We start from the raw sequence: 134,093 nt of genomic DNA, 5'->3' as shown, positions 1-134,093 counted from the left end.
ACAGCAGTTTTCTAGATTTATGTCTTACAAATATTATAGAAGAGTGCTCAATTAACACGCCTCCTTCCATAATTTCTATAGAATCCTACTGTTTTATTATATAATTTTATTATTTATTAAAAATTATAATTCACCCTAAAGCACACATTTCTCCCACCTAGCCACTCTTGTTCCCTGTCCGCCACACCCAGGGCAATAGAGGAGGGGGGAAGAGCTAACAAGGACTCTTACTTAGTATGACTAGAGGAAATGTAAAAGTCAGAAATTGATAATGTCTTTGCATTTAGATAGTAAAGAGCAATCATAAAGTGAGTTAGACACTACAAAATAATTTTAGATACTGAACTTGTGCTTATTTAGCATTTTATTTTTGTTTAATATGAATTCCTAGAAGAATATTTTTAATTTAATTTAATTTTTTCATCAACATTTATGCCCCCATCCCCTCTTCCACCTCCATCCCCGCCCCCCCCCCAATCACAACACTGTTGTCTGTCATAACCATCCATTATCAGCATTTGAAATCAAAGCCTTACCCTAAGTAGCAATAACTCAAAGGGGAAAGGGGGGAGATCAGGGCAGGTGTTATACTTACACATAATTATTTGGGAATCGAATTTAAGGCACTAAGTACCCTAGGTTACTCACCATAGTTAGTATTCTCCTAATGTCTTTTTAAGAATGTAAAATATATTTCATTTATGTTCATGTTAATAAGCTCAGTTGCTAACTAAAATGTTCATGATACTTTATACTTCAGCCCCCCTATACCTTTGATTTAAACATTATTTCCTTTCTATCAGAGAGAATGTGATAGAAACTCTTAGAACTTTTCACTGACTTAAAAGAAATTTGTTTCCAATTAGTAGAAATGAATAGACAAAGACTCATCATGATAAATATATATGTATATATATTGTAAAAATGATAATTATATATATGTATATATCTCCCAATTAGTCATTCTACTAGTTCAGTGAACCAAAGCAATTTCATAATTTTTTCTTCTATATTTATATAGGGATTTAAAAACAATGGAGAAGATCACAGACCACTTTTTGAAAGGCCTACCATCAGATCATTTGAAACACAATACTTTTTTTTTAAGCTGCACCATTATGTGTATTCTAAACATTCTTTCTTTGTGGGGTGCTTAAAGTGCATTACATTTTTTGTGTCTCTACAACACATTACTGTCGACCTAACAAATATTTACAAAGTTCTTATTTTATATAAGGCATTGAGATGTACTATATAGAAGATACAAGAAATAATAAAATGCATTTTATTCCCTTAACATGTTTACAATCTAAAAGGTAGAACCCAAAAAAATGAACCCTATAATAGAAAAGAAAAAAAATGAAGATCTGGCATGGAAGGTGTTTATGTAATTATAAAGGTTCAAATTTTAATAAATATCACTTATGGTTCAGAAAAATCAGGAAAATTTCATAAAGACTATCTCCAAAATATTATTAAATAAACAACATCTGAGTAAGAGAAATAGAAGCACATACTCCAAGCGATGGAAACATTAGGAGTTCAGTCTGCATCCTGCAAATATTTGGTGGGGCATGTTCATGAAACATCAATGAGTTTGGCAACTATTTAAAATAAGAGGATAAGAAGAGATTAAAAGAGAAATTGGCCGTTATTGTGGCTGACTGCATGTCAGAAAAAGAATTTTATTGTCAATTTTGTTACTGTCTGTCAATGAGTGGTCACTGGCACTTTTTAGTAGAAAAATTATAAGTTTAGGACAATTCTGGTACATTATAAGTTTAGGGCAATTCTAAAATATATATGTGTATCTGATCTGTATGGATTCAAGCAAATAGGGTACTTAGAGATAATGATTTCTTGTTAGAAAGCCAATCAATAATCCAGGCAAGAGGCGATGAAGTCCTGAACTTGATTCTGGCAATGAGAATGTCAAGGAAGAAACAGATGACAGATAGGATAGGGGTAGAATCTACAGGGTAGCAAGTAAGTTAATAAGCAGGCAGGCAGATGAAAAGAATGAGTCCGATAACTCGTCCTCAACTGAAATGAGAAACTCAAGAGAAGGGGTCTACTGGTGACAGGATGACTTCTCCTTTGGGCATGTTAAGCACATGAAGACACGTCAGAGCTCACGGGCACTACGGAGCAGTCTGGCCCAAACAAAGCCAAGCAACTGAGGTTTATCTAAAGCGCTTTTCTCCTTCCTTTCCCTTTATCCTTCAGGGCCCTTGTGCTGTGTTGACAATTCAAAGCCTGTTCTAGTCCCTCTCATTCTCTGCTTATTTCTCTTTCCCTTCTCACCAACATTTGAGTGTAATTTATTCATCAAAGGCCTTGCTAAAGTTAAAATAATTTGTTAAGTTGATTTACTTATACCCACCCCAGAAATTTATATATTCATATTGGAGAACTGTTAAGAGGTACAGTGCATCAGCCCAAAGGAACAAATCCAAAGCAGAGTATGTTCATCTAAATACACATACAACCCTCTACTCCGAGTTGGACTGAAGCTCAAATCTAGGAAAACAATACTGTAAGTGACAAAGAAGTCAAATCTTCCTTCAGAGCTCCGGGATGAATCAAGTTTATTATTTCTGTGTGAATAGAACATTTTTTTAATCCAAAAGGTGGCTTTGCAGTAATTATCACTTCATCTGTGTGTTTCCCTCACATACTGGAGGTACAGGTCATGCCATCCTTCATGAACAAGTATGAGTGATTTCTTTTTAATATCTTTAAATAGTAGGTAACATAAGACTTATAATTGGCAATTTGCACTTTCTTTTGAAATTTACCAAAAATAGATTACACATAATATGACTTATTTCCCTGAATACATAAGATTTATGTAATGAGATAAAATTTCAAAGAAAATTTCCCAAGTTACTAAAAGTTGAGAACTTTTACCAAAAAAAAACTACATATTTTCACACTGATAACAAGTGTAATGATATAATAGCGTATATAACTTAATTGATAAGATAGAGGAAGAAAGTATAATTATCATAGAAAGCGGTTATATATTAGATAATGAAGGTTAACTTCCTGCTACAATTTTAAATATACCAGCACTAGAAAAGTAAGTATTGCTTTGCTTCTTCTAAACATTTTCAAATGAAGGATGTGTAAAAGCCAGGGACAAAACACCGAAGAAAGATGGGAAGTCAAACTGTCAAACCACTGGATACTAAATTCCATTCAATTACTTTATCATTCAGCAGAGTTATGTACCAGTCGTGTTTGAAAATTCACTTCTTCTGAAATATGGTCATTAATATAGAACTGGTGTAAGATTATGGATTACCTATTTCAACAGTTTGTTTTGTTTCACAATAATTCCACGAGGTCAAATCCATAGAATAGACACTTTATCCAGGTACTGGCAGTTGAGGGATCAATCCTTATGCAGGACCTTTTCCATTTTGAATCTCCAAAACCAGTCTTCCTTCCCCTATTCTGGTGAACTTGATCTCCTTCCCCAAGCCCACGTGTGCTCTAGGTTGTGCATGTTCCCTGCTTGCAAGTGAAGAAAAGCTTTCTCAGGGCCCACTTCCACATTCATGCTTATATCGGTTTTGTCAGTTGCAAATTTTCAAATTCCCTTAGCAGAACATAATTCCCACATGTACCGGGTTAGTCTTAACCTGCTCCTCTGTATTCAAGAGTTTTGTGTCAAAAAGAAATGGAGCATTGATTGGAGGCTGGTACTAGGAAATGTATCGACTGCTCTACCAAATATGAAAGCGGGGGTGGTCATACGCTTCTTGCTGAAATGCTTCCCTTTACTTGGAGAGAAGTTTCCTCTTGAATGTATATAAGACCTCTTTTTGACTTGCAGTCAGAGAATCAGGTTTACTGTATTGCAATAGAAAGAAAACTTGAAGGATTTTTCCTTAAAATTTTTAAAAAAAATAATCCTGCTCAATTCAAAATGTGTTCGCTTAATTTGTTTTAAAAGATATGTGTTTCTAATATGCTCCTAATAACTACAATGACTATATTCAGGCCTTTGTTTTGCCAGAAAATATTTCTAAAGACAAGTTAATATTTCTGTCACGAATAAAGTAAATGTTTTCTTATAACATTGTGATTATTTTTCTTGGTTTTGTGAATCAATTATTTTCTCCACTATTTAAAATGAGGAACCTGTTGGAAGAAATACTTCGAAACATTATAAAAATGTTTGGTTATTGATATAGAATAATTTCTCTGTAAAAACATAATAGTACTTGAAACCCACCTGGGAAAAATTACAAATTTTCAAAGAATTTATACTCTGTCATTAGGCCAGAAACCATAAAAATTCTGAGGGGAAAAAAAAGTATAATATTATCTTTATCAGCAGCAGCAACAATAAATCTTGTAAAAGCAGCCTTTCATTAAAGCTTTTGTTTAGTTACACTTCTTATTTCTACCATGGAGGATTTCCATCTCTGCAAGTGCATTAAAATGACCTTATTAGTTTATGTAGACACTGCAAAGTTTGCTATGTCGTTCTTCCTATGCTCTCCAATATCCTTCTCATTATATTCTATTAATATTTCTAAATTCTATGTAATTAACATTCATTCCAAAAAATTACACTTATGATATCATTATATTTTATATATTTTTGGGTCTGCTGCCTTGGGGTTTCACCCATCCCAACAAAATTAATCAAGAAAATGTTCACTCCTCCCCATCCCTCGCGACACACACTCTGACCATTTCTTCTTTGTGTTAGTTGACCAAGATGCGAGTGGATCTGTCACCTTAGTGCTCCATGTGGGCAAGCACGCATGCACGTGTGTGTGTGTATGTGTGTGTGTGTGTGTGTGTTTTATTTTGCAGATGTTAAGGACTGAATTTGGAGGAATAAGATCCCTTTAACACAGCACACTGTTGAACTTTTAGATGGAGGAAGAAAGGAAAGGTAGTTCTTCAACAGGAAGGAGGAGGGATTCAAATCTGATTTTTAAAACTGGTGTGCAGAAGAATCACCCGAGATACTGGTTACAAGGGCAGATTCCAAAGATTCTAAGTCTCCAAGTTCAGAGTGGAGCTCAAGAACCTGACTCTTCAGCAAGGTTCTCAGTTTTCTGATGCAGGTGGAGCTCAAAGCTTTTCTAGAGACCGTGGAAAGCTCATAGCCAGCTATTTAAGTGTTTTGTGGGACACAGTTCTAGCAACTGAAAATGACATTTCACCACCATTTCACTATTCAGAATCCAGAAAACTACTTGCTACTACACGAAAAGAACCTACTGCAAAATTGAACAGAAGTAAAAAATCACATCAACATTGATGAGTGGATTATAAAGCATACGGGAAGAAAAAAACCATTAAAATCTATTCTCAATCAGCATATTAGTTAAGTTTTGCTAGGGCCAAGAGTAAATGCTTTTCATCACACAGGAAGCCTCAACTTAGAGAACTCTCTAGTTTTGAAATCAGAAAAGGCTCTATGAGAGTCCCGATTCTGCTAATCATTAACTTAATGCTGAACAAGTTTGAGCTGTCCTGCTTTCTTCAGATTAGAGCTCAAAGATTAAGGAGACAGAGTGATATGAAGCATATACTCTTGAAAAACACTAAAGGGCTACCCAACATAAATTAGCATTGTTATTGCTATTATTCACTATGGTAGGTCTGGAATGAGTCAGAGTGCACTTGAAACCTAGTGTTCTGCATCATGTGTTGCCTATTTCCCAGTCTGGGGTGAATCAAGTTGTTAATGGCCTCCTGTTCCTGGCTCTCCCTGTAAGCTCTATCCTTGGTGAGCATTAACTCCCAACAATGCTATGTGCAGCTCTAGAAATGCCTCCCTGCTGAGCACTCACCAGCCTCCTTGCTCTATCCTTCCATCTCTACACAATGCAACCTTTCTACCCTATTAAAATCATAACTGCAATTATTTCAGCATTAATTTCTTCTATCGAAATATTCAGAGATGATTTCCCTTATGCTTCAGGACCAGGGTTCTACTTTAATCCTTTATATACTAAAGGGGAAACTTTCATTTGAAATGAAAATTCTCAGTTGATGAAAACAAGACAAGAGGCTTAATTTTAGGCTCCATTGAGTGTAAGAAAAAAACACTACTAATGTGTATAAGAATATTGAAATTTAAAGAAACTACTCAATAATGGCTCCCTATTGCTTATTACATTGCATCCAAACTCTCTTAATTGGCTTTATGGTCTTAATGTTAATAACAAAAGATTCCACTTTCTGCAAGGTCTTACTTCTCGCTATCCCCCAGCCCAACAATGCTCTCTTCTCCAATCTTGTTCTTCTCTTCGCTGTCTTCATATGTGCCTTGCTCTTTCCTATACCCACTGCTCTTTTCACTTTTAGCTTTTCCCTCCCACCTGAAGTACCCTCCACCTCCTTGATGTTTAAAGGCACATCATATTAAAAAGCACAACTTAAATTTTACTTCCTGCCCAGCTGGTGTAAACTGAATTTGTTTTCGGTTTCAATATTGTAAAGATACAATATTGTCTTCAGTAATTCTTCATTTGTTTTTAATATCACTAATTTAATTTCTTCATGAGTGTCTGGTTTTATACCAACTAAAAATAATAATGCAAGTTACACAAAGAACACATGTTTACTTCTTTACATTCTGCCCATACCCACCTTAAATATTTTTGAATACTGAGCCTAGTCCATTTTATTGTGTCCTAGTAACTTAAATATAGTTATAGTTTATTTATCTTTATTCCTAAATTTAATAAAAATAAATACAGGTGAATTATAATCAGAAAGGAAACTGAAAAGTAATATGTTTTGCTAAAAATAGAAAATTGGCCCAACTGGTGTGGCTCAGTAGTTGAATTGATCTATGATCCAGTAGATCAAGGTTCGATTCTCAATCAGGGTACATGCTGGGTTTGGGGCTTGGTCCCCAGTAGGGGGCATACAGGAGGCAGCCGATCAGTGATTCTCACATCATTGATGTTTCTCTCTCTTTCCCTCTCCCTTCCTCTCTCGGAAAGCAATAAAGACATATTTTTAAATAAATAAATACAAATAGAAAACTAAAAAGGATATGAAAACCACAAAACAACAACAACACACAGTCAGAAATGAAGTATACACTAACTGAAATGAAGACTAATTTACAAGGAATTAACAGCAGGGTTGATGAAGCAGAGTATCAAATCAGAGATTTGGAATATAAGGAAACAAAAAACACCCAATCAGAACAGCAAAAAAAAAAAAGAGTCCAAAAAAATGAGGATAGGGTAAGAAACCTCTGGGACAACTTCAACATTCACATCATAGGGGTGTTGGAAGAAGAGAGAGGTCAAGAAATTGAAAACCTATTTGAAAAAATAATGACAGAAAACATCCTTAATTTGGTGAAGGAAATAGACATACAAGTTCAGGAAGTGCAGAATCCCAAACACAATGAACCCAAAGAGGCCCACACCAATTAAAATGCAAAAGGTTAAGACAAAGAAAGAATCTTAAAAGGCGCAAGAGAAAAACAATTAGTTACCTACAATGGAGCTCTCATACCACTATCAGGTTGATTTCTCAACAAAAACTTTGCAGGCTAGAAGGGATTGGCAAGAAATACTCAAAGTGATGAAAAGCTAGGACTACAACCAAGACTACTCTACCCAGCAAAGCTATCATTTAGAATCAAAGGACAGATAAATAGCTTTCCAGACAAGAAAAAGCCAAAAAGAGTTCATTACTACCAAACCACTGTTACACAAAACATTAAAGGGTCTTCCTTAAGAAGAAGGAAAAAAAAGAAAGAAAAATATGAACAATAAAATGGCAATAAATGCATATCTATGAGCAATTTAAACTAGAAAACAAAATAAATGAACAAGCAGAACAGAAATGGATTCATAGACACAGGACACTTTGATAGTTGCCAGATTGGAGGGTTGGGTGGATGGCTGAAAAAGGTGAAAGGATTAAGAAGTACAAGTAGATAGTTACAGAATATTAATAGGGAATATAAACAATAATATTCTAATAACTATGTATGGAGTCAGATGAGTATGAGATATATCAGGATGATCACTTAGTAAGTTATATAATGTCTAATCACTGGGGTGTATACCTGACCCATAATATTATATGTCAACTTCAATTGAAAAATAAAAAATGATTTTAATAAAAGGTATAAAAAATGAAAATAAAACTAGTCCTTATTTTTCTATGATTAAGGAATATCTTACTCGCAAGGAAATACATGAAATTCATAGAACATTAATGTTTGGAAAAATCTATGTATAATGATAAATCTTAATAAACTGTTCATAGTTATACATTATAAATCATCTATGCACTATATAAAATGCTTTAAATTGCCTACTTCTAAAGACAATATTTTTATTGCTATTCTAAAATAGATCTAAATAAGTATACTTAGTCATATTTAAATTCAGCTATTGGCTTTCAACCCACCTGTTGTGAAATCACTCCTTTTTATACACCTTTCCTGGCCCATCCCTTTCTGTTCTACATTCTGTATGTGGATGAAAAAAGGATAGCACTTTTGAGTAGGAAATATATCTGCAGTGAAGTAAAAAATGCAGTACATCTGTCAGCTCAAAAGGAGCAATTCTTAATTCCCAGGGAACTCGAGAAATATTTCTAAAAGCTGGAGAAACAGAATTTTTTAAAAAATTTGTTTTTACTATGTCTTCATTGATTTCAGAGAGAGGAAGGGAGAGGGAGAGAGAGAGAGAAACATCAATGATGAGACAGTCATTGATTTGCTGCCCCTTACTGGGGATCGAGCCCACAACCTGGGCACATGTCCTGACCGGGAATTGAACTGTAATCTCCTGAATCACAGGTCGATGCTCAACCCCTGAGCCATTCACGCAGGGGGAAGCAGCATTTCTTAACATTTTCACTCAGCTCAAGCATTTGAAAAGAGATAGTAAGTAATTGTGGCCTACACCTACCTCCTCATCCTATACAATTGTGGCTGAAGCACTCTTAGGCTAACCAAACATAGTAATGTCAACACGTTAAAGCTGCCCAACTCTACAGCAAGCACCCGAGAATCACTCCAGTACTGAGGAACACAGTAGATGAGCTCTGGCTGCCAAACAGAGCTTGTTCTACACAGAGCCTGCCTGTCACGGTTGTCCCTTCATCCACAAACTCAGGTTCTAATTGCATACTACTTTAAAAAGGGAGCAAAAGGTAATATTTTTTAAATCCTCACCTGAGGCTCTGCTTATTGATTTTAGACAGAAGAGAGACAGAGAGACAGAGAGGGAGAGAGAGACATCATTGTGAGAGAGAACGTGGATTGGTTGCCTTCGGTACGTGCCCCATCCAGGGATCGAACCCGTAAGCTAGGTATGTGCCTTGACTGAGAATGACACCTATAACCTTTTGGTATGTGGGAGGATGCTGCAACCAACTGAGCCACACCGGCCAGAGCGAAAACTTAATTTTATCTCATGTTTTCATTTATGTTCATGTTTCAAAATACAAACTTGAATTCAGAAATGACTTTTTGTGTTAAGCTTGATTTTCTTTTTTATTATATCTTCCTATCAATCTAGGGGTTTAAATACTATCTATTCTACTTGCCATACTTATGCGAAAATGTGTGCATGCATAAAGCAAAACATCTGAAGGCTCAGGTTCGATGATTGACTACATAATGTTTGCATTTTCCATTGAGAAATGGCTGAACTAGAGTTGTACGTATACACTATTAAACCTGAGCCAAAACTTTAAGTGTATTTTTTTCTCTCAAAATCTTCCCAATGATGAAAAATAATATAGTAGTTATCTTTAGTAAAAAAACCAAAAAAAACCCCACTTATGTTTATTTAAATAGTTTTAATAGCTATTCCCCAAACTTTAGAAAGTGTTTAAACATAAATTTAAATAGTCAATGAAATATAAAAATCTACTCGTTTTGTTTCTATTAAATAAATGTATGCTGGAACTTTATGTTGCTTTGCCCCGAAACATAGTAAAATTTGAAATAAACTATATTATTCAAATAATGAGTGTTGGCTTTAATGATTTCAAGATTTTCTACACATTCTTTTCAAATAACTACAAAAGAATAAAAAATATGCTGCAGACATGGATGTTAAGTGCCCATGCGTTTTCCCGTAGTATTTGTGGAAGCCTGAGCTGTTAAACGAGTCTCTTTTATTTGACCATATAACCCACACTACTTCCGTTCTGGTCCTCCACCTCATTTCACTCAAAGAATTTACATTCTTATTTTTAAAATTCCATTTAAGACAAAGACAATTCCTTTTATTTTCGTGATTGAAAAATATAATCAGTAAAAATTAGTTGCTGAAATACTGTGACTAAGTAACACTGGAGTGTAGGCGGGGAGGGCGCCGGGCGCCGCCGTCACCCCGCGTCGCGCCTCGTCCGAGTCCAGCCTCGCCAGCCAGCGCCCAGGGTGACCACATGGCGTTGTTGTTTTACAGGCTGGGAAACGGCGCCTTCCCGCTGTTTCCTCTGAAAATAAATCTGGATAAAGACGACGCGAAGGAAGCAGTCGCATTTTCAGAAGACGAGAAGAAAAGGTCCAGTTAAATAAACATGTTCGCACCTATTCCACGGAGAAGGATGTGTTATCATTAACTACTAAGGAAACCACAGAAAGAAGGGGAGGGCGGCAACAGCGTTTGCACCTGCTCCCAAATATTTCCGAACGGGTAGCTGCACCCAGAGGCGCGTGCATTTGCTCGGTTTTACTAGGTTCCTTGTTCCTCCGCCTTCCTCCCCTTTCTTCTGATCTTAGAGCCAGGTTAGCGCACGCGACAGGGGATTAGGCGGCGCCGCTTCGGGGAGGCTCCGCGGCGCGCCGCTGCGCTGCGTGAAGGGAGCCGGGCGCCCGAGGCCCCGCCCCCGCGGACGCCTCGCCCGCGGCCACGCCCCCACCCCGCGCCACGCCCCCGGACGCCACGCCCGCGGTCACGCCCCCAGCCCACGCCCCCGGACGCCACGCCCCCGGCCACGCCCCCAGCCCGCGCCACGCCCGCCCCTCGCGGCCGCCGGGGGTCGGCCTCCTCCCGCCGGGCCGCGGGCTGGGCGTGGGGCTGGCGGTTCCGCGCGCTCCTCTGCGCGCCCGACCCCCGCGGCGGGGCCCGGCGAGCTCGCTCGACTGTGCACAGGCCGCGGCGCCTCTTTCCCGCCGCTCGGCTCGACGTGTGCCCCGTGCGTTGCCTCGAGGAGCCTCCGCACAAGCTTTGCCCTGTGCTTTGTCAGCTTAGCCCGCCCCCCTGGACTGGGCGATGCCCGCGCGCGTGGACGGCCCCCTGCCCGGCTCCCACGCGCCGATCGCGTGGCGGCGCTGGTCGCAAAGGGCCGTGACCTGCAGGCTGAAGCCGCGCCTTTGCATTGGCCGGCAAAGAAGCCTGCTCAGGAGCAGAGCGCAGCGTGCGCTTATCTAGCCTTCTCAAGCGTCTGGGGAAAGGATAAGACGCATTTATTAGTGACAGGGCAGGAAATGAGATTTGGATGCATTCCTCCTTTGAAAAACTGCCATTGAGCTTTTAAGAAGTTCCTTTAGTTTCCCTTTTAAAATTATTTTTCTTTATTTCTTCTTCTGTTAGATAATCTGCAGTTAAACTATGGTGAATCTTAAATTTGGGCTTATTTTAAGTTATCCTCCTTGGAGTTCACACGTTCTAAAAACTTCTCAGTGTCTTCACATATAACCCCCACCCTAGCCCTGGCCTGTTAGCTCAGTCGGTTAGAGCATCGTGCCCAGATGCCAAGGGTTGTGGGTTTGACCCCTGGTCAGAGCACATACAAGAAGCAACCAATGAATGCATAAGGAAATGGAATAACAGATGAATGTTTCTCTCTCTCAAATATATGTGTGTGTGTGTGCGTGTGTGTGTGTGTGTGTGTGTGTAACCCCTACCCATTCTCTCTCTTTCCACCTGCCCCTCCCATCTGCTCTCCACTCCTAGAATTCCAGTTAGATATATGTTAGACCTATTCTGCCCTTCAGGTCTCTTTCATGGTTTTTACTTTTTTTTTATCTCTGAATTTCAGTTATAGACAATTTGATGTAAACCATCCATTCAGTTTTAAATTTCTATTTTTTTATTTTATTTCTGGAGATGTTGGTTTTTTTACACATCTATTTATTCTTCACTCGTGATTTTATACCTTTTTATTTTTTGAAACATTTTTTAAAACTTATTTTTTTCTGTCTGACAATTCCTGTATCTGAAGACTTTCAAGCCTTTGTGTTGTTTTTTTTTTTTCTCTCATTTATGGTGCCTTATTTCGCTGTGTGTTTATTGATTATTTTTTTCCTCTTTGAGCTTTCATTCCCATTTGAACTTTGTGGAACTTTTTTGAGGCCAGAGATGAAGTGAATTTCTTCATAGATTTGCTTCTGTTATGTATCTGTGGATGTTATCAGTACTGTATGAATTTAAACTAAATTATTGACTTGAGTTTTTTTGCTTCTGCTTGTGTGTGTTTCATAATAAGGGGATGTGTATTCAAGATACACACTTAACCCGACTGGGCGTGGCTCAGCAGTTGAGCCTGGACCTAGGATCCAGGTGATCGGGGTTCAATTCCCGGTCAGGGCACATGCCCGGGTTGCGGGCTCATCCCCAGTCGGGGGCCTGCAGGAGGCAGCCAATCAATGACTCTCTCATCATTGATGTTTCTTTCTCTCTTCCTCTCCTTTCCTCTCTCTGAAATCAATAAAGATATATTTAAAAAAATAAAGATACAAACTTAAATGGAAGCCAGATTGTGGTTATGAATTTTCAGGAGAAATCCTTTTCTACGTCCAATTGCAGTCAAGGTTCAATGTTCAAATTGCAATATGGGCAATTTTCTTTTTCTTTTTTATTTTCTTTTTTATTTTTTTAAGTTTCAGAATTGTTGGATGTTTTTCTAGTTTATTCTTAAACTGGGAGTATAACATTTTAGGAACCAGTTTTATTTAAATGGGGTCACCTGATATAATCTCTAACTTGAGGAGGGTATGGGCTTTGTCTCCTATCCCTGAAACCTTAAAAGTTAATTCTTGAGATCATCTGAGCTCAGCATTGCCATTAGGGCAAAAAACTAACCTCAGTGCTTTACTTACCTCTCAGGGTTCCTGCCCTTTTATTTTAGGCCTAAATAATACTTGCTCTTTTTTTTTTTTTTTTTTTGCAGATTTGCATGCATTTAAGATTATTAAAATATTTTTGCTCAGCAGTTTTAGTTGTTTTCAGCAGTAGGATCAATTCAGGTACTTAGTTCACCAGTAATGGAAGTAAACTTGCTTTAAATTTGCATTTTCTTCTGCATTCATTACAATTATCTCAAACCTTTACTCTATTTTATTATAATTTTTATTTTTCCCCTTGTTTTTTCTGATATTGTAATTTATTTGTTACATCTACAATTATGGGTCAGTTCTCAGATTATATTCTTATCTCTGAAATTTCCTTAAAACTTTTAAAGTCCAATCCTCTTGGGTTTTAGCTCTTTTGTCAGATTATTTATTTTGCTATTATGCTCCTGCACAGCATAAAATGCTTATGGGGACTCTGCCTCTATAGTTTGAGTTATGCTTACTTGCAGACTTTTGAATATTATGAACCATAAGTCTCTCTACCTTTCCTCCTTGTTTCCTTCCTTCCTTCTGTTCCTTCTTTTATACTCTACTATAGTTTCATATTTGCCATGTGGTTTATTTTTACCTGGATCACATTTATCATCAGGTGTTACTATCAGTTCAACAGTATTGATTCACTTGTCGTCTGATCTGTAACCAGCTGGTCTTTCCTTCAAATGTGTGAGCAAACAGGGGTGGGGGGGGTGACTGAGCACTGCTGGGGAGGAGTGTTACCCTTGCTGGAGACCTGGCATCCGAGTTCTTTTCTAGATTCTGTCATAAGAGGATTCTTGGGTTGGCTGTCACTCCAACGCTGCACAGTTCCATTAAAGATAGTAAGCCTATTGCCCCGTCTTATCTCTGATAAACTCTCAAGTTAAGGTTGTATTATTGTGACTCTCTCTTTCATTTTTCTCAGGGCTACCTACTTAACTCCTCAGTTCACATATTTCCAAATTAGGTAACATTAGTGACAATTTTCAGGATACTCTAAACTGAGTTTTCCCAATAATTCTTCTGGAAGGTGAAGGCAAGTGAAGTAGGTATAATACAGTGTAACAGCATTTTCTTTGTCCTGCTTTGACCCCATTTCTTAATAGTATTGGGTTGTGATTCTTTATTTGTTTTGGTGGTGGTGAGGTTTACCCTCTTCTCGGCTTTTATAGGTTTTATAGTTATTTATTTGGTCATTGACTTAGTTATTGGGGAATCTCATTTCATTCCACCATCCTTAGCCAAGTAAAACTTACTTTAAAGACACCATCTTGCGCCCTGGCCTGGTAGCTCAGTTGGTTAGAGCGTCGTCCAATGCACCAAGGTTTGAGGTTTGATCCCTGGTCAGGGTACATACAAGAATCAACCAATGAATACATAAATAAATAGAACAAAAATTGATGTTTCTCTCTCTCTCTTAAAATCAATAAAAAGATACCATCCTGCAAGAAAAATTATTCTTTTTTATGAATAGCTTCATTTTAGATAATTAAGTTTCAAAAATATATATCTTTGAAGGAAAATGTGCATATAACAAGATTAGTTATTCTGTATAAATTGTTGCTACTCATAGAAAACAACACACAAGTTGGAATGAAATACAAGATAGTTATTTCTGTTGGAGGGCGTATGATTCTGAGTGCCGGACTGAAGCCGTAGCTCATTGGGAGGGTTCCTAGCATCCAGAGACTATGAACAGATCCTGGAAGTATGATCCGGCTAGGAGTACCAGAGAAATGAAGTGCTACCGAAAATAAATTCGACTACCTTTTCACTAATAACCAGCCTCGCACTTATTTTTACCACAAAAGTCTTTCTTGTGTCAAGAAAATCTTTACATGTTGACTTTCATGTCGCCTGTCATGCTTTATTCATAATCACCTGCTATTTCAAGCCTGACGTTTTGCACTACTATTTGCTGCCCCCTGCCGGCTAACTAAAAACTCACATAAAATATTGGAATTCTGGAAATTAATAAATAAGCAAGCACCCTATATTCTATCAAAATTTTTAAGAGACCTAACCTAGTCAGGAATTGGGAGGGCCTTTGGAGGAGCTCTCATGCTCTAAGTCAGTTCCAAAAGCCCTACAGGACAAACTATGTTTACAACAAGCTCTAGGTTGTGACAGCCCCTCCCCTGAACTTCGCCTTCCCCTCCGTAAAGGGTCTCCTTTTTTCTTCTTGGCTGCTTTTCCGTGCACATGGCTTGCCATGTCTGCAAGGACCAGATTACAATCCTTTCTTTTTCTGGAAAAAATTATTTTTAGTGACAGAATACCTAGTCAACTTTTGTTTATGGAGGGCAATTCCAATATAGATGTATGTTAGTGAACTTGAAATAAGAATGCTCGTGAAATCTCACAGTATTTTTTTCTATCGCATAGATGCCATATGACTTATTAGGTGATTGAGAAATGGGGACCTCTTTTGAGGAGCTTAGCATTAAAAGGGGAAAAATATGCTTGAGGTAGAAGTTTTATGTTGGTTTGGTTTTGATTCTTAATAACAGTGTAGTTGAACGTCTGGGTCAGTATGTGAAACATTACTTAATACTCCCCACCTTCCCCCCCCCCCATTTTCTACATTAGTTGAGTCTCTCTCATTCGAGGAAATTTCTTTGGAATAAATGCTAAATATTGGCCTTCAAGTTTAGAAGCCTTGATGCAAGTATATAACATAGAAGACATTTTTAAAGATATTTGTCTCATTCAGTCCCTACAAGTAAGTTGCATAGTATCTGGATGGATAACAGAAAACCCAGATTGTATTGAGGGAAGTCTGAAAGTGAAGGATTATGAATCTGCTTTCCTTCTGGAACCCTAACAGTTCCCACAGAATTTTCTATTCCAGAAGAGTGCAGTGGCAATATCTTAAATATAGTTGCATAACATATGGGGGCAAAAATAGGACTGATGCAGGCCTAATAAGCACCCTAAGGCCTGTGGTAATATGGGAGTACTCCCCAAAGATCCCAAAGAGGATGCAGAAGTTGAAGGAAAGAAGAGAAGGAGAGAGGGGGGAGGAAATAGAGGGGGAGGGAGGGGGAGAGAGAGAGAGAGAACCAGCTGCCCTGCAGGGGCGCTTAGGAGCACAAGAAGACATATAGTCGGCACATCTTGGCTGGAATCACATCTTGATGTTGATGTCAGCATGGAAAGAGAATGCATGAGTGCCATGTTACATCTCCAAGATTGCAACGCAGCACTGACACAGAGCAAACAAGAGAAGTAGATGTACTTTCCAAACCTGGGAAGAAACAATGTTGAGAGCAGATTCTGAATTTGAAAAAATGCAAAATGCTCAGAAGTCCCTGAAACAATAGAGTTTATTGGAAATAATTAAGCTCTATCCTTCAGACAGAATAGAGTCTTAAGATAGATATTTTATCCAGATATAAGAAAAACAAAGTTATATTTTTCACACCAGCATTTGTGATTGGAAAAACACAGTGAAAGATTTAAAAGAAGTTTCTGAAGAAAAGTCACCAGTTCTAGGACTTAGTATTTGTCCATGCCTTCACTAGCATCTTACACTCTGTTCATCGTTGGTGTTCAGAATTTCTCCTATCTTATCTCTAGGTCTTCTTTTAGTTTGGATAACTTTCCCCAACTAAGAAATGTAAATTTTAAAAAAGCAGCAGGAAAACAGATATTGTATCAGTTTCATCATTTGTCTCCATTACCTAGGATGGCTTTTGACTTACGGTACATGCCCAATAAATACTCATTAAAATGTAATAAATTGTTTTTAAAACTATATGACTAAAGCTAAGTCGAGAAACCCGTGTTTTGTGAGAAACACAGAATTATGACAAGGTACTTTGTTCACCCTTCTCATTAATCCACTGTGAATAATTTCTGTGGCAATGCTTAATCAGTTGCAGTTAGTAGGCCCCGACTTGGAAATTATGAGACTCAGCACTTGTCAAGACCACGGACTGGCAGATATTATCCTTTTCTTAGAAATGTATTTTAAATGTTAAGGTTGACTGTTTCCTCTCTTGGATGTGCCTCTCATTCTGCCCAGTTTAGCATCACTCGGAGGAGTGGGAAAAGACTCAGAGACATATTTGTTAAACAAAAGAATGAGAGGACAGGTTCCAGATTAATTTAAGGCACCAGCTTAGTGTTTCAAACAAACATTGTTGTTTGCTGCCCCTTGCTGGTAAGATAATAAAATTGCTAAGTCACTTTTTAGATGTATAGTTCTTGGCACCGAAATCCTGTTTTACAGGAAATAGTTTCTTTACCACAAATGGTATATAAATTATACAAGTGAATTGTTTCAAAGGCTGAATACCATATGGGAAGAGTCACTTAATTGAAGACAGTTGTTTTCTGGCCTTCAATTTGGATAACTGAGAGAAAGTTAAGTAGGAAAAAATAATAAAAACAAACTCCACATGTATAAGATGCTCTCCCTTGCTTGAAAACTTGAAAGTTATCATTGGCGACAAATACTGTCAGTTGATTTCCTTGAAGTAGCCAGCTTATTTCATTCATTTTTGAGGAAATATCTGCCAAATACCCACATTTGAATGACTATGGTTTGTCTTCCAGTCACTCTTTCAAGTAAACATTGCATTCAATGAAAAGCAGCGGCTAATTCAGTTGTAGTTGAAACTAGAGCCCAAGTGCTTTTCTCAAGATAATCATCATAATAATTCAGCAAAAGTGCTTTATGCATGCATCACACAAAACATTAGAAAGGAGCAGGCCTGAACTGCTAGGAAAATGCTTTAGCAGGTGCTTTGGAATAAAGCACAGAATTCTGAGAGCTTCCAGAGCTGTAGGGGTTGGGCCTCTGAATGCAGAGCTGGCAGTTCTGCCCCAGTCTCTGTTAATGGTTAATGAGCCAGGGATTCCAGTTATTAGATTAATGTTCTTCTACCTCTAGTGCCAGGTTGGCTGGCATGGAGGATATTAATTTGGACATGAAATGGTCATGGCTTTACCAAGGAGGTAATCCAGAACCGTAGGTTAACAACCAAATGGGTGTTTTCCACTGCTATATCTCCAGTAAACAGCACAAGTCCTGGGGCTGGGTTGAGGTAAGCAGCTCAGGGCAGTGTCTAAAAAGGATCTAATTCTTGGTAAGCACGTAGGCAAGATGATGGATAAGCAAATAATGCTGAAAATCTAGTCCAAAAGGCAAGGCAGAGTTGAAAATGGAAAGGCAAGAATGAAGTCAGAAGTCAGGCTGGGGGAGAACAAGCAGAAGGGGGAAGCCATTCAAGAATCAATGTGCATCAAAGCTGAAGAAATAAAAGCCTCCAACAGCATAAGAGTTCTGGCAGTTGCCTCCTGCGGCACCTGGCTTGTGCCATGGGACTTAGAGGCAGCTCTTTAAAGGAATTGTACAGAGCCAATGAGGACAGCTAGGCAGGGAAGCAATTATCTGAAGCCAAAAGGAAACAGGATCAGAAAAAGAGGCCCCAGAAAGGGAGCTAACAGGTGGTAATTTCAAGCAAAGACTTAAAAAAATCCTGCATTGTTTCAGATAGGCATACTGTCCTGCCCTCCTCAAGGAGGAGACATGCCACAGTCTCTCCCCTTCCCTTCTCAGCAAGCTGCTGGGAGGAGTAACGCTGTCTCCTCTTACTCGGTTCAGCCAGTGCACTCAAACTCCATCGCCTACACTCTCCTTCCCAACCCTAAAATCCTATAGACTTATTTTAATCCTCACTTTGCTACTTAATTTTCGTCAAACCTCTTCTCAAAAATCTCATGCTACGATCCCTCTAATAAAACTGTTCATTATTACACTGTCGCTTTCCCGATGTTATCCCCTTTTTAATTTTATTACAGAAAAATTCAGATATAGGAAAGTAGATAGAGCAGCTTATACAGCTATTAAACTCAGGGGCAAGGTTGTTTTATCTAGATCCACACCCATTTTCCCCTTTCAAACTATTTTGAAGTGTTTCCCAGGCATCATATCTCTTCATCCATAAATATTTCATATATATCTCTACAAGATAAGGAGTTCTCTCGTTAAACAACCATTGTCACAAATGAAAACAAGATAGTAGTTCTTGGTATATATGTACAATGGAATATTCTTCATCCATAAAAATGAGGAAATCCTACCATTTGCAATAACATGGGTGGACTTTCAAGGCATTATGCTAAGTGAAATTAAGTCCAATAGATCATACTGTAGGATCTAGAATAATAATAAAATAAAATAATAAAATAAAATAATAAAATAAAATAATAAATCCTCTTAGAAAAAACGGGTCAAAGTTGTGGTTACCAGAGTAAAGGGAGGGGAAATTGGAGAAAGGTGGTCAAAAGATACAAACTTCCAGTTATAACATAAATTAGTACTAGAGATGTAATGTACGATATGACGACTATAGCTAACACTGCTGTATAATACTATACATAGGAAAGTTAAGATAGTAAATCTTAAGAGTTCTCATCACAAGGAGAAATGGCTTTCTTTTTTCTTTTTTAAATATGTCTTTATTGATTTCAGAGAGAGGAAGGGAGAGGGAGACAGAGAGAGAGGAACATCAATGATGAGAGTCATTGATCAGCTGCCTCCTGCACGCCCCCTACTGGGGATCTGCCCACAACCCGGGCATGTGCCCTGACGGGGAATCCAACTGTGATCTCCTGGATCCTAGGTAGATGATCCACTGCTGAGCCACGCTGGCTGAGCTATTTTCTTTTTTTAAAATTGTGTCAATATGAGAAGATGACTGTCAGCTGTGCCACTTGTGGCAATCAGTTCACCATCAGATGCTCCTCAATTTAGGATGGGGTTATGTCTGGATAAACCGATTGTTGGTTGGAAATACTGTAAGTCGAAATGCATAAAATACACATAACCTACTGAACATCATAGCTTAGCCTAGCCTACCTTCAGGATGCTCAGAACACTTGCATTAGCCTACCATTGGGCAAAACCATCGTGCTGCTGATGCCCAGCATCACAAGAGAAGATCCTACCATATATTGCTAACCCAGGAAAAGATCAAAATTCAAAATTTGAAGTATGGTTCCTACTGAATGTGAATTGCATTTGCACCATCATAAAGTTGAAAAATCCTAAGTCAAACAACTATAAGTCAGGAACTGTCTATACATATAAATCAAATCATGATGCTCTATATATAATGATATATGTCAATTATTTCTCAGTAAAATTGGAAGAGAATTCCTCTTACGATTAGCATATCTATATGGAAGACTAAGCAGAAGCTACTAGTCTGCAACTTGAAGAATAAGGGAAGTATGTATTTTTTATCAAAGATTTGCAGGAATCTTGTGACCAGACTCACATTCAACTACCATAGTCTTCCTCAGGCCCCTGGGGACACCCAGATGATCAAGCCCTTCTTGCCCCTCCCATTTCCCCTTCCCTAGACATAAAAGAAACCTGAATTCTGTACTTTTTAAAGATGGATTTGAGGTACCACTAAGTCTTCAGTCTTCTCAGTTGGTGGCTTCTCAATCAATAAACATTTCCTCCCCCGATCTCATCCCCCCAAAAAAACTGAACAAGAAAAGGTAAAAATTATTTAATATAGCAAATATCCAGTCAGTATTTAAATTACAAATTTACTCATGAATGTCACTTTCTTCCAAGTCTGAATCAGTATTTAAATAGATATATAACTGATTGATAAGTTTACTTCTCTTTTAATCTAGAAGTTTTGTCTCTTTCACTGTCCCCTTTTTTTCCCTCTGAAATCTCTTTATTAAAAGAAATTTCATAATTTGTCCATAGAGTTTCCCACAGTCTAGATTTTGCTGATGAGTTTTATTACTACTTTATTCTTGTCTTTGTATTTTCTATGAAGTGGTAGTTGGATTATATGAGATTTTCTTGGAAACCTTCACAAAGAGTGTGGTGTTCTTCAATAGAAAGTATACTATCTGCTTTTGTGATGTAGACACACATTGGTGGGTATGGCCTAGCTCCATTAACTCATTAGGAGTTGCAAAATGATAAATTCCTATTCTAGTGTTCCATCTTAATTTATTAACTAAATTATTTCTGTAATGAGAAATATCCCCTCATCGATGTTTTGGTTACCCAGAAGTAGAGTTTATATTGGAAAAACAGGATAAATGCTTGATTTGTTCCCCTTTTACAAATTAAATTTCAAAATAATGAGTTCACTAGCATCCTGCAATAGGTACCAGTTAATGTTATTTATCTCAGTTAGTTGTTGGTAAGTGATGTTCCCCCCACACCACACCTCACCACTACAGACTCAATAGTTTAACACAATAAAGCATTTCTGCTTGTGGCCCAGATTACCCTCCTGCTTAAAATAATTTTTAAAAAAATACAAAATATATGAAACAACAATTTGCAAGACACTGGACCTTAGGTAACAAAGGACAGTTATCTCTGAGAGACACAAAACAAATAAGGTAAGCTCAGTGAATGCTCCACCATGCTGACTTTATTATGTTGAGATATGTTCTCTCTAGTCCCACTTTGCTGAGAGTTTTTATCATAAATGGATGCTGGATTTTAGGAGGAGCTGCAGTCACACTGTAAGGGGCAGAGATACAGGCAAGGGGATAATTGAGGCTGTTTTGGAACAGGCCTAATTTAGGATCATTATTAACTTATGCCTTAATCATAGTTTATATATTTTAGTCAATCGCAGTTGTCCTTATTGATATTCAAATTGTCCATATTAGGACAGTGGAAGCCGATATTTACCCAGAACTCCGTCCCACATTTCCTAAGTCTAGAAACTACATATCCCAGAATTACCTTTCCTACGTGGTTTGGGGTCAGTTTGTCAATGACAGGAACTTGCAAAATTTGAAAGTTGGAAGCAGACGCAGAAGCCAGTACTCTCAGGAGTTTGCTGTGGCCAGATGCAGTTGCTTCACAGGCATGATTGACAGCTTCTCAAACTCTTCTAGAATTCTTGCCTTCAAACCACTGGAAGCTCCAGACTGAAGACGTTAGTGATGTAATCCTCTGGCTTTTCTTCCAGCTTTTCCACACACTTAAATTCAAATTCTTATAGTAGGCCTCTTTATTCCAATAACCGCTGTTGTGGCTCTTTTGTTTGAATCTGGGCTGATAGTTTCTTCAGGTTGGCTCCTGAGTCATTTTGATACAACATTGTGCAGTCTTTCCTAACTTCCTTCCTGGTATAAGAAGGTATTCTAAGGTTATTTTGTACTATTACTGCCCAAGATGTGGAATCAGCCAGTTCTTTGGGGGGCATCCTGTTATTTTTATTTTGTTTTGTCTTGAAATACTTCATCTCTGCTTGAGTACATAATTTATTAATAATAGCTCCTATCCCTCTCTGACAGTAAGTCATATATTTATTTGCTCAATGTCTGTCTGTTCCGTTAGAATACAAGTTCAGTGTCAGCAAAGACTTTGCTATGTTTCCTGCTGTAGCCCTAGTACATTTCCAGCTACTAACGTTCTTTATTTTTTCATTCTTATCTAGAATGTCTTAAATTGCTGTTTAATTACTAATACCTAGGGCCCCTTTAATGCAGAATTAACTCCTTGAACAGAAATATTCTTACCTTGTTTATAAAATATATCCCACATATTTCTCATGTCTTTTTTTTAAGTTCTATGCAATGAAGAAAATGTTAACAAAGTAAATAAGTTTAACCCTTTTATGTTAAAATTCCTATGAAAGGTGGCAGTTCCTGGGTTTTTGGTTTTGTCTTTATTATACTGAAATTAAATTCAACATTTACAACTTCAAAAAAAAGTGCTCAGAAAAGTGCCTGTGATTTGCCAGGCATTTTTCTTTCAGGGACAAGTCTTGGAATATATATACTAAAAATCCACTAGACTGGGGCAAAAGTAAGCGTAGCTTTCAACCAAAATTTGCTGCAACTCAGCTGTTATGTGACACCTAGTAGCTTTGTGGTTTTGTTCACACAAAATATAAATACTGAATTCAGAAAACTATCACCACAGGAGTCTATTTTATGAGTACACTGGTGACAAACATTTGATGCAAACCACAGAGCGAAAAAGTCAGTATGCAGATTAATACATGGTAAAAATTGAAATGTAAATAATCATAATAACACCACAAACCACATGTTTTTCATAAAATGTCTCCAATTTTCTTATTGGCAGGCTGAGTACCTGTAACTGGAGACACTCTTCAGACTAAAGAAATATAATCTTTCTACTATAAACTTCAGTGATTTGGATTGAGATAGAAGAGTGGCTAGAAATTTCTTGGTGTTTTAACAAATCTTAATTACCACAACTAAACTAGAAAAGTATACCCAGAGAGACCCTTTTTTTTAAAGTTTTACTAAATCAATGTCTTAATATAAAAACAAACATACTGAAATTGTATTTGTAAAAAGTGTTACCAAAATACATCCGGTTTTAAAAACAATTCTTATCTTTATACTTCAAACATGCATTCTTCAGTCTTTTTAATAAACTTGCTTGTACAATCTTCAAAAACATACTTAATTATTGGTGTCTGAATATTTCAACTTTAGTGTTTTATAAAGTAGGAACACACTGAGGATAGAAAATGTTAACACTAAATGAGTCAGAAACCACTCACAGATTTCTTAAAGCCAAAAAAAGTAAACAGGAATAAACTAATCAGTACTGCCAAACCAATATCCAAGTTGTGATCTGTGGCAAAAGAAGTCTATTTGGTAAACTGTGAATGGGTTAAAGACATAATAGGAAGCATTTATATTCTTTTTACATACTATAAATACAAAATATGTCAAGTCAGGGAAGGCTATAATAAAAAGAACCTGTTGATTTATAATTTTAAAAATCTATTTTTGATAACCCTGAAGCCATTTTTCTGCAAGCCTTGATGGGATAAGAAATATGAAAAGCAGAGCATGCTGGATAACAGTAGCACAACTCCCACAGCAGCATGTGGAAAATGATCAGATTGCAAGCCTTCGGAGCTGGGCTTTCCACTTAAATAAATAACACACACAGACACTCATTTTTTCCTATAAGTCCAGGCCCTCCTGAAAGCAGACACTAAGGCGGAGTTAAAAATGCAGAGGCATAGCGGAGGTAACACCTGTGCAATATAAAGAGCAGAGGGAGCTAGCCCGGCAGAGGAAGCCTGCAGTGCAAGCTGACACTTGTGAAAGCGAAAGGGGAAGATGAAAGACTGGGTGGCAGGAGACTCAGACCCTGGTGGGGCGCTGAGAAAGCCTCAGCCCCGTGGGCAGCCCTGGTGCAAGGATTGCTCACAAACGGGCTTTGAACTGGGAGGAAATTGCCATGCTCTGGTACCCACGCTGTGCTTGGGCTCTCCAGGGAGCTGCCTAGAGAGAGCCTGGCCTTGATTTGAACACAGGGCAGGTGCTGAAGGCTCTGCAGTTGGAGGCTGCCGGCTCACGGCAGTCCTCGCTGCAGCTTCTCCCTGAGGGCAGATGTAAGTGGCACACCTTCATGCTGTTACAGTGAGCATACAGCTTTCTTTCTCTTTAGCGATAAGGTAGATTGTTGTCAAATGCCAAATAAAACAGGCGCTGTCTTAAGAATATGCCATACGGACTACTTCACCTTTCAGTTATTGTGAAAGTGAGATGTGTACAAGGGAAATACACTAAGAGGTTTCAGACAGATGCACCAAGACATCTCTAATTGAACAAGAATAAAATGGCATCAGGCTTCTCAACAGCAACAGCAGAAGCAAGGGGACAAGACAGTACTCGTTTGAGAGTGCTGAAGGGGCTGAGTTAGAATTTTACATCTAGGTGATCTTTTACATGTGAGAGTAAGGAGAGGTTCTCAAACATACAAGGTCATAGAAGTTTTATGACACATAGTTGTTATCGAAAATACTTTTGGAAGAAGCATTCCAGAGAAAGAAATGAACAATCGATATAACTTACTTTTTTATGTATAATCATTACCCAAAACCACCCATCCCCCAAAAAAGAGAGAGAGAGCAAGAAAAAAGAGGGGGAAAGGAAAAGGAAGCCTAGTGTGGTGCCTAGTAGACCACTTATGGGTGACCGTGGAACTGACCGATTAGCAATCAGACTGCCAGACTGGACCACCCTTGTGCCTTCTTTTGCCCTTTGACCCTGTGCCATAATTGGCCAAGTTCCAAAATCCTCCAATCAAACCTAGCCCTGCCACCTTTCCTGGTGCTACCCTGTTCTCCCTCACCCTGAAGACTTATCCAGATCCCAGATTCAGGAGACATATTTGAGCAGTGCCTCCTGTCTTCTGCATGTTGACTAGGCAGGAAATAAATCTTTCTTTCCTAAAAAAAAAAAAAAAAAAAAGAAGAAGAAGAAAAGAAAGAAAAATAAAAGAATGCATCAGTAAAGATTCTGGTTGGAGGGTGTTGGACGGGTGGGAGTTGAGAGAAGGCAAAGATATTGATCTTCTTTGAAGAGAACATTGCAATGTTGTTTTAGGCTGGATTTTCCCAGAATCAGATCCTGAGCCAGGGACTTAGTGCAAATATTTTACTTTGTTGGTGACTCTAAGCAACGCCAATAGGGAAATGGAGAAGAGAAACAGGGAAAGGAGAGAGCCATTAGAGGATACGTTAAGGCGTAGGTTATCACTTGGGCAATGAGGGTAAATACCACTGGGACACTGAGAGACTAGAACATGCCTCAAATTTGTCCCATTCAAGGAGCAAAAAAGGGTACTTATCTCCGACTCCTACTGTCATTGGTTAAGGACTGTTCTCATGGGAATTAGCTCCTTGGAGATTCCAGTCTGCCCCACATCTGGACAAGCAGCCTCCTGAGACCCAGGAAACCCTCTGGCTATGGGTCACAGCGCCTGGAGTAAGAAGCTACTGGCATGTATGAAAAACATAATTGCACAGGGCATGTGGGTTGGGCGCCAACGTCAACTGCTGCAGCCCACACCTTGTACTGCACAGATTTACTTACGCCCTGCCTTAAAGTCTCCCTGCTAGTCACTCTTCTTCAATTTACTGACCTGAGCAGGTCTGTAGATAGTGTAGCATCTGTTTATTTTTAGCTCACTCCAACTCATCTGTAGAACAAGACTTAAAAGAATGTCTTAAAAAAGTCCATGTTTGGAGATTTGAAACAGCATACTACTAAATGACCTTTGCTTAAACAGAAATAAAAGGAGGAAAACTTGTGAAATACTTAGAACTAAAAGTCCATGTACTATATATGAAGTCTAAGGAACATTATTAAAGCAATTTCTCATGGAAACATTTTTATTTTGAATATATTTATTAGAAAACTAGAACAATTAAAAACAAATGAGCTAGGAGTTCAAGCCAAGAAGATAAAGAAGGGACAATAGAGTAAAATTTGTGGAGAAGAAAATAATGAAGATAGAGGCAGAGTAAATAAAATAGGGAATGACCAAAAATAAATGAATAAGTAAAGCAAAAGAGAGAAATCAACAAAACCAAGAGCTGGTTCTTTGGACAGACAAATAAGATAGACAAATAAATGTGCATATAACATATGACTCAGAAACTCCAGTCCTGGTAATATGCCCAGAGATAATCTTGCACAGGCCCATAAACAAACAGATACAAGATAAGTTTATCAGCACTACTCGTGAAACTAGGCATTTGAAGGCACCATAGTTGTCCATCACTGAGATCATGAGTAGATAAAATGTAATGATGCATATATAGAATGCTATGAAGCAGTTAGAAATAATGAACTAGACGTAATCAAAGCATGGATAGTTCTTGAAAACATGCCAAGTAAGAAAAAAATACATAGTGCAATATCATTTGTGTAAATTAAAAACACCTGAATACAAAAGGAACTCTGAGTGTTTTAGGGATACAGACATTTTCTAGGAAATAAAACACATTAGCATAGACCCTACAGGGAGGGGGTTGCAGATATGATATAAATTGGAATAGGATTTGAAGAGGAAATATAATAAAATTAAATATGACAAAATCAAACAAGAGAAGAGATAAATAGACTATTTATTATGGAATAGTTTCACATGTAATAAAGGACACTTGGAAATTTCATTGGAATAGTCTGAGTTATTGACCAAACTATTTGTACCTGAAGTTTAAAAAATTTTATGTTACTATTAACTACTAATTGCATAACATGGAAATTGAATTTTATGTAATGTAGAGATCACATTCTTTCAAAGAGCCAACACATCCCTTTGAAAGATTTTGAGATTTAATTTCTGATTCAGGTTTCCTTTGGGCTTTATTATGCTTTTTCTGTTAGCAAACTTTGCCCATAATATTCCCAGCCCCTAATGAATTCAAATATTTATCAAACTTAAACCTGTATATGATATGAAAATATCCTAAAAATAATAGAATGTATTATCTGATCTTAAAGTCCTAGTTTTAGATCTACATTTCTAATGTTCCAATTCCTTTTTTTTCACTTTAAAATATTTTAATGATCTTTATTTATTTTTACTTTTTATTTTTTGGTGCATCAGTGGACTAAGATAAAACTTTAATTTCTAAGAACTTAAATTACCTAATATATTTTTGTTTTATAAACCCACACATAAAGTGAGCGACGTGAAATAATTACACTTTGAAAGTTTGCCTGGCAGAACCAAAACAATGTTCCAGCTGGAGTTCAGACACTTAAAAGACCCACAATGGATTAGGCAGAAACGTGCCTCTTTGATACTTATGTCATCAGTTTTGACCTACTGTGCCGTATCTGTCATGTCTGTTTTTCTTGGCAGACAAGCCATCTCCAGAGGCAGGTCTTCTCTTTTTCCTTGGCAGCATCACCTTCCTAAAGCAGTCCGAAGAACTGCAAGCCTGCAGGCTTCCTGTTTGGTGACCGCCTTGGCCAAGGTCTTCTGTTAGATTTGGCTTATTAAGGGCGTGGTAGATCTGATGAATATTTACCAGTGCTGAGAGAGGAGAATTCAGCTGAAAGTCCTGGCTCACTCCCTCTGAGCTCCAGTTCTGGGGCAGCATCTTGAATGGCACGAAAGACATAGGAGGAGAAGCTGAATTCTCCGGCATCAGGGCGAGAGCTGGGTGGGCAGCTTCCTCCCAGACAGAAATACCGGCAGAGGCCATCGTTCCTCCCTTCCTTCCTTCTTTCCTTCCTTCCTTCCTTCCTTCCTTCCTTCCTTCCTTCCTTCCTTCCTTCCTTCCTTCCTTCCTTCCTTTCTTTCTTTCTTTTCCTTTTTTTTTTTAACATATCTTTACTGATTTTAGAGAGAGGAAGGGACAGGGAGAGAGAGAGAAAAACATCAAGGATGAGAGAGTCCTTGATCGGCTGCCTCCTGCCCCCCCCCCCCCCCCCGCTGGGTATGGAGCCTGCAACCCGGGGATGTGCTCTGACCGGGGACTGAACCTCAGTTTCCTGGATCCTAGGTCCATGCTCAACTGCTGAGCCATGATGGCCAGGCCATTGTTCCTTTCTTAATGATTTTTAAAGTCAATGTACCTTAAGACATTTTTAGGTCAGATCTAAATATTAATTTATTTGTGTTATAAGGTGTACATTACATTTAAAGTATACATTTTATAACTATAAAAATCTTTAACAGACAATTTATCTGTTTTGAACATTTTCAGAACATAATCAATTTCGTGTATTTTCTATTGTTTTGAATACTGATGAGACCTTTGTCCTAAGCCAAACACAGTTTTGTACTTTTGTACAAAAAACACATACTTCCCTCGGCCGGTGTGGTTCGGTTCGTTGGAGTGTTCAGTTTCTCATCAGGGCACATACCCAGGTTTCAGGTTCAATCCCTGGTCAGGGCGCATACTGCAGGCAGCCAATCAATGTTTCTCTCTCATATCAATGTTTTTTTCTCTCTCCCCCTCTCCCTTCCTCTCTCTCTAAAGTCAATAAAAACATATCCTTGGGTGAGAATTAAATCATCATCACCACCATCATCATCATATATAAAATAGACATTATTTAAGTTTGATGATCAATTTTGGAGTAGAGATAGAATAAAATTTTTCTTTAGGCAAAAAAAAATGTAACAAAGAAATCTTGGCTCCAGGATCACAGGTTATTACGGCTGGAAGAGAAACATCAAATGCTAAAAGAATCACTTGTGTTAAAATTTACATGATTTAGTACACTGAAAATATAGCTGTTACTCAATTAATATTTTTGAATTAAGTGCCAAGATACATTATCACAGCATATCATTCTTTTTAAATACCCTTCATCGAACTCCTTGTCTGAAGAAGTGACAGGAAGGTTCAGCAGGCAGGGCCTGCAGGATGGTGCAGACGTGGCTGAGTGAAAGTTTCATCTGCACTTTTAAAATTTTCCCTGGCAATGCTCATGTTGCCTATAATAGGCTCTGGCTGAATAGGTGTCAAGAGGTGTTATATGCCCTTGAGGGTACACACTAGCTGACTTTTAGAGCTGGTGTAGATCAAATGTCAGCATACATATGTATGAACTCATGTTAGTAGGTGGACTACTGAGAATTTATTCTGATTAGTTTCACTTTCAATATCTCATAGTGTAGTGGTCAAGTTTGGTAATGTGTGTTGTAGTACTGACACCAAATATTCAAATTTGCCTTCCTTTAAATCTCTTTAACAAAATACAGCATCCTATATGGAGCCTTTCACAAAATGCCATTCAGAGGTTTATGCTAATTCTGTATATTTAATTTCCTTGGGTTTTTGTTGCCCAGATTTTTTTAGCAGTATTTTTCTTGTTGTCAACTTCTCTGACTGTGATTCTGAGAACATAATTTGTCTCCTGCTTCACTCAGTGCCTGTAGAGAATCTCTCCTGCTGTGTTTCACATGGATCACTTCTGTTTCTTAATAACTCCCCTGGATTTTGTGTTGTGTTCTTTTAGCTGCCGTGAGGTGTAAATGAGCCCTTGCAATTCCTCAGGTGTGAGCTGCGTGGTTTTACATGACTGGTGTAATTTCCAAATTCCTCTGATCCCTGAGATCCTCAAGGCCAGTGATTCACCCATGTTTGTATCTCTGGTATCTAGATCAGAGCCTGAAATATGGAAGGAATTCAATAACAGTTGAAGTAAACAGAAAAAGAAGCAGATTCGAGGCTCGAGTCTGGGAAAGATTTATTCTCATCATCAAATTCACTCCATGCTATATGTTATATTTTGTGCCCTAGTTCTTTTATGGGATATTCGCTACCAAACTTACAACAAAGTAGGAATTGCTATCCTCATTTTATTTAAAAACAAATAACCAAACAAACAAATAGTAAATCTATGCTAAAAGAGTTTGAGCAACTTGCCTGATGTGAAGCAATATTAGGATAAGTAGTAAAAATTTCTCTTTCAAAAAGTTTCAGCTCTTTTATCTAAATCCAGCTGATAGATAAGGAATTTCTTCCAATTCCAACATGGTGTCAATCATGAAAAGCAGAAATATTTGGGGGGGAAGTGCCTGATTACAACAAGAAGTCATTGGATCTTACCTAATTGAGCTTGAATTATTCAACACACCTAAAAAAGTTCTGGTCCTCTAATTGGCACGTAGCCACCAAACAATAGAAAGGTGAAGGAACAAAAAGGAGTGTAGAAGTAATACGGTTCTTTCCAGATGTAACATTCAAGAAGTCGTTGCAAAGATCCAAGATTATAAGGTCTGATTTCGTAAACTGTCCCCCTAGTGTACCACAAACCAAATATAACTCCAGGGACAAAAGACCTACTTCTAAGAATCTTTTCTCATATTGATTCAGTTACCTAGCACCGCATAACAAATCGCCCCAAGATTTAGCGGCCTCAAACAATTTCACTGTATCTCACAATTTTGTTGGTCAAGAAGTTAGCAGGTCTCAGCTGAGAGACTCTTCTGTTTCATGCGCGGGTTAACTGAGATCATCATTAAATAACACAGGTGGGGAGGATGGTCTGGAAGGTCCAAGACCTTTCACCCGCATGACTGGGACCTTGGTAGGAGAGTCTGGAAGGCCGAGTTCAGCTGGAACTGTTGACCAGAGCACCAGCTTATAAATTTTCTCATGTGACAGTTGCAAGGTAGTCATATTTCTTACATGACAGCCTTGGGCTCCCAGGAAGAGTTTTTCAAGAAACGGGAAGTAGATGCTGCCAGTTTCTTAAGGTATGGTCCTAGAAACTGGCACAGTGCTGTTTCTGCCATAATCTATTGGCATAGAGCCCACTATGATTGGAGGTAAGGGGACATATTTCCAGACTCTTTGCTCTTCTGAGAGCAGGTTGAGTGTGTTGCCAGTAGGGCATCTCAGTGTGCACAGAATTTTTCTCATTGTCATTCAATAATAGAATGTGAAGGTATTTTGAGAACAAGTTAGACCAAACTTGACATTTCACAGAAGTAAAAACTGAGGCTCAGTTCTCATGCAAATGATTCATAGGTCAGGCAGAACTACTATTCAGGCTCCTTGGGCCTCTTCAGCTGTACTGACATCATATGTATTTTGTCTGGGTATTTTTTCAAAAGGAATTTTATTAGAAAACTAAAAAGGAGAATCTATTTTTTTTAAATGCCAAATTAACCAAATCTAGAATACCAAACCATAGACTACTGAATTTCTTGAAGGCAGGTTTAAAAGACAAACAACAACCACCAAAGTTAACCAAAATATTAATCTTTAGTTAATAAGTATTCTTATGGCTCAGTCTAAATTGTATTCCTGCCTTTTTTTTCTTACTAAGTTCCCCTCCCTCGCCCCTGTCTCCTTCTCCTTCAGAGGCATCTTTCTAGTCCTTTGTCTTGTTTTTCTCTTAGTTCTTCCTGTGTCCATGATAGTTCTGGTCATTTCAGTCTAATGGGACCACTGGCTCTTAATTGTTTACAATGTAATTTCTGTTGAAAACAGTGCCTCTTCTTTCCATAGGACTTTGCTGACATATTAGTCTCTATGTCCAATACCCAGTAGAAAACCTATAAAAGGCAAATCAACTTCAGATTTTATCTTAACCTATTGGCAAACATAGTTTTCCTGAACTTCCTCAAACTGCTTGCCTGGTTATTGAGGATACACGTGATACATAGCAATTAAGTAGGTAAGGTTAAAATACCGAGGTGTGTAATTAATGCATTTATTCATTTAAATGACCTTACAAATAACTGAAAGAAATTGGGTCACTGTTAGAAGTCCCATTCCAAGAATTCTCATTCAGTCAAGGTGACGACCAACCGTCTGAAACTACACAAACAAATTGAAAACATTTTTGTAGTGCTTTTCTGTAGCCTATTCTCACTGAGGAAATAACACCTACTTTATGCGATCACTATCTATAAGCTCTAGTTGTAATACTGAAAGCACAGTCAAAATTCTTTAAATAAATCAACAAACACTCCTCCACTTGTCAGGGCTGTTAAGAGTATGTGGCAGTAGCAGCTGGGTAAAGAGAAAGGACGAAAAATGTTATCAGTGACTTCTGATTTATCAGAGGCATACAATGAAACAATCGACACCTTCTACACGGTCCTAAAGATTTTAATTCTAAATAAATGACCAACATTCCTTGGGCACCTCTGCACTCCTAACAGCAGCACATGCGTAACAGAATCTCTTTGCAGTGGGTTTGATAGGTGGCCATTTCCCACTGGCCGGCTGTTTGCTCCAGGAACTTCAGCTTCCTCACATTTCCAGGTTAGAAAGTATGAATACAAAAGTACAGGAAAATAAAAATTCCTGAGGTTCTATTACCCAGAGATAAATATAAATACCTAAGGAGTGATTTTTATAATTTAGTATTTCATTTAATATAAAAACATAATGTGATTTTTTTCATGTCTGAATCCTCCTCTTCTACAGCATCTTTTTCGAAGAGCTGAGTAGCATTCTACTCTGTGGCTGGTTCATAACAATGCACTAATTATTGACCATTTACATTAATTCCAATTCTCTGATAATAAAAAAGATGCAGTCATTGATATCCTAAAAGTATATGCATTGCATACATTTATGAGTATTTCTTCATGACTAATGATTAGATAAAATAAATGGAATCTCTGGGCCAAAAAGTTTGCACATTTTAAGGCTTTTACTGTATATTTTCAGATTGTATTCACAATCTACTTATTTTTATTCTGTTCACATTGCATGAGATATTCATTTTCCCCATACACTGACTAACATTAATCAGCATGTTTTTATCTCCCTTCTCTCATAACATTTTACTAAAATAAAAATATGTGAACTGCCCTGGCCTGTGTGGCTCAGTTGCTTGGAGCACCATCCGGTACACCAAAAGGCGACAGTTTAGATTCCTGGTTGGGAAGGTTCTGGAGGCAGCCAGCCGATGTTTCTCTCTTACATCGATATTTCTCTCTTCCCTCTCTCTCTCTGAAAGATCAATTTAAAAATTTTAAAAAATAAATAAAATAAAGAACATGAACTAAAAGTGTTTGTGTATGTTTATGTTTGTTTATAATGGAAAAAGACACATCTGTATGAAAATTTTTCTCAACTTTCAAAGGATAGAGTGTGGTAGGTTGGGTAAGGAAGTACTGACTGGAGTGGAGAAATCACACAGTGAGTCAATGAATTCACCCTGTGGAACCCCTCTGAGGTGGCAAGAAGGCTCTCAGCCTGCTGCAGGCCCACTTCCCTAGACCACACAAGTAGATAACTATTTCCCCACTCATACGCCCACACCCCTCACCAATAAAGGGGCCAGAAGGTTATTCTCTGTATAATTTGAACCAGAGAAGCTCCAGATACAGGAGAGTCAGTTGAACGGAGGACCACAATGAGGCCAGGGGCTAACAACATGGGATTAAAAGAACTGTTACATATTGAATTATTACATAAACTCCTGTATTAGTTTCATCACTCTGCTGTAACAAACTCAGTGGCTTGAACTTACAGAAATGTATTCTCACAGATCTGCAGGCTAAAAGTTCAAGATCAAGGTGTAAGCGGGATTGGTTCCTTCTAAGGCCTGTGAAGGAGAAAGTGCTTCACCTCTCTCTCTCCTGGCCTCTGGTGGTTTGCTGGCAATCTTTGGCATTCCTTGGCTTCTGCTGCATCACCCTAATCTTTGCCTTTATCATCTCGTGGCATTCTGCACTGTGTGTGTGTGCGTGTGTGTGTCCCCGAATTTCCCCTTTTCACAATGAACCAGTCATAATGGATTAGGGGACCATTCGACTCCAGTATGATTTTATCTTAATTAGTTACATCTGTAAATGATTATTTCCAAATAAGGTCACATCCTAAGATGCTGTGGGTTAGGACTTCAATGTATGAGTGAAAGACAAGGGGAGGGGTGGAAAGAGACATAATTCATCTCATAACAGCTTCTGTGCTCATCCTGTCTGGGAATTCCAGTAACTGGGCATCTTATAAACATCCTTGCCCCCTCCCTGTGAGTTTGAAGAAACTGAGAGCACTTAGATAAAAGATTTTCAAAATCTGACATTTGGAGTTCTTCAAAGATTGTGCTTTGCTTCTGATTATTCTACCTGTTGCGAAGTCCCATGAGCACAAAGATTCTAATCAGCTACTTGGTTCTTTTTTTAAAAAAAATGTATCTTTATTGATTTCAGAGAAAGGAAGGGAGAAAGAGAGAAAAAGAGAAAGAGAGGCATTAATGATGAGAGAGTCATTGATCAGCTGCCTCCTGCACACCCCTGACTGGGGATGGAGCCCTCAACCCGGGCATGTGCCCTGACCAGGAATCGAACCACGATCTCCTGGGTCCTAGGTCGATGCTCAATGGCTGAGCCCCGCCCCGCCGGGCTGCTATTTAGTTCTTAAATATGAATGAGCATCCAAGAATCACTAGATACCTAAATACTTAAATAACATTTCCCAGGGAAGAGACAGACTGAAACAAGGAGTCAGAAGTAGAGGGGCCTGAAGGCAACAGAGACAGTGCAGGAGCAAAAGAAAGCTTTTAAAAAATTATAATAAATAGTCACAGAGAGAGGAAAGAAAATACTGCCATCATAAACTTAAAATGGGATGCTATGAAAAGGAAATGTTCAGAAAGTAAGGAAGAGGTGTTAGAAATAAAAAGCTGAATAGGATAAATGGAGGAGAGTAGACTGTCAAAGAAATAACATAAATATAATACAAAGAAATATATATTCCATTTATTTTCCTGGAAACCTTCCTTCCCAGACCTCTTCTTGTTCCAATCTGAACCTGTTTTTCTCTAGGTTCAATCCGGTGGTCATCCTGGGATGCCTTTGCTGCTTTTCTAGCAGTATATTATAAATTTAATCTAAAAATAATCTAAAACCACCTGATAAACTAAGGAACAACATTTTTAAAAGCTCTAGATTTCTTAATACAATACTAATTACAGAAAGACAATGAAGCAGTGCTTTCAAGTTATCAAAGAAAATTATTTTTAACCGTCTCAGCCGAAGTTTCAATTAATTGTGAAAGAATGATGAACTTATTTTTCAGTCAAGCAAGATACCAAGAAAATAAACCTTCCATATATTCTTTCTTACGAGGCTTTTGGAGGACGTGCTTAAGCCAAGGAATGGATTAAGCAAGGTACAGGTTATGGAATACAGGAAAGGAAAGATCTAGGCAGAAAAGTAGCAAAGCAAAGGGACACCTGAGGATGAGCCTTTTGGATCTAGAGAAAAATCGGTTCAGATTTGAGCAGGACGAAAGAAGGCTGAGAAGGAAGGTCTCTGGGAAAGTAAATGATATTGATAGTTTGACATATTTAAGCATTTGAAAGTTATCTGCCACATATAGATATATAGGTATTTGTCATATCTCTTGGTGCATTTGAAAAAAAAACCAAGCAAATAAAAATTCATAAAATAATAAAAATGGATAAAACTTTAAGAAAAATTTATGAGAAAGGAAATAATCAAGGTACACTATTTGGTTCAGTGGTGAACAATCATCTTCATGACCATAAAAATGGAAACATTTTCTATTGACTTTAACTACATAAAAATTCTATGGTGAGAAAAAGTGTGGGATGATGGTAGTGTAAGAGAACAAAATCTTCATTTGTAAGCATCATATCTAAAATTGATGTCAAAATTGTAGTATAAGCAAATCATTCAGAGACAAAAGTAGAAAAAAGCAGGTGATAGGAGAATTAAAGAATAGGGAAGGGTGAGAGGGTGAGACAGGGATTACCGATTATAAATCATTTAGCATTATCTGACTTAAAACTATGTGCATGCATTATTTTTACAAATAAATTAAAAATTATATAAGCAGATAAAATACCCAAATATGATGAATGTAATTTGAGAGCACATCTATAAATGTTATTTCTTTTCTAAATGTAATATATTGATACTCTCCACAGACTTAAGAAAACAATTAAGTCAATCAGATATTTATAATATTAGCAACATTGTGAATACCAGTTAACAAGCACAAAACTCAATGTGACAGACACTAAAAGACAACTTAGTGAGTTTAAGATTAATTGCAGTTAATTGCAGTTGCTAACAATTTTATTGGAAAACCTATTTCTGTAGAAATTAGAATCTGGGGTCATGGGCATGTATAACTTGGCAAAGATACTAGATGCAACTTTCTGGCGGCATTTGCAGCCTGAATTACAAAACTCCGCTCCATTGATTGGGTATGTCTAAAAATGTGGATTAACGACCACATGGATTGTAGACATGAATCTGCTGCTTAGACTCTCGTAATCTCCCTCACCCTGGCGGGGCTGCTCAGGTGGTTGGAGTGTCCTGCTGTGCACCGAAGGTTCCCGATCCATGTTTCTCTCTCCCTTCCTCTCTAAAATCAACAACAACAACAACAAAACATACCCTTGGGTGAGGGTTAAAAAAAACTGTGGCCCTCAGTAAATTAACATTTTGTTCTACCCAAAAGTGCAGCCCTGAAATTAAACAAGGGTTAGGGATGAAGCATTTGCGGAGAAAAGAAGAAAATCAGACAGGAAAGAAATATTAAGAACAGATGGCCATTGATATGGAGGAAGATCGCAACTTGATTGTTTTGTTCCTAATATACTGAGGAGTAAAGAAATTACTGTCGTGTCAGTGAGCAAGGAGATGCTAGGCCATCCCCCAGGAGGAAAAGAGTAAGAGTTCTGATAACAAATAGTTACTGGACATGGAGTTCCAATTCTGATCTAATGCTGGTTTTCTGAAATAGGAAATTAAGGTATTATATAGAATTTATAAGTTATAAAGAACTACCTGATGATACTTTATGACATTCAAAGTATTTCCATTAACTGACAGATTTTGAAACATGTCTACATGGTTTTAGCAGTGATCAATTTGTTTGTTATAGGCATTATTGAAGTAGCGCAGAGGAAGGTGTACAATTACTGTGAGCAACTAGAATGTTTAGGCAGTTTATAGAAGAAAAGTACAAGGATATTAAAGTAATAGCTTTCAAATCGACTCCACATTACATATTTACTAATGGGAAAAAGATGACAACTTTGTAAATGCACAACTACATTTTATAAAAGTAAATTTTAAAGAATTAAAAAGATGTTATAAAATATTTGTTCAGCAATTAAAATTCTTCAATATTCTCATTAATAAGGTAGATGAATTGTGATATTGCTGTTCTTTACAATTTGAATATAACTTGTACAAGCAGGTTTCAGTAAAAGTCTACTTCATATTTATGTGTGTGACAAAGGTAACATGTGCTTGTTGTATGTAAATAAGTCAATGTACAGGGGTGTAGAAAAAGGCAAATATTTTCTTCTGCCCCATTCAATATCACCAGTCAGTAATCTTTTTTAAGATTTTAAAAACTGATTTTTAAAGAGATGAGGGAGAGGGAGAGAAACATCTATGTGAGAGCAAATATGGGTCGGCTGCCTCCTGCATGCCCTCTCCTGGTGACGGAACCGGCAACCTGGACATGTGCCCTGACCTGAAATCCAACCAGCAACTCTTCAGGGCACGATGCTGCCCAACCAACTGAACCACACCTGCCGGGGCAGTAATCTTAACATACCGAGTGTGTCCATTACTTCATATAAACATAGTGCAATTATATAGCATTGTTTCTTTTTTTTCTCAAAAGGGAGAAAATAGGGTGTGTGTTTTTTGTTTGCTTGTTTTTCATCCTCACCAGAGGATACGTTTTTTTTATTGATTTTTAAAGGGAGGAAGGGAGAGAAACATCAATGTGAGAGAGAAAAATCGATGGGTTGCCTCCTGTGCACACCCCCACTGGGGATAGAACCTGCAGTCTAGGTATGTGCCCTGATGGAGAACTGAACCCAAAACCTTTTGGTGCATGGGACAACACTCCAATCAACTGAGCCACCTGGCCAGGGCACACTATGTGATTTTTTAAAACTTTAGCAATATTGTAGAAATCTCGATTATAATTTTAGATCACGTGAAGTCTCCGTAACATGGTTGTGTCATAATTTTTAGACCACTCCCCAATAGCTGGGCATTCATAGCATTTGTTTAATATGATAGTATTAAAATAAACTTCCCTTTATATATATCTCTCTACATATTGACTACTTTGTTCTGTATATTCATGAAAGTAGAATTTTAAAAATAATGCATAAAATTATTACTATTGAATACATAGCATGGTAAGAAAAAATTCAGAGGAAAAAGGCATATAAAAACAATGTTTTCCATTACATTGTTTTCCATTTCCTTTTATACTTAAGCAAACAGAAAAGTTTGGAGAGTCTGCTATCTAATATATACATAAACAGCTCAGGAGGTTGGGTTATAATCATTGGTTAATGTATGATTAAGTACTAGACAATATTCAAACTCTGGATTTACCATGGACATTGAATTAAAATGTGTGGAAGGTTCTTATTTTACAGGCATTTAAATGGATCAATTCTATTGCTTAATAGATTTTAACCTGGAAATTGATATTTTATAGATTACAGACTACCAGATTTTCAAAGAATATGTAGACCATTTAATTTGCAAATTTTCAATCTTATTGCTGTTTTTTTTTTTATGAAATAAGACTTTGACAAGATGAAACCAGAGATAACTATTTGGCTTCTAACTAGCCTCATGGGGAAAGCTTAAGGAGTTGCTTGGATAAAACAATGTGCACCCCTTCCTCCATATTATGACAATGAATCATCACTAGAATTAAACAGATATTTGAATTTTCTCTGATGTGCACCCCTTGGCTAGAGTAGTATCAGGCACATGATAGGGTCTCAATAAATAAGAAGTCAAAGACATTGACTTTTATTTATTTTTTAAATGATTTTATTAATTTTATAGAAAGAAGGGAGAGGGATAGAAACACCCATCGGCTGCCTCCTGCATACCTCCTACTGGGGATCGAGGCTGCAACCTGGGCATGTGCCCTGACAGGGAGCTGAACTGGTGACCTCTTGGTTCATGGGGTCGAGGCTCAACCACTGACCAACACTGGCTGGGCAAAGACATGGGCTTTTAAACATTTATTTTAGCCCATCATTCCAACATTTAAATGAGCAGTAAGCATTTACTCTAAATAGTATGTATATAAAACCATTAAAACATAACATATTGGAGGAGTAATTAAAGTCATGCCATACATATCAAGTGCATCCCATCGTAAGTCAGTACTATTCTACTTTCCAGTTTTAGATTTCACAGGGCTAGGTTAGCAGCCTGATCCTGGGAGCATCTTTGCACCATGACATACCATATTACAGGTGTGTACTACAACTCAATTTACACAGAAAAAAAAAGGAACTGTTATGAGACTCAGAGGCGCATACATTCAATTGGTTTACGTTTAATAAAGATTACAATGGGATTCTTTAGGAAAAATGAAGACAGGTCTCTGGTGGGTTATATATTAACCTGGAAGCAGACGTATTGCCTGTATTTCTTAAGGTCCTTTCTACCATTTTGATTCCAGGAAAAATAATTATTTTACAAATTTATTACTTTTTTTGCCAAATAGAGGTAAATAGAAGTTAATTTGACAAATAGAAGTGGATAGCCCTTAAAACTATGTAAAACTACTAAAAGGCAATTTTCAACTTTTATGTGTTTTTTGGGTTTTTTTGCACCCAGTGTCAAATTAAGGACATAGCAAATCTTTCAGAAACCCAATAAAACTTATGCAAATTAGGTCCATCTTTGATAACTGGTATTTTCTAAAAGTAGAAAATGAAAACGTTTCCATTTAAAAGCATTGATTAAGCTTATTTAAATATTATCTATGTAATTTTTGTAGAAAAGGATTACCTATATCTATGATGTAATTCTTACTAGACAGACTACATGCTTTTATATTAGGCATAAGAATGAATAATGCTACAAAGAGATATAACAGGGAAGTAAAACTCAATTAGTAAAATTCTGTTCATCTTTTGGAATTATGTTATTCACTCACAAAACAAAATGTGCTTTCAAAAACTTCTGAAACAAATTCTCTTTGAAATTTATTTCTAAAAGTCACAGAAACAAAACTTTAAAGGCGACATTTATACTAATACATGCATGAACAAAAAAAAAAAAACCAAACAAGCACGAATACAAAAATGAACATAGTAAAATTTAATGGGTACAGTATTCTGGATACAAGCAGAATACCACTAGGTAAGAATTATATTTACCTCAGAAGTCTATGACAGTATAGATTCAGATAAATCAAGGTTTAAGATAGCCACTTCACTATTCACATTTTAATCAGAGCTGACCAGATGCTAAAGCAATTTATTTTAGGATAAGACTTTCAATGAAATTATAGAACAAATCTTCCATTTAATGAAGGTGATATGTACTCATTTAAAAGCAGTTGGGGCAAGTCAAACCATGGAGAGCCCTTACAAAGACAGAGCACCAAATGGATTTCCTGTGGCTTTCATTTAGAGCCACTTTAAATTTATTTTGTTTAAATGTGTTTTCCATTAACATCCATATACAAATTCTTTCAGGCAAAAGTTTTAACATGGATCTTTCTGCTTAGAGATCTTGCCAACTGTTACTTACAATAGTTTTTAAGCAATAAATACTTCAGAACAATCCCAAGCCAATACTTAATTGGTTACAATTCTAAGATGCAGAACTATTTCTTCAAAGGTTTTTGGTCCCTGAAAATTCAGTAGGGCCAAATGCATTAACTGGAAGTAGCATTTGTTTAAAAATAAACCGTGTAACCCAAAAATGATAATGAATAAAATAACTATTTAGGCTCTCACACACAATCTTTCTAAAATTTCACCCTGTAAGAAATTATTACAATGTCCTTCAGGCTTGCTATATGCCCCATAGAATCAAAAGAAACCAACAAAGAATTTAACATTTCAACTGGCTAGGAACTATTTACTGTGAGCATAAAGTGAAATTCTGGAAGACATACTACTATACTTCAAGAAAACACTATTAACAGTTAAGCATGTGTTGAAGGCAGTTTATAAATGAAACATTACAAATCTTATGTTTATGCATACAACTTATAAAATAGAAAATGCTATTTTCCCAAATAGTATATCATCACACTAACACTATATAGTTAAGACTGAAAGCTTCTGTACACACGTCCACTATACCTCGACAGCAGTATATGCGCCTCTTAGATATTCTCATTTGTTAACTGACATATGCCAATCATGGTTTCACAGATCTGTACGTTTGAGCAGGCTAAAGCAATTATTCTGCTTTATCTATTTAACTATGAGACAAAGTTAACCATATTTAGGGAACAAAAAGTTTTATAATCAAGTAAAGGAACACATTAAACCTCCACAACAGGATGAAAAATGCTTCTATGGGCATGATATAATCCTAGCAGAAAGATGGACTATGCCCCTAGATATGGTGTGTGTGGGAAAGGTTTGGAGCCTGGTAAGATACATTAAGATATATGGGACCTAAATGATCATCATATCTATAATAACTACTAGAAACTCAAATGTGAATTATTGGTATTTTTCCAGTGGAACGTCATCCAGTTTACAGCTTGGGACTACTCAAAACTGTTCTGCCACTATAGGTTTGCTCTCAGTGCAAATTAATATCCAAACAATAGGGAGCTGTCTGAATCACATGGAATTTTGAAAAATTAGAATGATTGCATATCTAACCTTATTTTTGTACCCTAAAAATAGTGCTATAAAACTCAATTATTTTCCCAGCTTCTTAGACTTTTTATCCTCATAGATAATTCAAATTAAACATGGTTGCCTGCAAATTCTTTACTAAAAGACATAAAAGCAAAGTACATTTTGGTTATGTTTTGCTGCTGGTCTCCTCATGAATGTGCTTTATCAATGAGAGCACTACTCTAGGCATTTATTGTGCTACTTTTAATATAACTGAACATGAGGAAAATTGGTAGTTCAAATTTTCACAAATGATTTCTTTTTTGGTGGCAGGCTTATTTTAAAATTAAAAAAAAAAACAACCCCAAAATTCACATCAAATCTAAAATCGGATGGACACTTTGACAACCTGAACTAGGAACTTAAGAAATTTAGACATGGAAAGCTGTTTCTGAAAAATATAAAATCTAACTTTGCTCTTATTCACTTTGGCTTTTCTTTTATAAATGAAGATTTGTGGTAAAATAAGCTTAAAGATAACTCCTGCTGTTAACATAGGGCATCATTTGTCAGTGCCTTGTAATAGAAATATATTTTATAAGTATTTTAACTTGAATGCTTTCAAAGAATTTAAGTTTTTAAAGCTCTACTTCAAGTTTTCAGCTGTTTAGTTTTTAAAAAATATAATTTGGGTCTCTGATAACCTTAAATAGTGAGGTTCAGATAGCGATCATTTCTTAACATGGTTGACCTCTAACAGAACTGATTATTGCCTCACCCAAACAGTTATGCAGAATTCTGCCAGATCTCCACTGCAGAAATCTTGCCAGTATTTTTAGACAACTGTTTACTATCCATTTAAAAACTTTGTACCACCAGAGGCAAAGCACATAAAAGTGAAAGTAATCTTGTTTCTAGTCTACTTATCCTAACTAAACTCTTACAAAACTTTATGGAAAAATTAAGGTATAGAAAGTAATTTCCTTATTTTCTGATCTGTCAGCCAAAATATTACTAGTTTTCTGTGTAAAAACAGAAAACTCAATAATAAAATGTCTACCTGTTTAAATTAAAAAGATAATCCTGAAGGAAAAAGTTTACAAACTCAAGATGATGCTTGAAATGAAAGCTATGGTTCAAAAATGTGTGTTTATGGTAAGAGACTAAAATCGTGTCACTGCAAAATTCCCTATGGCTTTTGGCACGGACATGAAAAGATTTTAGTCTTTTGGTCACCTGAAGCTGTTACTAAATATAACAATAAGCCTTTAAAAAGGGGGGGAAAGACAGTGAGGAACTGAAGGATAGTTAAGGTAACTACATCATATACAAGTAAAGCGTAGTTTGAAGTAAACAGTCATTTTCTGCTAAGGATCTGAATATACAAGAACAGTTTACCACTATTACTTCCATTTTGAGGAGGACCCTCTAATCAGAAAGAATTCCTTTAAGTTACTGTGAGTGGTGTTGCCTGGCAGCAGCTTCAATTCCCTAGGCTAGTCTTCAATCCAAGTAATTAAGTACTCTCACAAGGAATAATCATACATGGCAATAGGGTAAAAAAGCAGGGCAGTTCTTCCATGCACAAACATTTCAAGAGAAAAACCTTCAATTTTAAAGATAACCATCAGGTTTAAGGTATTCTAGCACACTCTAAACCCTAAGTTTTGTTTTATACCATTGGTGACTAAAATTAACAGTAAGTTTTATGGTGAATTTTTTTTTGCCTGCAACTATATACACATTGAAAAACTATTCTTCATCACATGATTTTAAACGAAATAAATATAAAAAATGAACCATACAATCAATACATAACTTTAACACTCCACATTATTTATCTTGATCACAATGGTGGTAACCTCCTGGTCAACAATCTTGTGAGTTGAGGAGCTGATTCTCATTCTCATATCCATCAGGCAGATATGCTCTCCTCAGCTGGTCTGACTTAGGTATGGAGCCTCCATTCTTCACATGGCGAGACAGGAAAGCACGGACGGCCGGGTGATCAGCCTTCTCAAGTGGGATGTTGGCTTCCAGGCACATTTTCACAAAGTCCTGGATAACACTGACTTTCTCTGTTTGCGCAGTACTGTTGCACTGAAGGGATGCAGTTAGGGGCCTTTGCTTCTTTCTCACATTCTGCTCTTCAAATTCTGCCTTCCTCTTGGTATGAGTCTTTGACTTGAGGTGGTCACTAATGGCAGACTTGCGAACATGATTCAGAACCACATTGCAAGAAGTACAGAAGAGTTTTCCTCCATCTTCGTGCAGCTCACCTCCAAACTCAGTGACTCGATCCAGGGGAGTCACATACAAAGCAGTCTTAGACCGGTTTCGAGCAGGTGGTGCTGTCACTACAAATCTTTCCATTCTGACTTTGAATAAGGTTCTTCCAAGACAAGAGAAAAGATAAGTGTTATAACAACAGTTCACCTGGGAAGCAACTAACAGTAAAAGAAAAGTTTAAACAATTTTAAGATTAAAGATTTCAGATAATTTAAATTAAAAGACCGTGTGCCCATTAATAGTAACAACCACATTAATTCCTTGAATTTGACGAAATTCAAATAAATTAGAACTATGAGAAAAAGAACTGCACCTATCTCAGATGTCACTATCTTTGAGAAAAATCTAATCACAGGTCAATATTTAGGGTATTATATTAATTTCATCCAATCTAGATATGTATTCAAGTTTAACAGAGCTTCTTTTCCTTCACAGTTCCAGGGTAACTGATTTTAGGAACACAACCATAGGGAATTGTAAACAAAGTTTGTTCAAACAGGTGGAAAAATAAACTGGCATAATTGTATATGAAGATAAATATAATTTCCATTACTGCTCAGAGAAAAAAAGTAAAACCCAAGAAAGCAGACTAAACATATCAGAAATATTAAATTTTAAAGCCAAAATAGAATTCAAAGTAAATAATTTTTAATGCATATATACCTCTACTAAGTTTTCCAAAAGGTGATGATCAAGATATATGCAAAGCACTTTTTCTAACACTTTTTTTCCTTTTTTCCATTAAAGACTAATACTTACATTTGCTAATATTTATTTCATTTGTTAACTAGTAAGTTAGAACAAAACCAAGAACTCATTAACTTAGTGCCTAGTATATGACAGATGCTCAATCACAATTTGTTGAATAAATAAATGATTTCTTCACTATTTTTTCAACTATTTAATTCAGAAGCAGAATAATTTCTAAATTTATCCTAATAACAGACATTTATGATTATTGCCAAAACCATGGACACTGAAAACTTGAGATACTGAACAAACGTTATTGGTGGCTACCATTTGTTCCCTGGGGCCATGCCTTTGAGTTAAGCTCTTACATCAACCTAGACATAAGAAATTAAAATGAATTTGATATAATTCAAGAAGGAATTCTGTTCTATATAAATATCATAGAGATAAATTAAGTGTGCTCTGAAGAACTATGCTTTATAAGTGTAATCAGAAATAGTGGTGTTAATCCACACTAGAGAATTCATAGCTGAATAATATAAAATCTCTCTCAAAAGAACTTTAAATTGCCAATGTATTAGACACCTACGGACATAAACTCAGAGGACTTAATGTTTCACAGAAATTCTGGAAAGTATTTTAAAATTTTGGTTCTAACAGGTTTAATTTTTTCTATTAAAAATCTGTTTAATGTATGGCTTTCATGTGACAAATACTGTGTTTGGCTACAGATTTTCAATGGCAGGTAAGGCAGATCATTCCTGCCTAATAAATAGTGAATTACCACTATACGTCTGTACTTTAAGTTAATGATTTGTATTTTATACATCTATGGCAAATCAGTCCCAATTACTAATGGCTCTAAACTAGTTATAAAAACATTAAATATTTGTGCCCAGTAATGCCTAAATCTTTCTATGTGAAAAGTCTTCAGTCTTTAAATAGTTGAATTTCAAACTTGAAAAAAATTCATGTTCCTTTCTCTCTGAAGCAAAAAATACTCAATTACTTGGGAGATAATATGAAAGGCCTATACATTCCAATGTCTTGAAACTTTCAAAAGTCTGCTTGTGCTACTGCAGAGGCAAATATCTACCCAGTAGAGGATGCTCGAGTTTACACATCCTAAGAACAAAAGTGTTTTCAACAGAAGGTAAAGATATTTTAATGCGGAAGTTAAAAACAGCAGGAACTACCCAACAAAAGAGAAGCGGCAAATCACTTACTAGAGCAAAATAAAAGTAGTTTTCAAGTTTAAATGTTTACCGGATTAGTTTCCAGTTTTTTTCGTCTTGATACTTAGTAGTAAAGGGCCCCCAGCGCAAAACCAGAGACGCATGAAATCCTGGCACTTTCCGTTTGTTCAAACCCGAGACGCTTTCAAATCAGTTTTTCAACAAGTGGTGGTGGGGAAATAGTTTCTGGGCTTGCACCCTGTTTTCCCTGAGGTGCTGGGAAGTCATGCCTTTACTGTAAAACACGAAAACAAATGGAAAGAAAAAATGGGGGGAGGGAGAAAAAGAAGGGTGTATGAAAATGTGAACATCAACTGCCACCATGCAGGCGGCTTTAAAACCTCTCCCTTTAGGAAACTCTACACCTCGAATCTGGAGCCCAGCGTTTTCCCCCAACACTCCTCAACCCACTCCCTTCACAGCCGTCTGTCCCGTTTTGCACCTCGTCGCCCGCCCCAGGCCCCAGGGTTCCGGAGATGGAGGGAAAGGCGGGGCGCGGGACGTCCTCGCAGTCTAGACTCCCTCCTCCGGCGCCAGCCCCTGCACGCCGGCGCCCTAGCGCCCCTGCCCCGCTAGTTGTGCAGGGCCGAGTCCCAGCAGCCGGCCGTGGGCCCGGCAACTCGACGGCCGACTCGGGGGCAGTCTCGGGGGAGGAGGCGGTAGGCGCCTGACGGGGCGGCCGCAGTCAGGCTTCCCGTCTCCTCCCTTTTCCTCCCGCCGACAACGACGCCCCGGCTCCGCCCCCGGCTCCCGCTTCGGGAAGGCAGGCCCCGGGCCCACAGCCTGCACCAACGGCCGGGCCCACCCTCGGCCTCCCTAGCTTCTCGTTACCGTAGGATCCGGGTGGCCTCTAGGGGAAGTGGACGAGACCCGGCCAGAGAGGAAAGAAGGAGGGAAAGAAAAAAAGAGCAACGGGGTGAGGGAGGAGGAGGACGCGTCGTCGCTGCCGCCGCCGCCGCCGCCGTTGCCCGGTCGAGCCCCGCGGCGGCCGCCGTGTCCCCCACCGCGCCCCGTCCTCCTGCGCCGCCTATGGCAAAGCTCGTAGGCGGTCCCCAGCAACCGCCGAGCAGCAGTGACCAATTGACAGCGGGTCTATCGAACCGACGGCCCACTTGGCCAATGGTAGTGGAAAGGCGGGCATGTAAATGATTGGCGACTAGATTTCTCCAATAAAAACTGGGGGCGTGGGTGGGCGGAGCCGGAAGTAGAGCCCCAGACGAGAGGCCTCAGTGGGCCTGGGGCGGAGAGAAGGGGGAGGGAACTAGAGGAGGAGGAGGAGGTTAGCCCAGGCTGCTACAGCGGCGGCGGCGGCGTAGGGGCTGGTACGCGCTGGGCGGCGAGAGCCTCATGGCGGAAGAAGAGAGCGACCAAGAGGCCGAACGCCTCGGAGAAGAGCTCGTGGCCATTGTGGAGTCCCCTCCAGGCCCTGCGGGGCTTAGAGTTGCGGGCGACGGCAACGACGGCACTGGCGGCAGCAGCTGCGGTGGCGGCGTCGTCGGGATCAGCAGTCGGGATTACTGCCGACGCTTCTGTCAGGTGAGGCGTCTGTCGGCCGCTCGGACTTGTCACCCGGGTTCTGGGCCTCCCTGCGTCTCCAGGCCTTCTAGTCCTCGAATCAGGGCTCTGTCCGGTGTTTCCTCCGCCAGCCCAACAAGGAGAGCGAGGGTGAAGCTCCCCCCTCCACCTATCCGGCTTGGGTGGGGGGCGGGGAGCGGGACGGGGGTGACCCGCGGGTTTAGGGTTGCTGAGAAAGTGAGAGTTTGTCGGGGGCAGGGGGGCTGGAGAGGAGGGTCAGCTGGCAGGAAGGCTCTGTAGTACTGACATGCCTCCCCTTCCCCAGACAGACCCCTTTCTGCCCGAGGGTCCCGCCTTCTTGTGTTTCCTACCCAGTTCCTTCTCACTTCATTTGGAATCTCTGGCAACATTTCCTGCCTCCCCTTCTCCGCCCCTTGTCCCCCGTAGTCTCCCCTTTTTCGGAGATCGGAGGCATGCCTTGTCTCTACCGCTCCCCCGCCTGTCATCGCCACCCCTCCCCCTTTGCTAGGGTCTCCTGTCATCCCTTCGCGAGACCCCACTGGGCCAATTCTGTTGGTTTAGGCGCTGACCCACAGTGATTTAGTTACTTCTCTGGAGGTGGGGTTAAGACAGTGTGATTGTCATCTTTACTTTTCTTACCCCCTTTCCTCGACCGAACAGTGACAGCAAATTATTTACTTGGTCGACTGTCACTACGATTTGATTTACTTTAAGGCTTTTGACCATAATTAAATATTATAGCACCAAAGTACTTGTCTCGGGGTAAAAGTTGTGTAATTTACATTCACATCTACATATATTTATAAACATTTTGTTCTCATTCATAACGGTCTTGTTTTGCAAACTGTTTTGGAAGAAAGTTTTACTCTTTTTCTCACCCCGCTTTTTAAAAATTTATTATCTTCGATGTATAGAGTTCAAATCATGTCTGTACCACTTCCTAGTTGTTACCTTGGACAAGTTACTTAACTCGCCGTCCCTTAGTTTCTTCTTCTGTCAAGTAGGGATAGTAATTAAATTAGAGAATATATAAAGGGTTTTGACCCTTTCAGTTTTAATTCAGTTAGTTATTTCACTAAAGTTAACAGGAAGTAAGCATCATCTTTGCTGAAATTTGATTTTTATGCCTTTCCAAGCATTGGAAGGAAAAGGATGGAGTTGAAAATTTCAGGTAAGTTTTTAAATACTTTAAATTGTCTTTTGTTTTTTATTTCATTCCTTCTCACCATAAATAAGTTGGCTTGAAGGTGGAAATTGTCTTGGTATAAAGGGTGTGTGTTTTTTCTTTAGCATTGCTCTCTAGTGACTTTCTTGAAAATGTATTTTTTGCTTATTTATTTTGATATTGGCATTCACTGGATTTAGAGGTTCAGTGTCTTTACAATACTTGTTTTCTAACTATGTTTTCCATCTAGAAACCATGTTATTGGTAGCTTTGTATCTATAGGAATTTTAAACTTCTGAAAATTAGGTTATAATTGATCTTTTTAATTTATTCATAGGCCGAAAGTCTTCTTGTTTTATTTTTTCCTGTGGTTTGCTTTTGATATCATTAATGAGCAAGTTGGTTTTGGTTACCTTTAGTTTTAATTTACTTAATCATATAACCCTTAATTGCTGAAATGGCATTGAAATTTTATTTGAGGGCCAGAACATTTTTGGAGAACCTTTAACTACTCTTATTCTATTTCTTGAAATCAGTTTTAAGAACAGATAAATAAATTTAGCCTTTGAAATAGGCTAAATAGTGTCTGAACAGTGACAGTAAATTATTTTATGAAGTTAGCTATTTAAAAAAAACTCCACTACCACCTAAGTATACAAGGAAATAAAACTAAACTGGAAGAACTTAACAAACTTTTATTTTTACATTGCTAAATTATGAGTTAAGTTATACTAACATACTTTTATGCTACCAACTTCTGTGTGAAACCTCATTACATATTTTATAATACTCTAGGTTAGCAATAGATCTGTTCTTAGGGATCCTGTTCTGATTCCACTCTACAGGTGAGCTTTGTGAAGTTCTTTATTGTATTAAAAGTTTAAGATAGAATAAAAGATTACCTGTATTGTTGAATTTTATGCATTGATTAATAAATTCTCACAATATAGTTCTATTTGACAGTAAGGGAACAAGTGGATTATGTAATCTAATTCCCAAATATTTTTTTTTCTTCTTTTTAACATTTGGTTTCCTAATATTTACTAAGGGTAAGGTAATATTAAGTAACTTGCACTCATTAGTAAATGACTTAATTGTGAGTAATCCATAAAACGGATAATAGGCACTTGGGTGGGTGACAGTTAATGAAATATATGGCTTATACACACAATCTTGTGCACTGAAAAGAAAGGCTCCAATTTATCTTCCTCCTTTTAGAAAGAAATCTGAATAAAAATTTCTTGGCAGCTGGTTGTTTGGGTGAAGGGAGAAAGGAAGGAAGGCTTCAAGAGAGGTTCTTGTGTCTTTCACCACAAGGGAAAAAAAAAACCAGAAGACAATAGATAATATAAGTGATAAATTATGCATCCATTCAATGCATTTGAGGGTATATTTCCCTATTTGAGAAACAATACCAGATTTTACAATTTCAAACTAAGGGAATAATCCCTTAGGCTTAAGCTGATTTTTGTGATGATGGATTTGGGAGATTTTAAGTGTTGATTTCCAGATAGTTACATGGTGTAATGTCCACTAACTGCCCCTATCACATCCTCCCTTGATTCTTATTAGTATACTCTCAACAAATGCTTAAATAGAATTGGCTCTTAACTGACATTTAATTTACTTTGAGGATGAAAGGAAGGGGAAATTAATTTTTATTGAGGGCCTACTAATACTCACTCTTAAGGCCTTCAGATAGGCTCTGTTATGCAGGTTTTATAGTTGAAATTAAGGCCTGAACAAGTTAACTGGTCTTCAGTTCTGGTAGGTGGACCAACTGGGATTTGAACCCAGACTTCAATTTCTACTGAAAGGCAGATTAAAATTACAAATAAATTCTCAAATAATTATAAAGTGAATTGTTTATGGCAAGTTGTGCAAAGGAGAAAAATAGTTACTGGATGTACTCAGGGAATCATGGATGAAAAAATTTAAAAGTATTCTTTCATTAGGCCATAGTGTTCAAAATATTTCAAGAAACAGTCTGATTATTAATTCTCTGATTGTTAGTTGCTGTGAACATTTCCCCTATTCTTGAAGACTGTAATAATTAAACTTATTTTTTTGCTAGATATATTGAAATGTTTTGATTATAAATTGATTGTAAACTAAGCAAGTTAAGGTACTTTCGTTTCAGTTCAGTGCTAGAATGACTACAGTGAATGATAAGTATTTCTGGAAACACTTTGATATGTTGATTAAAAGACTTAAACATTGTTTCATACTAAAATGGGGTTAATAGTCATCCCCTGTGGATGTCATGAGTATAAAATGAGAGAATGACCATGAAGTGTTCAGTACTATACCTAGCATGCAGATAGGCTTAAATAGACAGAGGCTGTTAATATTTCTCATGTGAAATCCTTTGAAGGTTTAAGAGGGACTTTTAGAGATAATCTAATCTGTAGGTCACTTATTGTTTGTATCCCACAATAAACATTAGAGGATATTTAGAAATGTTACAATTCTAAAGTTCTGTTATTTAACCAGAAAAGTTAAATGCTTTTGATAAAGCACTAAATGATTTGCAATAGCAGCTACATTTTCTCAGAGATTATGTTTCCTGTAGGGGACATTTGGCAGTGTCTGGAGATATTTTTGATTGTCCTAGTTGAGATAGCTTGCTACTGGCATCTAGTGGGTAGAAGACAGGGATGTTGTTGAACATACAGTCGAACCTTGGTTCTTATATGTCTCCCAACTAGAACAGTTCAGGTCTTGACCAAGTTCACAGAAAAAAATGTCTCGGTTGTTGAACAAAACTTCGGTTCTCGACCTGACAACCCTTTCATTCTACCTGTATGATCAGTCAGGCGTCTCTCAGGTGACAGACAAAAGAGAGAATGCACGAGTATGAGTCAGTTTACTGCTAAACCTCGTTTTGTTAACATCTAAGGAAATTGTGCTGTGAATATTTTTGTGGTTTTTTGCTTTTGTTGATGCTTATTATTATTAAATATAAGTCACCACTGGTCCTAAGAAGGTTAGGGATAGCAACAAAGTGAAAAGGAAAGTTGTAAGGACAACGATAGAGCTTAAAAAAGAAATAATTATAAAGTATGATAGAGGTGTTCGTGTGTCTGATCTGGCCACGGAGTATGGCTTTGCGAAATAGATTATTAGCACAATTTTAAAACATAAAGGGGCCCATCAAGAGTGCTGATGTTGCTAATGTGTGAAAGTGCTCATGAAACAACCATCACAGGCACTTGAGAAAGGTTAAAACAGAATAATTTGGAGGTCTGGAATGGGTTAATTTAATTTACATTATTTCTAACGAGAAAAAAGGATTTGGTTTTCGAACAAATCGCTTCTTGAACAGCCTTCTGGAACAAATTAAGTTCATTTAAAACAATTCTTGCTATTAATTGGAATTATTTTAAATTTACTTTTAATTTTTATAAATGTTTTATGTATACTTAGTTTAAAAAGTCCTATAAGACTTAACGTATTAGGAACTGCATTTTGCTGCTAGTAGAGACCTGTTTTAAGTAGCTTAAACATGACTTTTTACTCATGTGAAAAGTCTTGAATAGATAGTATGGGGATTTTATGGTGGCTTTATCCTCATTGTACCATCTTTTACTCTTTCTTTCTTATCAGTCATCCTTGTCTTCTTATCTCAAGTTTGTCTCATGATCCAGAACAGTTGCTGGAGTTCCAGCCATCACATCTGTGTTCCAAGTAGCACATCAGGGCTTTTTGGGGGTAAGCCAAAAACATCTTGTTCTAAATCTTAGTAGCTATCCCCATCTGCGAAGAATGTTAGAGAATTTTTTTTGTATTTTTTCCCCTGATAAAAACGTCTATGATTCTGTTAGTAAGGAAGGAAGGAAGAAAACAAGAATGGATATTGTAGAGACAAACAGTTCCCCCTCCCCACAGCTTATAGTAAAAAATAGCAGTTCATACACTGTTCCATTCCTTTCCCACATATTCCCCAGAGGCAATTAATTGCAACTACTTAGCTCTTATGATATTTACCTCTGTGGTTATAAATAATTTTTTTCCTAGTTGTAGATATGATCAGTTAGTCTAGTTGATGGAGGAGGTGAAGACTGCTTTACCACCCGTCAGTATGTACACTTTGGTTTTACCCCGTGTTCTCTATATTCCCTTTCCTTCCCTCCAACCCCTTCTTTTTCTGCCCCATTATGAGTTCAGCTTCCCCAGAGAATAGTTTCCATTGATCTAATAGGGAAGGGGATCTGGAAGAGATGTTCAACTGACCTTTCTGTTTTTGACTCTACTTTTACCTCCACTTTTAGAAGTCTGCTGTTTCAGATATCTGAAATTTTTCTGGAGTTCAGCACAAATCAGCTTGTTCCTGAACTCCCTCCCTCCTTTCTTAAATAATAGCTACCTAAATGTTGTCTGTCATCTCTCCTTTTTCATTGTTTTCCTCCTTAATGGGTTTAGATCTTTTAAAACAAAAATAATTTTTACTGTTATTTTATTGGAGTTTTTGAGTAGGAGCAGAAGTAAGTGTGTGTTCAATCTGCCACAATTAACTAGAAGTCTCAAATTAGTGTTTTAGCTCAATAAAGAATGGTACATAGAAAGATAATGAAAAGTATTGAAATTAACTTATAGTGATTTATTTACTTTTGAAAAAAGAGCATCCTACTTCCTGATTTACTCTGTAATGAATATTTTGAGCTAGAAATAATTTCATTACATGAGTATATGTGTTCCTTTTGTTGAAATTATTTTTATTACTAGATTACAAGTTAAAATTTTATTTTTGTAAATTGTTTTCAGAATTTGATACATTTGGTATATTTCCAGTGTTCGTGAAAGGGTAAATTCTATGGAAAGACATTTACTTATTTGTTATAATTAGGAAAAACAAAACAAAATGAACCTTAGATCTTGATGGCTATATTTGGGGAGCTAAATGCTTTCTTGTTGCTTAATGATTTTTTAGGTTGACTTTCAGAACTGAATTACACTAATTTTTTACAGTGATATTATTTGTAATAGCAAATTATTGCAAATAACCTCAATAACCAAAGTTAGGGGAGTTGTTACATATAATGGAATCCTGTATTCTCCTCCTAACAATTGTGTTTATAAAGAATATTCATTCATATGGGAATCTGTTTGTGGTGTAACTACTGAAAAGACACAGGAGACAGGTAATTTCACTTTTGTAAATAAAATAGTCTGAAAAGATACATACCAAACTGTTAACAATGGATAACTTCTTAGTGATCTGTTTATAGCTGAATTTTATTTTTGTCTTTATACTTATTTTTTGTATTTTCTTGATTAAAGCCACGGCCTTTATAATCAGAGGAAAAATAAAGTACAATCAGAAATACATTTTATTTTTTTCTCTCTATCTCAGAGATTGCATATTTTCTGTTAATAAATGTGAGATTATTTTGAATATGATGAAATTTTAACTACACCGTTTCTTAAAAATATTTGAAATACGTTTTGGTTACATGAACTACAGAAGGTTATTTTTAGGTTAACCAATGAGATCCTAAACTTAAGTAACTTATTTTTAAACAGTTTTGCATTAGCTTATGTCCATTATTGCTTTCTAATTACCACCCTTACATTGGCTGAAAAAAAATTTTGTGCAGTTTTAATTTTGTAGATGAAAAGGAGGCGAAATATTTTTAAATGAAGTTAACTGCTTTTAAATTTCTTAATGATACTATCATTTTGCAGTTCTGCCAAATAGAAGTCAGTCACTAGTTGTACTATTGCTTGCCCTAAATCTTTTTCCCCGCCAAAATATGGTAAACCTTAACAATTACAAACAGAAGCAAAGAAGAGAAATTTAAATTAAGTTTTAGAAAGCTTTGGTAAAATATGTATCTGATGAGATATTTGAAAAGATAAAATATGATCAGTAAAATATGGTCAATTGATATGCCATTTAAAATGTATATTAATATATAATGGTAAGGATATTAGGTCATTTAAAATCTAAAGTAATTTATTTAACTAAATATTAATTTTAGTTATGTTGTAAATCAATTACAGTAGTCTAAATTGGAGAGTATTTTTAAGTTTTGTAATTTCTAGTAAATCTAAGATAATCTTTAGTTTTCATGTAATATATATTACATTGATTTCTTGGCTCCCTGTTTCTTTGACAGATCAGTTCATCACTTTAGTAGTATACTCTGTTTAGAATGGATCTGCTCTCTAGGATGAGACCCAATCATTGTCATATGCTTAGAGCCATGGTGGAACACTGGTGGCAACTAAATATCAGAGGAGGTCAATCTGTATAATGTGTTCCGTAGGACCCTAAAGTCCATTGCATTAACATTCTGTACCAGACACTCAGTACTCTCAACTTCAAAGCAGTGGTGAATATGCAAATTGCTGAAAGACTCATCTAAACAGTAAGAAAAGGTGTCGTTGAATGTTAGGGTTGAAGCTTTTTGGTTTTATAAGGCATTGGGCATGTAGTTGTAAGCAAACAGGCATTGTTCTTGTTTTCATATACAGTTATAACTTTGATAAGTTCTGTAAAGAAAAGGTGTACAATGGAGTAGCCCCCCCCCCCTTACCCATGGGGGATACATTCCAAGACCCCCAGTGGATGCCTGAAACCATGAATGGTACCAAACCCTATATATACTGTGTTTTTTTCCCTTTATATATGTACCTCTGATAAAGTTTAATTTATAAATTAGGCACAGTAAGAGATTCACAACAATAATAATGAAATAGAACAATTATAACCGTATAATATAATAAAAATTATGTGGTCTTTCTCTCAAAATATTCTTATTGTACTGTCCTCACCCTTCTTGTGATGATGTGAGATGATACAATGCCTTTGTGATGAGATGAAGTAAGGTAGATACACTGCACAAAGGGATGGTCCGGGTACCGGTGGGAAGGCCCGGGACTGTGCAAGATTTCATCATGCTACTTAGAATGGTGTGCAATTTAAAACTTATGAATTGTTTATTTCTGGAATTTTCCATTTAATATTTTTGGACCACAGTTGACTGTGAGTAACTGAAACTCTGGAAAATGAGACTGTGGATAAGGGAGTCTGGGCACTACTGTAATGTACAATGGAGGCCAATAAAAGACTTGTCTATTTTTGGATTCTTGGGCAAGTTGAACTCTGCTAAGATTCTTTGGTTTAGTTTGAACATGTCGAATTTAAGGTAACTTTCCTTATCCAAGGAGAGATCTTAAAGCTGGGTCTGCAGAATCCAGAGCTTAGAAGTGAGGCTTGTCATCAAAGCTGTGTGGATGCTATTTCAAACCATGTGTGTGAATGAGCTCACATACAGAGAGATAATACAGAGTGGGAAAAGAATACCTAGAAGTGAAGCTTCAGGAACTCCACATTTAAATGGCCTTGTAGGAAAAGTTGAATCTTCAGATGAAATCTGAGAAGGATTAAAGAGGTTGGAGAGCCCAGCTGGCGTGGCTCAGAGGTTGAGCATCGACCTAGGATCCAGGAGATCGAGGTTTGATTCCTGGTCAAGGCACATGCCTGGGTTTGGGGCTGGATCCTCAGTAGGGGGCATGCAGAAGGCAGCGGATCAATGACTCTCTCATCATTGATGTTTCTATCTCTCTCCCTTCCTCTTTCTGAAATCAATAAAAAACCTTTAAAAAAAAAAAAGATTGGAGAAAACCAAGGAACCTGTGGAGTTAAAGAAGACATGGGAAGGGAATGTTTCAGTATAGAGTGAATGGTAACTGGCATCAAAAGCCATTGAGATTGAACCATTGAATTACACGGAGTTCTTTGGCGACTTTAAGCAGAGCTGTTTTGATGTAGTGATGGGAGCAGGAATCAGACTGGAGTAGTGTAAAGACTGGGAGGCAAAGAAATAAAAACAGTAAAGGAGAAGGGAAAATATGGATGGGAGATGGAGAGGTTGTGAATTGGAGGTGAGGATTTAAAAAAAATTGGTGAGAATTTGATATCATTAAAATCTGATGAGACTGATTAATTCATTTGAAAGGATGAGGTAAATCTACAAAAGCAAGAAGGGTTAATGTATAAAATTTTGAAAAGGGAAGAAGGACAAGAGTTAAAGCACAAATGGAGGGGTTGCTTTATATTGGAGCCTTGAGGTAGGAGGAAATTTCATCTGTTGAGAGTACCTGAGTGTGGGTGGAGATTTAAGGTGAATGGAGGTCTAAAATGGTAGCTTCAGCTTCGCCAGGCGTGGCTCAGCGGTTGAGCGTTGACCTAGGATCCGGGTGATTGGGTGATTGGGGTTTGATTCCCGGTCAGGGCACATGCCTGGCTTGCGGGCTCGATCCCCACTCAGAGGTGTGCAGGGGGCAGCCGATTGGTGGCCGATTGGTGGCTCTCTCATCATTGATGTTTCTCTCTCTCTCCCTCTCTTCTCTCTGAAATCAATAAAGATATACTTTAAAAATAAAAATAAATAAAATGGTGGCTTCATAGATAGGTGGATTGAATTGACCTACAAAACCATTTGAGTGTGCTGATTATGAATGTAGGATGACCACTAGTCTGTTCTTTTGTTCAGCAGTGTTTATCTATGTAGGAGAAGGCATGGAGAACATGATGAGTTACAGTCATTCAAGGTTGAACAGTATACTGTAATTGACCAAGCTCATTTTCTGGTAAAACATAGTATAATACAGAGAAATAAAAGGAGAAAAGATAGAGAAGAAAAATAAGTGGTTCTATCAGTAGATATTAGTAGATAGGTGCACAACATTGCTTTGTGTACTGTGAAAAAATGTGTGTATATATATGGATATATATAATGTCCCAATAAATCATGTACAAAGTTTATTAATATGTATTTCATAACGAGTTTACTAAAATTAACCAGTATATATTTTGGCTACCCCAAAGCTGAAATGTTCTAAATGCTCACTAATCACTGTTCCCAGTGATTCATTGTGTGTGTGTGTTTTTAATATCTGGAAGATTATTTTATTGGAATGCTCTATTGATGTATATAACTCATATTTTTACTGTTTTCCACATATCAGGTATGTGATAAGTCCTTTACCTGTTTTATCTCATTTAATCCACTACCCCACAGGATATGTGCCATTGTTCTCATTTTACAGATCAGGAAACTAAGATGAGAGAGATTAAATGGCTTGAGTAAGTAAACATAGCTAGGATATGATAGTCAGATTGGAGTCTGGCCAGCCTGACTGTCCAGCCAGTGTACTTAGCTGTTCCAGTATACACACATATCATTTTGTATCTAGGAATTTGCATTTGGTATCTATTGGAGCATCTGTGCATATCTATTAGACATATACTAAAGCGGTTATTGACTGAGTAGAAGTGATTTTTAAAAAGACTCAAGGCAGCAGAAGCTAAAGATGTTCATGGATGTAAAAGAGAGAGAGGAAAAAAAATCAAATTTCAGCTTTCAGAAGTTCTCTTAAGAAGTGAGTCTCAACTGCCCCCCCCCCAAAAAAAAAACACACTTGAATGGGATATACATACTTCTCTCAGAAGCAGTGGCTCACTATATGGTTATTCTTAAAATGCAAGAGTTATGATAATTACAAACCAGTAGAAGTTTTTTATGTTATTTATCTTGTGTTCTTGAAGAAGGGTTTGGCATATATTTTAGATGGCTGTCTTAAATGATTAAATTTTAAAGTTTCAGTCTCTCCATAGTATTTAGATTTAACCTTGAAAATCTGGAAATTTTACGAATCCAGAGTACAGTGGATGTACATTTTTAGACTTTATTATCCTTTCACCATGCTTTGAGAATCTTGCCAATGATCTCTCAGGTTATGAAATTCATTAGTAAAGTCTAAAATTTATATTCCATGCTCATGAGAGTGTGGTGAAATGGATATCTATTTTCAGCGGGTGGGAATAAAAATTGCCACAACTTTTCTAGACCATAATCTATCAAAATATATTAGAAGTGTTAAAAATAATTTGTACCTTTTGACTTAGTAATTTTCCTTATACATTAATTTCTGAGGAAATATAAATTTGGGCATAAAGCTATATACATCCTAGCATTAATTATAATTAATGAAAGGAATGAACTGAAAATGAAAAAGCAACCAGAACATCTAAAATAGTTTAAAATTTCTCAACCTTTATGAACTAAAATGTTATTCAGCCTTAAAAATAATGTTTTCAATGACTAGGTAATGACCTAAGAAAATGTAATAGGATAAAAATTAGGTGGAAAAATGTGTTTGTAGCAGGATTATACAATTTGAATTTAGGCTGGTCCATTCCCACTGTACTCACATGTGGATTTTAGAGGAGGAAAGTGCTGTAAGGAAAAATCAAATGAGCTGCTTCTCCAGAAACAGGATTTCTTGATGATAATCCTTAGGAGCCATTCATATACTTCTGGAAGTCTGTGAACTCTCTGAAATTATTTGCAAGAAGTTATATTTGCATTTCCTTGGTGAGCAGGGCTAAGGTTTCTTGTTTGTTTTTTGTTTTGAACAGAGTTTCCTAAGAATTTCAAAACTTGCTGAACAAACACAACCCAACAATCCAAACACTAAAAGATTATGGACCTTTGCTGTAAGCTATTGTGATATGAATAGCGCTGGCTGTTTTTGCAAATAAAATTTTATTGGCTTATACCTCTTCATTTTTATATTTTCTATTACTGCTTTCAGGATACAGTAGGGCTGAGTAGCTGGGATGGAGAATGTATGGCCCATAAGCTACTTTCTGGCCCTTTAAGAAAAAGTATGTCAGCTCCTGTCCTAGATTCTAATTTTTTACAACAACTGTGAGATAGGTACTATTTTTATCTTCATTTTATGAATGATGCATCTGAGACTCAGAGAGGTTAAACAACTAACATCAAGTTACACAGCTAGAAAAGGGAAATACACCAAGATGATAATAGTGGTTATATGTGGGAAATAAAATGATGGAAGATTTCATATATTATTCAAATTTACTTAGTTTATAAGTGTACCTAACTTATAAACTAAGAGGGGTGAACATTATAGAAAAAAATAGGTAGAACTGAATTGTGAAAATCTTAAAGCTTACTCATGCTTTCTTATTATTTTGATTTCCTACCATGTTATCTGTTTTTATAAACTTAGAATATATATGAAATTTTTATGTCCGTTGTTGGCACTTAACTCTTACTATTCAGTGCCTTCTTAACTCTTGATTTTATGAAAAAATAAGAAAGTATTCTATTTATAGTTTCTATAAAACTTTCTATATTAACTGAAGCCATTTTGTCCTTTAACTCTTGAGATTCCTTGTTCTTTTTTATATTTTGAAGTTAATGTCAACACTATTAAGTGCTAATTATTTAATAAGTGCTTATAAATGCTGCATATGTGTCTGTGTAATTTATGTTTTCTTAATATCAGGTGAATTATTCTTAATTATTTTAGGCATAGATCTAGATAAAGTATGATAAAAGTGTTGTATAAGGTAATCCCAAAAGAAAAATCTGATGTACTATGTGAAAAAATTTGTCCTAATCATTACAGGTGATTTAGGTGGAACAGATCACAAACCCCTGCCCTCGAGGAGCTGAATCATCTAGTTAGGGAGAAAAGGCATATCTGACTGCTGCATTTACTGTTAAGGCCTTGATCCAAACCACAGTCATCTATCCCTGGATTATTTTATCTCCTTGCTTCCAGTTTTTCTCAGTTTATTTTCCACACAGCCAAAGTGATCCTTTTAAAGACATGAGTGAGATCTCTTCTAAACCTTCTGTGCTTTTCTATCTTAGACTCAAAGCTCACATCCTTAAAATGGATAGCGGGACTTTTTGATCCAGCTCCTGATCTAGCTCTTTGACTTGTCTCCTATTACTCTCTGCCTCCAGTACTTACTTTCAGTGACATTAGCATTTATTTCCCCCCTTCAACTTGAATGAGTATGCTCCTGCCTCTTGACCATTGCACGTGCCTTTTGTTTGTCTGTCAGAAACACCTTTCATTTGGATATCTGTATGGTTTGCTCTAGGACCTTCTTCAAGTGTCCTTTTATAAGAGAGATGGAGGCCTTCTCTGAACACTATAGATGAAGATAAAGTAGCATCCCACCTCTAGCATTCTCTTTTCCCCTTACCTTGTGTTGTATTGTTTTCCAAGGTACTTATCACCATCTAATATATATTTTTTACCTATTTTTCTTCAACTAAAATTGAAAGCATCAGGGTATTTGGTACATAGTGAGCACTCAAAAAGGTTTGAATAAGTGAATGAGTAAATATAAATAAACCCTAAAACAGGGAATCGGTGATTAGTTCCACTAAAACAGTGTATACTGATTCCTCTGAAAGTTCACTTGGAGAGATTACAGTACTTCTAATAGAGATAATTTGGGAAAGTTTTAGTGGATGAGATAACATTTGAATTGAGTCTTAAAGAATTGTTAGTGTGGCCCGGCCGGGCATGGCTCAGCGGTTGAGCATTGACCTAGGATCCAGGAGATCGCGGTTCGATTCCTGGTCAGGGCACATGCGGGCTCCATCCCCATTCAGGGGTGTGCAGGAGGCAGCTGATCGATGACTCTCTCATCATTGATGTTTCTCTCTCTCTCTCTCTCTCCCTTTCTCTCTCTGATATCAATAAAGATATATTAAAAAAAAGAAAGAATTGTCAGTATTAAAATGTAGGCATGGAAAAGGAAGTGGTGTGGGTAGGAGGACATTATAAGCAGAGAAGATAACTTGTGAAAAGGTAGATGGCATGGTGTATTTATGAATGGGGGTAAGTTAATTGTCTAGAGTTGTGATTCTTTAAAGTGTGATTCCCCCGAACAGCTGGAGCATCACCTAAACACCATTAGCAATGTAAATTCTTGGCCACACTCCAGACCTGTAGAATCTGACACTTGGGCTGGGGCCCAGCAATCTGAGTTTTTCATAAGCTTTCCAGATGATTCTGATGCATTCTAAAGCTATAGAACCACTGGACTAGAACATATATTCAGAAAAGTATTTGTGGGTATTAAGATTTAAAAAATGGACTGGTCCAGATCTTGGCTTAGGAATTTTAATTTGTAGGAAGATCTCCAGGTTTAAGGGCAAAGCAGTGACATCATCAATCTTAAGAAATTGTTTTAAGATAGAATAAAGGAGGTAAAGAATGAGAGCCTAGACAAAAAAGGAAAGTGATTGGAGTATTTCAGAAAATGAGCAATTGAGGGCCTGGCTGGGTAGTGGCAATGAAAATAAGAGATACAGGAACAGTTTCAAGAAATATGGAAATGAAGTAATTAGCATCTGGTTGAATATGGAGACAAGGTACAAAGAATTTTATGAAATTGCATTAGGTTTCCAGTGTAAATGTCTGGGAATATGGTGGTAGTATTAACAGTAAATGGTAGACGGGATCTAAATAAATGGGAGTTTTGACTATCAGATTTGAAGAGGTAATGTATTCTAAAAAAATAAAAAGAACAGAAATTGCTAATCATTAGCCATAATGAACATTTTTATTAATCTTGAGGATACTCACCCCCATTTAATACCAGTGTATTTTCAGGTAACTGATGAAGAAGTTGATCAACATATAGAACTCAAAATTTCTTTCCTTTTTTTAGAAATACTTCAGTACTTAGAGTATAAGGCTTTTAAATAGATGCTGCTTCTGTGTTTGAGAGTTAATTTACCTATGATAGCTTTTAAGTTTAAAATGTCCGTTCAGGTTCTAATTTGGAGGCAGGGGACCAAATGTCAATAAAAGTAATAGTCTATCTAATTTGACCAAATGAATTTCTGCCGTTATCAAGTTCACAAAGCGAAATTAAAATCTAGAGTCCAAAGAGGTTAAGTTCCCAAATTCCTCCCTTCCCAGGATATTGCTTAATCAGAGCCAATGGGTTTGTCACATGCCTCTATGGTTATAGTTGGGGATTTTCCAGGAGCTGTAGCTTGGGTTGTTTTCCTTTGATTGGGAGTGGCTTCTTTTGTACCTCTAAAGGAGAATTATTTGACCCCAGTCTGTTTTGTAGCTTGCTTTTTTAAGAATCAGGAAGGTCAGTAGGATAAACATTTATTACTGTACCCAGCCTAGTACCCATTAGATTTAGAAACACTAGTAATTCCTTGAACTTAAGTACATAGTACAGTTAACTCACATTATTATTGGCAATAGGTTTTGGTGATATTAGGGAAGGTGGGGGCACAGAAAACGTTACCAAGTCAATTTTGGTTTCAACCTCACCAGGGTGCCAGTAAGATGTGCCAGCTGCCAAAGTCTATAATTTGTACTTAAGTTTTACTGGGAAAATTCATCAAGTGGTTAATTGTGCCACTTTATGTTTGCCATATTTTTTGTGGGGTGGGAGCACTTCATCTAAATTTATCTACTTCCTTGAAAGTTGTATCTGAATTTCTGTCTTGAAAAGTGTACAAATTTCCATGGCTGGCAGCCTCAGGCACCATGTCTTACTTCATGTTTCCTCCTTTAGATTTCCTTCGTGTTAAAAGGTTTTAATTTCCATTTCTTCTGTGTTGTCCTGGTACTCCTGTGCTGCAACAAGTATGGATTCTGTTTAGTACTCCAGCTTCTATACTGCCTCTTGCAAAGAGTATATCACTTACTTCTAGTGTATAAAGCTCAAAGCACAGTCTCCACATCCTCATTGTTCTGTCCTTGTCTGTCCCTCAACCTTTTCAGTCCTGTACTACCTTGGTTGTTGCCATTCCCCCTGAAAATTTTAGGCCTACTGAGCTAAAATCACTCCTGTTATGCCCCATATTTATATAATTTGGATAATCATAAGCAGGTACATAAAATAAAACTGCTTTTAATGTTTCTGATGTCCGCTCTGAAGGAGCCCACTGAAGGCAATATCTCTTCTGCCGCTAGTGCTAGTTTTTTGTTTTTTTGTTTTTAAATTCTGCTTTTAACTGTTCTAGGCCTTGCATAATTCTTTCTACTTCTTTGACAGTGTAAATATTCCTTTTTGTCACATTTCTTTCAGTAACAATTTGATACACCATTTCAGATAAACATAACTTTTTTGTTTACATTTTGTTTTGTTTTTTGGTGGTTTTTTTTAGCCTATTCTTAAGTTGGACTCTCCTGTCTTCCTTTTCATTTCTCTTAGCTTTTAGGCCCACGTTTTAATATTCTTCAATTATCTCATATAAGATCTCCTGTAATGTCAGAGATGAAAGTCAGGGAATTCTGAATTCATCAAAAAGCATTCATCAGCGAGCAGCTTTTGCCTACTCTCATCTCCCTGACTAAAGAAAATCTTGCCAGCTTAACATCAAACCTAGGATTGACCTCCTTTTTTTTTCTTCAGTGGGGCATTTCCTTATTCACACCCAGAGGCCTAACTTTGAGTTCCTGGGGCACTTTGCTTTGTGATACCACACCATACCATACACTGCCCTCTGTAATAACCATAGGCAGTCCCTGACTTACAGTGGTTTCACTTACAATTTTTAAACTATGTGACAGTGCAAGAGCAATATGCATTCAGTAGGAAACCATACTTCGAATTTTTAATTTTGATCTTTTCCTGGGCTAGTGATATGTGGTAAGATAGCCCTCTTGTGATGCTGGGCAGTGGCAGCAGGCCACAGCTTCCAGTCAGTCATGTGGTCACAAGGTGAACAACTGATACCCTACAGTCTCCTATGTTGCCAGTGCTTTTGGATATTGTGTACTTTTAGTACAGTACTCAGTAAATTACATGAAGTATTCAATACTTTATTATAAAATAGGCCTGTGATAGATGCTTTTGCCCAGTGGTGGGTTAATATAAGTGTTCCTGAGCACATTTAAGGTAGGCTAGACTAAGCTATGATGTTTGGTAGGTTAGGCGTATTAAATGCACTTTTGACTTACAGTATTTTCAACTTACAATGGATTTAACTGGATGTAACTCCATTGTAAGTCAAAGAGCATCTGTAGTAATTTGAAATGCACCTGAAATGCTTCACGTATTTGAAAGTAATCTTCCAGTTTATTTTTATTCAAATTTGTACAAACTTTGCTACTTTATATAGCAGTCTCAGTTTTCAAGGTGTGGTTTTTCACTTGCTGCTGTTAGGGACTTTCTGTTTATTTTTTTAAATTACTTTTAAAAAATATATCTTCATTTCAAAGAGAGGAAGGGAGAGGGAGAGAGAGACACAGATAGAAACATGAATGATGAGAGTTATTGATTGGCTGTCTCCTGCATGACCCCTACTGGGGATCAAACCTGCAACCCTGGCATGTGCCCTGATCAGGAATTGAGTCTCGATCTCCTGGATCATAGGTTGATGCGCAAGTGCTGAGCCACACCAGCCAGCCTCTTTAAAAGAGCATCTTGCCATAGTTAGATTTCCATTCTGGTTCATTCTGAGATTTCTATCCTACAGTTACCTTCTATTCCTCTGTTAGGTAGCTTTGGAACCAGTCACCCTTCCTTCCTAATGAGTAACAACTAAAATACTCCTTCCCTCCCCCGAATTTCATCTTCAAGAACACAAAAATTTCTTTTTTAAATCTATCTAGTCTAGGTTCTTAGAGTGAACTTATCTTAAGGGACCCCTTCTCTTCTGTGTTATTCAACATAACCTTTTTTTTTTTTTTTTTTTTAACTCTCCCACTGTTATTTTAATTGTAAGTATATCATCTTTTTAAAACAAGTTTAGTTCTATTTTAGGCTGATCAAACCCAGTACCTAAAGTTAGTGTTTGAGGCATAGGCCTTTTAAAGTTCCCATTTGGTCTTTGGATTTGCTATAATTTCATTGAGTTTTTCTTCTGCATAAGAAACTGATTTACGCCTATATAATAATATGCCCTTCTTTATCCGTTCACTTGATAAAATCCACTGGCCATCTTTGTTGAATTCAGATAAAATCTTGACATCTACAGCTTTGATTAGGTTTATGTTTTTATCAATCTCAGAAACTACTTGAGACCATATTATAAAAGTGACTCTAGAAGCCTTTGGACAAGTCACATGAATCTACACTTGATCTTAGCCAAAAGGCCAAGAAGCAATAACAAGTCACATGAATCTAAGAGCTGCTCCTTGAGTACAAAATTAAGAGAGGGACAGAATTAGATCAGCTAATCTAGGACTGATAACTAACAATTTAAAGGCTAGACATTCACACACTAGTGTTATAAGAACCATGTGGAACTTGATGAACTTTCCAATTTAATCCTCTGGCTTAGAATCATTGTTGAAAAACAAGACAGAAGGAACAGAACAAAAAAATTTCCACCTACCAGTGTCTTAAAACCTATATGACTGTAAGACATTTTAAAAAAATCAATAATATAATCAATGCCTCAGCCATACCTGCAATACCATCTGTGGCCAGGCCATTCTAAATTGAAGTTGGAGGCAGAGTTCTGCTTGGTTCACCCTAGTTAAGATACTATCATGCACACACATCTGGATACCACTAGCTACGGGCACACAAACAGATAGGTTCACCCCACATTTCCATTTGATGTTCAGATACATTTCCTTATGCTTACATTTTGGGCTTCCCTTGTCTATATGTCAGTTTTAATGTTTATGAGGGAAGTGCTTGATATATTACTCTCCCTAGTGAGTTTGGAATCAAATGAAAAATTTGGGATCAAAATTTATCTAAAGCCTTTAAAAATGAGCCTACAACTTAACTTCTTTGGACCTACTTCAGAGGAAAGTTGGGACGTGAAGCAGATACTCAGGTAGTCCATGGGAGATCTGCCTGCCTCACACCACCATATGGATGCAGAGAACTCAAAAAGGAAGTTGGAGCCTTCTGGGAGTGATATTCCTGCCATGTATGGCTGGTAGTTTTGACTAGATAATCATGAAGATTCCTTTTAATAATAAGATTATTGGAATATTAAGATTTGGAGATGCTTAGTTACTTCATTTTCCATTTTGTTAAAGGTTTAGTCTTACTACATTTACAGAACCTATTAAAGACCTTAATGTTATAGAAATATTAACTTGAGTATTGAGCTGACCAAAGAATATGCTTTCTTGAGCGCCCAAAAGAACTGGGTTTTAGGTTGCTTGCTACTAAAGATTAGCTCTTTGCAGATTTCAAACAACCTGAACTTACTAGAATCGACTTCTAAATCATCTTGTTGTTTTTTTAAAATATGGCTTTAATTTTAGAGTTTCTTTATATGATTATCCTGATAGAAAAGGTGAAATGACAAGTGACTCTTCTTTTTTCAAATAGAGCTTTTCTTTATCATCTTGATTCTCAATGGAAAATGTGTGTGTGGGGGAAGAATCCTCAGATATCTGTTCAGGCAAGAAGCATTTTATTTGTATTGCTGTATCTAGGCTATGCTTAATTTGTCAGTAAGTATTGAACTAGTTGAAATACATCAGTAGCTTTTGAATAGATTTTATTTGGGAGTGGCTGGTCTGCTTGCCAAAAATGAGTAAAATTTGTTGTAATTAATCATACGTGGAGACAAGTAATTAAACAGTTCGGACTGATGCGATGAACGAGTCACCAAAGTAAGCTTAACCTCTCCATTTTCTTAAAGTATACTGGTAATAATTGCTCTTGTTTGTTATGTGCCAGGAATTACCCTAGATTTTAATATATATCTTACTTAGTTCTTCAATAGCTCTGTGATTAAAGTGATATTAAATTCATTTTATAGGAAACTTAGACTGAGAAGTATAATAACTGTGCTAATATTACACAACTATTAAATGACAAAGCCAGGGCTGTTTGATTCTAAAACCTATACTCTTTCTACAGTGTTGCCAACCTACTTGCTTTGTTTTTCATCTGACTGTTAAAAAATACCCATAGGCAAGGGTAAATCTTGATGAGTAGTCAGGAAACAAAGTAGGGAAAGTATGTGTAGAATTGTGCTTATTTTATAAAATAGCCTCCAGAAAATAAATGAGAACATTGAAATTTGAGGTAAAGGGTTGGAACAAAATAGTTTTGTTTTTAAATAACTTTTAAAAATTGAGATAACTTTATACTTAATAGAAAATGGTACAGTTGTCAAGAACAGGAAAATAACATTGGTGCAATATTCACTAAATTATATACATTATTAGAAATTTATCAGTTTTTCCACTAGTGCTTTTTCTGTTCCAGGATGTTATTCTTGATCTAACATTGTATTTAGCTGTTATTTCTCTTTAGCCTCTTCTAGTCTGTAACAATTCTTCAGTTTTCCCTCATCTTTCATGATCTTGACACATTTGAAGAGTACTGGTCAATTTTCTTGTTTAATATCATTCAGTTCGAGTTTGTCTTATGATTTCTCATGATTGGAATGAGTTTTATGCACGTTAGGCAAAAGTACCACAAAAAATGCCATTGTGTCTTTCTTGGTGTATCGCATCAGGAGATTTATGATAATATGCTTTATTATTTACTGGTCATATTTACCTTGATGACTTGGTTAAGTTTGTGTCTATTGGATTTCACTACTCCTGAAGCTACTATCTTCCTCTTTGTAGTTGATAAATGCCTTGGGGGAGATACTTTGAGATTACAAATTCTTGCATTTCCTCAAACTTTCACCCACTCATATTAGCATTGATCCAAGGATTTTGCCTGCAACATTGATTACTGTGTATTTGCCTAATGGTGAATCTTTTTCTTTTCTACTCTATTTATTGGGATTCTACTGTGAGGAAGAGCTGTCCCATCTCTAACATTTATTTATTTATTTGGTTATTTGTGTTAGTGTGGACTCATGGATATATTTATCTGGTTCCATGGATTAAAGCCCAATATTATCATCACTTATTTTGTTGCTCAAAATTTTCCAGGTTTAAACATTAGGTGCCCTTTCGGGCTGCCTCCTGTGTTTTCATATCCCATCACTTTAGTGTTTTGTTACTTTCTGGTACTGCAAAATGTTCCAGTTTCATCTTATATTTTCCCTGTTCTATCCCTGCTAGAGGAGGGCTTTAGGAGCCAGGGCTCCTTGTTCTTGAGGAGCCCAAGTTTATTTTTTATTTTTTTTTAAATTTATCTATTGTTGAGCATATTACAGATGTCCCCCATTTTCCACCCCGGCCCCCCTCTACCCAGTTCCCGCCTCACCCCAGGCCTTCACTACACTATTGTATGTGCCCACGGACTATGCATATATGCATATACGTTCTTTGGTTATTTTCTGCACCAAGTTTCTTTTTATTTTTGGAGAATAGTGTTTAGAAACCAAGATTTGGGTCCTAAATGTTGCTATTGGAATATCATTGCTCCTAGGTCCCCTCAGGGACAGAACTAGGAAATATTAATATATATATATAATAGCTACATTACAATGAATAACATAATCTTATTGAAATGGGTGGGGGAAAACTGAATGTTTATTGCAGTGTTTATTTTAAATATTTAGAAAATTAGCAAATTTACTCAGTGCATAGATTGCACTAATCTTTGTTCAGCAAATTAATACAGGCATGTATACTAGCCATTTTTTGAATCTCTTATAATGGAAGGTAATAGTAATATGTCTTCTGATTTGTTAATCAGATTTAGAAAGTAGATGGATTCACTATATAAATAGTCAATGAATTAACAGTGATCAGCTTGACTGACACCTGGGAACTGTGAGGTGTCTGAAACATTAAAAGTTGATGAGAATGGGAGACTTCAGGTAGGAAAACAACAGGGTTGTGAATGGCCAACTAATAGAAATAAAGTCATGCTTGATATTGTGTTAATGATCTAGTCTAGTATTACCTGGATTTAAAAATAAAGAAGATTGTTTGCTCAGTGACAAATTTGTGTTTGGTAATCTTCGTTGTTAAGTTAGAAAAAAGAAGAGCTCAGTTAAGAAACATAACCATATTTTAATTACCTTATGTGATATTTTGGAGATTCTTAAAATGCTACATTTGTATTATTTTTTATACATTTGTAGATTAGTCAGCTCCAGTTGCCATAAGAAAATACCACAGATTTGGTGGCTTGAACAATAGAAGTTTATTTTCTTACAGTTCTTATGGCTGGAAGTTTGAGATCAGGGTGCCATTGGGTTCTAGTGAAGACTCTCTTCCTGGTTTAGACAGCCGGCTTCTCTGTAGGCCTTGCCATGGCCTTTCCTCAGTGAGAGAGCCCTCTTCCTCTCTTACAAGGCCCACAATCCTATCTGATTAAGACCCCTTCCTTATGACATTATTTAAACCTTAATTACCTCCTAAAAGTCCTATCTCCAAATACAGTTACATTGGGGGTTGAGACTTCAACACATGGATTTTAGGTGGGACACATTTCAGCCCATACTAATTTGGACGATGTATTTTAATGTTCCTAAATAATGAATGTAATTTTAACTTAATAGGTTTATATTAAGCCTGTGTTTTGACAGTTTTGACAGAGAATGAATCTGTGTTCATTCTCACAATAATTTGCCTTAATAAATTAAGATATGGCAGTATATAGTATGTGCTGTATCCCTTACAGAGCAGGGTGTATATGCTCCTTACATGGGAGTGCTGCGAAAGTGCTGTAGGATCATTGAAACCTTCCAGCATCTTTCTTTGACAATAGCTCTGCTCTTCTCTTCAACTCCTCTTATGTCGTGGCATACTTTTGGCTTTGTCTCTGATTTCTTTTAGCAGTTTTCTTATAGTTTCTATAATTTATAGTAAATTGCATTGCAGTGATGTTATGCCCTTCATAATGGAAAAAAAAAAGGTTTCTACCAATCCCTAATGGACCGCTGATCTTGCTCCTCTGCTTCTTAGATCATTTTCTTAGAGAATTTAGAGGTGTAGTAATACAGTTGATTGTAAAAGTCCAGGTAAATAACTCTTTCTTTGTTTGTTTGCAGCGACTTTACTAGTATTCTGACTGTTACTGATTAGAATACAAAAGAAAAAGAAAAATGGAATATGTGTTGCTTACTGTACTATGGTCAGCTCAGCTAGAGCACATTTAGATTATGATGTTGTAGTATCAGCTCTCGTTAGCCAAATGCTTATGATAGCACTTACAACACAGGAGAAAAATTCAAAGTAAAAGGGCAATGTAATGTATATAGTATTACATATTTTAAGGAAAATATGTAAAAGAAAAATGGTGTTATAGTGTTATGTTAATAGCAGTATCTGACATTAATTAGTGTTAGAAGATACGTAAATTTCAGCCAATTTTGTTTATGTCTCTTCAAGGGTATTGTGGCAAACATTGGAGGTGTTGCGCACAAGGACTTTTATTGTGTTAGATTTGGGCTCAGCAAAATCAGGCAGGGTATTAGTAGCTGAGTGTTGGTTAATGAGAGAAGCTCTAATGAGAATAGAAGTTGAAAAAGTAGAAAGCTTCTCTTCCAAGGAGATAAATCAAGCCCATAAATAGAAAGTGAATAAGGTTGTAAGTAGATATGGATTAGGGCAAACTATTTGGGACTAAGAACAGGAAAAATGTGAGACTGTCAGGTGCCTATTTTTTATGTGATACAAAAATGGTGGTGTGGTGGCCAAAAAGAGGCAGTAAAACCGGTCAAACCCTCCAGTAAAGAAAAGAAAATTTAAAGCCAGGCAACCACTGTTAGTATCTAACATATTTTTTTGGCCTGTGGTGGTTTAGGAAAGTCTGAGTTAGTAGTAGTTTTTTCTTTCTAGCTAGTAAGGACTACAAGATCTGGAAGGGATACAAGTACACAGAGATAATATCCTCTGGCTTTCCTTTTTATCTTACATGGTCCTATAAACATTGGAGACATGTGCTAGCTACCTGATATTGCAATTTGGAATTGTCAAAGAACTGTGAAGGGTCTGAGAGTTTATCTAAGTCTGTGACAGTTTCATGGATGCTGGCAGAAGCTCCTGGATGAGAGATAAAGGACTTGATTACTCATGGCCCAGCAAGCAACACGAGCTTCATGTTTATGATGGTTCTCCTTGCCCCTCAGTCTCACAAAGGTGTTTTGAGTAGCTCAGGTGGATCCTGCACTCAAAGTAGGTTTTCACCACAGCCGAGGAACCCAAAGTTTAGAGAACCCTTATCTTTTATTATTATTATTATTATTATTATTATTATTATTATTATTATTTTTAATACATCTTTATTGATTTCAGAGAGAGGAAGGGAGAGGGAGAGAGAGAGACAGAAACATCAATGATGAGAGAGGTATTGATTGGCTGCCTAGCCCGCAACCCGGGCATGTGCCCTGACCGGGAATCGAACCCTGATCTCCTGGATCCTAGGTCGATGCTCAACCGCTGAGCCACGCCCGGCGGGGCACCCTTATCTTTTATAGTGGTGTGACAGCATGTCTGCCTGACCTTTGCTCTAGAGGGAGATGACATCATGATTATACTGGACGGTAAACAGGCTCACTGATCTGGAGGAAGACATCATCTCTACTTTTTAAGGTCATTTCCTATAAACATATTTGAAAGAATAAAGGCTCCAGAACCTCTTTTTGAAAAACTATAGAAATACAAGACACCAATGGAAAATTGTCTCCCAACAGGAAGTGATTAGTATGAAAAGTCCTTGAGCTCTGAGTGTTCTTGGCTTTTTTACTCTGCACTAGTTTTCCTAGCTTTTAAATCAGAGTTGGAAAACTTTCTGTAAAGCGGCATGTATTAAATATTTCAGGCTTTGTGAGCCAAATAATTTCTGTCACAAGTATTCTATTTGGCTGTTATATTAGGAAAGCAGCCATAGGTAATACATAAATGAATGAACCTGGATATGTTTCAGTAAAACTTTATGGACATTGAAATTTGAATTTCATATGATTTTCACACATCACAAAATACATTTTTTTTAGCCATTTAAAAATATCCATTCTTAGCTTGTGGGTTGTACAGAAAACAGGTTGCAGGCCAATTTTGGTTTGTAGACCATAGTTTGCCAATCCATTTTATATGATAAATTTTTAAAATAATGCCCGGCCGGGCGTGGCTCAGCAGTTGAGTGTCGACCTAGGATCCAGGCAATTGGGGTTCGATTACCAGTCAGGGCACATGCCCGGATTGCAGGCTCGATCAATGACTCTCTCATCATTGATGTTTCTGTCTCTCTCTCTCCCTCTCCTTTCCTCTCTCTGAAATCAATAAAGATATATTAAAAAAAAATATATATATATATAATACATTGTTTTAATACAGCAGTCTTGTATATGAATAATAATTTTATATAGATTTATAGATATATAGTATATATAAATATTTTATAGTAATTGATAGTTCTAAAATGTTTTCTCATAAATTATCCCAATTTAACTTCAGAGTAAACATGCAAGATAAGCATTAGTATTTCCATTTTATGGTGAGACAAGTAATGTATAGAGAAGGAAGATAACCTACCCAATGACAGAGCCAAGACTAATTATATTCTGAACTCTTTTCTCCATATTATGGTACAGTTTCAACTTTGAATAGTCAGAGCATCATGCCACTATATCTTTAATACTCATTTGTTGCCAGAAGGCTTAGAGTTCAGTCTTAAAAATAAAGATACTAATAATGCATACTCATTTTTACTTTTCTTCATTACTAAAGTCTGCTGTGTAGCTATTTTAATATTAATTGGTATTTTGACAAAAGCTAGATATAGGAGGTGAAGAGTATGTGTTACAAAGTTTGGTAAATATTTGGCAGCTGAACAGTAGTCATTCATATAATATATTTTTCACATTTTCAAAGATAATAGTTAATTTTATTTTTAGATGTACACCATGAAAATAAACAGTAAGGAACCCTTCTCCCCCATCATTTGTATTCATGCTTAACTAATAATTTATCTACTGTGCTATTCAGATTTTTAAATTGGACATGTTGAGAACATTTTCTATAATGTACTTTTTGGATTGCTACCCTATCAGGTGGTTGAAGATTATGCTGGAAGATGGCAGGTCCCTTTGCCACAGCTTCAAGTTCTTCAGACTGCACTTTCCTGTTTTACATCAGCCAGTGCATCATTCCCAGATGAATGTGAGCACGTACAATATGTTTTGAGTAGCCTTGCCTTGTAAGTACACTTTACTACTTATAAAAATATTACTTATCATGAGGTAATTGAAAATTGTTTTTTGGTTATTTGCGGAAGGCTCCTAAAGTCTTCCTTTAAAAAGAAATTGCCATTTCTTCATTTAAGTATTCATGTTTAATTTTGAACATTTAACCACAATTTTATTTTTAGTTTTACTGTTAAATGGAACTGTTTATAGATAATTATGTCACTACCAGCACTTTCCTTGTTTTTTCCCCTTTCCTTTTTAATTCCCCAGATTGCCTTGGCAAGCTGTAATGGTAACTCCCAGAATACATCATTTAGGGCCATTGTAATTAGCAGAGGGACCTTAAATTAGCCAGAAAGAGGTTAGGAAACTCCTGGTATTAAAAAATACTTGTAGAGGACTTTGAGTTAAAGATCAAAGACTGAGGACTTGCGTTTATCCTTTTTACCCTCGTAGATCCTACTCAAATTATAGTAAAGAAGTATAAGAGAAAAATACAGTGAAAGGAAAAGAGAGAAGAGTCATCAGTAAATGAAAGATTTCAACGGTTTTCTGAGGGACAGTAAACCTAGATGAGTGGTCATTGAAACATGACAGAGGAAGTCACAATTTAATTTGTTTTTTTGTGTGCCTCAAATTGCACTCACATCACAATGGTGGGTTTTTATCAACATTACAAAACATAATAGAAAATATGAGTACGTCTCATAGGACAAGTTTTATTTTGTGAAAATCATATTTTTTTATATACAGAGTGGGGCAAAAGTAGGTTTACAGTTGCGAGTATGCAATACCCAAAGTTTATTCGTATATTTATTAATTATTGTATTAGTTTCCATACAAACAATTGTAAACCTACTTTTGCCCCACCCTGTATTTGTTTTTATGCACAGTCATGCACCACATAATGACGTTTTGGTCAATGACAGACCCATGTATGATGGTGGCCTCATAAGATTATAATGGAGCTGAAAAATTCCTGTTGCTTAGTGTCTTAGCAGAAAGGTTGCAATAATCATCAAGGCTGTGGTTGAGATGGCAAACAACTTTAACCAGGATGTGCATGAGAATGACACTGAGAAAGTCCTAGAGGTGGTTCCTGAAGAATTGACTAATTAGGAGGTGGAACTGGAAAAGCAATGTATAGCTAAAGAAGAGGAAAGAGAAAAAAAAATTGCAGAAGAACAGGAAAAAAATTCCCAGTACAGGATTTAGCAAAAGCTTTGGAAGACCTCATCAGGCTTCTTAAAAGTTTGAAAACCTGAACTCTCAACACCACAAGGTTTTCATTAATAGAAAGGAATGTTCATGGTGCATTATCTGCTTACAAGCAAATCCATGAGGAAAAAAAGAAACTGCCATGGACATATTTCTGAAAAGAGTGAGACCTCAAGAAGAGACTCAGACAGGTCTTTCAGGAGGTATTCCAGAAGAAGGAATTGTTATCATAGGAGAATACAGCTCCATGTGTGCTACTGCTCCTGAAGACCTTACAGGGGGGACAAGATGTGGAGGTGGAAGACAATGATATTGATGATCCTGACTCTGTTTAGGCCTAGGCTAATTTGTATGTTTGTGTCTTAAGTTTGTTGGGTTTTTTTGGTTTTTGTTTGAAATATGTCTTTATTGATTTCAGAGAGAGGAAGCAGGGGGAGGGAGAGAGACAGAAACATCAATGATGAGAGAGTCATTGTTCAGCTGCCTCCTGCATGCTCCCTACCGGGGATCAAGCCCACAACCTGGGCATGTGCCCTGACTGGGAATCAGACCTTGATCTCCTGGATCATAGGTTAGTGCTCAACCACTGAGCCGCACTGGCTGGGCTGTGTCTTAAGTTTAACAGAAAAGTATAAATATTAAAAAAAATTTAAAAATGCAAAAAATATAGAATAAGAATATAAAGAATATTTTTGTACAACTGCACCACATGTTTGTGTTTTAAGTGAAGTGTTATTACAAGAATTAAAAAGTTAAAATTAAAAAGTTTATATAGTAAAGTAAAAATGTTATAGTAAACTAAGGTTAATTTATTATTAATGAAAGAAAAACATTTTTTAATTAATTTAGAGTAGCCTAATGTGTTTATATCTACAATAATGTACACTAATGTCGTAGGTCTTCACATTCACTCACTCACCACTCACTCACTCACAGCAACTTCCAGTTCTACAAGTTCCATCCAAAGTGAGTGCCCTATACAGGAGTTCCATTTTTTATTCTTTTAACTGTACCTTTTCTATTTGTAGCTATGTTTAGATACACAAATACTTACAGTTGCCCATAGTATTCACTACAGTAACATGCTGTACTGGCTTGTAGCCTAGGAGCAATAGGCTATACCTTATAGCCTAGGTGTGCAGTCAGCTATACCATCTAGGCTTGTGTATGTGCATTCTGATGTTCACACAATGCCAAAATCGCCTGTTGACTCATTTCTCCGAACGTATTCCTGTTGTTAAGCAACTCATGACTTATTTGTAAAACATTTTTTAAAACTGCAGGTACCAATTAAAACAGAATTATCTTCTGCCTTAAAAAATAGAAGGAAGTCATCTGCCCTTCCTCCCTACCCCCAGAATCCTAGAGAGGTGTAGAATTTGAACATGCAAGGTATGAAATAGAGAGTAAGGAATGAGATACTTTGGGAAGATGCAGATAAAGGTGGTAATTGCAGTTTTTCCATTACTTGGCCAGTTACCAGCCTTAGGGCCAAGAGTAGAGTGGAAAATGCTATTGCTACCTTTTTTTTTACATTCTGGCAATGCTGTCTCTTTGAGACAGGTAGTCAATTATCCTAAAAATAAAACCTCACCAGTCACCAAACTCCCAATTAATTTGCTTATGGCCTTATTATTCAAACAATGTGTGTGGCTGTTTTGTTCTTACTGTATGTCATCTAGAGTATTTTGTTCTTGACCTCATTAGAATGGTGGGGTTTTTGTTCTTTTTTTTTTTTTTTTATGGCCTTATTCTTAAACATTAATATGTATTCAGGAATTATCAGACACATGAGGAATTCTTTCAGTATGAAAAAATACAATGAAAACAAGCAAACAGAAATTCTGGAATAAATAGTGTTAGTATTGAAAACAAAAAAATTAAAAGAGAAAAAAATCTACATTTATTATTTTCAGAGAGAGTTGAGAAAATACGTATAATGTTAAAACATCAACATACCCTGCTGTGTGAAAGGAATAATGAGATACCAAAAATGAGTCTGTAGAAATTAAGAAAATATGATGGTTAAAGTGTAAAGTTCTGTGGAAGTTTGGAAGGTAAAGTTGAAGAAATAGTGCAGAATGTAAATCAAAACTGAAGAGAAGGAATGTGTCAAAAAAAAAAAAATATGGTGGCTCAGTGTAGGAATTTCATTATTTAACTAGTTGGAGTTCCAGAAAAGAACTTAGAGAAAATACATTGAAGGACGTTTTCAAAGACAGTAAAACAGTTTACCAGAATTAAAGTTACAAACTTCTAGGCTGAAAGAAATGAACAGGTGCTCAGCACAATGAATATGAAAGATATTCAGCTAAATACATCATCTTGCAATTAATCTTGAATACCTACAGATGAAAAATTAGGTCATCTATAAAGGTACAAATATCAGATTGATATCAGTCTTCATACAGCCAAAAGTGGGTGGTAAAATATAATTAATCACTATCTCTAATGATTTGAGGGGAAATTATTTTCAATATTGAATTTTATACTCATTCAAACTGTCAGTGGAAGTGTAAGAGTAGAAAGAACATTTCCAGGTATGTAAGGACCTAGAAAATTGACTTGTCCACATATCCTTTCTTGGGAAGTTACTAGAGAATGTGCTCTAGATGAGGGTGTCATAAAAAGACCAGATGACAGTGATTCTAGGAAATAGTGACTTTTACTTAAGATAGAGGGAAAATAAGTCCCAGGATCACTGCTGAGTAAGGTCTTACAGATATGTCACCTCCAAGAAATAAATATCCAGTAAAAATTGAGATTTGAGACTAACTTTGAGAATTTGGAACCATTTAAGGTAGTGATAAAAATAGACAAGTCAAAGGAAATAAAAAGGGAATTAGATAGTCCAGGAAAATTAAGAATAATTTGAATAGGAAAGGACACAGAGTCATAGCAAACTACTTAGATGTGTATTGAAAGTTATGTAATTTTCTTAATGTAAATGATATTTATTGACTTTAACCTTTTAAAGTAAAAATAATATAGAACAAAGGGAACGCTAACTTTCAATATGAGAATATTTAATGGAAGTTGTAAGTTGAAAGTGAAGGAAAGAGCACCAATATCCTTTTTTTAATTCTTTTTTTTTTTAAGTTCTTTATCTTTATTGTTGAGAATATTACAGATATCCCCTTTTTATTCCCATTGATCCCCTCTACCCTGCATCCATCCCACCCCCAGGCTTTCCCCATATCAGTGTCTCTGTCCATGGGTTATGCTTCTAAAACATATAAGTTCTTTGATTAATCTCTCCCCACCCACTCCCCCCTCCCCACCTTTCCTCTGAATTCTTCCTTTAATTCTTATTTTACAAAGTGAAGTATCAGTAGTACATGAAGCCATAAATAAAGCGGTAAGTAAAGTTATAAAGATAAATAATAGAGGAACTAATAATATTAATAAATAACTATTGGAAAGTCAAGAGATAATATTTAAAATTGGCAAATCAAGAGGTACTAGCAAAGCTTATTATCAACAGCTGTTAAAAATACTCAAAGTTGTTGATTCTAGGGTATTGAACTAGTGAGAGAGAGCTCGAAACCTTTCTATACCCGTAGCATTTTTAAATCTTGAAGATGTGTCAGTTTCATATATTTGAACTATATAATTTTTGTTTTATGTATATATTATAATTTAAAAGAGTACATGTATTTTATGCTTCTTTAAAGGTTTATTTGTATATATTTAAAATTGTAGGGGGGAACTCTGTGAGGTGATGGATATGTTAATCAGCTTGATTGTGGTGATTATTTCACCTTCTTATGTGTATCAAAAATCACGTATACACTTTAAATATATACAATTTCTATTGGTCAGTTATAGTCCAGTAAAGCTGAAAAATAATTGTAGATGAGAAGGAACATTTAGGATATAATGTTACTTAGATTTGTAAGAAAAGCACGGTAGTTAAAAAAACTGTGATTTTTATATTTAGTTTATCAAGCCTAAATGAATTTAGGAAATGTATTGGGACTTTTGGGTTATAATTGACAAATATTACTCAAGCTAGTTTAAGCAAAAAAAAGTGGGGAGGGATTTATTAAATGACTAAACCATGGAAAAGCAATGTCTAGAACTAGTTTTGGGATTTTCTGAATCCAGAGAATAAAATATCATCTAGCGAACTATTCTCTCCCTTTCCATCTTTCCCTTCAGCTTTCATTTTCTCAGGGCTGCTGATAATTCTGGGATCAAGCTTAGTTTATTAACCATGAGAGAGGAAACCCCTTCCTCCCACCTCTAATCCCCCAGATATTTGGGGGAGTCAGGCCCAGCCAAGTTTATGTGTGCCCACTACTTGGACTAATCATTGTGTTGAGGAGAATGTGGTAAAATTTTTGACTCAGTCTGATGACAACCCCATGGCTAAGGCAAATGAGTATACTCCGTTGGCAACCCCATCCAAACCATAGAAATGTTGGAGGGATATGCAGTTCCCTCAAGAAGTGAGTGAGGGTAGTATATAAGAGAGCTAGGTAGACTACAAGGAATATTTTTATATGTTTATTTTGAAAGCTACCAAAATAGTTTGTTATTCTCTATTGATTTCTGAGGAAAATAAAATAAGTATGAATAGACATATGTTATTTGTAAGCAAGAAGTATTATTCTTGTTTCAGTGCCTATGTGGATTCCCCGCTTTCCTCTATATAATCTTTGATAACTTTAGTGTTATATTGTAAAAATGTTTTTAAGCCTTACAAAAGTACTTTTAAAAAATTTAAGTCATTTGTTGACTTCTGTTTCATTGCTTGCTAACCTTTTTACTACTCATGAAAAGAATAATGTATTAAGCAGAAGCAAATCTTATCTAAGATGGTCAGTGCTAGACAAAAGTAAATTATCTTACTAGTTTGTCAAATAGTAATGTTTCTTGTAAAGAAAAGTTTCTGCATTATTTGAATTTACTTTAGCAGAAAAGTTAATTGTATTTTAAATACCAGAAGGAAAATGGGGAATAGCAACATGGTGGTATTAAAAGAGTAAGTCTGCAATTCTATTTTATTTAAATAAACATATAAGCCAGAAAATTCTTCTAAGAATTATTCCATAATTATTCATTCATTCATTCTGTATATCTCTGAGCTTGGTGTTAGGAATAAAATAGAAAATAAGATAGTTAAGTCCTTATTCTCAAAGACTTGATAGAACTAAAAGATATTTAAAAGTTACATTATTATGTAATTGTAGTCATGAAAGAATTACAAGGTATGATGAGAAAGTATAACAGGGGACTTGACATTGTCTGGGAAGTTAAGGGAACATTTGCTGGGTGAACGGACACTTGAGCTAAGCTCTGAAGGAATGATAGCAATAAATTAGATGAAGGAGCATAAGAGCCTCCCAGAGATGGTGAACAGAATGTTCAAAATGCCTGGACAGGATATCAGGATATTATTAATAGATTTCATTATTATTCATATCTATAGAATTCTTGTTTATGATATATATAATGTATTTTTAATTTTAAATCACTTGTACTAAAAATTTATAGGTGAGCTAAAGAATTAACTTAATATCTATAATATTCTGTATATAAGTATATCTATATCACATATAGATATAAAATATGTTATATGTTAAATGTATGTTACTATATTCTCTGGTAGAAGTAAAATTTTCTCTATTTGCAGATGACATGATATTATATATAGACACCCTAAAGACTACCAGAAAACTGTTAGAACTAATAAACTAATTCAGTAAAGTTGCAGGATACAAAAATCAATGTATAAAAGTCCTTTACATTTCTATACACTAATAACTGTCAGGAATTGAGAAAATCATATTCACAATTTCATAAAAAACAATAAAAACCCAGGACTAAATTTCACTAAGGAAACGAAAGACCTATACACTGAAAACTATAAGATGCTGATGAAAGAAATTAAAGACAAAAATAAATGGAAAGAAAAACATACTCATAAATTTGAAGAATAAATATTGTTAGAATATTCATGCTACCCAAAACAAAGTACAGATTCAATGCTTATCTCTATAAAAAAATCCAACGGCATTTTCACAGAATTAAAACAATTTCTAGAATTTGTATGGAACCACAAAAAATCCGGAATAGATGAGGTAATATTGAGAAAGAAGAACAAAGCTAGAGGCATCACTCTTCCTGACTTCAAACTATATTACAAAGCTAACCAGAATAGTATGATATTGGCACACAGATCAAACAGACTCATAGATCAACAGAACAGAATAGAGAGCCCAGAAATAAACCCATGCATATATAGTCAATTAAAATACAACAGAAGAGCCAAGAATATACAGTGGGGCATGGACAGTTTCCTCAATAAATGGTGTTGGAAAAACTGGGCAGCCACATTTAAAAACATGAAACTGAACCACTATTACACCATAATTAAAATCAACTCAAAATATATTCTTTTTGATAAAACCTGAAACCATAAAACTCCTAGAAGAAAACATAGACCATAAGCTCCTTGACATAGGTCTTGGGGATCACTTTTTTTTTTCTTCATTTGACACCAAAGGCAAAAGCAACAAAAGCAAAAAAAACAAGTTGGACTACATCAAACTAAAAATCTTTTGCACAGTAAAGGAAACCATCAGTCAAAATAAAAACCAAATCAAAACAATGAGATACCACCTCATATCTGTTACAAGGCTTATATCAAAAGATAACAAATAACAAGTGTTGTCAAGGATGTAAATAAAAGGGAAACCTTATACACTGTTGGGTGTGTAAATTGGTGCCGCCACTGTGGAAAACAGTATGGAGGGTCCACAAAGAATTAAAAATAGAATTACTGAATGACCCAGCAGTTCCATTCAGGATATTTATCTGAAGGAAATGAAAACACTAACTCGAAAAGATATCTGCATCTCTTTGTTTATCACAGCATTATTTACAATAGCCAAGACATGGCAGTCACCCATGTGTCCATTGATGGATGAATGGAAAAAGAAAATGTTACACACACACATATACTCACACAGTGGAATATTATCATTCATAAAAAGGAAGGAAATCTTAATATGTCACAACATACATGGACCTTGATGGCATTATGCTGAGTGACATAAGACAGACAACATACCTCACATATGGAATCTAAAACAAAAGATACAGAGAACAGGTTGGTGGTTGCCATGGTGGGGGTTGAGTGGTGGGCCAAATGGATGAAGGTGGTCAAAAGGTACAAACTTCCCTTTATAAAATAAATAGGTCATTGGGATTTAAGAGACCTATCTTAACAAGAGATAGAGAGTAATCTTGACAATTCTTATCACAAAAAAAAAAAATTTTGACTGCGTGGTGATGTATATTAATTAGACTTGTGACAGTATTTTGCAGTATCAAACATTATGTTATACACCTGAATCTAAAATAATGCTACATGTCAATTATAGCCCAATAGAAAAGCAAAAATCCCAAAGGATCAAGGCACCAAGACAAACTTACTTTAAAAAAAAAATTAATAAAAATAAATTTGTGACTTGATTGGAGTGTCATCCTGTGCACCAAAAGGCTGTGGGTTCGATTCCTGGTCAGGGCACATACCTAGGTTGTGGGTTTGGTCTGCAGTCGGGGCATGTAAGGGAAGCAACAGATCAATATTTCTTTCTCACATTGATGTTTCTCTCTTCCCCTTGGGTGGGGGTGCTCTCTCTATAATCAGTAAACATATCCTTGGATGAGGATTAAAAAAAGTATATTATCTATTTGTTTAAAAATGAATAAATAAATAATTATTTGGCTTACATTGGCTGCAGCATATTGGTTATAGTTTTTTTAAGCTACGGCATTCTGAAAAAGTTTTCCATTCTGATTGTGGAATATGGTGGGGGACAGAATAATTTCCTGTTGGCCTTGTAGGAAATGATCATCAATAAATTTATTTTTGTTTCCTTTTTCATTTCCTTTTTGATTTTAAGATTTATAGAGTATTTCAATTATCATCTAGTTAGGGAAATGTAAATCATGCTAGATATTTCAGTAGAGGGAATTTAATTCATAGAACCTCTTTCAAAGTTGTTAGAAGATTGAGAGAATAGACAAGGAGAGGAAGGTGAACCCAGACTTAGCACTCTAATAAGTTGCTGTTCCATTGCCTTAGAAATGGATGGAGGAGGTATTGGTAGAGCTTAGAGAATGGAGATAGTTGATGGGAACAAGAAGCACTGACTTGTGTGAAAGGAGACCTCAGAAAAGATAAAATTACTGTTAAAAAGGACCCTGAAACTACAGATTCAGGAAATTCAGAGAACAACAAGCAAGATAATTTGCAACACACACACACTCTACCATCTATATCACCTAGGTGTTTAATGTTCAGACTCTGAAAATCACTGAGAAAATCTTGAAGGCCACCAGAGTAAAATATACTACCTAATTTAGAGGACTAAAGATAAGAAATATAGCCACATTCTCAGGAACTATGCAAGCCAGAATACAACAAACTGACATCTTTAAAGTGCTGAAAGAAAAAATCTTTTAACTTTCCATTCAAGAAGGAAAATAAGCATGTTTTTAGGTAAGCAAAAACTGAAATAATTCATTCCCAGAAGGCCTGAACTACAAAAAAATATACCACAAATATGATGCCAGACAGAAAACCTACCCAAAGAAATGAAGAAAACTGGAAATGGTAAAAGCTGAACCATACTTAGAAAATGGAATTTTCCTTATTTTTAATCACTGAAACATAACTGTCTAAATCCGGGGTTGGCAAACATTTTTTTAAAGGACTGGATATTTAGACTTGTGGATCATAGAGTGCCTGTTGTAACTACTCAACTCTGTCCTTGTAGCACCAAAGCAGCCATAGACTACGTAAATGAATGCATGTGGCTGTGTTCTACAAAAACTGGCAGCCAGCCTATGGGTCATATTTTCTAACTGCCAAGACTAAAGCAAAAATTGTAGTGAAGAAAGATTCTGATGGCCGCAGATTAAGTGGAAGCTGCACTGACACTTTCCCAGGACCAAACTGGAATTAAAACTAAAATATAAAAAAAGCATCCTGTATAATCAACTGAAAACTAGCTGGAGAGCACCCTCATAACCAAGGACGTAAAGTGGAGACTGCATAGAGACTGGTAGGAAGTGTGGAGGTGCAAGAGAGCTGGCCGGGCTCTCACAGGCAGCAGGTAAAGTGCTAGAGGGATATCTCAGCTGAGGACGGTTCCCACTGAGAACTTTGGGGCCTAAACCTCAAGCTGAGCTTCCCAGCCCAGACCATGAGAACTGAGAAAGGTGCTCTTATAACATCTGGCTGTAAAAAGCAGCTCGGTTTCTGTCTGCCAGGGAGAGATGGCTGGAAATGCAGGCACCTTCTTAAAGGGCCAACTCACAGAGTTTCGTGTGTAGCCGCTGTCCTTGGCTCTGGTGGTGGCGGGAGGGCAGAGTGGACTAGGGCTGTGTGAGGAGTATCCAGTATACAGGGGTGCTGGCTCTGGGGATAGAGCTCAGAGGGGAACCATCTGCATTCCTGTGCTGAGTCATTCCCTCATATTACAGAGGACATCTTTTGCAGGCAGACATTTACCATCCAAGCAACTTTTGCCTATGGGGAAACCCAGTTGACCCACCCTGTTGGAAAACCTCTCGCCCCACCCTGTGGAGTTTCTACAGCTTGAGGGTCATTAAGAGACTAAATAACAATCAGACTCTGGGTGCTTTGAGTCTTTGCCTGATTTGCTCCTGGACTCAGGGCTTGGGAAAGCAGATCTCGGTGTGCATCTTGGTCCTTTCCAAAAGCACCCAGTTCCAGCAGAGGGAGCCACAAGTTGTGGAGTGCGAAAAGCTTCAAACAGGGTACTAAAGACCAGTCACAAACAGCATTTGACATTGGCCTGGGCCAGAGACCACCCAAAAAGAATGAGAGTTCTAGCAGATCTACCTAATACATAGAAACAAATCCAAACAGGCAGCCAAAATGGCGGACAAAAACCAAAAAAATCCCAACAAGCTCCAAATGAAAGAATAAGAGAATTCTCCAGAAGAAGAGATAAATGAAGTGGAGATAAGTAATCTATCAGATATAGAGTTCAGAATAATGATTGTAGGATGTTCAACAGCATGAGAGAAGATATGGAAACTATGAAGGATATTAAGAATGGCATAGCAGAAACAATACACTGGAAGGAAAAAACAGAAGATTGGGGAAGCTGAGGATCGGATCAGTGAATCAGAAGACAGGTTAGATAAAAATCACTCAATCTGAGAACCAAAAAGAGAACAATTAAAAAACAGGAGGTCAGTCTAAGGGAGCTGTGGAACACCATGAAATGTAACAATATTCACATCATAGGAGTGCCAGAAGATGTAGAAAGTAAGCAAGGGTTAGAAAACCTGTTTGAAGCAATGATGGCAGAAAACTTCCCTAACCTGGTGAAGGAAAAAGTCACACAAGTTCAGGAGGCACAGAGTCCCAAGCAAGAAGAACCCAAAGAGGCCCACGCCCAGACACATAATTAAAATGCCAAAAATTCAAAACAGAATATTAGAGGCAGCAGGAGAAAAGCAACCTCTTGCCTACAAAGGAGCTCCCATAAGGCTGTCAGCTGATTTTTCATCAGAAACTCTACAGGCCAGAAGGGAATGGCATGAAGTATTCAAGGTAATGCAAAACAAGGATCTGACACCAAGACTACTCTATCCAGCAAGGGTATCACTCAAAATAGATGGCAAAATAAAGAGCTTTCCCAGACAAAAAAAGGCTAAAGGAATTTATCACCACCAAACCAGCACTGCAAGAAATGTTAAAGGGACTGCTGTAATAAGTAGAAATAGAGAAACTTAGGCATCAGGAATTAAAATGGCAATAGATAAGTACCTATCAGTAATAACCTTAATTGTGAATGGATTAAATGCTCCAATCAAAAGACATAGGGTAGCTGAATGGATAAGAAAACAAGACACAAATGGATAAGAAAACAAGACCCACCTCAGAACAGAATACTCACACTGGCTTTTAATTAAGGAAATCAGCAAAGAGTCATTCTTGGTGTATCATTTTGCTTTTGACCGCTCGTATGGCTTTTGGTCTGTTAACATTTAAAAGTTTTAAGTAGTCAAATTTATAAAAGTAATAGTTAATAGGATATAGTTGCTATATTACATTTAGAAGGGTCTTTGTAATTCTTGTGTAATGCTTAGGTCTTTTATATAATTTTTAATTATAGTCTCATAGTTATGTTTGCATTAAAAAATTTCAATCTATTAGTGATTAATTTTGATTAAAGGTAAAAAATGTTTCTAAAAATACAACTTTAGGTATCCTAATTGAGTATCTTCTACATGAATTAAAATTTAAAGATTTTGAGGGATTTGTCATTGAAGATTGCTAGGTAATATATAATAACTTTATAGTTTTCCCTACTCATGATTAAGAAATAAGTCATATTTCTTTTTGTATGAACTAATGAATAATTAAATGTATATAAACTATTTAATAACAATATTTTCCAAATAATTTATTTAAAAATGAGTCTTTCATGGTTGGGATAATGATAATTAAAGAAAGCCTAGAGTTTGAGGATCCATGTATCAATAATTAGATACAGAATTGGTGATATTGCTATAATACAGATGTCGGCCGAGAGTTTCATGGTGACTCACTAATATATTTTTGTGTCTATTTATCCATCCCTTATATCCCTCTGAAAAAAAATAGATTTTGAATTTTTTCTGGGGCCCATTGTACTTGCAGTATATGCCCATTTTTGACCATCTTCACATGTGTAGCGACATTTTTGCCACCTGGTGTCCTGTTGGATTTTTTGCATTGTGAACACTAGTAGGCATGAGTAATGTAATTGTTCACTCTGTAGTTGTAGAATTTAAGTGTATTTCTATGTATTTTCCTTGAAGGCACTTCCATTAAAATTTTATTGAAAACAATACGAATCCTAAATGATCACTATAATGTTCCAAAACCAACTATTTTAAACCTAGGTATCTGATATTCCATAGCTGTTATCTCCTGAGATTCTCTTAAATTAGGGCAAAAAAAAAATCAAAGAAGCAATGAAAGTTATCATTCACTTATTCTTCCTAGGAGTTTCTTTGAGTTGCTGCTATTCTTTGGAAGAGATGAGTTTTATGAAGAGCCCTTAAAGGATATTCTTGGATCATTCCAGGTAAAACAATTTACTACTTCACATTTTTACTATATATAAAACAGGACTTTATTGTCTAAAAATAGTATATTGGCTATTTATTGCTTGTTAGTTTTATTTTTTGTTCATTTGTTTTTTCTGTTAATCTTCACCCGAGGGTATTTTTCCATTGATTTTTTAGAGAGAGTGGAAGAGATAGGGAGAGACAGAGAGAGAGAGAAAAACATCTGTGTTAGAGAGACATTGATTGGTTGCCTCCCGCATGAGCCCCAACCAGGGCCTGGGATTGAGCCTGCAACTGAAGTACGTTTCCTTGAATGGAAACGAACCTGCAACCCTTCAGTCCATGGGCTGACGCTCTTAACCACTGAGCCAAACTGGCTAGGGCACTTGTAAGTTTTTATATTTACTAAGGTGGCAATACTTAGTATTCTGTTATACTAGAGGGGAAAAAAAATTTCTTAAAATGAACTTCTAGCTGTATTTGTAAGCAGTTAATAGGATTCCAATTCTACATTTGCTGTAAGAGAGCCTACTGCCACAGTCCTTGTGGATTCCTAAGCACATCCTGGACATATACTCATTTTTTATTGCTGCAGGCTTTGGTTTCACAGCCCCATGAAGAGCTGCCCTTACTTAGACTCAGGCTGCCTGTCCCCTGCCACTTTTCCCCTTGTCTGTACCCTGATTTTCTCATTTGTTTTCTCAAAAGCCTCCCCAAGATAGGCATGTGTTTTTTGCATTCTCTATGAGAGAAGAGACCTTTCCTGTAGATGGCAAGAACATTTGATCTTTTTACCATTTACTTAGTAAGAAATACCTAGTACTGTGTCTCATTAATGTGTCCTTGGCATTAGAGCTTCTCCAGGGTGGGATAAAGGAAGATGTGCTTTGAGCTCCCCCTAGGGGTAAAGTGTTCAGACAATGTATCTTATATTTATTCCTTTGTTATTAAAAAGAAAGGCTGATGGTCAACCATGAGTATTGCTGTCCACCTTTAGGAAGGAGATAAGCAGAGTAATGGAAAAGTCATGCAGTGCTCTCTTTCACCTAGCATTTTTATTTCATATTATTGAAAACAAGCTTTTAGACGGAATAGATTTTTCTGATCAGTTACTCTAGTACATACACAAAACAGGAAAATTACAAGCAAACTTAATTGGTTAAGGTGTATCTAAAACTTCCTCACATTCAGAATCTGAGTCTAGATTTCCTTTTCCACCCAGTCATTGATGTCTGTTTTTCTATACCATTTGTCTTCAGGGACATCAAAAGTGTTGATGTAGCATTTCCTAAAATAATAAAAGAACTAAAAGCCATTGGTACTTGACTTTTAAAAGCTTAAGCTGGCTTTATAGTTCTGTTTAGCCTACTTTTGACTCCTGCTTCAGTGGTGTTGTTAAATTAGATTAATTGTCCTACACCCATCCCATGCCTTTGGTTCCCAACAGTTTAAAAAGTGCTCTGCTAGTCTGGTATTTTATTCTGAGTCACCAGTATACCCTTTTGCAAGTTTCCATGCTGTCTCTTTGAATGTCAATTCAAGCAGAATGACAACTACATCATGACCATTACCAAGCTGACATGGATTCTAAGATATCATTGGATATACAACATATTCTGATTTTACAATTGTACAAATATGAAAAAATGCATGTTAGAATCAATGAAATTAGGAATGTTATATTGAACATTTTACTTTATCCATTCTTACATGTAGCAAAAGAGGTAAAAATACCTGTTGTCATGGAGCCTACATTTTAATTAGAGCCTATCATATTCAAGTATTTAAAACAAATTTTCTGTTCAGTTTTTCCTTTGACACTTGCGTCTTGGCAATCTATTCTTAAACTTTTACTCAGCAAATATTTATGGAGTCCCCACTGTGTGCTAGGTACTAAGCTCTGGGACAAATAGTAATAAGCAAAAACAGAAAGACCTTGTATTGTGGAGTTAATTCTAGTGTAGAAACAAAGACAGTAAACCAGACTTGTAAATTGAGTATTTTAGAAGGAGACAGATGACTTAGAGAAAAATGAAGCAGGCCAGGCAGATAAGGAGTGCTTGGCATAGTGGTATTGAGGAGGAAAGTTCAGTTTTAAATGGGTTGTCATGGAAACCCTTATGGAGATGTAATCTGAGCATTGATAGTAGATGAGAGAGAGTATTTGACTTTTGTGTTAAATATGTGAAATCATAACATTTTGAATGGATATATTCTTCATTTTCTTGTGAGCAGCGTTTCCATTCAGTTATCAATATAATAATTTCCTCAAGTGAGGATGTATGGTTTTTGTACCCTTTCTATCTCCTACTCAAATTCAAAAGCCCACCACCCCTTCTCCTTTTTGTAACACCTTTTTTTTTTTTTTTTTTTAATTTCTCTGCCATTTCTGTCATTTTGTTGCTGTGGCTTCTTCCTACTCTGCATTTTCTTGAGCTTTTAACTCCTGCCTCCTAGGAGAGACTTCACCTTTTGTTCCCATTTTAGTTTTACCTGGAGAATCACCCTCCATTTTCTGAACGGAGCTGTTGCAGCTGGTGCTTCCCAGGCCTGTGCCCTTTGAGACCTTGGAAGGCCAACATGTAGTCCATCATGTACATCCCCCTAATACCTTGCATTTACTAAGCTTTGTGAACTCTCCAGGCTTTGACTGACTTTTGATAATCCAGGAACAATCCCAGTGTCATCTTTTGAAATTCTAAAAAATTTTATACTACTAGTGTAAACTCTTTTTTCCCTGAATGGTTTTCTTCTGTCTGTCTTTCAGACAGATTCCATGAGTCTCTGATCTAAAACCTGAGCAGTTCGAGTAAAAATGTTTAAGTCTTATCCATTGACTATAATTTTTCTTCTGGCCTATTTCAAAAGGAAACTTCGTTCTTAGAGCTAGAGCTGGCTTCTAAAAGCTTGCTTTCTTACACCTTGGTTTCTAATAATTTTTGTTTACCTCAACACAAGAAGATGACACATTTCTTATATGATGCACCTAACTCACTATTATTATATTTAATCTGTTCATTGGTGAGTTCTCTGTAGATTTGTGATTTAACTCATACATTAGGCCTCCAAACCCCATTGATTTAATTCAGTTTTACAGATTCCTAATGAAATGACAAAAATAATATAAAATAAGGAAAAAAATTCCTGCCCAGTTGACGTGGCTCAGTGGTTGAGTGTCAACCCATGAACCAGGAGATTGCGGTTCAATTCCCAGTAAGGGCACATACCTGGGCTGCAGGCTCGACCCCTAGTAGGGGGCGTGCAGGAAGCAACCAATCAGTGAATCTCTCTCATCATTGATGTACCTCTCTCTCTCTTCCTCTCCCTTCTCTCTGAAATTAATTTTAAAAACATAAATTTAAAAAAAAAAAGAAAAGAAAAATAATTCCTTATGAATGCTAGAAACTAGCACAAAGACCTGTATCAAGAACTTGGGGAACCAAATTGAGGGATGGGTCAAACAATACTTGATTAGCTGAATGCAATTAAATAGGGGAATTTGAGAGAAAGAGAACTGAGAGACATTCTATCTAGTATTCTGCCCATCCCCCCAGCTTATAACAGCAGGAGCTAGAGGAAATAGTAGATGGTAGGGCATTTGGTATATGGTCAGTGTCATTCCTGTTGGTGCTTTTTTTCTTTTTTAAAGTTTTAGTTTATTAATCCTCTCATGAAAAAATCTACACAACTGCCCCAGATAAAGTCACTGAAGAATCTTTACTCCTTCTGTTGTCCAATCTCCAGCTCACTTTTTGTAGCACCAGCATTGGTCTTTGCAATCTCTTGATCTTTTTCATTCTGTTCTTGTTTCCCTTTTGTGTTGTCTTGAGGTCTTCATCTTGTCAGATAGGCCATGTCTTCTAAGTCTATGTTTGGGTTCATTTTTTTTTTTGCATAATCCAAGGAATCATAAAATCATGCCAAAGCCAGTGGTCTTGCCACCACCAAAATGGGTTCTGAATGGGAATACAAAGATGACAGGCGTCTAATGTGGTCTAAAAATTTGGATAGTTTTTCACAAATGTTCTGTCTTAGGTACTTTTGCTTTCCAAGGGTGAAGGATGTCAAAGACCATTTGTTTCACTGAAGTAGTCTGTTGGTCATGAACGTCCCGATCCTGATAGTTAGTGTGTTGTTCATGATAGAGGCTGATCTTCAAGTAGCCAGGGAGGAAGAGAGTTGTTGGTGCTTTTTGAAAATGTACCAAGTGTGCACCAGAGCCCACAGAACAGGAATCCTGATATGACTGTTATACCTACATTAAAAATGGGATGTGTGGCTCTGCATGAGAGCATTCCTTCCATTGAGAGAATGAAGGTATAACCCAAACAAAATGTACGCTGTCCCAATACCCAGAGGTAACAAAGTCTTGTAAAGGTGTGGTTGTCTCCCACTGTAGATTCCTCTTTACTGCCTCACAGGCCATTGATCTAACAAATTAAAACTTCTTTCTTCTCTCTTGGTTTGGGCTTGGAAGATTTGATAGAGACTTATTTACCCATTAGTAAAACAGCTCTCTGTTCAAGATATTTTAGATAAAGATGAATAAAGAGAGTAATGCTATTTGCCATCAATTACATGGTAAAGTAATACAGTTTAAAAAGAATTGGTTATGAGCATTATTTACAATAGGCAAGATCTGGAAACAGCTCAAATGCCCATCAGTAGATGAATGATAACAAAGCTGTGGTACATTTAAACAATGGAATACTATGTGGCCATAAAAAAGAAGGAAGTCTTATCTTTTGCAACAGCGCAGACGGACCTGGAGATTATTATGCTAAGTGAAATAGCCAGTCAGAGAAAGACAAATACCATATGATCTCACTTATATTTGGAATCTAATAAAATAAACTGAAGAACAAAATAGAAACAGAGGCATGAATACATGGAACAGACTGACAGCTGTCAGAGAGGAAGGGGAGAGGGGGGACTGGATGAAAGAAAGTGAAGGGATTAACCAAAGAACATATATGCATAACCTATAGATACAGACAACCGTGTGGAGATGGCCAGAGGGAGGGCAGGGCCTGGGTGGAGGTAGATAAAGCTAGGGGCAGGGGAATGGGGGCATCTGTAATAGTGTCAACAGTAAAAATAAAAAATATGAATTAAAAAAAATCAGTTATGTTCTTGCTGTGGTTGAGTTCAGGGTATCTTCCTTGAAACTGGAAGTGAAATTGTAAAGAAGAGACAACCCCAAAGAATGTATGGAGGTAAAAAGTTGTATAGAGATGAAACTACTAAATTAAAAGTATAGGTAAAGGCAATCAGCAGCAGATTAGCTCCAGGAAAAAGCAAATTAATGAAGGAGATGATCTCTAAAAATTAATTTTCAATTCAAAGTTATGTGCACTCATATCTGGTATAGTCTTCAATTTTCAGGATAAAGGAAAGTGCCTACAAATGCAGGACTCATATAGAATAAACAAGATTCCCCCAAAAGAAAAAATATTATCAGGCTGGCCATGACTTTCCCATGATAACAAATGCCAGGAATAACTAGATACTGTTTAAGGAGTTTTTTAAAAGGAAAAAAAAAAAGTGTTTAATACAGCTCCCAAGCCCTATAGTTTATGAGAGAGGGCAACAGAAATAAATAGTCCAAATACTTGGAAAACAAACCAGCTACATGTCTTTAATCAGGAAAACAAAGAATTATGATAGCTGATTTAAGAATGATCAAAACAAAGAATTTACGAATAGAGTTGTTATAGAATAAAAGAAATAGGATTGACTTGAGGAAATAAGTTAAAATTAGTAGATTATTGTTAATATGGCTACTATGAAAATTCTATTAATGTCAGAAATGTCTCTGGAAAAAGAAAATACAAGTTTTAAACAGGAGCATACACACAGTAATCTGCAATTAATATTTCAGATTATGGTATTGATTGGATTGGGGTAGGAAGATAAAGAAGAATAAATAAGTATATTATTGGATATCTTAAGCCAAAGTAACCACACAAGATAGGGCCATTCACTAAGTGGGTGGTGATTATAGGGGGGAAGAGCAGGATATAGAAAGAAGGTAAGTTCTATTTTAGACACAGAGTTTTATGTATCTTTGGAACATCCAACTACTAATGCCCAATGATGGTTAGACTCATGGATCTGTATTTGTACCTTCCTAGTTTTTTTTAAAACCAAGAACATGTATTAGTTTTATAAATGAAGAGAAAAATAGATGTTATAAAGTTTTTTTTCAATTTAGAAAAATGAAAGAGACTTTGGAATAGTCCACAAAATGCCAACCAGTAAGTAATCTAGAACCCTTACTGCTACAGCTCTGCAAATATGTGTGTGTGTGTGTGTATTTATTTATTTAAAGGTTATTATAAAGTATTAGTTGTGTTTTTTTTTTAAAATATGTCTTTACTAATTTCAGAGAGAGGAAGGGAGAGAGAGATAGATAGAAACATCAATGATGAGAGAGTCATTGATTGGCTGCCCCCTTACTGGGGATTGAGCCCACAAACCGGGCATGTGCCCTGACCAGGAATTGAACCTCGATCTCCTGACTCATAGGTCGATACTCAACCACTGAGCCATGTCAGCTGGGCTCTGCAAATATTTTGATGAGCTTGCCCTGACCTCAGAGAAGACTATCCCTATCCCTTGGTGGGAAGTGTCTAAGTAAGAAAGATCTTTTCTGTTCAGTCTAGAAGTAGGCCTTAGTTAAGCTTTCTTTCCTGGGACTTCACCCAGTTTTTTAAATCTGCTTGTGCTTCTTTAGGTGAGTGGGGGAGAAGGTGGGAAGAAGTAGAGGGTATAGCCTTCCAAGCAGGAGGGGGCCTGAGGCTATCGTATTGCAGTAGCATTCATAGAGGAGAGCATAAAATAGTCAAAAGTAAAAGAACCAGCATCCAGAGAGGAGATTAAATAAATTGTTCCCATCCTATTTCACTGGAGTAAGTGTTGATGTCCCCTAAGACGTTAGAGTATATATTTATTGTCATTATAAACCAACACAACTCCTAAATTTTATTATTTTTAGCTAATATGAAGTTTAGTACTATTGACTTTCTACTAAAACCTTCTGAGGGCCATGTTCCTTTGTAGAATTCTTGGAATAAGTTGCCTAAGGACTTAATTTGGCAAACTCCTAATCATGGTATTCAAAAACACCTTTGTAGTCATGGCTTTTAAAGAATACAACCATAATAGCAAGACATTTTGTGAGTAGCAGTTTCAAAATTGTCTTCCCATATTTTCTTTTCTAATAGAAGTTTGTTCTTATCTCTGCTCAACATTTTTCCTGCATATGACTTTTCTCCCTTAAATTTTTCCACTGTTAATCAAAACACTAATCCCCCTATATTCTGTCTGTGCTTTGATAATCCCTGTAACTGCGATGTTAGACAGAGTGTTAGAGATAGTGGGCAGAGACTGACTCGTCCCTGTGTCCTGCAGCACTTAGTAGTCTTGGTCCTTTAGTACGAATGTTTGCCGGCACAAGTGAAGGATAAACAAGTCTACAGAACTTTTATGTCTAGACATTGCTTTCTTTCTTTTTTTAATCCTCACTTGAGGATATGATTCTATTGATTTGAGAGAGAGAGAAAAATGGATGGGAGAGAGAAACATTGATCAGTTGCCTCCCTGTATGTGCCCTGACTTGGAATTGAACCCACAACCTGGGTATGTGCCCTGGCTAGGAATTGAACCTGCCACCTTTTGGTGTACGAAATGATGCTTCCTCCAAGTGAGCCACACAGGGCCATTTCTTTCCTTTGTAAAAATTCTTTTAGAAATCGTTTAAAAAATTTCTTCTAGAGATGTATCCTCTTGCTGAACTCTTTTAAAACACAAGAAACAATGAGGCATATTGTCTAAAACTGTTTACCTCATGGTCCATTGGTTACCACTATGTACAGTGAGATGGGGAGAGATCAACAAATGTATAGGGTAAAACCATCACATACATACTTGTGGATTCTATTTTGACAATATGCAGAAAAAAGAGAAATTACAAGTAAGCTTAATTGTGAGAAAAGTGTAAGGGAAAAGAACTCACATTCTATAAAAGTGACATACTTGAAAATTATGCCACATATATAGTACTGGAATTGGTATAAAGTAAAGGTTTCAGATTCTGAAAACATTTTGTAAAGATTGTATTCCTTAGATAAATCTTGTATTGAAATGGGTAAAGCGTTGATATTTTTCCACTGGCATTTTATCTTTTTGAAATTGTTACTCATGATTAATAATTCTTGTATATCATGACCTCTGTGTATTTTTTAAATAACCAGTTTGAGAAGGAAACACCTTACTTAAGTTCAACTGTTGAGGTTTTATAATCACTTTGGAGACATGAGAGCCTGAGTTATTTCAAGCTTAAAATAAATAAACTTGAGACATTTAAGCCCAAGGGACCAAGAGCAAGCCTCCAAAAGATAGCGCTGTTACCGTCAATAAGTTCTATAGTATTTTAGGGAAGGTCAGTGTACCCTAATACATGGAACAGCAGTCATCTAAAAGAGGGTACTGTACATCAGACTGTAGTGTTCGATCATAAAGATCTTATATTCTGAGCATCTTGTAGTCTTGTGTTGTCAGGAGCAGGCATTCAAAATCAATGATAGAATTAACATTTTGAAACTAGCTCTGAAAGCACTTCTGGATCAGTGAGGCATTCATTGTTCACTGAAAGCTGATTTTGTAGTGTCCTAATGCATAATAACTAGACTTATCACTATGTTAGACCTTGGAGTAGTTTATATTTTCCCAGATAAAATATTAGGTCATAGAAAGTTTAGCTTTAAAGAACTGTACAGGGCAGTAAGTCCAATCTAATTTTTAAATAAATGATGAAACCGAGGACCAGAGATATTTATTCGTTCATTTATTCAACAATATTTATTGGAGATTAATTTGCCCAATTTGTAGCATAGCTAGTACTGTGTGACCTGTTGTCTTGACTGATTCCAGTGCTCTTTCTGCTGAATCTGATTTTATATTTATTTCTTTGTGTAGGAATCTGTGCTCAAATCTTGCATACACCTTAATTCTGCTTCAGGGTTTGTCTTACAGGTTAGAACTACAACAATTGCACTTCTCTATTGGCCATATAATTTTATTACTTATTTAAAAATGTTAACGGAGGATGTGTTTTCATTAGCATGGCAACCACCAATTAAATTTTAAATGTGACTATGCTCTCAATTGATGGTTTTACAATATTTATGAGTGGCTTCCCCTCAGATAAAACTCTGATTGCTAATTTAAGTAATAGTTACATTTGTTACCTAAATTTTTAAAAATGCATAAAAATGTAATTATGTTTATTAAACAGGTAACCAATTATGTAATTTAAATAATCATTTTTTCGAAAGTCCCATAAGGGATATGTTAAATAGTTCACTAAGTACATGAGTCACGTTATTTTAAAAAATCAGTTACGTCTCATTCATAGGTTTTCATGGACTTTTATAATTTTGAGACTGGGAATCACCTTGGAAATTGTTTAATACAGTAATCCCTTATTTTACATATCAGAAAAATTAAGCTTCAATGGAATTGAGGTTTCTAGAAGCAGAACAAGGACCTGTGTCTTACTCTCAACCCAGCATTCCCCTAATCTATTATGAAATAATGTAATAACCATGTGTTTACAATAATGTATATATCAAAAGAATAGTTATGAAGAAATGTTTTATTTATACTACTAGCTTAAATGCTTCATAGTTTAATTTTTTAAACCTACTAAAAGTTGCCTTACTGGGGAGAGGGAGGAAGAACAACCTTTAACGTGGTTATCTCAGGGATAGCAGATGAAGGCCCAGACAAGAGTATAAGCCTATAGTAGTGGCAAGGAGGAAGCAGATCAGCAGATATTAAAGTGACATAAAGTTAGAATCAACAGAAGATGATGAGTTTTGTATTGATTCCAAACACAAATATAAATACAGGTGATACCTAAAACTAGGAGTTCCTAGACTTGTGGTATCTTACCCATCTTTTTTTTTTTTTTTAAGTTTGAACAAATATCCCATATATGTATGTATATATATTTGGTACTTATGTACATTACTAATACTATATACATTATGAAACATAAAATGCATTTTTAAAGGATAAAAATACAATAATATTTTAATACTGTAAAAACTTTAATACATCATTGTGATTGAATAGGCTTTTTGAAAAAATTTTAACACTTGGTCATACAATAACTCAAAGTCTGATTTTAAGTTTAGTTTACTTTGATACTTGGTTTTAATAGCTGTCATATAGGTGAAAAAGATAACCTTTGGTAGATCCACATGGAAAAATTTTCATTTCAAAATTATGATTCTTAGTTATGCTTTGCACTAAATTTAGAATTGTTGAAATTTCAGTATTAAATTTCCATTGTTCCTGAAGTCATTCAGTGGTTTCTTGAATACTAACCATTTCTTTCTTTTTAAAAAAATTTAATCTTTATTGTTGAAAGTATTACAGATGTCCCTCTCCCCCCCCCCCCCCATTGACCCCTTCTACCCTGCACCTGTCCCACCCCCCACATTATTGTCTGTGACCATGGGTTATGCATATAAGTTGTTTGGTTAATCTCTTCCCATCCATCCACCTTCCCTCTGAAATTCATCAGTCTGTTCCATGCTTCTATGTCTCTGGATCTATTTTGTTCATCAGTTTATTTTGTTCTTTAGATTCCACATATGATTGAGATTGTGTGATACTTGTCTTTCTCTGACAGGCTTATTTTGCTGTCTCAGAGGGTAAGAGGTCCTTCCCTTTTTTTTTTTTTTTTTAAATCCTCATCCAAGGATATTTTTTGCATTCCTTTTCTGAGAGAGCAGAGGAAGAGAGAGAGAGAGAGAGAGAGACAAAGACATTGATGTGAGAGAGACATTTCAATTGGTCACCTCCCACATGCTCCCTGACCCGGGGCCAGGGATCGAGTCTGCAATGGAGGTACATGCCCTTGGCTGGAATTGAACCAGGAACCCTTCAGTCCATGGGCTGACACTGTAACGACTGAGCCAAACTGCCTAGGGTGTGATCCTTTTTTACAGCTGCATAATATTCCATGATGTAAATGCACCACAGCTTTTTTATCTGCTCATCTACTGATGGGCATCTGGGCTGTTTCAAGATCTTAGCTATTGTAAATAGCGCTGCTATGAACATAGGGGTGCATAAATTCTTTCTGATTGGTGCTTTAATTTTTGGGGAGAACCTCCATACTGTTTTCCATAGTGGCTGCACCAGTCTATATTCCCACCAGCAGTGTACTACGGTTCCCTTTTCTCCATATAACTTGTAGAGATTTGTTTTGTGTCCTAACATGTGGTCTATCATTGAGAATGACCCATGTGCACTTGAGAAGAATGTATATTCTGCAGCTTTGGGGTGAAATGTTCTGTAAATGTCAATTAAATCCATCTGCTCTAGTGTGTTATTTAGATTCATTATTTCCTTGTTGATTTTTTGTCTGGAATATCTTTCCAGTAAAGTCAGTAGAGTGTTAAAGTCCTCTACTATGACTGTATTGCTGTTGATCTCTCCCTTAAAATCCAGAAGTTTTAAAATATATTTAGGTGCTCCTATATTGAGTACATATATATTTACCAGGGTTATATCCTCTTGTTGGATTGATCCCTTTAGCATTATGTAGTGACCTTTCTTGTCTCTTGTTATAGCCTTCATTTTGGAGTCTTTTTTGTCAGATATCAGTATTGTTACCCCAGCTTTTCTTTTTCATTTCCATTTGAATGGAAAATTTTTCTCCATCCCTTAACTCTCATCCTGTGTGAGTGTTTTGTTCTGAGGTGGGTCTCTTGTAAACAGCATATATTTGGGTCTTGTTTTCTTATCCATTCAGCTACCCTATGTCTTTTGATTGGAGCATTTAATCCATTCACAATTAAGGTTATTACTGATAGGTACTTATCTATTGCCATTTTAATTCCTGATGCCTAAGTTTCTCTATTTCTACTTATTACAGCAGTCCCTTTAACATTTCTTGCAGTGCTGGTTTGGTGGTGATAAATTCCTTTAGCCTTTTTTTGTCTGGGAAAGCTCTTTATTTTGCCATCTATTTTGAGTGATACCCTTGCTGGATAGAGTAGTCTTGGTGTCAGATCCTTGTTTTGCATTACCTTGAATACTTCATGCCATTCCCTTCTGGCCTGTAGAGTTTCTGATGAAAAATCAGCTGACAGCCTTATGGGAGCTCCTTTGTAGGCAAGAGGTTGCTTTTCTCCTGCTGCCTCTAATATTCTGTTTTGAATTTTTGGCATTTTAATTATGTGTCTGGGCGTGGGCCTCTTTGGGTTCTTCTTGCTTGGGACTCTGTGCCTCCTGAACTTGTGTGACTTTTTCCTTCACCAGGTTAGGGAAGTTTTCTGCCATCATTGCTTCAAACAGGTTTTCTAACCCTTGCTTACTTTCTACATCTTCTGGCACTCCTATGATGTGAATATTGTTACATTTCATGGTGTTCCACAGCTCCCTTAGACTGACCTCCTGTTTTTTAATTGTTCTCTTTTTGGTTCTCAGATTGAGTGATTTTTATCTAACCTGTCTTCTGATTCACTGATCCGATCCTCAGCTTCCCCAATCTTCTGTTTTTTCCTTCCAGTGTATTGTTTCTGCTATGCCATTCTTAATATCCTTCATAGTTTCCATATCTTCTCTCATGCTGTTGAACATCCTACAATCATTATTCTGAACTCTATATCTGATAGATTACTTATCTCCACTTCATTTATCTCTTCTTCTGGAGAATTCTCTTATTCTTTCATTTGGAGCTTGTTGGGATTTTTTTGGTTTTTGTCCGCCATTTTGGCTGCCTGTTTGGATTTGTTTCTATGTATTAGGTAGATCTGCTAGAACTCTCATTCTTTTTGGGTGGTCTCTGGCCCAGGCCAATGTCAAATGCTGTTTGTGACTGGTCTTTAGTACCCTGTTTGAAGCTTTTCGCACTCCACAACTTGTGGCTCCCTCTGCTGGGGCCGGGTGCTTTTGGAAAGGACCAAGATGCGCACCAAGGTCTGCTTTTCATAGCCCCAGGTCCAGAAGCAGATCAGGCTAAGACTCCAAACAACCAGAGATCTGCCTTTGCCTGCAGGCTGATTGTTATTCTCAGTCACTTAATGAGCCTCTGGTTGTAGATCACAGCAAGGTGTCACCTCCACAGGGTAGGGTGAGGATTTTCCAGTGTGGGGGCAGTTGCTTCCCCAGCAGGCAAAAGGTGCCTGAATGGTAAAGGTCTGCCTGAGAAAGATGTCCTCTGCATTATGGGGGAATGACTCAGCGCAGGAATCTGAGCTTTATCCCCAGACTCCCCAACCCTGGACTCTCTTCATGCACCACTAGTCCACTCTACCCTCCCTCTGCTGGATTCCAAGGTGAGTGGCTGCACACAAAACTTTGTGCGTTGGCCCTTTAAGAGGGTGCCTGCATTTCCAGTCATCTCCCTGGCAGACTGAAAGCCTCACTGTTTTTCACAACCAGATGTTATAGGGGCACCTTTCTCAATTCCTGTGCTCTGGGCTGGGGAGCCCATTTTGCGGTTTAGACCCCAGACTTCTCAGTGGAAACCCTCCTCAGCTCAGATATCCCACCGAACCTTCAGTTGCTGCCTGTGGGAGCCCAGCTAGTCTTGTGCCTCCGCACTTCTTACCAGTCTATGAGGTCTCCACTTTTCATCCTTGGTTATGAAGATTCTCTCCAGCTAGTCTTCAGTTAATTATACATGATTATTTTTGTATATTTTAGTTGTAACTCCAGTGTGGTCCTGGGAGTGTGTCAGTGTAGCTTCCACTTAATCTGCCACCATCTTAGAATCCCAAATACTAACCATTTTTAACAAATTAACTGAAAACTTATTAAAACGGTCCAGTTGAAAGATTTTTCAGCAGAGATTTTTAGTTTTAGTTTTTAATGGCATAGATACAAGCATTGTAGGTGACATTGATTTTTGTCAACAACAGTCATAATTATGGACACACTTCTAAACTTTCATTTAAAATCATTTTCTTCATAAGAACTTTCCTTTGAAAAGCAGTAACTTTTTCATTGTTATATTGCCCTCTTTATATGGGCAAACTAAGAGTGTTTATTTTTTTTCCTAAAACATCAGGTAAATACTGCTTAGGAACTTAACCACAGAAAAGAACAGCGAATTTGCAATAACTGTCTTTTTGTAAAAGAAAACCGCATAATTTCTTTCAATTTTACCTTTGAAAGTGCTTTGTCGTAAGATAACCAATGAAAGAAATAATAAAAGATATCATGATCATTCTTATCTCACTTCAAAGTATTGTAAATATTTTACTGTATTTTAGAGGCTCCATTTTTATAAAATTAATCACATTACAGACCTTTATGTTTTTCTATGATTTGTTAAAATAACTTGCTTATGAATGAATATGACTGTGGTGTATTCTATAATTTTACTCTGAAATCTGCATTTTTTTAAAAAGACAGATATTGCACAGTGCTTCTGCTGATACATATTTCCCTATTTTGTTTACAAAGTTATTTATTATCAAGCATTTATCTTCTTTGGCACTCCTTTCCTTTCCTGACGAATTGAAGAAGTTTTTAACTACCTAGGAAGTAAGATGTTAGCAGTAAATAAAGCCAGGCCTTTCTCTACATGATAAACACTGGAAGAGTGGACTGGTAGAGCTTTTCAGTACCACAAGAGAAGGCATTAAGTTTAGTATGGATTGAGGTAGCTAGTGGAGGCTTCTCAGGGAAAAGTGGGACTGGAAAGAGTTAGCAAAGGATTTAGATAGGTTTATAGGAAGGTTTAGATAGGTTTATAGGAAGTTTTAAGAGAAAGAGCGCGATATGACAAAAAGCATAGGCAAGAAAGTATGAGTTTGAGACACATAGAAGAGACCTGACTAGAGAAAAGACTTCATGATGTGTAGTAGATGAATGAGTAGGTAGATAAGTCCAGAGGTCATTAAGTTGGAGCATTAAGACTTGCATCCTGTGATGAGCTGGCAAAGGGTTCAGATCAAGTTTGCAGAATAGCCAGCACACTGATCTGCAGCTTCATAGACATGTTCTCGTGGCCAACTAGAGTCCAGCAAAGTAGGAGAGAGTTCAGGGAAGAAAACGCTTCTAAAATAAAACATTGCCCATGCCACATGGATTCCAAAAGAAGAGTGAGGGAAGGAGCTGTGTTTTCTCTCTACCTTTGGTAATGACATAAGGTTGAATGGAAGTTTTGGAGGGAATTATATGGGGTGGGCAAAAGCAGGTTACAGTTGTAAGTTCATGAAAGTGTTTATTGTATTATTTATTAATTATTGTCTTTTTCTATATGAACAACTGTAAACCTACTTTTATCCACCCTAGCAGACAGATGACTTATTAAAGGATTAGGTTAATACACAGGTCCAAACCTTTAATTAAGTAAACATTCTAAAACAACCCCCACAATACGTATATATACTGTAGAAAAGATAAATTGTGGATTCTGTAGTGACTTCAGTTCTTCCTTTTTCACTTTGAAGGCTTTTAGATTGAATATCATCCAAAAAAAGGCACCATACGATTTAAGGAAAGAGGGGCCAAAAGATACTTATAAACTTGTTCTTTTTCATCCCATGTCTTTTTAAATAGAACAAAGTGAAATGTTTATTTAATCTTTATTTCCTATCCCAAGCTATTTCTCGTAGATGTGGTCTCCAAAACATGGTGTACTTGATTCAAGAGCACACACACAAAAAATTTATATTTATAATTTCTATCTTAGAAAGATGATTGTAAGCTAACTTAGTAATTTTTAATGGAGGGATTGATGGGAATACAAGTGTATATAGTGTGAATATTTATGAAAGTACACACTAATTGTAGGAGATGCAATAAAAAAGTGTGCCAAAATTGACTGTGGCGTAAGGGCTGTTAGATTTACAGATGGATCATCAGGGTTTTCCCTGAGAAATGGCGATTCAGTAGGTTTCATCTGGGGCCTGGGAATCTGTTATTCAACAAGACCTCCAAGTGCTTACTATTTTCAGCCAAGTTTAGGAAATTAGCAATAGACCTATTTCACCATATCCTGACTTCAGCCTAAGTCCAGTTCAAGTTCCCATTGTGTTAATGACTGTATGATTGTTGCCTCACTTACCCTAACACAGCTAGAAAGATGGGTTGTCCAAGGGCTCATCAGCAGAGTTACAGCTCACCAGTGATTCAGGAGCTAGTATTCAACTCACCTTATTTCTTGTGCTTTGATTGGACCAAAATCCAGCTTGAATTTTAGCAGCACCAATATGTGTGTCTAGTGTAATTTAGGATTTTGTTTACCTTGAGGTTTAAAATTGATGGTTGTTCCATGAAGCTGTTGCCACCAATTGTTACTATGTTCCATGTATTTAAAAAAGCAGAGCTGATCAATAACTTTATGTCTTATTTTTTGAATGCTATAACATGCTGACACATGGAAATGTAGAAATTAATTTTATGCTGAGGCAATTGTGTGTCCTAAAATAAAATATTTATTCAGAATGTTAAAAAATACAAAAGAAATAATAGCTAGTATTTATTAAGTGCTTACTATTAAGTGCTAGGCATTGTACCAAGCACTTTTCAATACTGTTTATTATTTAATCCTTACAACAATCCTACGAAGGTGGTGTTTTCAGTATTCTTCTTGCAGAAGAGTTAATTGAAGGAGCACAGAGAGGTTAAGTAACTTGCCCATTGTTTAAAGGATTTTTGTTTGCTTGCTCACTCATTTTAATTTGGGAATGTCCTTTTAGATGGTATTTATTTTCATGTTTTGAGTTAAGAATCCTTTGCCTTCTTTGACTGAATGATTCTTTATCTTGAAATTTGATTTCTTCTGTTGCTTCATTCTCTTATAAAACAAAACCTCTTGTATATTTGAACAAGGAATGTGAAGTGACGTATAGACATCACTTTGGAACATTCAGATGATGAAAGAACATGACAATTTAATAAAAGCAAAGTGTTTATTGTCACTTTGAATATGTAGCCTGGTAATTTATCCGATAAGTAATATTTGTGATATACATACAGGGGTGGGCAAAAGTAGGTTTACAGTTATAACACAAATAATACAGTAATTATAACACAAGAATAAACTGTGTTTCGAATACTCACAACTGTAAACCTACTATTGCCCATCCCTGTTATTGTTTTATCCTGAAGTTTTGCTTTACAGCTGTTACTAATTTTTGGGGGTGGGGCACATAAAAAAATTCTGGCAGTTGTTTTAATTGATGCACAATTTATTCAAAATTTTTAATATTGACAATATTAATACTTAGTTTTTTTCCTTAAGGCTTTAAGCTCAATGTATGCATTTTAAAAAATAAATTTATAAACTTCACTAGGCCTTCAGCTAATCCTTTTAAATTACCAAATTAAATACACTGAAACATTTTAAAACACAATACTGAATGAAGTATATAATGAATCAAAAAGTATAATCAAACAATTAAATCTTGTAAATCTAAATCTAATAAATTTATAAATTCAGTTAAAAAAGTTCTCCTAAATATTAAACAGTGCTTACAAACTTAACTTATATTACATAATTCATATTATAATCACAAGTCTAAGATATGAGGTTCATTAAAAACAATTCAAATATCTTTAAAAAAAACAAACCCAGAATATGCATAGACATATTATCAGTTTATCAGTTAATGCCCAATTTATCAATATATTTTTATCTTACACCAAATGCAAAGTGTTCATATTATAGGTTGGATTCATTCCTTCAGCCTATCATTTCTTTGTCCTAAGACTACAAATGTACTTACACAACAAAGTGGATTAGAATTTTCATCTTTCAGCCTTCTACCACAACTAAGATTATACATTTGGGGTTGGGCAAGGCACCTATGTCTACTTGTCAACCAGAATCTGCACAGAACCCTTCTACCCCTTTCTTATTGTCAGGCTTTTGCTTGCCCTTGTTAACAGAAACTGTATGAGCCCTCACATAAATTTAAGTGAGCATTTTAGTTTTACATTTTTGCAACCTGGTGCTTTTCCTAGAAATGATGCATCCCTTAAGTTTTTTCCTTACATTTTTACAACGGGATTTTCTTCCTAGAAATGATGCATCCCTTAAGATTTTTCCTTAGGTTACACTTCATCCCTATTATAATGGGATTTTCTAAGCCCAGTTATGTGCAAACTGTGTAACCTTTGGCATTAAAGTCTATTTGTGTACTAATGGGGTTTTGACACCCTACATAGGTTACTTAGCAACCCTTTCTCTTTTATAACTTAATAGCTGTCTCATTGGCCATCAGTCATTTTATTGACAATGATGATCAAGTTTAGTTTTTACCCCTTTAAATTCACAAAGCCAAAATGATTTTTCTCTCCTAGGAATGCCAGAATCACCTCCGCAGATATGGAAATGTGAATCTGGAACTGGTGACTCGAATCATTAGAGATGGTGGCCCATGGGAAGATCCAGTGTTGCAAGCTGTTCTTAAAGCCCAGCCAGCATCTCAGGAGATAGGTACTTCAGGAGACTTAAATAAAAACCAGTATTTGTGAGAAGCAAACACAATTTCATTTTCTAACTAGAGCAGTAATAGTGATTTTTCTTTATTTTATAATATTGAGTAAGAGTTATGTATTTTCACATGAAGTGTGTTTAATTTGTTGTGCTAACCAGCGCTAAGAGTGATATTTGACACTAGACTTAGGTACATTTATTTCTAATAATTTCCCATTCTAATGGGAATTCAGAGTGTTAACACATTTACTCTCCAGATATTACGTATAGAGAGTTCATGTGCTTTTGTCACTTCAATTATATTTTAAATATCTATTTAAGTAGGCACACTCTTTTAAGACAAAACAAAACACCCTGATTAAGCACATGAGATCTCCCATATACAGAAGGAGCTGTGAGGGCTATAACTTATCTAATTTTGTCACCACTACTGTATATCCTACATCTAGCTCAGTACCTGGTACAGAGAAGGTGCTCAATATAAGTATTTGTTGATTGAATGAATGACCACATGATGACTGTATAAATGAATGAGTGACTACCCGAGTAAGTAAATTTCAGTTCCAAGTACTGTAGAGCAGTATTTCCCAACCTTCATTAATAGAAGTTAAATTTTCTCTCATTCCCTTACCTGCATACTTCTTTGACATCACCTCCTCTCAAACCTAGAGGCATAGTGGTTCCTGTGGGCCAAAATTTTCTTTTGAGGAAGGAGCCTCTGCCAACTGCTTCTCACATATTTTTCCTGAGCCATAGACCATTTTTTTGATCACCACAGTTTAGAATGTAGATCTGAGCAGTAGTAAATAAACACAAAACTGTGGAAAACATTTGAAAGCATGGAGAGAGTGTACGAGTGCAATTATAAGATAGCCAAAAGGAAAAGACAAGAACTCCCAGCTCTGGAACCATTCAGACCTTGGTCTGGTGAAAAAGACACTTCACACCACAGATTGTGCTGAGCAGATTAGGATCTGCCCATTTGTCCCAGGTTAAGGCACCGAGGTGGGGGGGTTGTAAGTCGAGTTGAGTGGAGGAGGAGTTGTGATTCTTGGTTTTTAGAGCAAGTTGAGCCCAGATACAAGCGTGGAGGTCTACGAGAGATGTGAGAGAAAATGAAGAGATAAGGGCAGCAGAAGTAGTGGAAAGCAGTGGGATGAGATGGTAGGTAGGACAAGACTAGGAGGAAACAGCTAAGGTATGTATGTGACAGTGGTGTAGTGGTATATACCTAAAGGGTGCAAACAAGACTGGAACTTGATGTGAGGGTCTGGGGAAGGAATAAAAGAACTGAAGAGGGAGGTAGCTGGAACTGAACAGAAAGAGTTGGATTATTGAGGAGAGGTATGTAGAGTCAAATATAGGTAAGGCAAGGTTGACAGAAGGAAACTATGAGGAGACTGGGGAATGGGGCAGAGGGGAAAGAAGATAGGTAGACAACACAGAGCTTCAAAAGAAGTGAAAACAGGAAAAGAAAGTTTAGGCTTTTAGGAGAGAGGTTTTAGGCTTCTCTGAGTAGGAGTTAGAACAAACATATTGTGGGTTGCTGTGAGGGCTGATGGCCTTAATATATGTATGTATAGTTCTTCATACATAGTCCTTTCATGCTTACATTGACATTACTTCACTCTGGGAAAAACTGTTCTAGAGTCTCATTAATATGGATGACTCTTCTCTATTTTGTGATCATTAGGGTAAAGACTAGTCTGAAGTTTATCTTTGCATTAACTACGAATCAGTGTCTGTTTAACATACGTTGGAAACAGAATTGCAAGGCAAATGTTGAAGCCCAAATAAAACATCACTCATAAGCATTTTAGAAGCTAATGATTAAACATATATAACTAATTAAAATACTTTGGGTCCATTATCATGAAATATGGGTTCCAGTTTCTACTTTGCCACTTAATTTTTGTCCTTGGGCAAGTCATTTGACCTCTCTGAGACTCAGTTTTGTGGTCTGTAAAACAGATACTATGATACCTGTCATAAGGTTGTTGTTAGGTCTGAATAAATTTAGTAGATAAAGGTGTTTGTATACTTTTAAATTGTGTAAAAGCAAGTATTTTATTAGTAATTTTTCTTAGTGACACATAAGCACATATTAATAAGCAGTCCTTTTGGCTTAATCTTTTGTTGAAAAGTAATAAAATATATTTCTTTTTAATATGTTTTTTTAAAAATTGATTTTAGAAAGAGGAAGGGAGAGGGAGAGAGATACAAAATCAATGATGAGAGAGTCGTCATTTATCAGCTGCCTCCTGCATGCCCCCTACTGGGGATCAAACCCACAACCCTGGGGATGTGCCCTGATCGGGAATTGAACCGTGACCTGCTGGTTCATGAGTCGACCAATGTCCAACCACTCAGCCACACCAGCAGGGCTAAAATATATTTCTTTTATGATTTAACTTTTTCATTAATTCAGATTTATTTTTTTATAATTAATCTGAATTAATGTGGTTTTATTGACAAATTAGGATTCAGCCTTTTCATCTTAACAGTAATGAAAATACTGAGCACTTAAGAAGATCTAAGTATATAATCTTAGACAAGAAATTCCAGACCCCATGTTATTTGAAACATTTTAACATGTTAGTGAACTGAGAAATGAATATTTCAGGTTTGTTTTTTACATTTTAGACTGAGAAGAAATCAACATATATTTCTTGAGCACTGTTTTGTTGTCACTTTTATTTTCATTTTTCCAATCATATAATTACATATTCTTTTCACAAATAAACTACTAAGAAAATGCCATTTAATTAAATATCTAGTTAATCTAATTAGATGCCATGTTAGTGATAAAGTTTCAAACAACAAGAGTTTGAGAGAATCTTTTCTTGAGAGTAATATGAGTCTGTTCTCTTTTTAATACAGTGAACAAATACTTAAGTTCGGAAAATCCACTGTTCTTTGAACTACGTGCCAGATACCTAATTGCTTGTGAACGCATACCTGAAGCAATGGCTCTTATTAAATCTTGTATAAATCACCCAGAAATCAGCAAAGACTTATATTTCCATCAAGCACTCTTCACATGTTTATTTATGTCACCTGTAGAAGATCAGCTATTCCGGGAGGTATTATTTAAGATTTTGTTTGCCTATCATCACTTTAACCTTTCAGTTAAAAAAATGTAGCCCATTCTTGTTAAATTCCTTATTATAGTAATACCAAAGGTTTCAGATGACATTATCTGTATGTGTTCTCTTTGGCATCATTCTTTAACCTCATGTTAAATTAGACAAAATCTTGATATTAACAAATGAAATTAATAAAACATTCATTAATAAGCATTATTTTAATCTTCACTCAAGGATATATTTCTTTATTTTGGGGTGGGGGGGAGTGAGAAATGTCAATATGAGAGAGAAACATAGGCCTCCCTCCTATACATGCCCCGACTTGGAATCAAACCTAGCTATGTGCCCTAACCGGGAATTGAACCCGCAACCTTTTGGTGTACAGGATGATGCTCCAACCAACAGAGCCACCCTGCCAGGGCAATAAACATTATTTATGTTGAATTTCTGTTGTGACAGAGGTCATATAAAAACTGAGAAGTATTATGATTTTGCCTTTTAAATAAAATACTAAGAAATTAAATTTTCATGTTTGTTATTTTGTTGTTTCAAGATGGAAGAATCTTTTTCTAATATGGACCCTACTCACCTATAAGTTATAGACATTAACGAGATTAAAGTAGTCACTGTAAACTGTAGGTGCTACAATAGTAAAACTACGAAACCATGAGAATTTTTCTGTACAATTCATCATCTTCGTAGAAGAAAACTAGAAATCTAATTTCTTTTGAATGTTTAAACATTTATTGCAACTAGCTTTTTAGGTATTTTTAATTATATGAACTGATTTTTCTTTTCCTCTTATAGCATTTATTGAAAACTGATTGTAAGAGTGGAATTGATATCATCTGTAACACTGAAAAAGAAGGCAAGACTATGTTAGCCTTGCAACTCTGTGAATCTTTTCTTATTCCACAGCTCCAGAATGGGGATATGTATTGTATCTGGTAAGTGCCCCTAATATAAAAATTGAAATAAGATGGGGAACAGAAGGAGAATTGGTTAGCAGAGTTTGGACTTTATATTTTTTAAAAAGTCATGTGAAAATGTTAAGCGAGAAGAATAGTAGATTGTAAGACCTAAAGATTAAAAAAGAAAATGATCATATATTCTAGTAATTGGCTGTAAATGTTTAAGGTATGTGTAATAATGAAACAATTATGTTTTAAATTAAATTTGGAGTGTTAGTTTTTTTGTGTGTGTGTGTTGTTGTTTTTTTAATTTAAGGCTTAACTTTTTTAGAGCAGTTTTATGTTTACAACAAAATTGAGAGGGAGGCACAGACATTTTCCACATACCTCCTGCTCCCACACATACATATCGGTATCATGCACCAGAATGGTACACTTTTTATACCAAGGATGAACCTACACTGACTCATCATAATCACCCAAAGTTCACAGTTCACCTACGGTTCACTCTTGGTGTTACATATTCTGTGGGTTTAGACAAATATATAATGACATATCCGTTGTTCTAGTATCATATAGAGTATTTTCACTGCCCTAAAAATCCTCTGTGCTCTACCTATTAATCTTTCCCCCTAACCCCCCACCTCTGGAAAGCACTGATCTTTTTACTGTCTTCATAGTTTTGCCTTCTCAGAGTATCATATAGTTGGAATCATACAATGTGTGTATAGCCTTCTCAGAATGGCTTGTTTCACTTAGTACTATACATTTAAGATTCCTCCATGTCTTTTCATAGTTTGATAGCTCATTAGTGCTAAATAATATTCCCTTGTCTGGATGTACCACAGTTTATTTATCCATTCACATACTGAAGGACATCTTGGTTGTTTCCAAGTTTTGGCAATTATGAATAAAGCTGCTTATAAACATCTGTGTGCAGGTTTTTGTGTGGACATGTTTTCAACTCCTTTGGGTAAATACCAAGGAGCACGATTGCTGGAATGTATGGTAAGAGTATGTTTAGTTTTGTAAGAAACTGCCTAACTGTGTTCCAGAATGGCTGTATCATTTCTTATTCCCACCAGCAATGCATGAGAATTCCTGTTGCTCATCCTCACCAGCATTTGTTGTCAGGGTTCCAGATTTGGCCCTTCTGAATAGGTGTGTAATGGTATTTCATTGTTGTTTTAATTTGCACTTCCCTGATGACATGTGATGTGGAGCATCTTTTCATATGCTTTTTTGCCATCTGTATGTCATCAGGGAAGTGCAAATTAAAACAACAATGTTAAGATTTTTAGCCCATTTTAAAAATTGAGTTGCTTGTTTCCTTATTGTTGAATTTTAAGAGTTCTTTGTATATTGTGGATAACGGTAATTAATGAGATCTATCTTTTATAAATGTTTTCTTCCAGTCTGTGACTTATCTTTTAATTTTCTTAAATTGTCTTTTACAGAGCAGAGGTTTTTAATATTAATGAAGTCCAGCTTATCAGTTATTTCTTTCATGGACTATGTCTTTGGTGTTATGTCTAAAAAGGCATCACCATACCCAAGGTCCTCTAGGTATTATTCTGTCATATTCTAGAAGTTTTATAATTTTGCATTTTATGTTTAGGTCTATGACCCATTTTGAGTTAATTTTTGTGAAGGCTTTAAGGTCTGTGTCTAGATTCATTTTTTTGCATGTGGATGGCAATTGTTCCAGCATCATCTGTTGAAGAGACTATCTTTGCTCCATTGTTTTGCCTTTGTTCCTTTGTCAAAGATCAGTTGACCTTATTTATGTGGCATGTCTGGGCTCTCTATTCTGTTCCATTGCTCTCTTTGTCTGTTCTTTAACAATACAACAGTGTCCTCATTACATTAGCTTTATAGTAAGACATGAAGATAGGTAGATCAATCCTCCAATTTTGTTCTTCTTCAGTCTTGTTTTGGCTACTCTGGATCTTTTGCTTCTCCATATAAACTTGAGAATCAGTTTGTCAGTATCCATAAAATGACCGGCTGGGATTTTGGTCAGGATTGCATTAAATCTGTAGATCAAGTTGGGAAGAACTGACATCTTGACAATATTTTGTCTTCTTATCCTGGAAAATCTATCTGTTTATTTAGTTCTTTAACTCACCTGAGTTTTGTAATTTTCTTCATATAAATCTTGTATATATTTGTTAAATTTATACCTACGCATTTCATTTTTTAGGTGCTAATGTAAATGGTATTGTGTATTAGTTTTTTAAAAACATTGTAAGAATTACTTAAAAATTTTTAGTAGGATATATGAAGCATCAAGTTACCTATCATGTAATTTAGAATGTAGTATGAGAGTGTTTTTAGTATCTACCCTTAGAGTGCTGTTAAGTGAAACCATGAATAATAATTATAAGAGATTCTAATAACTTCTGCCCCCCCAGTACACACACACACACACACACTTTACCACTTTGACATTTCATTAATTTTGAAGGGAAAACTAGGTTGCAGTTGCTGGAATACAGTAATCTGAAATGATATGGGTTATAAACAATTTTATCAGTGCTTTTGAATTTTAAATATTTAAAATTATAGCTCAAAGGGGAATTTAAAGCTAAACTCATTTATATTCTTGTTTTATAGATTAAAGTCTTCAGACTAAGAGATCAATAGGTAATTAGTAACAGAGCTAGGTGTAGAAACTAGTGGACTTATCTTCTAGGAGAGTATACTTTTAGTTGGATTATTTAAGTTTTTATTCAAAAGTTTACCCTGTATGTTGAATTTCAAATACACTTAAGTATTATCATTTCTTGATAAGTAGTTACTCCAAAACAGAATATAGTCATTACTGTTATAGTAGATCTTTTCCTTTGGGGATAGAAATGTTTTCTGCCCTTAGCTGTATTATTAAACTACCTTAACAGGTTATCTTCAGTCTTTTCATTTTAATATACTCTTAAGTAAAATGGAATCATATGTGAACAAAAACAAAGAAGAAAACATTTTATTTCTTTTCTTGGCTAACCAATTCCTACTATTTAAGGAGAGACCTTAAAAATAGAATAGTGCCTATCTTTCCCACTCCTGGCCATAGTCACCCTCTAAGAATAGAGCTGGGTAATGCAACTCCCAGCTGCCTAACTGGAAAGGAATCTTTTTTTTTAAATGTTATTATTCATTTGAGAGAGAGCAGAAGGGGAGGGGAGGGGAGAGAGAGAAACATCAATGCAATGAGAAAGAAACACTGATTTGCTGCCTCTTGTATGCCCCACACTGAGGATCAAGCCTGAAACTGGGCATGTGCCCTGACCTGGAATTAAACCGGCGACCTCTTGGTGCATGGGTTAACACCCAACCACTGAGCCACACCATCCAGAAAGGAATCTTTAGCCTGCTTCTTGGTCCTTCCTTCTGAGTAGGCTGAGTTCTGATGGTCTGCCATCTTATTTCTTCTACCTCTCCTCTATATTTCTTAATGCTGAGATCCTTTTTTCTTCTAAAAGTTGATTTTCATTGTAACTTGAATAACAGGATGCTTTCCAGCATATAAGGCCTGTGTTGTCTATTTCATCTTGGCCTTCACTATGAACCAGCTTATGCTTTATCTTCCCTCTTTAAGGAAAGAACCTGATCAGTAGTTCAATTCTGCTCTATCTCACGCTAGTGGAGTAAGCTACTAACCCTATGTCTCTTACCATCACTAAATAATAATAATAGTAATAATAATAAAATAATATAGTAATGGTAGCTGTAATAGTTGCCAAGTGCTTCCTATAGTCTTTGTTGTATGTGTGCATTATCTCATTTATTCCAACAATTTTACGGGGTAGATAATATTACACCCAAGCCATTCAACTAGTAGATAATAAAGCCGAGATTCAAACCCAGGTAGCCTTACAGCCTCTGCTATTAAACATTACTTACTATAAATAATTCAAGTATGAAAAAAAAAATCTATGTTATAAGGGTGATTGTAGAACCTGTTATATAGCCTGTTCTCTGCAACTAGATAATTTGATCAACTTGATTTTATTAGTACTTGCTACCTGGTAAATGTGTTTGTACACCAAATTGGTGCTGTGTTTTCTAAAGGACCCTATGTTTGAAAAAACATAAGCTCCATTATAACATTCCCTTTGGTCTTCACAAAGAAGACTATTAGTGGTTTTTAGTGTGTTTGGTTTTTTGTGTTTTCCTTCAAAACCCAGTGTACACGTAAACCTGAGACTCCTTTGTAAATTCAGTCAGAATGGAGCTTCATAACCATATGCTGGTATTTCTGCTTTTCCTGCTAGAAAGCAAAAATCCATATTGGTGGACCTCTCCTGGCAAATTTAGTAAGATCTTGGTATTACATTTTGTTTACCAAGTTTCCTCCTGAGTTAACAGAAACAAAGAGAAGATCTCTCTCTTCAGAAAAGAGAAAAAATATATATTGTACCTTAAGAATGTCTCTCTAAGGAGTCTCAAATTATTTTTTGGAGTAAGTTGGAGAATATATACATTTCTATAATGTTAAACATTATTTCACGTAAACACTGAATAGAATACTTTCCCTTAATTTCCAGCTATCATTTTTTTTGTCTTTAAATCTGTTGCAGAGATATGCCACATCTTCTTAAACACAGCTGTTCTGTTTTTCCTTCTTCCATCCATATTCCTTTGTTCATAATGGACCCCTTATTGGAATGTCCACCATCGTCTTTTATCTCATTCCATGTCTAATTTTTCTTTAATATATTTCCTCAAGAGGCTTCTTCTAAATGCTCCTAACATTTAGTAATACAATCTTTTTCAGATTACTAATGAGCATTTATTGAACAAATCTCCTTGCTTGGTACTATTAAGATTATAAAGACAAGGAAACTAGTGATTTATTAAACATCAGTATATACCAGACATTTTACCTAGCTGTTTTTGCTTCTCTCTCTCAATTCTTTTTATGTATAAGAAAACTGTGGATAAAAGACATAAAAGTCACACAGCTTGTAACAAAATGAGGTTGGAATTAAGCTAGTCAATCTGCAAATGATAGCATCCTATGTCTAACTAGTTGAGGGAAAATGTAGTAGTATAGGCATACCTTGGAGATACTGCACGTTCGGTTCCAGCCACAATACAGTGAGTATCACAATACAGTAAATATCACAATACAGCAAGTATTGCAATAAAGCAATAATCTTTTACTTGTGGAGGGTCTGCAATTTGTAAAAAATGCAACATCTGTGAATAGCAGTGAGGCAGAGTGCAAAAGAATGAGGTATGCTTGTATTGGAAAGATACTGGGTTATGACATCAGCCCCAAAAAGGGCAGGGCTATAGTTGGTCCTCAAAAGAGAAGTGCTACCAGGGACTCTGAGATTGCTAGGATTTAAAAAAAAAAATTTGTTTCTTTTTTGTGCCGGCTGGTTCCAGTCTCTTGTATTGCAGACCAGAAGGAATGCCAACAGTCCCCACACCTCATAGTTTAGAACTGAGAACATTCCATAGTTGAAACTGACTGGGGTCTGTTTTCTATTCCTGAATTATTATCTTAAGGAGGGTGAGGAGGATCACATAGGAGACATGGCCACTTGGGTTCCAATCTTGTGTATTAGGGCTATTGCCAGAAAAAGTTGGCTCAATGTAAACAGTAATGCCATGCCAGGTAGCGCATTGTCATATTGATATTTAGGCCTCTCTTATTCCCAAACTCATGTTTTTGCCACTACTTCTATACAGTGTATCACTGAGGAGACTTATAATGTATTAATAGTTGAGGAAATAGGATCTATAGAAAATAAGCTAGGCATAAAATCAGTAAGAGGGATAAGATCTGTTCTGAAGTAATTACCACTTTAGTTTGGGATATTCATGAAGGCTTCCATGAAGAGGCACTTGACATGGACATTGAAAGATAAGCTCATTTTAGAAATAAAGAATACTTTACAAGTAGAGCAATTAACATAAAAGTGAGAATAAATGAAACAAATTAACTGTGAGGAGACCAACCTAGAAGAGTGCCCAGAATTCAAATCCTGATGCTTCTGATTTCAAAACTCATGTTTCCATTGCTATGGACACTAAACAGCATATAGAATAAGTACTAAATAAAACGATCTGGAAGGTGGACACAGATCAGTTTAGCAACCCTGTAGAAGTACATATGTACAATTAAAGGGCTTAAGGTGGTAGCACTGAGGAAGAATGGTATGGCTGTGAGGAAAAATATAATCAAAATGTCAAGACTGTGAAAAATAAACAGGTTAGAATAGGTTAGAGGAATGTTTTGTGTCACTGACTGATCTAGGAAAAGATCATTAATTTTACAGGGATATTATTCTAACAGGGTTAAGGTGCTAGAAAGCAGTCTTAATTGAAATATATTGAGGCACGGAAATTGGTAAAGAAGTCAGAGCTAGAGATTTGGGAGCAAGGTGTGAAACCTAGTGAACTTTTGAAGGAATACATGTGCAAAAAAAGTGGGTAGTGGACTAAAACTTATATCCACAAAGCTAATATGTTGCTTGCCATCATTTTCTGTTTTCTGTATTGTCTAAGTAGACTATGCATATCTTTATATATATATATATATATATAACTTATATCTTTATTGATTTCAGAGAGGGGAAGGGAGAGAGATTAGAAACATCAATGATGAGAGAGTCACTGATTGGCTGCCTCCTGCACGCACTCGACTGGGGGATCAAGCCCCCAACCCGGGCATATGTCTCGGCCGGGAATCGAACCGTGATCTCCTGGATTCTAGGTTGATGCTCAACTGCTGAGCCATGCCTGGTTGGGCAGACTGTGCATATCTTCATGATAGTAGCCAGTCTGCCCTTAGATTTAATAGTTGTATGTACTGGGCTGAAAGTATATGAAATCACATTTTTAAAAAACATTTTCATCAATTTTAATACTTTTTAGATTATGATGCTTTATGTAACTTTAATGATATAGTTAAAGAATTCTAATTGCTAAAATGTGATATCCAAATATATCAATTATATCTTATGACTTCCTTTGCTCAAAACTCACTACTTCATCTAATAACCTTGGCCATATGTTAGAAAACAATCTACCTGTGAAACACTTTAAATGGTCTATAGCTTGTCTATATTGAAAGTACTACATCATAATGGAAGAGCAGATAATCTAAAACATTTCAGAATTACTACTCTAATATACTTAACACTTTTGATCTGTAATACTTTTGGTATCTTAACAGACTGAAAATGAAAAATATGAACCATTTCTTTGCAGAGTGCCTATAGTATTGATCTCTAAATTGGCAAGGAGGGTATTAATTAATGGCCAAAAAGTTTATTTTTTTAAAGTAATATCATAATATCGGTATATTGGAATTAGAATTTGTTTTGATCAAGTACTAGAGACACCTTAGGTTTGTCAGTACATGATTGGAATTCATTCCTTACCACTGCAAAATTACAATTTCTGACCTTCCCCCCCAGCTTCTATTAGTTTCATATAGGTAGCAGAAATAGCCTGGGGGTTAACATAATACCCATTTTTACTCACTTTGTATACATCTCATCCAGGGCACTATAGAATCAGTGAAAGATAACTAATGTCTGTATTTGAATAAACTGTTTTTTTGATATTTCTCTTTTTCTCATTTACAGGGAGTTGATTTTCATATGGAGTAAACTTCAGCTTAAGTCTAATCCTTCAAAACAAGTTTTTGTAGATCAATGCTACCAGCTTTTAAGAACAGCAACTAATGTGAGAGTCATATTTCCTTTCATGAAAATCATTAAGGATGAGGTAAACAGGATATATTTACCCCTTCATTTTAAATGAAAATTAAATGACAGTTCACTGAAACTTGAATGTCTTGTGACAGAACTTATTTGACTATAAATTTGAAGCAGAAGATATAATTAAACAAGTTTGTCACTTTTGCAGAATTTTAACTAATTTGCAAACTAACTTTATATATCTATAGGGAATACCTGCTCACTGTTAAAAATAAATACAGTTCATAGTTTTAAGTCTGGTGTTTAGTTGAAAAGAAACCATAATTATGAGGCATTTTTTAAACTTAAGGACACATTTTTAAAGTGTTTATTTTATGTAATAGTATAAACACATTATCTGTTTTTAAAAATAGTTCTGAAGCAAATATTTTATGGGCCACTTCAAGTGAGTACAATTCTACATGACTTATGTAGACATGAAAATAGATCCTGCAGATCCATTAACTTTTCCCCCTCAAATATTAACAAGTTTGAATGCAAAGACAGAAAAGATACATCTGCCTTTCATTTTAACTGAATATTTATGTGTATTACTTTTAAATATATAAGGAGGCATCCATTAAATAATATATTTCATTTTTTCTTACATATTTATGCATTTATCACATTCATTATCACATCACTCATTAGATGTATGACCAAGCAGTGATCATATTCCCATGACATAAAGTTGGCAGCATTGTATCAGAGGTGTTTTTGTTGTTGTTTTATTTCCTATTTATTTTGCTAATGGCCTTAATAGCTTCATTATTAGACAGTGAAATGCCATTCAAGTGCATTGTCGGAAGTTAACCTTTCTTCCTATCAAAACGGGGAAAAACCCAAACAAGTTATGCTATAGAATACTTAACATTTAACGTGCATCAGAGTCATCTGTAAAACATTTAAAAAATAAAAGATGTATCTGTATTTTTTTACATTTGATTCTCATTTGCACCAAAAATTAAGAGACTTTGTTAAAGAAAGTTTATAATTTAGGTGAAATTCAGCCGGTTATCATAAAGCTTTCTTATTTTCACAAGTCTGGTCAACCTAAGAATACATCATCAGAGGAAAAATTTGAAGATGAAATAAATATTAAAAATGTTATACTCTACTGAAAAGATCTTTATCTAATGGAATAAGTCACTCACATGCCTCAGTGCTGTGAAAAGAGGCACAGACAATGCTGTATGAGTTGAGAAGGAGATGTTACAGATCGCATATTTGAAAAGGAAGATGCTTTAAGCTGGGTTTTGAATGGTAGAGGAAGATAATACTAACATTTGTATTTTACAGAGCGTTTTTGCCTCATTTTATTATTTGTTTCTCAGAACTGTCCAGTGACATTAATAGTGTAGCAGAGAAACCTAGGGAGAGTGTAGGAGATGAAACTAATCAGAGGGACTGGACTGCAGGAGGTGGGGCATTGCTGGAGATCCTAAAGGGAACTTGAATGCTACATTGAAAGTTGGAACTTCAGTCTGTAAATGTACAGGAATTATTAAAGGATTTTGAGTAAGAAAGTGTCCTGTTCCCTTTCGTCCTTTTGCGATGATCCTGAAATTTTTAAACTTGAGCAACTGTGGGTACATTATAACTTCATTTGGAGAAAGAGAAGGAATTCTGTTTTGAAGCAGTGAATTTTGAATTTGTTATATCTGGAAAATATAGGTGGAAATATCTAATTGTAACAGACAATTAGAAAAAGGAAATTTGAATTCAGAAAAGAATTTCAAGCTGGACATGGTGGACTAATAAGAGAAAACTAAACTTAGTGGAATAGGTGTGCTCCCATTCGCTCTGTAAACATTTACTCAAAGGTCACTATATGCCAATTTCTATACTACCTATAGGAAGATATGAAAAATGAGATACTGTATTATTTAGGCATTCAAACTGATTTCTAGGAATTTAAGAATTCAAGGTTGGGGTTAGGGGCGGGGCACACACAGACTGTTATAAAACAATATATACATGCTTTTTAGAAATAAGTGTAATTATTCTCAGTGGAAAGAATGGGGAATGTTTAACTCTACCCCAAGGTAGGGGCCAGAATGAATGGTGAGAAAAACTTTCAGAGTAGAACTGATTGTCAAAGAATGAATAGATGGGTAGGAATTTACCAGCTAGATAAAGTGGGAATGTGATGTGCAAAGTTAAGGTCTGCTTGTGGAACTCTGTGTAGTGAAGCGGGGTTACATAGCATGTAAACGACTAAGAGGATATAAGCATGGTAAAGTAGTCTTCCTTTCTGTCATCTATAATATGCAGGTATTACGATGTACACATACACACACACACACACACACACACACACACAGTGCTTTAAAGATCTATTGCTTTTGTGCTTTATGTTCAAACAAGCATTCCAAATCATTAGCAGTATTATCTATAATTTGAATTAAGGTGGATAGACAACAGATTCCCAAGTAAAAACTGATGCAGTTATCTTTGAGTGATAAGTAAAAATTTCAAAGCTTGAGTAATTTTCAGGTAACTTCCAGTAGGTTCATTATTCTGACACCTTATTAGATTTGGAAAGATTGTCATTGCCTTCTTCGTGTGGCCTACCCTTCTCCCTTTATTTGGATAAATAATATTATTTAAGTAACAGAAGTAATATTATTTGGTGCAGCTTTATGAAAGAGTTTCCATAAGCAGTTCTCTTTAAAAAAACCAAACTAGTTATTTTTTAACATCAAAAATTGATAAATGTGTTTAAATACATATAATTTAACCCTTCTGCCACAGAATGTGAGATTAGTACCTAAAATAATAAACAGGATCTAGATTTGTAAGAAACTTTAATCTTCATAAGTTTATGAAGCATTTGTATTTTATTTTTTTAATTAAATTTATGGGGGTGACAGTGGTTAATACGAACATGTATGTTTCAGGTGTGGTTTTCTATGTTATAAGATCTGTATATTGCACTGTGTGCCTACCATCCAGCTTTTGTATTTTATTTTATTTTTTAAATATGTCTTTATTGATTTCAGAGAGAGGAAAGGAGCGGGGGAGAGAGAGATAGAAACATCAATGATGAGAGAGTAACTGATCGGTTGCTTCCTGCATGCCCCCGACTGGGGATCGAGCCCGCAACCTGGGCATGTGCCCTAACTGGGAATTGAACCCTGATCACCTGGATCCTAGGTCGATGCTCAACTGCTAAGCCACGCACAGCCAGGCCAGCTTTTGTATTTTAAATCACTGTAAGGTTATAAATAATTTTGTATTATGGTTAGTGGTAAAAATTAAATAAATCAGAAGCAAAAATGCTATCTTTTCCAGATTCTCAAATTTAAAAAGATTTATTTATATATTATAAAAGATTTAAGTCTATCCATTAAGGAAAATTGTACATTTGGAATACTGTGTTTATTTAGCTTTCATTTCAGAGTTGTATTTTAAAAAGATAAACTAGTTTGTGTAATATTTTTAAAAGGTACTTAGTAGTATTTTTTTCTTATACAGGTTGAAGAAGAAGGCTTACAAATTTGTGTTGAAATATGTGGTTGTGCTCTACAACTAGATCTTCATGATGATCCCAAAACGAAGTGTCTAATTTATAAAACAATTGCACATTTTTTGCCAAATGATTTGGAGATCCTCAGGATTTGTGCGCTCTCAATATTTTTCCTTGAGCGCTCCTTGGAAGCTTATCATACTGTTGAAGAGCTTTACAAACGTCCAGATGAAGAATACAATGAAGGCACCAGTAGTGTTCAGAATCGTGTTCGTTTTGAATTACTTCCAATTTTGAAAAAGGGGTTGTTTTTTGATCCTGAATTCTGGAACTTCGTAATGATTAAGAAAAACTGTGTAGCATTACTGAGCGATAAATCAGCAATCAGATTTCTAAATGAAAATACACTGGACAATTCTACAGGTAATCTAAAAAAGACAGTGGAACAGAAATGTTTAGATGAAGGTCTTGACTCTTTTACAGATCAGAGCACTGGAGAACTTGATCCTGATGATATACCTGGAGTACAGCTTAAAGGCCACGCTAATACAAAGAAAAACCTGACAGCTCTTAATGCTTCTAAAGTAGACCACAGTGTCCCAAGGCATCGGTGTATGTTATGTAACAAGGAATTTCTAGGTGGTCACATTGTAAGGCATGCCCAGGCTCATCAGAAAAAGGGCAGTTTTTCCTGTGTAATATGTGGTAGGAAATTTAGAAACAGAGGACTTATGCAGAAGCATTTAAAGAATCATGTTAAAAAAATACAAAGACAGCAGATTGCTGCAGCTCAACAGGAGGATCAGGAAATTCCTGCTTTGGAAGACATAAATTGTTCCAGTTCTTTAATTTCATTTGAAAACGGGAATTCTGATAATAGAGATTTGGAAGTACAGACTAATAATACTTCAAGTGATGGAAACGAAGAAGTCATCCCTGAGTGTGTGGCTGAATTCACTGAAATTCCCGTAAGTGTATCAGAAGATGTTATTGAAAATGGCAGTCCTGATACTTATGTAAATAATGTATTGGACCCTTTACCTGTGTGTGAGGATGACTATGAGGAGGAAGAGGAGGAAGAAGGTGATTATGAAGAAGATGATTATGACCTGAATCAAGAAACTTCAGTACTTCATAAAATCAACGGAACTGTGTGCCATCCAAAAGACATATATGATACAGATCAAGAAGGAAACTTTAAGTGCCCTGCTCTTGGCTGTGTCCGGATATTTAAAAGAATTGGATTTTTAAATAAACATGCAAGGACTGCACATCCAACTGACTTAAATGTGCGGCAAACAGTAATGAAGTGGAGCAAAGGAAAATGCAAATTTTGTCAAAGGCAGTTTGAAGATTCTCAGCATTTTATAGATCACCTTAATAGACACAGCTATCCAAATGTGTATTTTTGTTTGCATTTTAATTGCAATGAGTCGTTTAAGCTGCCATTCCAGCTTGCTCAGCACACAAAAAGTCATAGGATATTTCAAGCTCAGTGTAGTTTTCCAGAATGTCATGAGCTTTTCGAAGATCTTCCTCTGTTATATGAACATGAAGCTCAGCACTATTTAAGTAAAACACCGGAATCATCTGCACAACCAAGTGAAGCAATTGCTTGGGATGATCTTACAGACTCAAATCCTAGTCATCAGGAAAAAGACTCATCTAGTAATGAGAAACAAGCTATTAGTCTGTCAGTTTCTACTAGCAAATCAAGGAAAGATTCTACAGAACCAAAGACGTGTATAGACAGTATGGAAAAGAAGACAGACAGTTTAGTTCAGAATGGAAATGAGCATTCTGATGACACTGTTTCTGATATAAGCTTGATAAACCAAAAGATGCCTGACATAGAGCCAAATTCTGAAAATAATTGTAGTATTAGTGATTTAGTCAATGGACACAGTGGAATAGAACAGACACCTTTAGTTTCATCAGGTCCTGCTTTGAAAATTGATACAAATAGAATCAGGACAGAAAACGGTTCCATTTTACCCAATGTACCACAAGAACACAGTACCCTGACAGTATCTCAGGCACCATCCAAACCAAATCTGACGAGTGAACATACTTCATATGGCTTAATTGTATCAAAGCCATATGTCAGACCATTGCCTCCCAGTTACCTTGATGAACGGTACCTTAGTATGCCAAAACGCAGAAAATTTCTGACTGATAGGATAGATGCCTGTTCCGATCAAGATAACATTTGTAAAAAATCAATGAAAAGATTAAGATGTGGCAAATGCCTGACCACCTACTGTAATGCAGAAGCACTTGAGGCTCACCTTGCACAAAAGAAATGTCAGGCACTCTTTGGATTTGATTCAGATGATGAAAGTAAGTCTTCTATCTTCTCAGTAGGTATATCTGTAGAAATAGAAAATGCCATAGGTCTATGAGGTTAAAAAAAATTTAACATTTCTCAACTGATAGCATTTGTAAGCTTTCTATTTCTAATCATCTCACTGGTTTTAGAATTTTATCTTTAAGGAAGTGCTGATAAGTTAATTTGCTTTTAAATTTGAGATATGGGCCCACAGTGTGGGAGCCTAAATATCTAATGGAGATTTGGGGGAAAGCAATGCCTGAGAAATTAATGAGACTATATCAAATTTAGTATTTATATAAAATTTTTAAAAAGTTAACATTTCTATAGCACAGATGATAAAGCACTACCTATACATTATTTCCTTTATTCTGTACAACCATTATGGGGTGATATTACTATTCTTGTTTTATAGAAACTTAACTGAAATTCATAAGTAATTTGCATAGGCACAGGCCTATGAACTTGTGGGAGCCAGAACTTGTAACAGGTTTTTCATACTCTTTGATCATTTTCATCGTATCTGAGGCTTTTCTTCATTCTAAGTTTCATGTAGTTAAAGTTCTAGAGACAAAGCAATTATGGAAGTGTTTTTCATCTGCATGCTAGAATATAAACCAAGTGAAACTGAGCCTCTTTACAAAAACAGCTTAAAAGAATCAGAAACTAATTGAAAAACAAAAATGAGCAAAAGAATTTGCCTGCCTTTCTACTGATATGAATATTCTTTGAATGTGTAAGGGTATAATTAAACAGGAATCTGACTTAGAGTTCCACTTGAACATCTATAAAATTTGAATTAATAGACGTGTTCTGTTTTACAGGTGCCTGATAAAAATGTTTCAGAAAGATCTGTCGATCAAGCAGTAGTGTGAAAAAAGCACTACAAGAAAATGCATCATCAGTTTGCTATTTCCCTGATGGCCTTAATTTTAGAGCGGTCTTGGAATACTAAAGATAAAGACAAAGCACATTTTCTAGAATGAACTCAGAGATGTGCTGGTTCAGATTCCAAAAGGGTTATTACAAAACTCCCAAAGTACCAGTTATCCATAAAACCACATTTTAAAAAAAGTTTGTGAGATTAATAGCAGCATGTTCAGTTTCGCTTATGTGAAAACCATGTTCAGGCAACTAGTCAGAAAGACAAACCAGCTATGGCCTTACAGAAAAGGAAAAGTTAACCCAATTATTTTAAAAGGGGGAGGGGTTGGTTTACAATAAAGTATTCTGCAAATGGGATGGTTTTCTTGTCATGTGTAACCTCCCTTCTTGTCAAACATAGTTTAAGGAATCACTACTATTTGGTTTATTATAATTTAGAAACTGATACATGAAAATATAACTTGATTTATCACCATTATATCCATAAAAGATTGTAACTTGTTTCCAGATGACTGAGTAAACACAGGTGAAAGTTCAGTGCATGGCATGCCAACATTGGAAATTAAAAAAACAAAAGACAAAACAACCATGCTTTGATAGAACCTTCCATTTTCCATTTTTGTAATACCAATGAATTATATTTAAAAGGCAGCCATGTCAATTAAATAGAAAAAGTACCATTGGTAACTTTGGGGACAGATGGGAGGAATCTAAGACCATTAAAGGCTATCTAGTTGAAGGAAAACACTGAATTGCAAATTCCTCAATGTGAATACAGTAATGGTATAAGCACACTGGGATATTTCTATTTGTATATAGTGTTAGGACATTGCTTGATGATTCATAGTAAGGTCCTTTAGACGTTAATGTGAGTTATCTAAGTACAGTCCTATAAAAATAACTGGCTGTAAAAAAAAATATGTAAGCTAAGAATCGGGTCAAGAATTCATTGGTTTTATTCATTTAGGAGAGTTATAAAATAAGCCATACTACTCATGCTTTCTTATTTATTAGTGATGAATTTGGTCTGAATAATTTTATATATATATATGTGAAAGGAAATATTTACACAAAAATTTGCACAGCAAGAACACAGTAAGATATATTGATGCATTTATTTTCCTTGATGACCAGTAATTTTCCTAAGGAAGATTTTAACTTAATTGTTAAACAAAAAAATTTTTTTTTTAAGAATACCCTCTCAGATGTATTCTCCTTGTACATTCTCTAAAAGAGGAAGGTTAAAGACCTTTTACCTAATAATGTGTTAATCTATAGCAGGGATAAAATGAACAAAAATGCAAAGGCAGAGTCTTCAAAAACTGAGCTAGTAATGTACCAGTGTCAACCAAATATTCCAGTTTTCCAACTGACACATTTTTGTTCAAAGCAGATAATCTCGTCAGACCCTACTATATCCAAATATTTTGAATATTATGTTTTGACCTATTAAAGCTTCTTGAATGAAGTTACCAAGCAAGTGGGGATGCTTCTTCCAGGGCAGCATCCAGACTTTATTAAATTAGGTTTTCCAAGCCACAATAGATAATGGTAGATCAGATATCTAAGAATTTCCCAATTTTATTTGCTTAGTTATCATGGGCATTCACTGCTATGCAATTGACAGTCAAATCCATTCCAATAAAATTTAGGTTTGCTTTTGTTTTTTTAAGTAGCCTACATTAGGCTGTGGAATTTACATTTAAATAGCATAAGTAAAAAATCAATTAGCTTTTTTAATTCTTTAAGGTCAACTTAAAATGTTTTCCATACTCCCTGACACTAAAAATGTAATACTTGAGATCTATTTCAGTTTAGTCTAAAATAATCATGTAATAAAAAGTCTGTTTGGAAACTAGTTCATTTGGACAATCAAGTTATTTTTGAAATAAAATTTCTGCTTAATTTTCTGGAAGTTTAAAATTATAACAACATTTTTAACTTTTTATTTTTTTGTAAGTTGAAACTATCATGTCTACAAATTTTTTTCATTCATTTTGCAGTTCATACCAGGATGTTTTAAACATGTATGTTATTTTTTTGTCTTTGAGGTTTTATTTCTGTTGTGTTGCTAAGGGAAAACTTTCAGAAAGACAGATCAGATGGGTTTATACACAAGTCAAGGAATGTCATAAAATTCTATTTGACCACTGTTCTAACGTCTTCTCAAATAATTGCTATTGAATGTGTACATTTTATGTATGTTTTATAAAACATAAGCTTACATCATTTTGCTTGTAGAGGGTGCATAAACTTCCAACAGCTCGTAATTTGGAATCCAGAAGAAAAGGAAGCTTTCTTCTTCCTCAGTTTATTGTCTTTCTTTTCTACTCCTTCTATTTTGAGGATGTGCTTATCTTACATGGACCAAGTTTCAATCCTTTGTTTTTAAATAAAAAATTGCCTTCAAAACATTAAATATTAACTTTCTGCTATGTTTCAGTAAGGTCAAGAAAGAGCAAATCTGAATCGTTGCTGCTCAGATATTATGGGGAGGTGGAAAAGGAATCTCCGTGGACAAGGACACTGGTACTTTGGGCTTTAGCCATATTCGTTTTTTAAACCCACCAATTATATAATGATAGATAATTTATAACATTGAACTTGTGATTCTTCTGAAGTCACACTTGAAGGTTCAGCCGTACTCCTTTTGTGTTTGGTTTAAACTGTTGTATGGATGAAAAACCTAAAAGGGATGATAGTGTTTTATTTTTTAATTTATTTGGTACTGTAAAACACCTTTTCAGAATGACTAAATGCTGCATATGCATTTTGGAACTGTTAATATGTGAAAGATATTACAGATTCAGCAAGAAAGGAATTTGTGCTTCCTTGTTGAACATTAAATTATTTTACTTTGCATTTTATAAGAGTACAAATTAAAACTGAGCCATTGAACTGCAATAAATCAACGATAGTGTCTCATTTCAAGAAATTTTTTGTACTGTACATAGATCTGTTCAATAAAACATTGTCCTTATTGGTAATGAAGTGTTCATTTTTATGTAACAATGCTTCAAAAGGGAATTAGGCTTAAGATATATTAAGTAAGAAATTTCTATTATGTCTCATAAGAGGCTGAGGTATTTCAGTTAACATTACCATATTCAGATTATTGAGTGATTTTAAAAACATAATATAGAAAAAAATAAACCTAAAAGTTTACATAAATAGACCTTTTTAGAAATTATTTTAATTAATGTCCACACACAGGAATTACACGTTGATAGAATGTTGTTTACTAAAGTCATTTCAAGTACATGGTTTCAGTGTGAGATAGTATCCTCTGTAAATTTAGTAGGTGGAAGACAAATGTCAGAAGCAAGACAGTGGATGGATTTATCTACATTGGTAATTCTTCAAAGATGAAGAGCTTCTGGTGGAAATTAAAACCAAAAAATAAAAACTGAAGTCATTTGGAAATAAGATGTAAATGATGATGAAAATTTACTATCTACAAAAGCATTTCAATGGGAAAATGTCTAGGCCAACTAATCTGTGTCTAAAAGTGTGATCCTTGGGTATGGGGGCTCCTACTTTTTTGGTTCACTAACAAAGGAAACCCCCCTGTACTTTGCTATAACTTGCAAGTGGAAAAAAACAGGCCTGATGTAGAAAAAGAACCTCTTTAATGCAATGACATAGTACTGTAAATGAAAGAATATATACTGTGTTAAATACAGTGTTGTGTACGTTACAAATGTTATGCTTTGAAAAACTATGAGAAAGTTGTTAAAGCATTATAGAGCAGAGATCTAGAATTATCAGTCTATGATTTATGGCCATATGATTTTAGACTTAAATGTTTTGAGGTATTTAGATAAAATTATTGGGGTTATCTACACTTTTCATTTTTCTTTTCTGAAACTTGAGGAATTCTGAGAAGCAACCAAATATTACTAAGTATGCTTCCAAGATAAACAAATAGGTTGCTTTTCTTAAGATCCATACTGATTTCAAGAATCAACTAATAACAGACAAATTTTGGCTCTGCATCATGATTTAAAATAGAGACAATCCAACAGTACATGGAATGAAAATTAAGAGGTTCATGCCTTATTTATAGCTGCTGCACACTGGAGAAAAAATGGATGCTTGTTTTACTAAATTGCTGTGCACCAACTATATGTATAACCCCTAATTGTTAAAACAGTAGATAAGAACACTGCTTTTTAGAAACCAGGGTTCAGAAAGGTGAACTTGACAAAAGTCACACAGCTAATAGGTGGAATTGAAAAATCAGATATGTCTTAAAACCATAATGCCACGCAGTTTTCCATACAAATGTAGGTCATGAGTGGATTTAATACATTCAAATCGAGGGCTAGATTTGCTGGAGGACCAGTGATTTTGGAGAAAGGATGCAGTCGGCTACAGACATAGCTGCTTGCTGCTTTATTCTTGTCTACCAGCAGTGAGTCTTACAGTGTGGTCCTCAGAGCAGCAGGATCGGTATTACCTCAGAACTTGTTAGAAATGCTAAATTTTGGTCAGGTGGGGGACCAATCTGTCTTTTGAGAAGTCCTCCAGGTGATTCTGAAACACACTAAGATTTAAAAATTGCAGATCTAAAGCAACAAGGTTTTTCTTACTTCCCTTGAAGGTAAACTTATGTCCCTTTAAATTCAGTCTTTTCAGAAACTCAGTTTCCAGGAAATTTAAATAAGTCCTGTTAATAGGTACATAACTACTTTGGGGTGAAAGGATATTTTAATAGTATGATCTAATACCCAAAACCACTCTAACCTAGAAAACTTTTCTTGCCTCAAAAAGCATTCAGTAAGTGAAACTGCCAGAACATGATTTAATGGAAATAGCTCAGAGATGTAGGGATCAATTGTATTCATAATAGTTTTATGCTTGTGGAACCTTAAGCAGTTAAGTGCATTCCTAAACTCAGATGTCCACATATGTTAAAAGAGAACTGTTCTTGCAAGGTTATAAGAATTAAGTGTGTGAAGGGCCTGAAGCTGAGCCCTTACTGTTAAAATTTTATTAAAGTTCTCTTCATGTTATGGCTCCTGTACTGTCTTTGGCTCTAGCCAAAAAACAGTCATGCTGTTTTATTTCATGCATTTTTCACTACTGCTCCCTTTACCTGTAATTCTTTGCCGTCTTTCTGCCGCATACCTTATTCTTTGTTTATAATCTTGGGCATCACCACTTTCTCCAGAAAGCCTGATCTCGAAAATTTCGTATTTCTCCATTGAAACCTACTTTTCCCAGTCTTTCTCCTTTCAGTAGATGGCAACTCTACTTGCACAAACCAAAACCTTGCAGTCTTCCCTGACTTGGTATGTCCTTCACTCTACCTTAATCCACCATCTCTTCTCATGTGGACTACTGTAGTAATCTCCAAATTGGGTTCCTTGCCTCTCCCCTTGGCCTTCTTCAGTCTGTTCTTCAGACCAGCAGCCAAAATTGATGCTGTTTAAAACAAGTCGGATCATGCCATTCCTTAGTTTACAATCCTCCAATGGTGCCCTGGACAGTGTGGCTTGGTTGGTTAGGGTGTTGTCCCATGCACTGAAATGTCTTCGGTTCAATTTGGTCAGAGCACGTGGATGGGTTGTGGGTTCGATCCCTGGTACTGGCTGGTACAGGAGGCAACCGATCCAATGTATCTCTCTCACATGGATGTTTCTCTCCCTTCCTCCCTCTCTGGAATCAATCAAAAAAAAAAAAAGAAAAGAAAGGCCTCCAATGGCTTTACAACATATTCATTTATGCAATATTTATTGCAGAATTACTATGCCATGCTCTTCAATAGACAATAAAGATAAAAATCTCTGGCTCACAGAACTCACATTCTTCTGGAGGGCAACAAACTTTACAGCCCTGGCCCATGTGGCTTGGTTGGGCGTCAATCAGTGCACCAAAGGGTTGCCAGTTGATTCCTGGTCAGGGCACAAGCTCGATCCCCTGTAGGGGGAGTGCAGGAAGCAGCCGATGGATGTTTCTCTCCCTTAAAAAAAAAAAAAAAGTATTTTAAAACTGTATATATATATACAGTGTAAGTGCTATGGAGAATAAGTAGGTAGGGAAGGTATAAGTAAGCATGGCATTGTCGGTGACCATTTTAAACAGAATCATAAAGGAAGGTCTCTTTTTTTTTTTTAATATATCTTTATTGATTTCAGAGAGAGGAAAGGAGAGGGAGAGAGAGAGATAGAAACATCAATGATGAGAAAGTCATTGATCCGCTGCAGCCCGCAACCCAGGCATGTGCCCTGACCGGGAATCGAACCCTGATCGCCTGGATCCTAGGTCGATGCTTAACCACTGAGCCACACCTGGCCGGGCAGGAAGGTCTCTTTGATAAGGTGACTTGAATAGGAATCTGAATGAAGGAAAAGAGAGTCATTCAGATACCTGAGTAGAGACTGTACCAGGCAGAGTTAGCAAGAGCAAAAGCTCTGAGCCCTGGCCTGGTGCCTCAGTTGGAGCATTATCCATACAACAGAAGGTTGCAGGTCTGATTCCCAGTTGGGGCACATACCTAAGTTGCAGGTTCGATCCCCAGTCAGGGCATGCACTGGAGGCAACAGATTGATGTTTCTCTTTCACATCGATGTTTCTCCCTATCAATAAAAACATATCCTTGGGTGAGGATTAAAAATTAAAAAAAAAAAGAGCAAAGGCTCTGAGGTGGGGACCTGCATGGCAAGTTTAAGAAACAAAGAGCGCCCTGGCTGGTGTGGCTCAGTTGGTTGGGCATCCTCCCATGCACCAAAAGGTTGCTGGTTCTGTTCCCAGTCACAGCACTTGCCCAGGAGGGGGTGTGCAGGAGGTGCCAATCGATGTTAAGCTTTGACATCGATGTTTCTCTCCCTCTCCCCCTAAAAACCAATTTAAAAATCTTAAAAAACAAAACAAACAAACAGCAAGGAACCACTGTGACTAGACTGGAGTGAGAGTGAGAGAATAACTGAAAATGAAGACAAAAAGGTAAAAGGTAAAAGCTGAAGTCTAAAATGGCAGGCAAGGCTCTAGATCTGCACTATCTAAAATAATAGCCACTAGCCACAAGTGGCTACTAAAATATACTTAAAATTCAAATAAAACTTAAAATTGAGTTCCTCAGTTGTACTAGCCACATTATAAGAACTCAATAGTCACATGTGGCTGATGGTTATTGTATTGGGCAAAACAGAACATTTACATCATCTCAGAAAGCACTTTTTGGACAGGTGGTTCTATCAGTGGTTCTCAAGTAAGGGTGTATTTTTTGGTTCCCCCAGAAACAATTGGCAACATTTGTACCAAATTGGAGACATTTTTGGTATCCATAACTAGGGGGTGGGGATGGGGGAGGTGCTACTGGCATGTAGTGGGTAGAGGCTGGGAATGCTGCTAAGCATCCTACAATGCATAGGACAGCATTCACAACAAAGAATTATCCTACCCAAAATGTCAATAGCATCAGGGTTGAGAAACCCTGCTCTGTATCAGTCTTGACTACAACTCTAACCTCACTGCCTCCTCCTTCCACAAGCTGCTCCAGCCTCCTGGCCCCCTTCCTACATGTCACATACTCCATTCCTTCCTCAGAACTTCGACTGTTGCCTCTTCCTAGACACTCTTCTGTAGTTCATGCTCTCATTTTCTTCATGTATTTCCTTCAGTGTCACTTAGAGAAGCCTTTCTTCACAGCTTGTGTAAAATACCAACATCCTCTCCATCACTCTCTTTTTGGTGTGTGTGTTTTGTTTTGTTTTTCTAATCCATACTATTTCCTGACAGTACACAGTTTCTTATGTTTATTGACTGTTTCCTTCACTAGAATGCAAGCTCCAAAGGACTTACGTATTTCTTTCCAGCATAAAGAATAGTGCCCAGCAAGCAGTTAGATACTCAAAAAATACATTTTTTGAATGACATCAATGAAAACATTGGGCATACCTTTCATGTGGCTCCACAACAGCATTACAAGCACTTACTTGTCATCACTTTACTTGCCAAACTCCCAAAAGGTACTCGAAGGAAGGTCTGTATCATTTTTCTGAATCTTCAATATCTAGCATAGTAGGCACTCAGTAATGCTTAATGAAAAATGAATTGGTATCTGTTTAGTAAAATAACATCCCCAAACAACCACCACTGCCAAATTAAATTAATCATGCTTTGAATGCCTATTTTAAAGACTGCATTTACAGTACATTTCATGACATATTTAGCTGTGATTCGTAAAAAAATGTTCAATTTGCTCACGGGATCTGCAGATGTGTATACACTTCAGCTACTAAATGGCGGTATGCCAATGAAATGTTAAAGAATCTAAAACAAGGCTTAAAAATGGAAGGAGACAGAGGCAAGGGTTCTACATCTGATTCCTAATCCGGACTTCGTCCAGCAGAGCATGGCTGTTTCCCTCCCGGGAGTGTGGGGTGCTGTCCGTCATAGTAACAACAGCTAACCGCTGGGGGTCAGGCACTGTTCCTCACCCCCCTGCCAACAAGCCTGCAGCGGGTACCTCTATTAGAGCCATGTCGGTAGGAAGCGGAGGGGGAGGCTGACGAGCTCGCCCACGGTCGCCCTGAGCTGGCGGATTAAAGCCCGGGCCTCTGGCTTCCAGCATTCCCAGCCTTAAGCTGCTGTTCGCTACGGCCCCGCCTAGGACCAAGCCTGCGACGGCCGGAACGCCAGCAGCTGCCCACGGCAGCTCGAGGGCCAAGTCAGCGCGCAGGCCGGTAGGCGCGGCACGGCACGGGCGAGCGGAAAACACACGAAAAGCTTTTCGCAGCAAGACGTTAACACCAAGTTATTTTAACGCTACCGCGCAATTTCAGAACATCAACCTACAGGAACACCCAACCGAGACGTGGCCGCGGAGGACTTTCAACCGCTCGCGGGGGCCGGGCCGGCGGGCGGGGAGGAGGCGCCTCCATTGGCCGGCCCCGCGGCATCACGGGAGTTCGCCGCTCCGTGGGGCCGGCGTCTGTTTTCCACGCACCTGCGCAGTCGCCCCAGGTGCTCTTTTGGGGGAGGGACTCAGGAGGGGGTCAGGGCCTCGATTTCCGCCACCAGCTCCGTTTTGAAAGGTTGATGTTCTCGGTGCGAACGCGTGCTTTCCTAAACAGAGCCGTGAGACTCCGCTGCGGGTCCCGGCCAGCCCGGAACCACAAGTTGGAGCGCCGCGTTTCCTGATGGGCCTCTTTGGCGTTCACTTCCGCCCACGGCTTTGGAATTCTCCGGGCGCTCGGGCGGCGTAGAGCTGGGAAGGCGCTTCCGGGGCGCGTTGCCTAGGCGCCGACCCCGCCCGCCTAAAGGAGCGGTGGTATTGGCGTCGTCCTCTCCCGGCTTCCCGGGGGCGAGATGTCGGGGCTCAGTGCCGCAGAGAGAGAGGGCTGTCGGAACCTGCTCGGCCTCCTGGAGAACGACGAGATCGTGGCCCTGTGCGACACCATCACCAACCGCCTGGTGCAGCCTCAAAACCGCCAAGGTAAGAAGAGACCCCTGTCCCCGCGGGCGGCCGCCCCTCGCCAGGCCTCAGCGCCCCCAGGGAGCGCGAGTGTGGGAGTGGCGGGGGTGCGAGGCCTCGCCCCGGGCCGTGCCGACTGCGCGCGGCCGTAACCCTCGGACACCTCGGCCCCCGCGGCTGCTCCGCGGCCTTGCGACCGCGACGCAGCCTCGGGCGGCCCTGCCGCGCCGGGCCCGGGGGCAGGTCGTGGCCCTGGAAACGGTTCTGGTTTAACGCGTTGAATAATATAGGCAAGAGGTGGTTTCGAAGATCCCGAGTACGTCAATAGTCATTTTTTTAAAAAAAATTACGGAACCATTGTGTTTCGATCAGCTGAGTGCCAGGTGCTGGCAGCTCAGGCCTTTTCAAGCTTGGAAGAGGATTTCAGACGTTTTGTATCAATATCCTGGGTAAAACAGCTGCTGTAATAAAAGCAGATGGTTTGAATTCGTCTTTTTTTGGATTCAGATTTTTTTCTGAGATGATTTTGTGTAGAAATACATTACCTTCAGAGCCAAGTAAACATTTCGGTAGAATAGATCTCAAGGGTTATTAAACATTAAGCCTGATTGTAACGAGTCTGTATAAGAATGTAATGAGTAGCTTAAGCATTTATTTCATTTTGTATATCACCTGGCCAGTTTTATTTTAAACTTTCCGGATTTTACTTTAAAATGTGAAAATTCCAGCCCCCTATATTAGTAAGTAACTTATCTATAAAAGATTCTGCTTTTAAAAGCTGCATTTTTCTACTTAAGTC

The 134,093-nt window shown here is 36.6% G+C and overlaps 3 protein-coding genes and 1 long non-coding RNA gene across 7 annotated transcripts in view; 2 read left to right on the top strand and 2 right to left on the bottom strand.

The window, feature by feature from the left end:
• Nucleotides 1-40,413: 40,413 nt before the first annotated feature.
• CGGBP1 (CGG triplet repeat binding protein 1) lies at nt 40,414-47,162 on the bottom strand. Of its 2 annotated transcripts, none has more exons than XM_081138123.1 (3): nt 46,969-47,162; nt 46,129-46,372; nt 40,414-44,315 (listed from the first exon to the last, which is right to left on the bottom strand). In XM_081138123.1, the coding sequence occupies exon 3, from the start codon at nt 44,294-44,296 to the stop codon at nt 43,793-43,795; it is 504 nt and encodes a 167-aa protein (XP_080994249.1). In that variant the 5' UTR covers nt 44,297-44,315; nt 46,129-46,372; nt 46,969-47,162; the 3' UTR covers nt 40,414-43,792. The 2 variants fall into 2 exon arrangements, with proteins under 2 accessions (XP_080994249.1, XP_080994248.1); XM_081138122.1 differs by having other exon boundaries at nt 46,169-46,372.
• A 169-nt stretch (nt 47,163-47,331) lies between these two features.
• Nucleotides 47,332-126,860, top strand: ZNF654 (zinc finger protein 654). 2 transcript variants are annotated; one of them, XM_081138081.1, is made up of 9 exons: nt 47,332-47,673; nt 73,543-73,688; nt 86,939-87,020; nt 105,343-105,478; nt 108,359-108,561; nt 109,372-109,511; nt 117,077-117,218; nt 120,668-122,999; nt 123,813-126,860. In XM_081138081.1, exons 1-9 carry the CDS (start codon nt 47,485-47,487, stop codon nt 123,818-123,820), a joined length of 3,378 nt encoding a protein of 1,125 aa, XP_080994207.1. In that variant the 5' UTR covers nt 47,332-47,484; the 3' UTR covers nt 123,821-126,860. The 2 variants fall into 2 exon arrangements, with proteins under 2 accessions (XP_080994207.1, XP_080994208.1); XM_081138082.1 differs by lacking the exon at nt 105,343-105,478 and having other exon boundaries at nt 47,381-47,673.
• A 2,675-nt stretch (nt 126,861-129,535) lies between these two features.
• LOC308557549 lies at nt 129,536-132,433 on the bottom strand. Of its 2 annotated transcripts, none has more exons than XR_013998848.1 (3): nt 132,347-132,433; nt 131,776-131,915; nt 129,536-129,838 (listed from the first exon to the last, which is right to left on the bottom strand). It is a non-coding gene; the product is annotated as an uncharacterized lncRNA (long non-coding RNA). The 2 variants fall into 2 exon arrangements; XR_013998849.1 differs by having other exon boundaries at nt 131,814-131,915.
• The window catches only part of LOC308557548 (uncharacterized protein C3orf38), an 8,925-nt gene continuing 7,190 nt past the window's right edge, over nt 132,359-134,093 (top strand). Inside the window, exon 1 of the mRNA XM_081138083.1 lies at nt 132,359-133,315. Coding sequence (XP_080994209.1) covers nt 133,189-133,315 — 127 coding nt within the window. The 5' untranslated portion in view covers nt 132,359-133,188. The remainder of the gene's footprint in view (nt 133,316-134,093) is intronic.

This window comes from Miniopterus schreibersii, assembly GCF_964146895.1.
Source record: "Miniopterus schreibersii genome assembly, chromosome: 5".
NCBI classification, from domain to species: Eukaryota; Metazoa; Chordata; class Mammalia; order Chiroptera; family Miniopteridae; genus Miniopterus; species Miniopterus schreibersii.
The sequence above is the reverse complement of the archived record's forward strand: the minus strand, read 5'-3'. Positions and strand labels throughout refer to the sequence as shown.

Coding starts and splice junctions, on each gene's coding strand:
- ZNF654 (XM_081138081.1), top strand. CDS start 47,485: ATGGCGGAAGAAGAGAGCGACCAAGAGGCCGAACGCCTCGGAGAAGAG. Junction 47,674..73,542: donor ACTGCCGACGCTTCTGTCAG/GTGAGGCGTCTG, acceptor CTACCCTATCAG/GTGGTTGAAGATTATGCTGG. Junction 105,479..108,358: donor GCCAGCATCTCAGGAGATAG/GTACTTCAGGAG, acceptor TTTTTAATACAG/TGAACAAATACTTAAGTTCG.
- CGGBP1 (XM_081138123.1), bottom strand. CDS start 44,296: ATGGAAAGATTTGTAGTGACAGCACCACCTGCTCGAAACCGGTCTAAG.